At 39.5% G+C, this 116591-nt stretch overlaps 9 protein-coding genes and 1 long non-coding RNA gene across 10 annotated transcripts; 4 read left to right on the forward strand and 6 right to left on the reverse strand.

Moving 5' to 3' along the window:
- Positions 1-4953: 4953 nt before the first annotated feature.
- On the forward strand, positions 4954-10194 carry alx3 (ALX homeobox 3). The gene is made up of 4 exons (XM_005801389.2): positions 4954-5363; positions 7948-8222; positions 9319-9444; positions 9588-10194. The coding sequence occupies exons 1-4, from the start codon at positions 4991-4993 to the stop codon at positions 9939-9941; spliced, it is 1128 nt and encodes a 375-aa protein (XP_005801446.1). The 5' UTR covers positions 4954-4990; the 3' UTR covers positions 9942-10194.
- A 6650-nt stretch (positions 10195-16844) lies between these two features.
- rbm15 (RNA binding motif protein 15) lies at positions 16845-22460 on the forward strand. The gene has a single exon (XM_014469654.2). The coding sequence runs from the start codon at positions 16999-17001 to the stop codon at positions 19531-19533; it is 2535 nt and encodes an 844-aa protein (XP_014325140.1). The 5' UTR covers positions 16845-16998; the 3' UTR covers positions 19534-22460.
- A 2318-nt stretch (positions 22461-24778) lies between these two features.
- LOC111608165 lies at positions 24779-27770 on the forward strand. Its single transcript, XR_002752569.1, has 2 exons — positions 24779-25335; positions 26676-27770. It is a non-coding gene; the product is annotated as an uncharacterized LOC111608165 (long non-coding RNA).
- On the reverse strand, positions 27565-56663 carry slc16a4 (solute carrier family 16 member 4). Its single transcript, XM_005801391.2, has 11 exons — positions 56386-56663; positions 56080-56143; positions 54193-54323; positions 44995-45127; positions 44368-44500; positions 44070-44213; positions 43778-43939; positions 43046-43696; positions 37323-37534; positions 35214-35307; positions 27565-31860 (listed from the first exon to the last, which is right to left on the reverse strand). Exons 4-11 carry the CDS (start codon positions 45109-45111, stop codon positions 31658-31660), a joined length of 1716 nt encoding a protein of 571 aa, XP_005801448.1. The 5' UTR covers positions 45112-45127; positions 54193-54323; positions 56080-56143; positions 56386-56663; the 3' UTR covers positions 27565-31657.
- prok1 (prokineticin 1) lies at positions 45116-65168 on the forward strand. Its single transcript, XM_005801346.2, has 4 exons — positions 45116-45185; positions 62935-63027; positions 63934-64059; positions 64794-65168. The coding sequence occupies exons 2-4, from the start codon at positions 62953-62955 to the stop codon at positions 64899-64901; spliced, it is 309 nt and encodes a 102-aa protein (XP_005801403.1). The 5' UTR covers positions 45116-45185; positions 62935-62952; the 3' UTR covers positions 64902-65168.
- Positions 57444-60335, reverse strand: lamtor5 (late endosomal/lysosomal adaptor, MAPK and MTOR activator 5). Its single transcript, XM_005801345.2, has 4 exons — positions 60201-60335; positions 60059-60120; positions 58590-58707; positions 57444-57807 (listed from the first exon to the last, which is right to left on the reverse strand). The coding sequence occupies exons 1-4, from the start codon at positions 60233-60235 to the stop codon at positions 57747-57749; spliced, it is 276 nt and encodes a 91-aa protein (XP_005801402.1). The 5' UTR covers positions 60236-60335; the 3' UTR covers positions 57444-57746.
- A 1507-nt stretch (positions 65169-66675) lies between the features above and the next one.
- Positions 66676-69210, reverse strand: LOC111609440. Its single transcript, XM_023337925.1, has 6 exons — positions 68796-69210; positions 68406-68717; positions 68160-68289; positions 67967-68085; positions 67793-67839; positions 66676-67674 (listed from the first exon to the last, which is right to left on the reverse strand). Exons 1-6 carry the CDS (start codon positions 68830-68832, stop codon positions 67516-67518), a joined length of 804 nt encoding a protein of 267 aa, XP_023193693.1. The 5' UTR covers positions 68833-69210; the 3' UTR covers positions 66676-67515.
- Positions 69211-69641: 431 nt separating this feature from the next.
- On the reverse strand, positions 69642-83233 carry znf335 (zinc finger protein 335). The gene is made up of 28 exons (XM_023337917.1): positions 82787-83233; positions 80608-80801; positions 80241-80517; positions 80067-80144; positions 78716-79846; positions 78432-78611; positions 77371-77535; positions 77031-77289; positions 76766-76943; positions 76551-76663; positions 76450-76468; positions 75971-76087; positions 75806-75879; positions 75521-75681; positions 75205-75428; positions 75013-75112; positions 74846-74934; positions 73893-74149; positions 73671-73779; positions 73396-73587; positions 73120-73262; positions 72874-73013; positions 71866-71963; positions 71651-71737; positions 71296-71379; positions 71171-71212; positions 70928-71033; positions 69642-70266 (listed from the first exon to the last, which is right to left on the reverse strand). Exons 2-28 carry the CDS (start codon positions 80797-80799, stop codon positions 70145-70147), a joined length of 4737 nt encoding a protein of 1578 aa, XP_023193685.1. The 5' UTR covers positions 80800-80801; positions 82787-83233; the 3' UTR covers positions 69642-70144.
- A 3821-nt stretch (positions 83234-87054) lies between these two features.
- Positions 87055-91587, reverse strand: mmp9 (matrix metallopeptidase 9). The gene is made up of 13 exons (XM_005801393.2): positions 91281-91587; positions 90796-91034; positions 90145-90293; positions 89911-90039; positions 89645-89818; positions 89365-89538; positions 89101-89274; positions 88865-89020; positions 88558-88774; positions 88340-88479; positions 88101-88251; positions 87882-87985; positions 87055-87778 (listed from the first exon to the last, which is right to left on the reverse strand). The coding sequence occupies exons 1-13, from the start codon at positions 91416-91418 to the stop codon at positions 87654-87656; spliced, it is 2070 nt and encodes a 689-aa protein (XP_005801450.1). The 5' UTR covers positions 91419-91587; the 3' UTR covers positions 87055-87653.
- Positions 91588-102961: 11374 nt separating this feature from the next.
- Positions 102962-110758, reverse strand: LOC102230114 (adenosine receptor A1-like). The gene is made up of 2 exons (XM_005801394.2): positions 109894-110758; positions 102962-106687 (listed from the first exon to the last, which is right to left on the reverse strand). Exons 1-2 carry the CDS (start codon positions 110232-110234, stop codon positions 105877-105879), a joined length of 1152 nt encoding a protein of 383 aa, XP_005801451.1. The 5' UTR covers positions 110235-110758; the 3' UTR covers positions 102962-105876.
- Between the last annotated feature and the right edge of the window lie 5833 nt (positions 110759-116591).

Below are 116591 nucleotides of genomic sequence, written 5' to 3' on the forward strand. Positions count from 1 at the left end.
CAACCGAAGGCATGTTTTGACTCTTCCGTGGTAGAAGAAAGGACAAACTTCTATTTTCCAAAACTCGGTTGAATAAATATCTTTATTCAAGGGCATTCTGAGGAAAAGTCTTTGTCTGCTCATTAGGAGACTGTGGCCAGCCTGTCCCCTGGTGTGCTGTGGCTGGGGATCCCAACACTCTTTGGGTTGTGTAGTGACGCCTCACAGGAGGTCAGACAGAGGACAGCCGCCCCACTTCCCATCTCACATGCAGCAGACCGCAGCAAGCTTCCCAGAATGCACCTCGCCTGGCCGTCCGACCCCGAGGTCGGCAGCTGTCAATCACGGCCTCAGCTGAATCTGCAGCTTCTGGCCATGCACCGGAGGATGTGAGGGAGGCCTCTGAAAGGAGCACTGCCTCTACATATGGGATCATCTCTGTGCATTCATGGCCCAGTAATTAAATTAGCTATCCTTCTCCTATTCTAATACAAACCTCAGGTTGAATCGCCACCCTGTACGTGAGGGGAAAGGCCCCAGGCGGTGACAGCCAGACGAAGAAGTTCAGAGCGGTTCCTTGTTTGAGCAGCCTGTCCTGTTCTGGTATTCATCTGGCGGAGCAGACTTTATAACTTCTTCCTGCAGCCGCTTGTTTTGAGATCTCCCCAATTCTCACCATAAAAGGTTAGATCCTCTTCACTCGGCGACTCAAATCCTTCTTCCTTTCATTAAGGTTTCCGGCTCATCCTCGTCTTTTTGAAAAGCAGAACCAGTTCTGCTCAGATGCTTTCAAACTCTTGTGATGGGAATAAGTCACAAATTATTATTTTGTTATTTGATTTTGCTCTTTTCAATGTTATAATCCTAAAAACAACTTCAATGAATTTTAAAAACAAGACTTAATGTGCAAATCTGAGTTTTTGTAAAACTTTCTTCTAAATCTGTACAGAGTTAAGAGCAGACATACACACATATATTCTCTTCCCTTCTTAAAGATGGTAAAAAGGTGGATTGTTTGACTCAATATCTTACAGCTGAATGATGCAAACAGGAATAGGACAGATATTACATTCTCAATTTGTAGACTAATTTATTAATACAGCTATTACACAGACAGGGCATCGAAAATGAACTATAACATACCGTATGTTTTTAAACAGGCCTCACTTTTCATCATTAGAGTGTTTCTAATCACTATACTGCACAGTCTCTTAAGCTTCTCTGCACTTACTTGCAGAAAGAAAGAAGTCTGTTAGTAAATGTAAATGTGTAATTAAATATTGTTTAATACCTGAAATGACAAATCAAAAATGATAAATAACCTCCAAAGGATTTGTCAGATCTTTCTTGTTTTAATATATCACTGGTAGAATAAATCAACAACCCCAGTTTATATTTTTTTAATGCACAGCCAACTTTAATTTTGGACAGTTTATTGACTTTATCTGGCCTGATCTGAGAAAATCCTTCTGCTTTCATGACCCAGATGTGCACCGGCTAAATACCACTAATAAAGGTCTGAGTATTTGCATTGATGGCATTAATACACCATCTTGGCTGCAGATTCAGATCGGAAAAAGATTCATGTAAATTTGTGACAGTCATTCAAAAGACCATACACACACTCACACTAATATTTAGTATAATGTCTCTTTGGGAATTGTGAGAAACACTTCAACCATTAACAATAAATTGGCATGAAGGCAGCCTTTATGCAGCATAGTCCATAAATGTTCAATGGAGTTGGAGGATAATTCCTGAATCATAACGTTAGCCTGCTTCATCCCTTCCAAAACAAGCTTTGTGGTCGTTGTTTCGCCGGATTGCCCAACAGTTCCACCATCTAACTCGAGATTAAAAGCAAAGTTAAAGAATTTGGAATAATTCCTGTTCATTCACTAATCCACTCAAGTTGTATGAAGTTCCTGTACCACTGTTAATAAAACAGTCCCTCAGCATGATGCTCCCACCACCACATGCCTGCCAACTGGGGCTTCAAAATTCTCACCTGGACTCCTTTGAAAACACAGTAGCCATCCTTTCATCAAACCCTAAAAGTTTCCTTTAGAAACTATAAAAGTTGGAGCGCCTTTCAGTCGAGTTTAAAACTACAAAGTGAAACTGGTTCACCTCTCTATCGTGAGCCAGTGGCTCATGGATTATTCTCAGATATGGCAATCAAATGTGTGAGAGTATGTAAAATTCTGACCTGCACTGCACTTGTGTGCTGAAGATGGAGGGCGCCAGGTGTCCCGCGCAGGAGGAAGCTCCTCTTCAGCCTGAGGGCTGCATGTCGAGCAGTGAGAGTGCGGGGTCACCTTTCTCCACGGTGTCTGTGCCCAGAACCGCTGCTGCTGGAGGAGGAAGAGAAGGAGGAGGAGGAGGAGGAGGAAGGGGAACTGGGACTATGAACAGGCTGAACTGATTTCCTGTGCAGGGTCATACCCAGGACAAGCTGGATGAACATGGGTTTAGGGGCACCGGAAGCGCGAGAGTGACACAGTGTTGACACTGTTTATCTGGCGTTTTCCTGGCTAAACCCGTCACCTGCACACATCACAGGCGGAGATCACACACAGGGCCCGCTTCATTTGATCAAGGATCCTTGTTTCAGTTAAACTAAACACTGAAATTTTTAGCCCTGTGCTTTTAGTTGTTCTATATTGTAGTAAATTAATCCGCAACATGCACAAATCTGACTGGAATCTTTCGCAAGAGATCAACCCATCCAACTGCACATCTTATGAATAATCGATGCGGTATTAGTAGGAAGCAAGTCACCTACTGCAGCTCAGGTCGTAGCTGGTCTTCTGGGGCTTTTTTCACAAAGCACCAGGCTGAGTTTGCGGTTTAAGAGAGCTTGTACTTCCTCAGGCGGCAGAAGGGGAGAGAAAACTTTTCTCATGCATGTTTAAAGCTCTACTCACCTCTGGAAGTTCCTCACAATAAGGAGCATGTTGAAGGAAAATGTGAAACTTTGAAAACAAATTCCATCAAATTTAAATTCCATCAACCAAAAACTAGAAACTTTTTATCAGGAGCAGAAAAATCAAACAATGTATTTGTCCTTGAGCAGTTTTATTTCAAGCCACTGAATGGGGGGGGGAGGAAAGAAAATGAACTTGCCTCTCCAAGCAAATGGACCTCATGTTTATCCACTTGTCCATCATCTGAGCAGCGCGCGGCCTCGGGTATCCAGAGAGACTTTGAGATGCCCCCCAAAAACTAACGGCGCTGCGTCTGAAGCCTGTGAGTGCAGCAGCGTGTTTGGATGAGGTCCGTCTAGATCTGAGATAACTCGTCCGAATCAAAAGCTCTTTCTTCTAATGCCGAGTCTCAGTGTGTTCACGTTGGATCTGCATGGGGAGGAAGAATAACACATCTTCTGCCATGGCCCTTGAACAAATTTTGCTGTTATGCTTTTGTTTCTTTTGTTTAGGAAACTAACTTTCTTCATTCGCATAAGAAACAAACTAAAACAGCTGACTAAGCATGCTTAAAATTTCACTTCAGAAATTTTAAGTTTGGAATGGAATTAATATGATCCTCACATTAATGTTTTGCTATTTCAGTCTGTGTGTTCAGACCCATTATGACGGATCTCGAGTTTAAGTGTTTGAATGAGAATTACCATAAAGAATGTAGCTCCTCCTGAAATATATTGTTTTTCATTTACTCTGCCTTATTAAACGCATACATCATAAAACTTACCATAATTTTTAAACATTATCATAAAAAAATACATCAGTTTAAATGCATCCTTCTTTTCATTAAATGTTTATATATTATGACATTTTTAAATGTTCTAGTACTTATTGAAAATTTTAATATTCGAATATCTTCTTACTTTTTATATGTCTTTTTAAGGTAAATTATTTATTTAGCTATATAATAATAATAATAATAATAATAATAATAATAATAATAATAATAATAATAATAATAATAATAATAATAATAGGCTTGACTCTAACATAAATATTTAATTATTATTTGACAGACAATTCCTTAAGAAAAGACGCATCATAATTTTGTCGTTCAGATAATTAAGACTTTAACAAGTGATTTTTTTTTTTTTACAAATCATCGCCTGCTGGAGAAACAATTTTGTGTTTTTTCCCCAATTATTTAAATTGTATATTTTTAATTTTATCTTTTGTTTCTTTAATCACATATTAGGAAAAAAATAAAGACCTTAAAAAAAACCCGACCAAATCTTAACCAGCGTTAAATCGTGCATAAGTGAAACAAGCAAAAATGTGTTCAGCGGTTATAAAAAGGGTTTGATTGCAGTAATGACAGCAAAGAAATGTATAAAAAACAATCGATGGCAGATATTTGAATGAATCGTTAATAAAAACAAATAAATTATCTAGATAAATTGCTACTCCTTTAACGTTGTCTCGTATATTTTAACAGATGCTTCGCCGAATTGAACTTTATTTGTGTTTTAATCTGAATCTTCGGTGTTTTTCCGACGAAGGCCCCGGCGCGGCTTACTACAACATGAACATGAGCGGAATCATTTTACAGCCGCCTAAAACATTTTCATCTTGACAGGAAAAATCGGATAAACAAACACCTTGTTCTTTGTGCAAATATGGAGTTGAAGGATTTAGATAGAGAAACGAAAAGTAGATGAACTGAAGGAAAACAAATGGCCGCGGCTGCAGCGTGACCCGTTTGATCTGACGAGATCTCCAAAATAACCAGTGTGATATCAATGAAATGGTTAATTAGGCGACAGAAACCGCCCGTGATTACATTCTTGGCGGATTATATCAGACTACCGGACACCAACACAAACTCAACACACACCCACACACACCCCAAACTATCTCACACATCAACCCTTCAGTGGACGTTTCACGGGTCTTTGTTTCTGATCTGTTTAATCCCACCCACTTGACTCGAGCACAGAAGAGGAAAAAAAAAACGTGAAAATCCCTCACAGTGCCCAGGCCGCCAGCGCCCAGTCGCTGTTGCCTCAACTGCCTACTGGACCAGAACCATGGAGACGGAGAACTGTTTGCCTTTCTCCGCCCAGAGCGGCGGGAGGACACCGGCCAACTCTCCGGGACTCGAGCGCGGCGGCGGAGGCAGTGGTTCCGGCTCCGGCTCCTTTCTCCCTTGCGACGATCTGCAGAAACCCTCCCATCATCCTGCTCCCCATCCTGCTGTGGTGTCGCTTCCTCACCGTCTCGGCCTGCGCGGGGACCTGTACGCAGCCGCCTCCATGGGCAGGTTTGGAGATGCTGCGGACTTTACGCACAGCTCTGCGGCCGCGTCTCCTCCCAAACATGGCAAGTTTCTGGACAGTTTAAACCCGGACCACAAAGCGTTGATAAGCGACAAGGCGACATTTTATGAAAGCAGCTCAGACGGTGAGTTAAAAGCCAACATAAGCGTAATAATTATAAAGTGAGGGAGGTAATTGCACGACGGCAGACTTATTTTGTTAAATTTTCTCAGGACGCGTTTAAGCATCACACCAAAATGTAGTTGGATGTGGAGAGGATGGCGAGTGGAAAACATTTACAAATATTGGATCAAATTTGTATTTAAAAGCTATGTTTCTGTCTCTCTTGCAACTAATGATTTTGTTTGATGTTGTTTGATTCATGAGCGTAAGATGAATCAGCATTCATGTTTATGGTTCAGTAATTCACCGCTTCCCATTCATCAGCGTCTTTTTCACAATTTTTCTGTTCAAAACAACAACAACAACAAAAAACACAGAATTGTGCTCAGCTGCAAAAATGGCATGTTAAATGCTTTTTGTTAATTCGAAGATTGTGTAATTGTTTCATTTCGCTTTGTTTACTAGTTCCGATGAGTTTTGCAAAGCAGTCGAGGAAATTTTCGTTGATAAAAATTTTGTTTGTCTGTTTGGACTTGCTTAGATTGTCTCCGGTGTAACTGCTGCTGTGCCTCAGCCTCTCCAAATCACCTCAATCAAAAACAATAGGATGTTTAAAAAGATTTGTTTTCATTTATTTTAAAATTTTTTATTTACTTTAATGGCTCTTTATTTTATTTTAGGACAGCGGTTATTTCTAGTTTACAAATTATTTACATTTTTTATTTTTGCATTTGCCTGTCTAGATTGTTGTAGGCAACTGCGTTTCTTTTTATTTTTTATTAACACACACTAAAATAAAAGCTACTCAAGTAATTTTGTTTATTTTAGAATTTATACTTGGTGTTTTAGTGAGAAATATACTTTTTGATCTCATTCCACATTAACACATTTAAATGTAATAAAATATAGTTATGCTTAATAATAACAATTTCAGAAAGTTTTTGTAAAACTCAAATGATTTTGTGTAAAAAATACCCCAAACCTCAGGGTCTTTATATAAGATTTATTTTAAATATGAAAGGTTCCTTCAATTACTTTAAAAGTTGCAAGAACTACGCCCAGAACATCCGATCAGCTCCACAGTAAATGGATATGGAGAGGTTGACTTCTTCAGTCCTGATGGATCCCATCACATCCTCCTGCTAACGGCTCGATACGCCTTGCTTTTGCTTTTGGAGATACTCCCTCTGAGTTGTACGCTGCATCTGATATGGATCTTCAGTTTCGCCCATGGAGGCCGAGCGGATGTGAGTTCTTGACAGGCTAAAAGCTGCTCAATGCCCTGCGGCCCATGTTTGCGGCTGAGAACATTTTCAGTTTGTGGCGTAAGGTTGGACCTAATGGACATGAGGAAATTAATGTTGCAGTCCCAAGCATTTTGCGTTAGGCCTTACGTTATATTAGGAGAAAAGCAAAGTAGGGAGTCAGCATGCCCCCAGTGAGTGGGTGGTTGCAAATAGATGGAGTAGTTCATTTCTAGACTGAAGGGCTAAACGTAATGAAAACAGACAACAACATCCAAACACTGCAGGAGGGGAGCTACCCTGTTCTTGCTCTGACAACAGGAAGCAAAATTAAGCCTTCACATTTCCTACATGACCCAACGAGGAGGGGAAAAAAACACTTCATTAATCCAAAAGTTCTTAAACAGGAATAATTATATATGTATGTAAAGCAAAGTTATGTTTCGGTTTTTCCTGTAACATTCGCACGTCCTTTTCGGTGCTCTCACCTTCAACTGTGATGTTGCTCTTTAATTGAATTCAAGCCAGCTGCCTGTTTACCACCTAAATATAGTTTGTCGGCTCTGATCAAATTAAATCTGAATTAGCGTTGCTTGTGTTTTTAGTTTTCCTCGGGAGTCTCAGACTGATTATTTTGGCTGTTTGAATTCGTAAACTGAAGTGAGAAACAAGCAAACATCACTAGCTCTCATTTGAACCATATGAAGAAGCTGTTCTAAACGATTTTTGACTTATTGGTGTCAACATTTTAAAGAGTTTATAAGAAAGATGTACTTGAGAACTTCTAAGTTCCCATGGTAACTTGAATGTTAAAACCAGATCAAGGTGAAACAGCTTTAAAAATATATTTCGGAGGGGATTGAAAATTGTTGCATTAAGTGGATCATATTAGTTAAAAAATATTCTCACACACAGAGTTTACAAAACATTCACAACAAAACAGAAACAGTGAACAAATTTCTCAATTAAAAGATTAACAGACAAATTATTACATCTCAAAATCAGCCGTACAAGCATTAAGTGACAACACTAAATGCTGTTTAACTTCATGTTGTTTTCATCTGTCATATTTAACTTTGAGCTTGCTGACTTGAAGTGTAAAGGTCCATCAAGGTCACCGAATAACTTTCTGCTCCACATGTCTGTAAAATAAACTTTAATTTGGTTATGGCCGTTAAAATAATCTTTGTTCAGGAGGGCAAGGAGTTGACTGAAGGCCAAATTAAACATTGAGCTACAGTCCAACTTGAGTCAAAATCTTTCAAAAGTCTTATTAAAGTAAGCATGGCACCCAAACACAAACCTAATACAATCCTGAAAGAGAACTTTAGTGACTCAACTTTTCTTCTGTGTGCTACTCAGTCAGAGAGAAAGGCGCTCTAAAAGCTATGGTCTATCCTGGGATCGGCCCAGACTGCTGCGGCAAGCTGAAGGAGCAGAGCGGCGGCCTGCAGGGCGACTCCATCGCCGACTCCATAGACTTATCAGGGAAAAGCAAGAAGCGGCGCAACCGGACCACCTTCAGCACCTTTCAGCTGGAGGAGCTGGAGAAAGTGTTTCAGAAGACACACTACCCCGATGTGTACGCCCGAGAGCAGCTGGCTCTGAGGACGGAGCTCACCGAGGCCCGGGTTCAGGTGTGTGCATCACATCTTAAACCTTGTGTTAAGAACTTAATAGGAATTACAATTACGGATCCTAAAGATTGGCTAGTTTTGACTAACTTCTTTTAACATTATGGTCAGTGCTTTTAGAAGTGCCTTAAATATTTTTCACATTTTGACAGGCTACAATCATAAACTTTAATGTGTTTTTTTTTTTTTTTTGCATCGCTTCATTTTGAGTTTTTTTGGCAAATAAGATTTTGAAAAGCGCAGCAGGTATTTGTTTAGTCAGATTTATTCTCTAATGAAATTCAGTGCAAACAAATGCCAGTTTGTACATTTTTGATCAACAACATGACTGTCCACGTAAACTGACCACCCTGCATTAATCATTGAGTCATCCTCAAGGTCCGTGGTACCTATGGAGGCACTGCAAAGATCCAGAGCTCAGCTGGGAAAATCTGCAGATTGAGCAACAATTTGTGGGTCTAGTAAGGAAAAGTTGTTGCTGAAAAAGCCAAAATAAAACTGATTTGCAATTTGACACAAGAAATATAGACACAGCAAACATGTGGATGAAGAAACTTTGATCAGATTAAATTAGAAATTAACTTTTTGGCCTATATGCAAAGAGCAATGTGTGTCAGAAAACCAACACCAACAGAATCCACATTGTGAAACATGGTGGAGGCACCATCATGCTGTTGGAGAGTTTTTTTCTTGTGGTGCATAAAGGGAAGCTTGTCAGGAGTTCAGTGGAAGATAAATAAAGTTAAATGTAAAATTCAAAATGCTGTCACATAGGAAACGAATGCTGTAGATCACAAATCAATAATGAAACACGGGGGTGGCGTCTTTACGCATAATGGAGGATTTTCTTCACCTTGGACAGGAAAGATGTGTCCAGATGTAATTCCAATGTGGAATTTTGGGCAAAACATGGGAAGCTTAGTTCTTCATTTGAACTTTTTAAATAAAATAAAAATCCATTTCCCAATTAAACACTCCATTGTGTTTGTTTGTCTCATAAAATCCAGTTAAGTTTGTGATTGTAACTTTACAACACGCTCAGGCAGTATGGATATTTCTGCAAGGCACTTTATTTATCATTTTTCTCTTTGATTCAAAGGTGTGGTTCCAAAACCGTCGAGCCAAATGGAGGAAACGGGAACGCTACGGGAAAATCCAGGATGTCCGCAACCATTTTGCAGCTTCTTACGATATTTCTCTTCTCCCTCGTCACGATGCATATCAGGTGGGTTACTCCAAATCCGACAAGTTACTCCACAAGAAATCTGACTTGTTTCCAATCATGCATTCAGAGCACTTTACTCTATATGAAGGATTTACATTTTTTCTTTCCATCAAGTTTCCCATCCTAAATTTGTCATCATCCAGATGCAGGGCAACCTGTGGCCAGCCACTGCTTCAGCTGCAGGGGGCAGTTCAGGTGCGGCCTGCGTCCTAGGAGCCGACTCCATCCCATCGTCCTGCATGAGTCCATATCCTCACCCCCACAGCAACTTGCAGGGCTTCATGAGCATGCCTGCCTCCCCCAGCCACCCGCATCACCACCACCACCACCCGCCTCACCACCACGGCATCAACGGCCTATACTCCCTCCACAGCTTCCCGGGAGGCCTCGGCCCGCCCGCCATCGAGGGGCCGGAGGGCGACTACAAACCAACGGGTTTGGTGGCGCTGCGAATGAAAGCCAAAGAGCCGGGCAGTATCATCTCCTGGCCCACATGACCAAAAGTGATCCCCTTAGCACACTGACTGAGCCAAAGCACACACAGCCGCAGAAACACACACCGCCCGCATGTTTCACTCATGCCGTTTTCACAGAACGCCATTGGAAAAGTGATGGATATTTGGAAACACGGACACCTGTTTTGTCACCAGTTCCAGTTTCTTGTTACAGTGATGGGATAAAAGAAGAAGTTATTTAAGCATGTAAAAAAGCTGTAAGTATCATATTAGTCAGCGATGATCAGAAATAAAGTCCTCCATTTACATGTGCTGTCTGACAGGATGCAATTTTTGGTTTAAGACGAGACAAAAACTGAATCAGTTGGAATCGGTTCAGCCTCGACACGGGTCTTTTGTTTGGGAGAAATGTGGTTGTGAGACAGAAATACTTTACAGGCGCATTTACCATAAACATGAGGATTTCTGCTCATTGCTCTGGTGCACATTGTGACTTAGTTTATTAAGAGCAAAACGAAAGCCAGTGACTACATGTCAGTATTGGTAATGAATCTTCACTCATGGCTGCTCATGCGCTTACACAGCTATTTGTCTTGTTTTTAACACAACTAATTATTGTGGCAATCTGAGTTACAGTTTCATGGAAAAAGTTTAATCTGGCACGTTTCTCCTGCAACCAAACCATCTGCTTCTTCGTTTTTTTCCCCTCATCTTTCAGAGGAAAAACAGGCCGTCTCATGTGACATATTCTGCATTACAGTATCTCCTTTTTTGTTCTACGCCCGAAACATTTCACTTTACTGCTAAGTAAACATAGCATTGTATCGTACCATCCCATCTGGCTTAAATTGCTAAATACCAACATATTTGTGTGATGAGCAAACATGTCAGTCTATTTGAGGACTGAGAGCACAAGTTGAGCTGTGGAAGGAAAAATATATATATATATTTCACTGGTGGACTAAAGTCCTCCCAGGAATGGAGATGGCAAAGAGGAATACTAGGTTTATTCTTTGCCTGCCTCACTGCGACTAGAACGCTCAGGGCAGATTATCTGATATTCCCTCGCTCCCTGTGCCAGGTCTCATTCAGGCTCTGTAACATGTGGTTCCAATTGAAGAATGCACAAAGCCGTCAGAAACACTTTCCACACCCACAGCCTCGAATTCCAGCCAGGCCGTGGGAGACGACTGCTAGCGCGCAGTGACATGGCGCTCTGCGACTGCGTCCCAGGATAAGTGGAGAAGATAAGAATAGAAGGGACCACAGAGGTGGCCGTCTTTGGGAGAGATGAAGAAATATAGAATGATGATATTTTTTAATTACATATATTCTTTAGCAACAGGGATATTTTATATTTCTGCACAATAGAAAAAGGAAGAGTCATAGTTTTAGTGTCTTTGGTTTAGTTTAAATACCTAGAATTTAGGAAAATAGTCACTGTGCAACTCATTGAAATACAGCAAAAATAAATTTACAATGTCTTTATAAATATATAATGGATTTATATATTATGCTTAATCTCTTATTAATAAAATTGTCCTGATGGTCTCTAAGATTAGTCAAAAAGGACTTAAACGTGATGAATAAAAGCTGCAAGGCAGGATGAAAGATGAGCTCTACTCCTTTAGTTGAAATTCTTACAATAATATTTTTATGCTCTTTCAACTTTTTCCCATTTTGTCATGCAACAACTACAAACTTCATTGGGTGTTATTGGCATTTGATATGACAGACAAACACTAAGTAACAATTGTGAAAAGGACACACGGCTGTCAGGATCTTTTACAAAGTAACGTCTTAAACGTGACGTGAATATGTATTCATCCTTCTGAGTCAACACACTGAAGAACCATATTTTACTGCAAAGGTAAGGAGGCGAGGCAAGTTTATTTGCATAGCACATTTCAGCAACAAGACGAGTGCTTCACATGATAACAAAACATCAAACAAAACACTGGAGTGGAAAGTTAAAGGAAATTGATTAAAAGTTGGAATACAGAGAAAAATGAATGATGTTACAGTTAATATTAGTCAAAAACAACTCTCAAAAAAAGGGGGGTTTCAACCTCGATTTAAAGGAAGTTTGTTCCAGATTAGAGGAGAACATAAACACTGAATTCTGCTTCTCTGTGTTTGGTTCTGGTTTTGGGAAAACAGGAGGAGACGAGAACCAGAAGACCTGATTGGTCTGGAGGGTTGCTATAACAATTTACTTTTAAGTCTGTCAGTGATTTTAAAACCTACTGAAGTATTTTAAAGTCTATTATCTGAGATACAGGGAACCAGTGAAGGACTTTAGAACTGGAGTGATGTTCTCTATTTTCCTATTTTTATTGAGAACTCGACCAGCATTGTGCAGTAATGTTCACCTTAAACCAGCTTTCCACATCTAGACACTGAACGTTTTGCTCATTCTTATTTGAATAACAGCTAAAGCTCAGTCAGATTGAACATTAGTCTCCGCTTCTCAAGAGGATTTGAGTGTGGGCTTTGACTAGACCATTTTAACACAGGTTTTGATCTGAACCATTTTAGGGTCATTGTTCTGCTGGAAGTTGAACCTTCGTTCCAGACTCAAGTCTTTAGTTGACTCCAGCAAGGTTTGTCTAATGTTTCAATTTATTTATCTCCATTCAGTATCTAATTAACTTTGCTCATCTTTAACATTTCTGTTCAAGAAACGTGACCCCACAGCATGATGCTGCTATCACCATGTAGGAATGTGTTCAGAGTGGTGTGCAGTGTTAGTTTTCAATACAGAAGTTTAATTTTAGCCTTTTGTCCTCACAGCTTTCTTTCAGTAATTTCTTCTTGTCACAATTTCGTAAAGATCATATTTGTGGAGTGCCAGATTAGTAGTTGGTATCTGCACAGATTATTCTACTTGAGATGTAGAGTAATCATCTCAGAGTTACAAATATATCACATTTAGCTTCATTCTGAGATTTATTCTGACTTTTGAAAGTATTTGGTTGCTCTTGGTTTTATCCAGCTGATCAGAGTAAAGATGCACACAGTTTCTGAAACCTCTAAAATTTTTATTAAAATATAGTATTATCTAGTTTAGCTAGTTTATACATATTACTTCCCCCCCCCCCTAAAATATTTACTCCCCTAAACTTGCCCTTATAGCTACTGGCACAAGGATGCAAGTTTACTCAAAGTAAAAAACAATCCACCAAGCTTCAGCAAAGTGTGGCATCTTTTGGTCCCCAGGTTACCATAACAACACTTACACACTATTTACATACCAAATTGTTGCTTGGGAATGATGATGCCAAGAATAAAAAGCTTTTTGTGTTCTACCGTGGCAAAGAAAAACACGTCGGGTTTGATAAACTCTACTGGGATATTAACTGGAACTGTGTACTTTAGTCAGATGTGATTAACCTCAAGCTTTACTGCAACAGAAACTCCAACTAGATCTGACATGAAACAAATAGAGAACATGTGAAAAAGCGACTCATGGTCATTAAGTATGATGGGAGATCTGCAGTGCTGCGGGTCCTCCAAAAATCCTCGTTTGAGCATCAATAACTCTTCAGTATAAAATAACACTTTAAACAAAAATTTAATGGCTACTACAAAACATGTGAAAATGTGTAAATATTAGCTGATTCGATAGGTTAAGGATTCAAAATACGCAACCAATTTAAAAATCTGCTGGTTGATCTGGAGACAAGAGAGAATATTGGAGAACTGATGGCTGGATGATCTGGAGAAATTGTGAAAAGATGAAAAATTGTCAGAATGCCTCTATACTACGACCTTGTGAAAATGTGTAGGCGAATTCCCGTTTTATTGGCGATAAGATTCTGATAAAGGCATCAGCAGCTGCATTGCAAATTAATATGACAACATTAAATATTGAGTAACAGTTTAAGCTACTGTGATAAAAAAAAACCCCAATTCTGTGAAGACTTTTTACTCTACAAAGGGTGCCATTCATTATGAAGACTGCTGTAAATAGGCCTTGATCACATTTTTTAACTTTGTTATTTCGGATCTAAATTAGATTAGAAAAGATGTCTTAACTCTGTTGCACTAAAATTTATGCAGCAGAAATATTCATAACAAAAGGTTTTATCTATGAATAAAAACTGTGGCGGTCCTTAGGTTTATTGATTTCATAATAAAAACGATAGAAGTCTTCAAAAATATTGCTTAAATGCTGCCACCATGTGGTATCAAGTTGAGAAGAACTCAATGATCCATTAATGAAATGTGCCTATAAATTCTACAATTTTGTCAATGTCTTAACATCTGCATCACAAAGTGCAGCAATGGACTGCAGGATTAATACAAAAACAAAGGTTTCATCAGGCCTGAAGGACGACTTTTCTGTTTCATTATATTCCATATTGTTTGCAATGTGCTTTTAACTAACATCTTTCACAGTCAACAGTTAATCCAAAAAAAAAACTAAACTGACTTTATGACAGAATATTTTGTTTGACAACTACAGGAATCACTTTATATTATTTATTGCATAAACAGAAAAAAGGCTCCTTTTAAACCCTGTTTTTGAGCATATTTTCTATATTTTAATTTTATATATTTAGGTTCCCTTAGTTCAAACAATAATGAATGCAAGCAATGAGGATTCAGTAATATTTTTTGGCAGAGAGAGTTTCATTGTGGAGAGTTTCATTGACTGCAACTGGATAACTGTAAAGTCAGAAGTCAAATTTTCTTTTGTAGACATGTGTGTACGCAACATTTTGGATGAGTTACCACAGTCCAACCCTTTATTATTTGGAAATTGTGCATTTGAGACATGTTTAGAGTAAACAAGTAGCTAAAAACCAGTTTCTTAAATTGCTAGTCAGTCAAATTGCACAATTCAGAAAATTAATAGCGGTTGAAAGAAATTGTTTTAGGTGAAAACTGTAATTTAACCATGAACCTCAAGTTACTTTGACTTACTTATTTGCTCTTGCAGTCATGTTGGGTGTAGAAGAATTTCAATAAAAGCTCAGCAAAGTCAGGAAGTAAAAGTACTGAGATTTGTTGACTGTTGTTACAGAGATGGTTTTTGATAAAGCTGGTTAATGACACAGTCTAGAGGGGAAATAAGACTGCATTTGATCATCTATAGTTCAAAACAAGCATTTTATTTTCCATTAAATTATACATCATATGTTGCTACAAGTACATTTAAAAAAATCTAATAATCCATCTTGGAGTGTGATTTATTGAAGGGCTGTTGCATGTTACAGTTTTATTATTTTCAGTTGAGAATTTAAACATGATTTTAATTAGTGATGGGTCCGGCAACACCGATGCGTCGGCGCATGCGTCAAGCCCTTAGACAAAACCCCAAACCCTTAGACCAGTGGTCCCCAACGTTTTTAGTGGCGCGGACCAGGGGGTTGGGGGGTGCGCGTCGTAAGTATGAGGGGGGCGACCCCCTCGTTTTTCGCGGGGGTTACGTTCCAAAAATAAATAAATAACCCGCGAAGTAGGAACCTTTATTTTTTTACAATTATTATACAATGAAATATTCCATAATACACTGAAACCAAAGAACAAAACCTCTTTACAGGCCCAAACATTTGTTTAACAAATAAAAAGTACTGTATAAACTTTGTTTATTTTATTTTTTTTTACAAATAACTACTGTACTGTAAAATAATAATTTTAATATGAACTGATTCCCGTGCCGAATTGCGGAGATCAGCGCCGCCCCACTGCGACCTGAGTCATTGGATTAGAACGGGAGAAAATAAAAAATGATTATGAAAAACAAAAAAATAAAATAAAGTACAGTAGCACAAATAGTGACTCACGTGTATTTCACTGCTCTTCTGACTGAGCCGCTGCATCCTGACTCCGCTCTGTGGCGGGTTTTTTTTTTCTTCTAAAGCCCGCGGTGCAGGTGTGTGTTTTCGAGAGAAGAACATAGTTATCGGTAGCTGTTGTCGTTCTGTTTTCTTCTGGGCAAAAAGATTCTTATAAACCGACATGCCACCATCGATTATGTTAAATATGGCAAGCTGTTTTACGTACGTGTACATATTAAACCGCAACGTTGTTGACACACAGGTAGAAAAGAAGCGGAGAGACTGTTTAGCCAATCAGAATGCAGAACACAATGCACAATGCAAATCCTCGGAGACCGTGAAAGGTGAACCACGAAATAGCGAGGGTTCACAGTACTCCGATGTTGTTTTGTTACTCATTCTGCTGCAAGTTGGCTCAATTTTGACGCGCAAGACGTAACCGGTAAAATCCGGTTTAGGATTTTCATAATAAAAGATCCGGAAGTAGTTCATTATTTCTTGCGCGGCCCGGTACCAATTGGTCCGCGGAGAGGTACCGGTCCGCGGCCCGGTGGTTGGGGACCACTGCCTTAGACCACAGGTGTCAAACTCCAGCCCTCAAGGGCCACTGTCCTGCAGTTTTTAGATGGGCCACAGGTAGAAAACACTGGAATGAAGAGTGTCTCCATCCCTGTCCATGGGTAACCACTGCCCTGCATATTTTAGATGCGTCTTTGTTCCAGAGCAAAAGACTGACCTCTGCAGACATCAAGTCCTGCAGAAACCTGTTAATCACTCACTTATTCAAATCAGGCGTGTGGCCGTAGGGAAAAGCCTAAAACATGCAAACGGATTGAGAAACACTGACTTAATTGCTTTTACTTTACAGAATTTAACTGCTAAAATAAATTAACTTTTAAAAATTTATTGGGAGGGCCCAAAACGTCGTTGATTGTGAATCGTATGACACATTATCATATTACAAGTAAAGTGAAAGAAGAGCTAAATTGCAGACCGGAGTTTGTTTTTCACAATCTTCTGTAACAGTAACCATCTTTAGTTGTTTTCAAAATACAGCTATGGTAGACACGGCTTTATTTAAAAGGGCTCCGTTAATGATTGACAGGCATTTTAAAGGTTTCTGCCCACTTTTCAGCCAATCAGAACGAAGGGGCGGGATTTTAGGCTAATCTTAACAAAATGGCGACTGTTGTTGTTTTGCCGCAGGGTCACTGATTAAATCCGTTCACCGTTTCAGCTCATTTCTGCACCTGCAGGGCAGAAGTGCTACGATAAGGCCACGAACCGGAAGGGTCGACTCCGCCCGGACTGAAATGAAAGGCAAAGAGCGGTCGCCGATTAAAAAACGGTCCCGGGCCTTGGAAGATATTCGAGACAGGGGAGGATGTCATCCGACCAGCAAGAAAATGGGGGCTCTGTCCGTTTCCAGCGGGAGTAATAATGGGAACACCTCGACAAAAGGCGACGGCGGCTCTACGAGACGGAGTCTACTCGGTGAGAAAAGAGAAAGAGACTTCGACGGCCACGGCCGGACTGGAAATAACCACAGCTGTCAGTCCGCGGCGGGTAAAAACCACAGCCTGAGCCTGACGCTGGACTTAGCCTCGCCGAGGGGCGTCTCTTCGCGAGCGGAGCAGCGGATCCAACCGCCCAGCACGGAGAGTGAGTACAAAACACTGAAAATCAGCGACCTCGGATCCCAGCTGAGCGACGAGGACATAGAGGACGGACTATTTCACGAATTCAAAAAGTTCGGCGACGTGAGCGTCAAGATGAGCCGCAGCAGCGACGGACGGATAGCGTTTGTGAATTTCAGAAAGCCGGAGGACGCCCGAGCCGCTAAGCACGCCAGGGGCCGGCTGGTGCTCTACGACCGGCCGCTGAAGATCGAGGCGGTCTACGTGAACCGGAGACGGAGCCGATCCCCGGTCGAGAGGGACTTGTACGTGGCGGCTCAGAGTCACAGACATCTACAGAGACCCCTGTCGCCCACTGGGCTTGGATACAGAGACTACAGGCTGCAGCAGCTGGCTCTGGGACAGCTGCCCCCGCCCCCGCCGCCGCCACTGCCCAGGGATCTGGAGCGGGACCGAGAGTTTGCTCTGTTTGAAGCCAGGGCGCGTCCCGCTTTCATTGCAGAGCGGGCAGCGTTCAGAGAAGAGGATTTTATATCTCCCGAAGACGACCAAAGAGCCAACAGGACGTTGTTTCTGGGAAACCTGGACATATCTGTTACGGAGGCGGACCTGAGGAGGGCTTTTGACAGGTTTGGGGTCATCACGGAGGTGGACATAAAGAGACCCACCAGAGGACTAACCAGCACCTATGGATTTCTGAAATTTGAGAACCTTGACATGGCTCACCGTGCCAAGCTTAGTATGTCTGGCAAAATAGTGGGTCGCAACCCCATAAAGATAGGTTATGGAAAACCCATGCCCACCACGCGCTTGTGGGTGGGGGGACTTGGACCCTGGGTGCCTGTAACTGCCCTGGCCAGAGAGTTTGATCGCTTTGGGACAATAAGGACCATTGCCTATAGAAAAGGGGACACTTGGGCTTACATTCAGTATGAAAGTTTAGATGCTGCACAAGCAGCTTGGACACACATGAGGGGTTTTCCCTTGGGAGGACCAGAGAGACGACTCAGGGTGGACTTTGCAGACTCTGAGCATCGCTACCCGCAGCAGTTCCTGCAGCCTCTCCCCATAGCGCCGTTTGACATGGTGGCCGAGTCATTTGTTCACCGTGCCACGCCCGAACCTCTTCGGGTCAGAGACAGGACTCCTCCACCACTTCATTTCAGGGACAGAGAGCTCTTCCCTGGAGCCGACTGGCCCAACCCTGCCATCCGGGAACGGGTACGGGCCTCGCCTTTTGAGCCTCTGGAACATTTGGAGCGGCGGACAAGGGAGCCTTGGTCTCTGGAACGAGAGCTGCAGGGACGAGAACCTGTACGCAAGAGGCGTGCAGTGGAGGAGGGACGCCATCTGGACCTCTCCCCGGACAGCACTGAGAGGACAGTAAGACGCAGACGAGCCTCCCCAGAGGGGAGTCCCGGCGGCAGCAGCAGAGAGGGGGGGCGCTTCAGTGATTCAGAGCGCCCCATGCGAGGTGAGAGAGCCTCTCCAGTGAGAGAACGCCAAAGCAGCCTGGAGCGGGTTGGGACAGAACGCCGGCTCAAGAGCCAGGTTATGTCTGATAAAGGACCTTCAGGTGGTGGAGGGGCAGCAGCTGGAGAACGCAAGCGTAAAGCAGTTGACGGTGGCAAAGGGCCGGCCAAGAGAGAACGCTCTGAAAGCAGCTCCAAGGGAGGTCAGCCGTCCAAGCTGGACGGCGCCAAACTTGGTCTAGCTTGGCAAGGCATGCTGCTCCTGAAAAACAGCAACTTCCCAGCCAACATGCACCTGCTGGAGGGCGACCACAGCGTGGCCAGCGACCTGCTGATGGACAGCGCGACAGGGAGGCATGTGAGCGAGCTGAAGATCACGCAGCGTCTCCGCCTGGACCAGCCCAAGCTCGACGAAGTGTCTCGCCGCATCAAGGTGGCAGGTCCTGGCGGCTACGCCATCCTGCTGGCCGTTCCCGGAGCCACGGAGGAGTCGCTCTCAGATTCCGCGGCCTCGACCCAGCGGCCGCTCCGCAACCTGGTGTCCTACCTCAACCAAAAACAAGCAGCCGGAGTCATCAGCCTGCCTGTGGGGGGCAGCCGGGATAAAGACAACGCAGGGGTCCTTCATGCTTTCCCCCCGTGTGATTTCTCCCAGCAGTTCTTGGATTCGTCTGCCAAAGCTCTGGCAAAAAGCAAAGAGGACTACCTGGTCATGATCGTGGTTCGTGGCGCATCATAAAAAGTGACCGTACACTACAATGAAGCGGCGATTAGAAGAAAAAAAAAAAATCTGCTGTATGTCAGAAATTATTGCATGCTGTGTGTTCTGCATCCTGGGGTACAGTAGTGTGCTTCTCCAGTGTTTGAATGTTGCCATATAACCCACTAAACGGACAAATGGTGCCCTTCCATACAACTAAAAGGTCTTTTTTTTTAATTTTTTTTTTTTAACTACATTTATTGGGTGTTTGAACCCGATCACAATCACAAACCCGCTGTACTATCAGCCTTCTGGGGTTAAATATTGGGGTTGTTATAGAAATTCAATCAGTTCAAATCCAGTTACATGAGCCTTTAGGTCATTTTATCGTTTGGTTCATTTATGGGTTGACATGGTTACTTATCCAGTTATAAGCAAAATAAATGTTGGGCATTGAATGATTTTATACGATAACACCACCATTACAGTTAATCTACCGATTTAAAACAATGTTAGTTCAATATATTTTAAAATGTCCTAAAAACGTCATGTTTATCTCTAGGCTGCTATACTTGACGTCATCGGTCTGCACTGGTGGTGTTATTACAACAACTTTCCTCCCTGGTTGTGTGAACCAGGCATGACCTACAGTACAGTAACATGTTGCAGTTTAAAATTGAGCTGTTCAAGTGTTGAAAAGAAGCTGAGCATAATCCCCCCCGCCCCCAATTTCAAGACAGAAAGAAATTGGTAATGTCGACGTTTAAAACAAATCGCACAGCTCTCCTCCAGTTGATCACATTCCTGTTAAATGTACTACCTTAAATATTTATGTTGCTTCTACTGAAGTCGTTTGATACGTCTTGGAGTGTGATTTACTGAAGAAGTGTTGTGCAGGGTGTTTTAAAGTCAAGTAAAATGTTTTGTCTGGATAAAAGGTGGAGGACAATGTGAAGGTCAGCAGTTAAAGCATTTCTTAATACAGGTCAAAGATTTCACTCTGTGGAGTCTCATTCGTGCATTTTCTTCAAGGTCATTGTTCGAACCTTAGTGGATCTGTTTTAAAGGGATATGCTTAAAAAAAATTGTTTTGAAGTGGGGTTTTTATTGACAATAGAAAGAGGCCACATCGCTTTAAGTTTGTAGAAAAGTGAAAATGTTCCCTAAATCTGTGAAAGTCTTAACAAGTCAGATGGACTCGCTGATTTAGCCGTCTAAAATAACCCAAACTTAAAACGTTCATCATTGTGAGCTGAATTATATCAGTAAGTTTAAAACTGTCTAAACTTTCAAAAAGGGGCTTTGATAAGATTTTTTTCCCCTTCTTTTCTCAGTCAAATTTTGTCTGTGCTACTGCTAAGCTGGAGGATGCTGTTGGCTGTGTTGGTCCACCAGGATAAAATTTGCCATCTTTGATGCCTCTCTGCCCTGCTGGCATCCAGCTGGATCGATAACAGGTTGTTGGGACATTTAATGCCAAGCTCAAAATTACTGTTTTCATTCAACCTAGAAGTTTCTGATCAGAAACGAGACGGGTGTCTCTCAGAAGATAATGCAAGATTTTTTATATTTGTATTTTGTTACAAATGGCTAGAAAAAAATAAAGTAGCACTGCAGTAATTAAAACCCTGAGGGCCCACTGACCTGCATGTTTTAGGTACAAGGAGATAATCATTCGAATCAGGTGTGCTGAAGCAGGAACACATAAAAAACATGCAGGACCCTGAGAAGCTATCTGATTTAAATCGGGGCTTGACCTCTAAAAACGTTAACACTTCCAGTTAGAAGCACTCAAAAGGTATAACAAAACTTGTTTTACTCTTTTTTTTTTTTTTTTTTTTTTTGTTAAAATGGGATTCAGTTTGAGTTATTTTAAATAGCTAAAATCAGATAAAACATTGAGTGTTTTTGACTGCTAGCCTTTCATGATGCTTAGGATTTTTTTTTTAAAATCTCACTGTGATGTCAGATTGCAAACTATTACTGGTAAAGGAGCCTCACTTCAGAAATGTTGAACTATTCCTTTAAGAGTCATCAATAGGATCAACAAATTTTTACAATATCTGTGAATTTAAGTGTCTCCCATGGGTCAAGTAATAGTTGAATGCATTTTTGTTTTTGGATAGCATAGAAACCAGCCCACACCTGCTACTAACAGAAAATACTGAACTTTTCTTGTGTTCTTAATGTGTTATTCGTTTGTGCATCCTTGTTTTGCTCGGAGAGGATCTAGCATTGCAACATATATATGAAAACTGAAGTACTTGTGGACAAAAAGACAAAAAAAGTTACATTTTTGTGTTTATAGTTTATTTATTTCCCTGAACCGGTGACCACCCCCTTTTTATAGTAATAATTAACCCAGTAAGTGGATGGTACAAACTAATAAACCAGCTATCAGTACAGCTACTTGGTTTTAGCAGTGGTTCAACAGTTAATGTGGAGTTTAATTTTAGAAGTATACAGTTACAATAACTCATGCCTGCCAATGCGTTTTTTTTTTTTTTCTTAGATCTTACCACAGTATTGTTTAGACATTTTTTTTGTATTTAGTCATGCAGTAGTGACTTACTCGGAATAATAATTTTCAGACTTTATTTTATTTTTTGTGTGTAATGAAAACATTCATGTTTGCTTGTGCACTCGGGACATCACACCCACTGAAACCTCAGACTCTGGAAGACGCAGAGCTGCAAAAACCCTCTGTGGAGAAAGAGAGAGAGAATAGGCACCGTTATCTGTGTGAGTCCTCGCTGACGAGGAAGCTTTTTAAGTTGTGTAAGTCCATCCCGCACCTGTGATGACTTCTGTTTTTAAGTGGGGGGAAAAATTGAGCAATGTACGCTTTGATGTCATGGGGGAAAAGGAAAATCCGTAATGCCCATGCGAAGCTGTTCACGTAACTGCGTGTGCATTTGGGCGCCTGATGTGACCGATTGTCAATAAATTGTTCATGTGAAGGGGAAGTGTTTCTTCGATGGAAGTGAATTGACGAGAACGAGCTGCGATGCCCGGTTGTGTTTTCGAGGAGGAGTTTTGTTCACTTGAAAATGTTGTTTTCTGCTCGTGAGACGATTCGCAAGTCGTTTAGCTCCAGAGAGGAGAGACCCGTGTTTCCCCCGCACCCCCAGAGGATCGCTGTTTGTTTAAACGAGGCCGGTTCTGGTTGTAACTTACTGTTCCTATTGACACGCAAAAACACCTGACAGGACGGATGGAGGAGCCGCCGCCTGCTCTTGTTTGAACCCGGCCTGCAGAAGCAGCTTCGGCATCACTGTGAAGGTTTCCCCGTGCATTCGGTTCTGGTTCTGAACAGAAGGCAGGAGAATTGAGATTGTGACAACTCTGAAATTCGCAGAGCATCGACAGATCACTCGGTCTCCCTGGGGAGTTTTGGGTCTGATTCGTCTTTATCGCACTTTGCCCGGGTTTACTCAGATTTTCCCGGTCGTCAGGAAAGACGATTGGCTCAAATGTCAGCTAGGAATGCTGCCGCTGACCTCTCCTTCCCCAAGGAGCCGTGTTGAACCGGTACCACTTCATCATCTGAGGTCATCCGCAGCACCGGGGATGAAGTACGCGCGTCTTCGCTGGAAGGAGCAGAGGATACCGTTCACTGAAGTTCCGGGACCACTCCATGTCAAAACCTTAAGTCCAAACTCAGCTACCATCTATTTTAGCTGAATTAGGGTTAAAAAAATAAAAAAAAAGTAAAGTGATTCTGTGTCGAGGATGACCCACTCCCCCTTGAGAAACATTGCCACCATGAGGACCAGGGAGCGCCTGCCTTTCCTCTCCTCCTCCTCTGGGTCTGTTAGCTGGCAGCCAGGACAGTGCAGGTATCACTGAGCGGCTGCTGCTCAGAAACAGCAGCATGGTGAGTAAGAGCAAGGGCTGCCTGCCATGGCTGTGTCGGTGGCTTATAGGCAGCAGGGGGTGAGTATTACAGTGTAACACCACATTCTTAAGAAACATAAAAGTTTCTGTTTTGATCTGAAAATATTCAAGTTAGCCACTTTTTTCCTCTTCTCTTGATCTGCTGCTCAGCAAAACATTAACTGGGAGATCAGAGGCTTCAAATCTGAAACAATTCCCAAAGAAGGAAATGAAATTAGACGAGATGAAGATGAGGATTTTTTTTTATTTGGAAGAGATGCTGGTTTCTTGTTTTAGCCTCACACAAATGCACCTTAGGTGGTTCTCGAGCTTCTTGCTTTCAGTAAAACGACAACAAAAAAAATGTGCTAAGTTGTAAAAAGAGCAAGTGGCCATAAAAGTCATCAAAATGCTCCCTATGGAGAAGAAAATATATTTTAAATGTCCTTTTTTACATGGCAAATCAAATAATCATTATATTTTAGTCATAATTTTTATAGCCACATTTTCTTTTTACAACTGATTTTTAATTTTTTTTTTTTTAACTGAAAGCAGGAAGCTTGATGCATGACCTAAATTAGATAAGATTTTAATTCTGCTTTAAGGTTGGTTTTTATATACCAAATACTGCAAACGTAGTTGTTTCTGTAGGCACAATGTATAAAAAGTAGTGTTGAGTCTCTATGAAACATGGACATTAATAAACATTAGAAACAGGAACAGATGTTTATATGCTGAAGTTAGCGAGACAACTATTTCTCATCATTTTAGGTCAGATATAACAAATCCAGGTTCTACATACAAGAGGAAGATGATGCGGTGGCACAGGGCATATGCTTGCTATTCAGTGTGTTTATTATTAGCAGAGTTTGTGATTTCTTATATTCTAAATTATATAATGAAATAAAACTCTGTTTATCTTATTGAGATGTATTCTCTGAAGTAGTTTTTTTTTAGAGATCAAACTACAACTGCCTTTTATCTTCCAAGTCCAACTAAATACAACAAACTGGCAAAAAAAAATAAATATACTTCAAAAACACAAAATCATATTCAAAGTATTTTTGTCTAGTTTCTAGTACAAATATCTTATTACACTTGAAATGAAAGAAAACTAACTCACACGCAACTTTTCAGCAAGATGTAGGAGATTATTTTAAGTAAATAATTCCTTAATATTGATGAAAAAATACCAGTTCTCTTAGCAGACTATTTCACTTATAACAAGACATTTTTTCCATATTATAAGTTAATTAATCTCCCAGAGGAACAAGTATATTTTCATCATAATAAGCGAACATTTACTTAAAAAAGCTACCATTTCTTGCTAGAAAGTTACTTGTAAGTTAGTTTTGTCGTATTTCAAGTGTAATAAAATATTTGCACTAGAAACTACTAGACCAAAATACTTGATAAAATGTAGGTTTTTTGTAGTGTAAATAAACAACAAACAAATAAGCGCGTATTCATTTTAAATTTGAAAGGCATTTTCCATTCATTGCCCACCAAATAAACAATAAGTCAGTGGTGAGAAAAGCTGTATTAAGTTTTGGTATGTGCTTAGATATGGTGCAATACCATTGCCATAATACTTCACAACAAATCAGGTTATTGGATTATTTAACTTGACTACGTTTCATTTAGGTTATCAGTTTACTTTTAAGATGCTACACATGAGTGTGATTAAAAATATTGAATAAGTTGAAACATACCAACAGAATTGGTGATTAGATGACACTTATTGATCCTGGCAAACTGTTTGTGATTTTGACCTTTGACGGTTGATGGATATAAGCCGTAACATCCCCTCCTCTACAATCCTGCAGACATTGATGTAGAAAATGGATGGAACCTTTTCTAACTTCAAGACAGATCACAACTTCAGTGTCCAAAGTCGGTCCTTGAGGGCAGCTGGCCTCCATGTTTTAGTCCTTTCCCTGGTTCAACACACCTGAATCAAATGAGGTAGATGGACCATCTCACCCATCATTTACAATAACAGACATGTACTTAGCTTATTATAATTAATAAAGTGACTATTTTAATACAAATACATCTAATTTACTATGGAATAGTGCCATAAAGGCTGAATGTTTTCCAACAATAAGCTTCACAGTCCCTGGTCATAGCTGAGTGTATTCACTGTGGGGCGGGGGCATAGGCCAGTTATTCTCTGTATGATAACCTTGAGTAAGAATACCATGGAAACACAGTTTTTACACTAAACTTTACAGCAATAATGGTCACATGGTCTCATTTTTTTATTTTTAAGCAAAAAGCAAAAACCCTACCTGCTACTAATCTATTGAATCATTATTACAGCTACATTTAATGTTCAAATATACTATATTACTTACTACTGTTGATTGTAAGTGGAAATAATATGGGAATGCATGATAAATCAAAGTGTAGTACTTCTTTAATTGGTTATTAAACTAAATATTGGGTCTTTTGGTGTCCTCTACAGAATAGCACTGGGAATCCTATTAGCGCATACTAGCTGGTTGAAGAGGCGCGGGTAGCTAACCTCCGCCCAGCTGCTCACAAATATGCCTTTCATAGTTTGTCTAACACTTAGCTGTTCTTTCAGCCAGCTGGCTGGCAGTGTGCAGCAACAGATGGGGGAGGGGCAGTGCTGCATTATACTTTACTGTAAATGGCCAGAGAAAACTCAGATCACTTCCACACTGTCTCTGACATGCCATTAAAAATAAATAGTAGGACTGGTTTAATATAAACTGAAAGCTAAAGGAGTTAATTTAATTTGTGAATTTGTTCATATATTTCTTCTTCCATTCACTTTTTTCTTTCCTGAAACCGACTTGTTGTCTACTTAGGTAATCTTGTTATGTCATCCACTACTAGCTCCAAATAATATTTTAATGAAATTTAGAGAAAAAACTGAGAATTAAATAGGAAGTAAAACAACTGGGCAATGAGGCCACAGTCATAAACTGATAAGATAAGATTCAATTTGCTAAGAGAGGTAAATGTTAGTAAACATCAGTTATTTATATTGACTAGGAAGGCTTTGCTATCAATGCACAGATTGTATGAACTGTAAAAATGTGGCTCAGTTGGCAATACAAATACCAATGGAGGAAAGGCATTGTACAATATACTGTATGTATAGATATAAACACATCTGATGCACGTTCTTGACACAAGGCAGAACAGTGAATCACTGGTAAAAGGGAACATGTTATGTTAGTCCCAGTCATAGGCAGTGATTTCATCCATGAAACTTATTGCTGATTTTATCTTACCTAACCTTTCTAATTAAAGCATTTTTGCTTTCTCAACAGACATCGATGGGTCTGCAGTTCTGTTTCCAAGACACCTCAGCGAGTAACCTTTACACAGGTAACAAAATGCAAATTTATTTTTCTGTTTCAGTTCCATTTATAAAGATAAACTCTTACATTATATAGTCACTACACGGAGAGATTGAAAAGCTAAAATGTATTTTCTTAGAAAATCAAAACATTGAATAAAGTCCATAATTATATTTATTTGATGGCCTTGACAGTCATAGGTAAGACTGCTGTCTTGAGTTTCATTAACACCTTCCACTAAAAGGGCAAGTCATCAAAGGTCGGTTCTAAAGATGCCCATAGAGGGCTGCTTTCCAGTACAAAAAGGAAAGTTGAATGGAAGGTAAAAGTGTGGTAGAAAAATATGCACAAGCATTGTGGATAACAGAGAGGATTGTAAAACAACGCTCATTAAGGAGTCTAGGATTGAAGTAAGAAAAATAATTTCTATTGGCCTTATATAATATTCTAATATTGCAGGAAACATAAATTTGAGTTTTAATTAGCTTTAAGTGATAATCACCAGAATTACCAGCAATAGACACTGAAAATATCTGTGTATTATGAAATTTATTGATTAATTTGACTTTCATATATATACAAAAACATATTCTTAATCTTTTTTGTTTGTATTCTTATTTATTTAGTTGCATCTGTTTGCTGATTAATATTAAAACTAACAAAATGAAACGGTAATATTGGATGTTTATAAATGGAATTTTCAGAAAATCACTGTAAAAAGACCTGAACATAAACACATTGAAATAAGTTATTTGTCCATTTTTTCTCTCAATAAAGTACTGTATGGTCAATTTGCTGTATGACTTGTGATTGTTTTCCCTGCCTGACGTCTGGGTTGTGTAAATCACACAATAACAGGTCGAGTCAGAAATCATTTTTATTACATCTGAGTTGGGCACCAATACAAGTTATAAAAATGAAATCTAAATCTTGGAACAGAATGCCTATTATTGGTTAAGCTTATTTGCCAGACAAATCCAGGAACCAAAGCGTCAAACTAACAGAGCCTCTCCCAGTGATGCATTCACTGACAAAGAAACAAAAAAGGTAAAAAAAAAAAAAAAACCCAAACAAAAAACACACACACTCATATGTTGTCTAGGTAAATGCCACCTTAGGACCAGATGTCTAAGACCGAGTACCATATACATACTTTTAAAGCATCAAATATATTTTATAAGCTTTTTTTTTTTTCTTCAACAGTACAAAAACCTTAGTGGCCCCAAATCTCAAAAACATAGCGGCTGTGAGTGAATGCAACTCGTGAGCCAAAAGAGCTTTAGTGCATGACTCGTCATGGAAACAATACAAAGAGCCTTGCTCAGTATTGTGAAAGCGAGTTGAGGGGGAATAATTTGGTGCTAATTGAGATAACATTCTTGGAGCAGGAGCCTTCTTAGTCCACAAGAGGGCAGCATGAGAAAACACACCAGCTGATTTTGAATTCAGGGTGAGGAGACCAGTTTAAATGATAGTCGCAATCCACAGCATTTTATTTTCCACCCAGTTATAAGTTTCAAGTCGTAAGTAGGTTTTCTAATGTGATCTTTGGCTGACATCACAGGAAAGTTAGTAAAAGACACATTACCCTGTAAGGCAAATGGTGAAAAAAAAACAAAAGAACCCACTGAAAACACACAAAAACTCTAAAATATGTGTGTATATATATATATATATATATATATATATAAGATTCAAGAACCGACAGCCTCATGTTTAAATGCAATGACACTGTAAGTTTGCACCAGAAGGTTTGGGCAACAGTCTGAAAAAAACTATCCATGTTAGATTAAATGGGCAACATCACATAATCAGTTGGTCACAGAGTTATAGGCAAAGCTGACAAAGTAACAAATAATCACAGACAGCTGAGTAGAAAACTAATTTAGCTCCACCACCTCTAAATTCAACTGTGACCACAATTTGCAGAAAAACATAACCGGATGTCTTGTCCGAAGAGCCGGTGGATTTGCAGCAAATAAACGTGTGCACCTTGATTCAAAGGAAAGCAAACGAGTGTGTAGTTGCATAGATCAGCCAGGTGAGCATCAGTAAAAAGTCAAAAATTAGCTTTTAGTTCATAGCCAGCAAAACGAAAAAGGTAGTCGATAGTTGTAGCATTTAAAAGGCGACAGCTGAGGCTTTGTGAGTAAAGCTTTCTAAATGAAACATTCTCTATTTTGCGGGCGCTTGCAGGCACTGAAACTTTAAACACAGGGCTTTGAAAAATTTTTCTCACCTGCTGAAAGTGTTTACATTTGGTCATGCTACAATCGCACCGTCAGCGAGTTTCAATGGGATTTTATGTGACAGAGAACACCAAGTAGTGCATAATTGTGAAGTGGAAGAAAATGAATACATTATTATAAGCTTTTAATGCATATGTTTTCATCCCCTTTTAATTTGATGCCCCTAAATAAAAGCCAGTGCTATCAATTTCCTTCATAGGTCACCTAGCACCTAGATAAATGCAGCTGTTCTCTGAGGTTTGTTTGAGGACAGTAGTGAACATCCATGGATATGGCAAAGCTGCACATCTACTGACATTACACAAGCAGGATCCAAGAACCTTTACAATCCAAAAGGCCCTTTTTGTTCTCACTTCTCATAAAATTACATGATCTAGAGCTGCAAAACCTCCATGCCAGCTCAAATTTTAAGCTTACAGTAAAAACCTGGTTTGCGTTTTGGTAAAAAAAAAAAAACGTGAATTTATGTCTATCTTATAATTTTGGAACAAAAAGAATATCAAAGTTTTACAGTTTTTAAAGTTTTTCCCTGAACTGAACATATTCATGAAAAAAGCTGAAAAAGAATGTAGCTACAATGGGAAAAAAATAACAATGACACAACAATTTCTTGTATTATTGGTGTCATTGCTGAAGCCCTGCTAAAATAAGCATTTTTATTGCTTTTAAATTGAACAAAACTGTCAACCTCAACGATTACCTATTCAGTTATTAACTGCCACTGTGGAGGCAAAGCACTCATGGAGCGCCACAGCTCCGGTAATTTTTTGGACTACAAGCAAAACGATGTTTGAGGAAGAAAAACGAACATTTCTGCCTGCTGTTAAACAGAGCAACGGCAGCGTCCTACTGTGGGGATGCCTTTTCTTCTTGCAGGACATGGAAGCTGGTTAGAGTTAATGAGGAGATGGATGGAGGTAAAAATCTAGGAGCTGAGATTCACCTACCAGCAGGAGCTACCACCATAAACAGTGAAATGCTTTAGATTAAAGCACCTACAGGTGTTAGGATGGCTAAGATCTAAATTCAAATTTTGAATTTGTGGCAAGACTTGAAAATTGATGCTCAGATATGGTTTCCATCTAATCTGATTGAGTGTGAGTTATTTTGAAAAGTAGAACTTGCAAAAACTTCTGTTTATTTGCAAAGTTGGTAGAGACGCACTCAAGACTTCAAAATCTTATTTCAACTTTTCCAGAGGCTCTGAATTCAAATTCAAGGCACACTTCTCATATTTCTGTTTGTAAAAACCAAACAAAACAAAAAAAAACATATTGTGTCTCTGTATTCGTCCACTTCACACTCATGGTCTTCTTTGTGCCATTTTGTCACATCAAATTCCTATAAAACAAATCGACGTTTGTGGCTGCTATGTGACAAAAAAGAGAAAAAGTTCAAGCACTACTAATAACTTTGCAAGGCACTGTAGAGTACAACTGTTTTTAAATTTATAGGACAATATATTACTGTGAGCAACGACAGATGCAGAGATGATGAAATCAGTTGAAATGCGCTGAAGTAGTTAACATAGCTTACGTGCAAAAAGACTCAAAGGTCAGAATTACCATTTACAGGAGCTGGCAGTCAAAACGGTGAATGATTACAGAGAATTAGATTCTGACTGCAGTGTGAATGCGCTCTAACTATTGCATAAACAGTGACAGCTGTTATTTCTTACACAACTGTCTGTTAAACTAGTTCAGAAACTACTAGGGGATCAAAGCCAGTTTAGGTGTCAGGTCTTGCTGACCTTAATATGCTGAGACAGGCTTTGTGCCAGTTTAAATTTAGGAGATGAAAATGAGTCTATGAGCAGCTGCGGGGCGATAGACGTGAAGAGTTCGTGTGGGTTTATACGAAAGCATAAAGTGAGAGTTGTGCAAAAGAGTCGACCGTCCTGCTACCCCACTGTTTGAAAGTTATGAAACACATATACCGCCTTCCTAAATATTGATCTGGTGGAGGGGAAGAAGCTGGGATGAATGGGTTCAAACCGACTGAAAAGAAACAGGAAATGTTAAAACGACAAGATGTCTTCTGTTAGCTTGGATGAACGTTAGCTTACACGTACATACTCATGAACTGTGCTTAAAGTTAAATGTTAGCACATGCCTACAATAATCTCACGGATTGTATCTTCCAATGTGCTTTTTTGGCTTCATACACGACATAACTCACTGGGACACAGCAGCAGGCTACAGCGGCGGGGGGTTTGCTGAGTATTTTGGCTCCCTGGCAGTTTGAAATCATGCAGCATAGTCACAACTTGGCCAAAGTGCATATCAGTGAGAAAACGTTTTACACATACAGATAAATGCTACTCAAGACATCAAATCCAACACATGGATATGTGCTTCGATTGATAATGTCACAGAGACAGGAGACAGAATTGGGAGCTTGGTTCCTCGCTCTGCATTGTTCAGTTTAGTTGTTGCATTGGGTGGTAGAATACGTCGCTCCTTTGTGTGCTCGATTACCTTCAGTTGGGATGTTTGTGCTTCTGATATTAAAACTGTTTTGCAGAACACAAGGATTTTGGCTTTGTTCTTTATGCATAATCACATATCCAGAGCGTTGTGTGTTCCTGTGTTACTGTAATGCTGGTATCACTCTTTTTGCCGAAAGTTATGGTCCAGGTCCCAGCTTTAGGTGAGAGGGTCCAGGCTCTGCGGGCCACGTTAGTCCAACTTCCAGGTTTCATTATTACACAGCACCATTCTGGTCAGGGGTGAAGCATCCGTTAATCTTACAGCTGCTTTCTGTGCTCTGGCTTTGAGAAAGTTTCTTCTTGGCTTTCCAGCGCTGAGCGAGCGGCTCCATGAACAAGGAGAGGGATGAGAGTAGGTAGCAGAGGCCCGCCAGGTAGAAAGAACAGTCGTACGTCTGTGTGTAGTCATACAGAAACCCTATCAAAACAGAAACAACATGATCTTAGTCTGCGAAGACTATAACAGAGTGGTTTTGATTCACCAGTATCTTTCCTCCAGTCAGCAACAGTCAGAACGACTTCCCACTTTTTAAAATGACTCGATCTAAAACCTTTTGTGGAAGTTAGAAGCATTTTTTTTAGGTATTTTACATTTTCTCCCACTTTATTGGACATTTTTTTAAACTATTTACTAACAATTAAGCTTAGAATATTGTCATACCCCTGGCAGACTTATGTTTATGTTTTAATTTCACAGACTTTTTGTCTGACAGGAAGTAGCACAGTGGACCTCCACCTATTCACATTTCATTATTCACATTTCATTATTCACAGATTTGTCTGTGGAACGTAACCAATAATCTGAAAAGTTCACCATGAATTTTTTTATTGAAAATACTCACCACACATAACTATTCCACGCAACTATCAGATAATGTCTTTCTCAAGTATTTCATTTGATTACATCAATATTTATTAGAAATACAAAGGATGCAAAAAACAAATCGCTTTAGGCAACGGTGACAACTTTTAAAAATATCTTCTGGCCAAAGGTAATTTCTCCCACTTATCTGATAAAGTCTGTCTACTCTTAAACTAGCTTAACATTGCCAGAGACCCATTTTAATGCAAATTCAAATGCAAATGCCTGAAAACCTTTTCTAAATGTTCCAGGTCACCACAAGGGTAGAATGTCTCTGATCAGTCAAATGTGTGCTGTGGGTCATTGTCCTAATGGCAGACGCAGACCTTCACCCCACACCTAGTTTTCTGACGTTGGGAAACAATTTGCTCTATAAGGTTTTGGTAATCTCTTGACGTATTCAAATTCTCCAGGTTGCATACAGAATAAAACAGTCCTACCTGTTTTGTTTTTTTTACTGCAGGTGCTGTTTATTTTATGGGCTTCCTGATAGTGTAAACAATTTGGTGCACATAATTCCCAGAGTACTTTTATGCGAGGTATATTTTTTAGAACAATTGTGTTCAGTGATTACAAAGACTGACTGTATCTCTCATCTCCAAGGAGCCACATGGCCAAGAAGAAGGAGTGTGGGGGCGAATACTTAATTTCAATTGAATTCATTCAAAGTTTCAAGTCAGAAAAAGTCGACTCCGCTGAATTTAGATTTATGACTTTTAAAGTTGGATAGATTATGTTGGACTAAGTACAGCAACAAGCAAGTCCCGCTTATTCTTCGACATGTTGCATCACGTCCTAATCCGAATTAAGATTTCTGAAGTAAAAAAAAAATCAAGTGACAAAGTACAACCATGTTTCTAAAACTGGCAGCTTTAAATACACCTGTTAACCGGCAAAAAGAAAAGGAGCCGAAGCAATTTATTTCTCAAGAGTGTCAGAGATGTGTCATAAAGAACTCAAAATACTGTGCTATTTCAAAAAAGTTCAAACATGTAATCTCTTTTCTCCATTTCCAGTCAGCTGTATAATATTTTAATATTTTATTATTGAACAGTTTATTTTTTCTCAAATTCTCCAATTTTTGGCTTACAGTCAATAAAAAAAAACAAATTCAGTTTTCATGACATATATATTCTTCATAAGGTTCATAAAAAGTATTTGACAATGAAGTCTTATCATCACAATCGTAAAGAATGACTGCTTACCACTGTCTAGTAGACAGTCACTGACTACCTCCACAGGGACAGTAAGCCGGAAAGGTTCATCTACAAAAGCTGCTTTTTAAAGAGTGTTGTATCATAGTATGCTGATGGAAAGTTGAGTGGAGGGTCACAAGCAAAGGCGACCAGGAATAACGGCCTTAAGAGGATTGTGTAGCAAACCCCATTCAAGAGTTTCAGGGTGATTTACAAGGTGCTGACTGTGAACTGAATTGGTCCTTCCACAACCTCTGCGTTGGACGTTTCCAGGACGCGGGCTACAAGCGTCACATTCCTTCTGTTTTGTAAACCAGCAACGTCAGAAACATTGTACCTGGACTAAGGAGAAAAATTACTGGATTGTTGTGTCATGGCCCAAAGTCCTAAATTCAAATGAAAGAGCACTTCTCCTTTGTTACGGAAATCACAATCCCAGAGTCTGCAGAGTTTTGTTCTTTCATTCATTTAATGACTCTGCCTTCTTGCTTGAACACAGTAAATAAATCACGTTTCCTGCAGAAACCAGTGCAGCACTGTGACTGGTTCAAACGTTCCACAAACCTCATATGTCAAAGAATCCAAAAGTTGGATGAGATTAATTGAAAACTTGTCTGACAGCACTTGCTACACCCTGCAGCCAATAGGAAAGCTAGTCATTTTTTTAAATAACGTTTCTCACTCAAATGGAGAGGATGGTAAACAGATCCTCAAGATATTTCTGTACCACCCTAAAGGGGCCATTCATCGTGTTTCAACTGATGCAATCTTCAAGCTTCATTGGGAGATTTGCAGAACACCATTGACAAGTCAGTATGTGAAAGGGCCCCCTGACTTTAACTTGTGCCAAGTGTTACCAATTAGGGCAAAGGGCGGTGGGGTGTATTTTCCTAGAAGCATGAAAACAAGAAGTGAGACTATGAGGGTTTTTTTTCTCATGAGCAGACATATCCCTTATTTTTTGGGGTCTTTTTTGCCATTTACAGAAGGTATCAGCAGATCAGATGTCAGACAGATGACCTGCATTACTGTTATCTTTTTCAGCTGACCTGGAGAAGACATGGTTTGAATGGACTCTGACCTGATGTAACTAAAATACTGTAACAAAAACCTGATCCCAGATTAGAAACAGCTCTCTAAGACTACAAAAGGAGAGATGCCATCAGTTAAATAAAGTGACTGGAGTCCCCTATAAGAACGCCGCTGTTATTCTGGGGGATATGGCCCTGTAACCTACCGTGTGTTTTTCTACAAAGCCAATTGAACATTTCTAGTATGTAGAGAGATGAACTTTTACTGTACATTTTTTTCTCCTGTCTGCTTGAGTTTGTTTTTTTTTTACTCCATAGTGTCTACATTCACACAGACATACATATACACACTTTGAGAAGCGGCAAGGAATTCAGGGCACAGAAAAAACATGAGACAGGAGGCCTATCAACTTGTCAAACATCACACTTATGCCTTCATGCCTCCCGCCCCTTTCACCATCCACACACACAAACATACTTTCCGCCTTTAGCTCTTACGAAACCCTGAAACATGCACAAACATCTCTATGGCCCTCTGTGTAACGAATTACTTCAGAAATGTAAAGCCATGGCAGCCATCCAGTGCACATGCAGAACTCATAAATGTGTTTGTGTACATTTGGGAAAAGTGGGTCAGCACATGCATAACTCTTGATGAATTTACAAGAAGAGGTCTGCTCACCTGCCAGTGGAGGCCCAGTGAGGCAACCCAAGCCAACAAAGAACATGGAGAAACCCATGGAGTTATTGAGTTTCTCCGACCCAACAAGATCAACCTGCAAAGCAGAAAAGCACACATATCACTTGACATAATTAAATTTGAACTGAAGCTCCTTCACCTTACTTGTGCTTACATGCTACTTGGATAGTTTAAAAAAAGTTTAATTTTCACATTTCCATAGTGTCTGAGTTTTGTGAAACTGATATTTCATATAAGTTAATAATATCGGAGTTGACTGTAGACTAATGGCCTCCACCATCGCCAGATCTCAATCCAACACAGTACCTTAAGGATCTGGTGGAACTGGACATTGTAGATGTGCAGCTGACAAATGTCCAGACACTGTGCAACAGGGTTACATAAATATGGACCAACATCCAAGGATAAAGCTATGCCACAAATAATTAAGGCACTACAGAATTCAAAGGGAGGTCAAACCTCACACTATCCTCTAATAAAAAACCCGGCGATTGTATAATAAAACTAAAGTATGTTTATTTTGTCTGATGTACATCAATGAAGAAGCACAAAAGGAAATCCATCAACACTTCAGAGAACGTTAGCCCCTGTCCCTGACTCGGACGCTTGATGCCCAAGCAGTAGAAAGATTTTACAAAGACATCAGACATTCAGCAATGAACGTTCACCGGCTTCGGTTCAGTCTCCATGGTAACTAACCATTATTCTGGCCAATGAATGGTGACGGTGATGCTTCCCACTTGGAAATCCCTCACAGTGCCTTGGAAATGCTTTATAATTAATAAGGAATCGATCAATCAGCAAACTGTACCTTCCATTTGGATGAGGTCAGCTGTCATTACGGTTCCTAAGAAATCAAATTCATCTGACAACAATGACCACAGACCAGAGGCTTTAACATCAGTAGTAAGTATCTTGAGAAATATGTTGTGTCCCTCTTAAAAATCTGAGATCATTTCCAGTTCGCCTGTAGACCAGGATGGGGCATAGATGAAGCCATTAATGGCATTGCTCCCCTAACTCTTAAACACCTTCAAAATCCAAAGGCCTACACCTTATAGATTTTAGTTCTGCCTTTAATACCCAACAACAGCCTCACCTGTTCATTAAGAAATTGCACCAGATGAATGTTAATCCTTTTATCATTACATAGTTTTATTCTTTTTCAACTAACAGATCACAGCTTAGAGTCAGCAACACTCAGCAACTCCCTGTCTCCCTCCCTAAAGGCTCTTTTTCCTTGTTTAGCAGTTCCTTTAGTTCACTAGTGAACCAGGGTTTGTCATTAGGAAGCATCTCACTGTTCTGATGTAGATTGTGCTTTCCATACAGCTGTTTATATTGTTGGTCACCACCAAAACAACCCTACAGGGTTTCTTCAGCTTCCTCTGACCACTTCCTCAGTCCTTTTCTTTACAGGTTGTCTCTGAACAAGAGTTTTATATTTTGAGCAAAGAAAAACTTATGGGAGGATAAAAAAGGTCTGCTACTGAACAAATACAGGTAAAAGTCCCAGTAATTTAGGCTGTCATATGTCAGGGGCATGTCTCAGCTTGTAAAGCTGATTCAGTGGCATGCAAATACCCAACAATCCGTTTTCAGATTATTGGAGCGATGTAATCAAATCTACAGAATAACCAATGATTCAATCAGTTGGACCGCCCACAACGACAGTTGCAGAAACATTTCCAACGATTTCTCCAGCCGTTATTTAATTATGTAGCGAGTATCACGCAATCCAAACAATGCACTTGATGTGAACTCAATGGATGGGCAACACTGATACTATGAAGGTAGCAGAAGTGGAAACTGATACAATGAGACAGAAGCATAAAAGATTAAATGTTCATAATCAAGAAGATAATTTAAAAAAAATCTAATTATTTACAGTTACTGGCTTACTTTCTCTACTGATTAAAAAAGATAGAGACTGTTTATGAGACTCATCTCCCAGACCTTGAGACCAAGACAAGCCCAAGCTTAACACTTAAATCTTCATCTCTGGATTATATATATTGTTTTGGTTTAAATAGGAAACATATGGCATATGGCCCCCCCACAACAACAACAAAAATCATTGGTTTTCCTTACCAGGACAGGCAGCAACAGAGCCATGTAACCACCGCAGAAGATTGCAAAGAAGACCGCATACACCATCAGCAGTATGTAGGAGGTGGCCAGAGGGGAGAGCATGTTGACCAAGCCACAGAGGATCAGGTAGGCTTTGTGGAAATGATATTTATGAAACAGGTTCCTGTCTGTCACCCAACCTGAGGCCAATTGGGCGATAGTCTCTGTGATACCTGGAGATGAGAAACTTGTGTGAATAAAAGTGAAATTTAATCTAAGTGGGTGTGAAAGGTTTCATTGATCAAATAATGCAAAACAAATGACACACATATAGAAATAAACTACAATAACAAATATTTACACCATCTGATTTGACTGATTGTTGACTGTGCCTGAGTATGATGACGAGGCAGATTATGGACTTTTCTCTGCTGAGGTCAACTGGAATGTGATCGGCAATGCGGAATCTGCAGTGGTATATTGACCGTTGCAGGAATAGCTACAAGCAAGCAGTGCTGAGCCTCTGATCAATGAAACAAGCTGGTCCTCTGCATATTAGAGTAACTCCTGATACCCTTTGTGGAATCTCAGGGGTGTCAGTGCACTGGATCTTTTGATGTCTTAAGTTTCTTAGACTTTGAAAGAACGCCTCTGCACTCTTTACCTAACAGGATCCAAAACCCTTTGTCTCCATCAGGGTTAAAGAAGACGACATGAGGCAGCTGTGCAATGTTTATGTGTCCTCCTCTTGTGATCCGAGAAATGTCCTGGTGTGTCCACTGCTTGGACACTGACGAGATGTGTCTTTGTTTGTGTGTTTTAGCCTCAGCAGGTTGGTTTAGCCCTGCAGCTGTTCCTGTTCAAACTCATCACAAAGCTGTTTAAATTTGGCCTCTCCAAGTAGCAGCACCTCAAGCCAAGTGCATTGGGGACGTTGGTTTTGTCCGTTACCCTTCACTGTATCAGCAAGTAAAGAAATTGTTAGGGTTGGTGCTATGCTGGATTAACTCTCTGACCCTGACAAACAACTTCCAGTCCTTGGTATTATTAAATGCTGAAGGGCAAGAAGAAATGTTAATCAAGTTTCTTTAAACTGCGACATTTTGTCAAAAGACTAATTCAAAAGGTTATAAAAGGCATGTTGGTTTTCCCAGCTACTCTGAAACCACTGCTGGCTTTACTTGCCTTTTTTAATTTTTTTTGCAAGCACAGCCTCATCAATACCCCTCAGCAAAGTGTCTCCCACTTCAGAACTGGACTCAGACAAAACCAGGACCTCCTCTTGTAACCACGCCAACAACTTTACGCTGTTAGTCGTTGCCTAGCGACTCCAGTCGGCTCCAGTTTCGGAGGGGTGACGAGCACACTGACCCAGATGACAGCGGCCTCTCTTTCCCTTGGCCAAGTCGATGACAGCGCTGAGCTTGAATAAGAAGAACAGTGCGTTCTGGGGGTTTGCAGCTTTGTGGTGTGAGCGGCACCCGGTCTTCTTTTTCCTCTTTTATTACGGAGCAAGAGCAAGAGTAAAAAGAATCCATCTGTCCTGCTGAGCGCTGGAACAAAGCTTAGCAGTGTAAACCCAAGGAGCACTGAAGAAAACTCAATCACTGGAAAAGTTTTCACACCCCTCAAACTTTTTTGATTTCAACCAGAATCCTTATGGCTTTTTATGATATAGATCAATGCAAAGTAGCACAAGTAGAAGACAAAAAAATTAATTCACTCCATTACTAATAAAAGGTCACAAAGTGTGGCATGTGTTTATATTTAGACCCTGGCACCAATAAATAGTGTAACCAGTGCAACAAATTAACATCAGAAGCTGTCTTGTAAATAAATAGAGCTCACCAGTGTATAATTTAAAATCAGTATAAATCCAGTGGTTCTGTGAAGGCCTCAGCGGCCGAACTCTTTGTGAAATTGTTTAATCTATGTTTTGGCGAATAATCCTCTGTGGCACAACTGAAGACCTGCCATAAAATGTGGTCAACCACTGAAAGCATGGGTTGTTGGACCGCCCACAATGGGTAAAAATGTGCAGAGCCATTCTTTTTCAATATAGTTACAATAACAAATGCGGATTTTAGTAGTATATTTTTTCACTGAAAACTTCCTGCATTGAATTTTCACAACAAAATGGCACTAAAAGTATAAGAGACAGTATTTTATTTGACTTCATGTTGGAAACTAAGTACTTTTGTTTGCATTATGTCCCCACAAACCTCAACATCTAGTAGAAAAAAAACTATATATATTAATTCCCTTCTCACCCACTGCGGGTGGTTCTTATCCTCTGAGCTCGGGTCCTCTACCAGAGGCCTGGGAGCTTGAGGGTTCTGCGCAGTATCTTGGCTGTGCCAAGGACTGCACATTTCTGGACTGAGATGTCTGATGTTGTTCCTGGGATCTGTTGTAGCCATTGGTCCAGTTTGGGGGTGACTGCCCCGAGTGCCCCGATGACCACAGGCACCACTGTGGTCTTCACCTTCCAGGCCCTCTCCAGTTCCTCCCTGAGGCCCTGGTATTTCTCTAGTTTCTCGTGCTCCTTTTTCCTGATGTTGCAGTCGCTTGGTATTGCTACATCTATCACAACGGCTTTCCTCTGTTGTTTATCCACTACGACAATGTCTGGTTGGTTTGCCATTACCATTTTGTCTGTCTGGATCTGGAAGTCCCACAGGATCTTAGCTCTGGCGTTCTCCGCCACCTTTGGGGGTGTTTCCCACTTTGATCTCGGGGTTTCCAGTCCATATTCTGCACAGATGTTTCTGTACACTATGCCTGCAACTTGGTTATGTCGTTCCATGTACGCTTTCCCTGCCAGTATCTTGCACCCTGCTATTATGTGCTGGACTGTCTCAGGGGCCTCCTTGCACAACCTACACCTTGGGTCTTGTCTGGTGTGGTATATCTGGGCCTCTATTGCTCTGGTGTTTAGGGCCTGTTCCTGGGCGGCCAGGATGAGGGCCTCTGTGCTGTCCTTGAGTCCAGCTATATATATATATATATATATATATATATATATATATATATATATATATATATATATATATATATATATATATATATATATATATATATATATAGCCTTGTTTTATGTTTTTCTTTATTTTGAAACCTAAAAATAAAAATGTAATATCATATTTCTGAAAAGGTTATGCAACATTTGTGGCTCAAAACAAGTTTGGTTTGCTGGACTGAGGGCGGAAATGGCTCTTTGGCTGGTAAAGGTTGCAAACTCCTCGCCTAAAGTGACAGTCCGAGCAAGGAGAGCATTAATCAGAGAAGTAGCTAATGGGCCTGTGGTAACTCTAGAGCAGTGGTCCCCAACCACCGACCAACTACTTCCGGATCTTTTATTTTGAAAATCCTAAACCGGATTTTACCGGTTACGTCTTGCGCGTCATAATGAAACAACATCGGAGTACTGCAGCGCACCCCCCACCCCCCACAACAGCATGGACTCGATACTTATGACGGCTATATTCATAAATGTTTCCTTTGTCTGCTGGCTTACACTTTTTCACAACAATAACTGATAACGATATGCTGCAGTTTTTTCTTTAGTTTCCTCAAAGTTTTCTCAACTTTCTGTGCAACAAAATTATGTACCTTTAGTTGGCTTCCCCCCCCCAACTCTTTATCGATTTGTGGCCTAAGATTTGACTGAAAACAAAACGTGGCTCCCTTAAAAGAGAGTACTTAAATAAGACAGTACTGAACTGCTTCTCTGAAAGGCACCTCGGCTCAGTTAATACTGTATCTGAAAGCTTGCAGACAACTATCATTTAAGCACATAAGTGCTTAAATGAGCAACCTTCAGGCATTTCAATTATTCACAGTGCCTGACAAAGCACTAACAGAATTACATGTCCATGTGGTTGGTGGACAAATGTTAATACCATTTTCTGGTCATATGGAGGGGCCTCGTCAGTTGTATACTGCTAAACCCACCCGTCCTGGCCAGTGGACCAAAGTTCAGCTTTTATGTAAGCGCATTCATTACATAAGACTGCAGAGTCTGAGTAGCGCACAAATAATTAATGCCTAAAAGTTGACTGAGCACTTCTTTTGCATCACTTAGAAGATCCAGACTGGAAAAAAGAGATGGACCGCCCGCTGCACAGTCCCTGCAAAAATAAAAACATGAGATCTGCAAAATACAAAGACATGCAAGCTGAAGCCTGTCAGAAGCGGATCCTGTCAAATCAGTGGCTCTAAGTTTTGCAAAAGCATTAATGATCTATAAAACCTACTAGTTATGTATTTTATTGTATGTTAAAGACTAACCAGTTACCTGATTTTACAAATTTAAACTCCTGTGAAAAGTACAAGTGTCCAGTGTAAGTATCCCTAAAGAAGAATACAACTAAACTCAACACATAATTTATTTATTTTTTATTTACCTGTAGAGTAAAATTATGTTCATAGTTTAAATGCAAAAAGATGTTTCCAGTAAAAGCTGATCGTTTCTTTATTTGGCATGAATGAGCCAATTTAAATGTATTGGTGGCTTTTTTCAAGGAACCTCTTGTTTCCAGTTCTTACATCATCTGTTGGCTCAAGTTCAGGACTCATTCCAAGCTAATTCCAAAGATCTAATCTCAGTGCTGTTCTTTGGTGGAGGAAGATGTTTGATTCTGATACTGCTGAACCACCCACCCTCTACTTAGTTTTAAATTAGGGACAAAACTCCTGATATGTTCACTTAAGTTAACTAATGGCCACTCAGAATAAATCTCTCCATCACTGAGGGCCTTCTGGCCTCTATGAAGCAAAACAGGCTTGAATGTTTCAAACATACGGTTCTTATTCAGGGATTTACATTTACTTCTTACCTAAAGGGGCACTATTATGCATTGTCCAGGCACATAGTGCCATTTTATAGCACGATCCAGTAACTATGTTACCTTCAGTGTTGTATATATCAAACATGACATAAGAAATTTGGCTTCACAATTTAATGCCTTGAAATTGGCCTTTGTCTCTTTAAGAAGCTACTACTGTTTCCAACACGTGTTATCAGCATGGTATCCCAACAGTGCTTTCCATTATACTGTTTACAACCATTCTTAGGAGAGTTGGGCTGAGAAGTAGTTTACATGGCACATAGTTCCCCGTGTTGTTTGATAATTGCTGCTGCTGCTAGTCTGCGGGAGCTGTGCGTGGGCGGGTGGTGGGAGACGACAGGTGCTCTGTGAGGTGGAAGCTCAGCTGGTGGCTGCTGCTCCAAGGACTAACTTTGTGGGAGCAAGCATTTAGGCACCCCGAAGAGTTGCCATGGGAGATTCAAGGATTTCTTTAATACCCCCTCTTTAAACTAAAAGGATCTGTGGTGTTGTCATTCACCAAACATGGTCAAATTCTGCTCCAGCAGTCCTCGTCCACAAGCTATTTAACAATCTGAGCAAGGTTCTCTCTAGCAGCAGTTGTTTTCTATTTGCAGTCATGCAAAATCATTGTTGCTCAGTGATTTTCTGATGTCGGACTCATTAACAAAAGTCAATGCAAAAGCCGTCTTTATCTGTGTAAAAGAAACTCTAGAACTTTCTCTGAACTCACAGGTTATTAAGTCCCTTTCTTTTACAAGCTTTTACAACAGTACCAAATTAAACGGAAAATGGTGAAAGTTGCATTTAAAAAATAATAAAGGTAAATAAGTACTCTTGTACAAATAGCAAAACTTTTGTTATGATTTTCAGAAGTGAATGCCTATTAAGTCAATTGACTAATGCTAGCCTCACCTGCTACAGAGATGATGAATGAAGCATCCATGGCATCAATCCCCAGGTTCCTGGCCCTGGCAGACAGGTGGAAGTACGGGATGAAGTAGGCCAGTTGACTGAACACCAAGGACCAAGTGTAGATGCAAAAGAATGGGTCCTTCAGCAAAGTGAAGTCCAATAATTTGGGTTTAACGACGGCCACTGCAGTCGGCACACCGGTGTGTAGGGGAACTCCAACAGTGGTGGAGCCATTCATGGTACCATTCATCTCCGCTGGGCTGTCTGGACTTGCAGGCTTACACTGACCTAAGTCATGTTGGGGCTCATGGCCATTTATGTTATTGAGTACCAGTCGAGTCAATTCAGGGTTCAATAACTGGCTCTCTTGTCCATGAATGGATTGTTCTTTTAAGTTTTCATTGTCCCTGTGAGGTGTAGGAGAGGACTGGAGAGAATCAGACTTGGAGACACCATTGGATAGAGGAGAAGAGCTGCTCAAGCAGCTTTTAGGATATTCCTTCTCTGCAGAGCTCTTAAGGGAAATAGAAGGGCTCTTTTGGATAGGCAAAGATGTAGAGTTTGTGACAGGTGGCTTCACATTAATGGGTCTCAAAAGCATCCCAGAAGCCACCAGGTTCAGCATGAGGCCGCCGAGAATCAGCATTGCACCTACGGATGACAAACACAACCCGCGGCATAAGATTCATGACACACAAGAGCTCGTCCGAAAAGTTTTCCTTCCTATCCTACCTTGCCAAGCATACTGGTCCAAAAGCAGCTGGGTGAACGGGGCTAGGGCAAAGGTCAAACCCATTCCAGATCGACCAATCGCGTACGCGGTCGCCAGCCGTTTTCTGAAGTACAGCGCTGTGATTACTGAAAATGACTGGTATAGTAATGCAAAGCCCATTCCTGACAGGAGAAAAGAATACATTAGTGGGATTAATCTCTGTTTCATTGTGAGAAACCTGATTTCTGAAAAGTAAAATGAAGTAGCCACCAACACTGAGCGACAACACCATTTATTTTCACTTGAACTCACCGACTATCACTCCCATGCTGATGTAGAGGTATATTACACTGCTGGCAAAGATGCTTATGATGAAGCCTCCGCTAACTAGCACTGCCCCAGCGATTGAGGTCACCCGCGGTCCCAACTTGGCACAGGCCACAGAGGCAATGGGTGCTGCAGCACAAGATTTTAGATGGTTCTTTGGGCATATTTAATCACTTTCAGTTATTAAATACATATTTGCGTATGTATGAACATGTACATAGAAAGATTTGTGTTACTAATCAGAGGAAATAAGCTAACAGACAAATATCGTTGTCACTCCCACCTCCAGACAGACGTAAACTAGACATGATGGATCCTATCCAGCTGATGCTCTCTGCCGAACCTCCAAACTCATCTTGGAATGCCACAAAGAAGATCCCAAAGCTTTTGAGGGTGCCCATCACAAGAACATTTACCTGCAAGTACATACAAATACTAATAAATAGAAATGTATTAAAATGAACACTTGCTTTTATTAGGCACATAGTTCCTCTAAAAGACAGCTGTAATTAAAACGGAGGTAGATTCTAGAGCAACCTCCTTAATACAATCCACGTTAAAAAGAAAGATACTTGCTTTAATATTTATTTATATAGCAAAAGATTTTATACAGGAGATGTTTCATTCATGTGGCATTAAGAACTAAATATACAAAAAATAGAGCCAACACAAGAAGAACAGGTAGCATCAGGTGTAGCATCGCAATAGACAATGTGAGGTGGAAAAAAAAACAACAAATACAATGTGGTCAGATATTCATGTTGAGCTATTTATTTGGTTTAGATTGAAACAATAAAAGTCTTAAAGTAATCATAGACATTTTAGAAGCATTTGGGATTTTAGTGACGAATTGTGACATAAAACGTAAAACAAAAATAAAAAAAAAAGAAACTGGGTCAGTTCATCATACCAGGAAACAATGGAGCACCACCATCCAGCCCCAGCCTCCATCTGGAGGGTCAGCATAGTGAATTTCTTTCTCCTTCTCCTTCTTTGTGGTCATGGCGTCTCTGCCGAACAGATTCATGGTGGCCTTTGTTTCACTGGAAGCAAACAGAAAAATAAGCAAATGGATGTTGATTATTATGCAGCATTTTAAAGGTATGTACACAATATATTTCTTCACCCTTCACCAATTTATAACATATGATATAACAATAAGATTGTTGAGCTGTCATATTCCAAAAATGTGAGCTCTACAGCAGCAGGAATAAGTTGTTTTGCAACACAATGTTTGCATTCAAAGTGATTTTACAGATAACATTTTGTATTACACTAATAATAATTATTTTATAACAACAAATTCACTCAACTTGCACTGGCAAAGTATATCGTTCACCCCGTGACACGTCACAGCTCATATAAACCAGAAGTGTTTTTAACATGTGACTCACAAAAAAAGATAGAAAAATCAAAATGACACAGAAAGGTTTTTGTTTAGACTCAGCTCATCAAAATGAGCTGAACATTTTTTATGTTCTTGATTATTTGTGTTTGTTTTAAGCTTTTATAACTTAATTAACCACAGTTTTTAAAAAGGTGCACAAAAATAGCAATCTAACCCTTTTTTGAACAAAGAATACATATAAAAATAATCAGCAGAGTATTGAATGTTTTTCACTATTTAAAATCTCCAGTGACATTTTCCAAATTCTATCCAAAGCATTAAAAACAAAAGTAGCAAAAACCCCAGCTACTAATGTATAAATCCTGACAGTGACAGTGCAAGCCAGGCTAGTGACTTTTTCCCTCCGCCTGTCTGAATGTCTGAGCAGCCTTCATTTTATATGAGTCTGTGTCTCAGCAGGAGCAAATATTTAATTATGTATACTCCGAGGATGACTGACTGCATGAGCAGCTTGTTCGCTGCACGTGGAGCAGATGATATTTTAACTTTCTGTTTTTTGTTTGTTTTTTCAATTCTGCCTGAAGATATAAATTATTTAAGGAAGACAATGTAATGATTGATCTAGATATACCAGAAACTTTGTCCCACATGAATCAACAAAGAATTGGCTCTGTAACAGAATTTCTTCACTCTTTCACATCAAACGATTTAAAAAGCAAATCAGTAAAAGAGGTTAGGCATCAGTTTGTGTTGTTCTTTAGTGTCCTGCAGGCCAAGTCAGAAAATGCAGTAGAAATGTTGCTCTATTAGCATTTACAGTGGTTAAGTTCATGGAGACTTTTGACCCCAAACACCCTTCATTTGGCTGCAGTTTTCTAAAAGTTAACTTTGGAGATTTTTCTCTCTCTATGACTCTCCTCCTTGCTGTCTGTGGTGGTAGGAAAAACTTTGTCCAGCCTCATCTATCACAGTTACACTTGCTTTAAAGAATTGGATTACTGCTCTGACTATAGATAGGAGCAAGTCTTTCAATCAGCAGCTATTCTTGAGGCCATTTTCTGACTTTGAAAGATCCACACACATCCTCTTTTCTCAAATGCCAAGTTCTTATCTGTCCCATTCTTCACAGATGCTGACAGACTCAGAACTCCTTGTTACATTAATTTCACCCACAGAGAAACAATAATGCAATAAAACAAAAAGTAATATTAATAATAATAATAAAAACATTGTGGGACTCTTAATCCCTTCACATTTTTATCATTTTATTTGTTTTTGTATTTTTTTTACATCTTTATCGATGGTGGAGTTGATATGAATTAAAACTAAGGTTATGTGTCTTGTGGAAAACATTTAACTGCAATGCTGTTGCTGAATATTGACACGCGATACTGAATGAAACTAATCCACAATTTCCTGACTCTTTCCTTTCTTTTCTCATCTCTACTACTTTCCCACCATTTTCTATAAACTTTGCATATCAACTTCTAAAATACATACCAACCTTTTCAAGAAATAAGACCATTATTGAAAAGTTATTTTATTTCAGTAATTAAATTCACTATGTGAAACACTTAATACAGATTAATCACACGCAGTCTGTTTTTAAGTCTTTATTTCTGTTAGTTATGATGATTTTCACTTAAGACTAAAGCACTAAGAGTACAATATCATATTTGATCAATAAAGATTTTTTATACAGAAATGAATTTAATGAAAAGCATGTTTAATACCCAATTAAAAGGTTACTGCTTTCTAACTCATCACAATGCAGATTCTAATGTATTGAATATGATAGTAGATTGTGTGTGTCAACAATAGTTAAGACACACAACACATTATGACTACATGAATCCAAAAAGTCCCAAAACGTAATTATGATAGTGCTAACAATGTTGTGATTGTAATTCAAAATGTTGTGCAATGCTAAGATATTTAAAGAACATTCTACATCTATAGCTATATAATTAATCTGTTAAGAGTATATTTTTGGTTCAAAATATGTGCTCAGTTGTTGGATGATGCCCCCGTAATGAAAGATTGAAAGTTTGTGGTTTAAAGACTTAGAGCAAAACGATGATCCCAAACTTTGGTCCTGATTACCTTATTTCTATATGACAGAGAAGAAAAACTTCTTCTTAAATAAGATGTGAATATAATAAAAGCACTGTCGTTTATAAGATCAGGATGGATGAAACACTGCATAAAGCTTTGCAAAACCCATAAGCTCTTAAATGTGCACATTTTGCCATGAAACTGCATCAGCAAGAAATAGATATCCCTATTGGGATTTTCAGATTGGACAGTCATTGTATTCTTGACAGTATCCATGACTTAGCAAAAGTTGTCTTCTATCCCAAGTTATATGTTTCTGCAGAGGATGCACAGACACAAGCTGTGTTTCTAACTGTACTGTAGTCTGACTACCAACAGTCAATGGTTGACCTTGGACTGCTTTGATCATTTCTCTGAATATTCTTTCCCAGAATCCTTCTCCCAGGACTTAGAGAGATCTTTAACAAGCCTTACTAAAACAACAGAAGCCATGTTTTGCATAATAATTGATCAATGTTAACCACACAGGGCGTACTCTGCCTCTCAGCCAATGGCAGCTGGAGGAGCCCTTGATCGATCTGATAGGTGGACGGATGCCAAACACAAAAAACAAAAATAGAAAATTGTTTCTGCCAAACACAGCTCCACCAAACTAGAAGCAGCAGCAATTAGCAAACACCTGCTGAACTTCTACCACCAACCACTCATAAGAATGGTTGTAAACAGTATAATGAGAAACATTGTCGTGATGACGTAAGAAAGTGGAGTGTCAGAAAGAGAAAGAGCTTCTTAAAGAGACAGAGGCCCAATTTCAAGGAGTCAAATTGCAAAGTCAAATTTCTTTTAAGTTATATTTGATACAGCATTTTTATAACTGAAGGTAACCACTTAATTGTACAGATACATAACACTGCCCCTTTAAACACTAGTTATTCTTATTGAGAATAACAGAAAAATGGAAGAAACAGAATAAAACAGAGCAAACCATTACAACCACAGTGAAATACTCACAGACTAAACTGGAACAAAACTGCAAGAAGTGCCTTGTAAGTAAAAAGAAGCAACGATGAATTACTTTTTAGGTTACAAATCTCTATTAGTATTAATTTAGTAAAATCAATGGTTGCATAATGTTAACATTATCATCTACAGAAAGATGTTTTGAAGTTTTTTTCTGTAAATTGGCACACATGGGGGAATTGTTTGATTGCATATTCTTGTTTTTTTATAGACTAAGAATTAAACTGTACTTTGAAACAACAACAGAGTTGGCTGATGCTTTCCTCCAAATTTGTGTATTTAGCACTTCCAGTTTGCAGAAAATCTATTTGCATATATAAACTCTTTTGCAAGCCACCTCTTGGTATATTGTGGGGATTCGTGGTTATGTAATAAAGCCAGCCCCCGAATTTCAAGCCTACTTGCCAATTCGGAATTGGGACACAATGCAAGGTCAACTTTGATGCCCCGTTTCTCCGTTGCTTCACAAACCAAACCAAGACCGAGAAAAAACTTTTCAGGCCCGAGCTTTTTGTGCCTTATGAAACTCTTTAAATCAATCCATCTCTTGGCAGATGAGAGATGGACCATCACTGGATTTTCCTCAAACCTTCATTCATTATGAACACAACAAAACATTCATCTATCAGATATAAAAGTCTAGGGCATGGCTGTTTGTATGTCTCTGTGTTGACCTGGCAACCTGCCTCTCCGTCAAAGACCAGCCTCCCGGCGATGCGGCGCAGACATGTGGATATAGACAATGGATGAATGGATGAAATGTTTTTTTCATGACTCATTGACGTAGTAGCTTCATAAGCCAGCGGTGTGCTGTGCCCTTTAGGGTTTCTTCATTGCACCAAAAATATTACACAATTTTGCTGTCACACATGTAGAATGTATGATTACGCTGCTCAGTTTTTATGCATGCACACATTTCTTCAGGGTTGAATGTAGGGCAGCTCATTCAAGCAGAAAAAAATATTGCCCATTTAAAATCATCCAGTCATTAAAAATTCTTGCACAAGACAATTATAGATGATGAAGTTATCTCTAAATTATGTGTACAGTCATCACTCTCGTTGCATAATTCTGTTGATTTCTTTACATGATGCTTCGTCCTCAAAATTCATCCATTAGTAGGTTTTCCAAAAGCTTATAGTTAATATTTGATCTTATGTCACTTTGCCTTATTCAGTAGGTACAGCAGGACGATTCTGGCTAGTCTATTTTTACAGCAAGCCATCACAACCTCAGGTTTATTTTCCTCTGAAGGGCTCCATGTGCCTCTCTGACCGGAACAAACTTGGTTTATTATGAGGTTTTCCACATCTGGAATCCACAATAGCTGATGACTATGATGCAAATGTGCTAAATCAGCACATTTGCATCAGCACACACATGTTGGATCATCTTTGGACTGTGATGCTGGCAGGCTGTCGAGTCCAGCTCCACATTAAGACCTCTAAAGGAGAATGTGACGAAAAGGGAACAAAGTCCATGATCTTGTCAACAAGGTGTGACAGTGAATTAAAGGGTCGTAGAGGGAAAACATATTTAAGGCTGAATTGATTTGAAATTGAGATAAAAAAATTAAAAGCAGCCATGTCCAGGAGGAAGTAGGGTTAGAAAATAAATTAATAAAAATATACAGTATATAGCAATAAACACATAACCAATATACGTCCAATAGCATATTCAATAATTTCACTTAACTCCGATCCAGAATTGCAAAGCATTCTGGGGGATGTAGGCAGAGGAAAGGCGTTAGCCGCTCAGCTCACAGCTGGCTAAGGTGGGTGGCATCAACTAACTCACTCACTCTTTGGTTACCTAGCAACAACCTGTTGAGCAACTTGTGCAACAGTCAATTTATCAGTGTCCCGTTTTGGTGAGTCTATGTGAAATGTAGCCTCAGTTTCCAGTTCTCACCCGACAACAGCACTACTCTGTGTGGTTTTCTCCTACCACAGCCTATCTGCTTCAAGGTGTGATGTGTTGTGGGTTCAGATTATATTCTCAGCTAATCTCGGTTACAGCGACTGGTAATTTGAGCAACTGATGCCTTTCTTTCATTTAAAAGCAGTCTGTTCATTTCCCTCTGACCTCCAACATCAACTAAGCAGTTTGTTGTGCCTCCAGCCATGAAGGCCTGAACTACAGGGAACAAAGAGACTGGTTTAAAACCCGTTAATCCTAGAATGAACTGTATTAGCCCACTTTTAGTTCCAGGGGGAGGAAGAGGAAGAGCTTCAGGAAAGGAAACTCTTTCCTGATGATGTCATACGGAGTATTTAACTCTAGTAGGATGTAGACAAAGATTGTTCCAAGTAACCCAGGATCCTAAGTAACATCAGATCACTGTTTGTGTACCCAGTGTTTGCATTCTGGCCAGTAAAACATGTCTGCAGCCGTGTCTTTACTCCATCCCTGGAGCTGAGTGGAGGAACCTCAGTAAGAGCTACCGTGTCGACGCTCCTCCAGCTGCTAGCAGAGGAGGTCCAGAGTCTGTAGTTTTCCTGAACAATGCTAGTAATTTTGGTCAATTGACCAAAAGGTTATTGATTTCTAATTCAGAAAATCATTTAATAAAACTTTATTTACAAATAATGAATTATCTTCACTTTTAATTAGCATTGTGAACTGGTTGTTTGAACACATACCAACTGCTGTAATTTAATTCTAAAAGTAGTTTTAGTTAGCGTAGAGCAAATTTAGTATTATTTCCATAGGTCTTTAAACATAGAGAGAGACAGACAGACCGACCGACCACCAAAAGTGGTTGTTGGTGACTGCTGACTGCAAACATTGACATAGTGTATGTCACCTGCAAGCTAGAGAAATTGATTTAGTTTATCATCATCTACAGACTGCAGACATCTCACTAATCAAGAGAAGATACAGGTGGTATTGCCAAAGGTTTTGGCTCTAGCCCAACATGAGTCATGGAGCCACAAAGCTGAAAGTCAAAGTTTCAACATCAACATAAAAAGTCCTGAGTGCTAAACTGATTTCACAGTCTGACAAAAAAAAGTTGTGCTCCACTGCAGTGACAGAGACACTCAGAGGAACTGAAGGGGTTAAATATTCCCTAAATGTTAACATTATATTTAGTAGTTTATTTTCTTGTCTTTGACACTTAGATGTAGAAAAGACAAGCATACAGTAAAAAAGGCCACCTTACGCTTCAAAACTGTCGACACAACTAAGACTTAAACTGTCATGACAAAACACAGATTTATTTTATATTTAGCTCATTTTTGTAAAAGATCAAATAAAAGTCCTTACTCCGAGCTGAGGATTTGGTGTTTGTAATGATCAGAAGTGAAGAGTTTCACATCCTAGACCTGAAGCTGCTCAGAGGCTAAAGTTCCTCCAAGCTGATGTGCAGGACGGATCAATATTTTACCTTTAGTTATAGTAACTGCTGCACAAGTCGTAAAAGCTAAGCACTTTAAGCTGTGGGGTCGTGTGCTTTTGACACTCAGTTGGATTTTCTTTAAGTCTCATGTAGACGAAATCTGAAATTATAGTGCTGTAAAAACAGCATTTACCACCTCAACTATTTCTTCTACTTTTTGTCACACTTAATGTTTAACATCAAACAAGTTTATATGTTAGAATGAGTTAACCAGAATAAACCTACGCATTTATAAGGTGATTATTTCATATGTATCTCTCCAGTGTATAAACCCATTTATCTTTATAGGGTCATGGAGGTGAAGCAGGGGGTGGAGAGGTGGGGATTATATCTCCAGCAGTCATTGGGTGAGAGGCGGGACAGGTCACCAGTCCATCGCAGTGCAATATAGAGACACACATGACAAACAACTGTGCACTCACATTCACACCTAAGGACAACTTAGAGGAGAACAGTTCACCTAACGGTCATGTTTTTGGCCTGAAGGAAGCCGGAGTACCCAGAGAGAACCCACTCATGCATAGGGAGAACATGCAGCCAAGCAGAATGACCCCAGATGGAGATTTAAACCTGAGGTCTTCTTTCTGCATGACAACAGTGCTATCCACAGCTCCTGCATGCTCACAGTCCGCTCACGGTCCCTCATTCCCACCCATGTTCCTGTCCATATTCATATCCACATAATGAGGAACAAACTTCCAATGGAGACACACCCAACTTGGCTTGAACAGAACCAGACATTAACTGGCTACAGAAACTTGACAATGGCTAGAGAAGGGGCTTTTGTGACCTAATCAAAGAGGCCACAAAAGAACCTGAAACTACAACCAAAGCCTGTCTAAGTTGAAGTCAATGGTAATGTTTCAGCAATAAGATAGAGACTGGGTGAAACTGACATAAATGAGGGATATCCATTCACCTCAACAGGCCTTTAAAGCTAAAAACCTGCATAATGGGTAAATAAAACAACTCTACGATGAGGAGTGGGTCAAAATGCCTCCACAGTTATTTCAAAGATGAATTGCAGTTATTATAAATGACATATGTTTGATATGCCTGGCTGCTACTGCCTCTAAGACAGCCACAACCAGTAGAGGGAAACAATTATTTTACATTCAGTAGGAGAGACTGATTTCATAGCTTTCTTCCTTATTAAATGAAGACATGATGATTTAAATTTTGGTTGATAATCTGAAACATTTAAATTTAAGCAACAAACAGAGGAAATCAGTAAAACGTCAAATGTTTTTTTTTAGCACTGTGGATTATAATTATGCAAAAACATAAATTTCAACACGAATTGAAACTTTTAAAAGCCCCTGTCCTTTGTAAAGTTTTAAAGCACAAAGTGTTATTCTTGTGTGAAATGACCTTCACTAACGCAACAAGTCAAGACAAGCTCTTTGTTTTATGAACATACTAATGAGTGCATTTGTCACTTTTTACAGCCAACAACTATAATCAATTGAGGGTAAATTAAATTGTCACTAGGGGAGAAAAATCCGTCACACTTATTTTTTAAGTTACAACTATAACAGCATATCCTGTGATATTTAGACAGGGGTGGCCCTATTCATCTTCACAATAAAAATCCTAATAAATTTGAACTTATGATCTTTTAATTGAAACATTTTTCTACAGCGTGGCATATTTTTACAAACCTCACCAATATTTGGGGAAATTTCATATTTCTTGGTAGCCACCAAAAAGTTCTGGCATAATTTTGTCAGGATTTCTAAACACTTTTTGTATCAAAATTGTTCGAACTCATTTCACCACATATTTGACTTTAAAGTCCTCATTTTCCATAAAATGGTTGCGGTGTTTGGGTTACCCTTCTTTTTCCATTCGAACACTAGTTTTGCTGTGTATTTGGGAAAAACCTAAGTGTCAGACAAATAAATAAATAAATAAATACAAAAAAGCTGAATGATTTAATCGCCCATCTATTAGGGGAATCTTTTATCTTCCCTCTGTAAAGGAGGAACCGGACAAACAAGTCTTTCTTCCTGCTCAGCCATCTCAAAGCAGTATCAAAGTTCAGTGTTGTAGCTTTAGTCGTTACGATTGACCACTCTCATCCCATCAGCTTGAACTGGAAATACCCGATACTCACTGATCACACAGTACAGTACAATCAACGCTCCAAAGGGAAACATGAGATAAATGAATGATCACATCAAAATTGACACCACAAACCACTGTAGCTTGCTTTTCAGCTGTTCTACTTCTCGTTCTATCACAAAAAATACTCTGAATAGCATTTAGCTTGTTTTTGGGAATACCTCTAACGCTGTCTTGGAGCCGTCCCTGAAGGCACTGCAGGTGAAGAAAGGACTCAGAAGTCCTATAGCCTCATTCTAAGGATTGGTGAAGAGCACTTGGAACTACGGATGCAACCAGTTCAGCTTCAAACCTGAAAGAAAAATTATGCAACAATGAGAACCGGTACAGACTGTAACTCTTTCCGGACTAAAATATGTCAAAGTATAATCTTTCTACAAAAAAATGTGCCTGATTACAATAATTTACAATTTAACAAGATGGGAAATATCTTGTTAATATAGGATCAGGTTGGTGTGGAAGCATTTCACTGCATTTAAGACATGAGTCGTTACTTTGTAAATGCTTTTCGTATTCATTCAGCTATCTTTACTTTATTTTAAAAGTTGTTTAGTAAAAAATCTGAAGAAAAAAAAAAGCTTTTCATGGCACTACATCAAATTAACCGCTTATAAACATAACCTTTGCCGCCTGCAGGGATATGTGGCTCCAGTCCTAAGACAATACTTATAGGGAATAATTTAAAAAAATATATTTTCAGTCTGGAAGAGAAAAGAGCGTCAAGGATGAATTTAATAACCTTCACTGACATTAAATGATTGATAATAAGCATTCTTTCCATGTTCAGACAAGCCTTCCCCAGGTTTTGCAAGTGTTCCAACTGCAAAACATCACCACACTTGCAATATAAAAGCCGCCATACAAGCAAAGAGAAGTTGGGAAAACATGTTTGGTCCCTGCTTCAACCGTAACAACCCAACTCACCGGGTTCAATGGGTTTAATGTTTTCAAATGTTTTTGTCTTGCTAATTTACATTTCTCATTATCTCAATGTGAAAGATCTATGCAGGCAAAGAAAAAAGAAAAAAGAAAGCACTCAGAGACTGAGAAGGAAAGTCAGCAATCAGATTGATAACATTTTTGCCGATAGCTGCTTCTGAACCGGCATGTCCTCAAGCAAGGAGCTGCAAACCCGACGGCATAACTCGAATTTTGAAAAGGCGTCATTCCTTAAATAGGAAGTTCTGAAAGGGCTTAGAGCTAAGGCAGGGAAAGCAGCTTCTCCAATTCAATCCAATTCAATTTATTTATATGTTGTTAATTCATAACACGTCTTCTCAAGGTGCTTTGGAACAAAAGTCATTTCAATTCAATTATACATACATTCCAATTGATCTACTTATTTTCTGACAGAGTAACGTGTTCAAGAAAGTAGGTCAAGAAACAGGACCCCCTCCACAACAGTTGCACATGTTAGTCTGACGCAGCAAAAACACTCAGTGTATAGTACTGGATTACATTAGAGAGAAGTATCCATGCATCTCATTATCAAATGAAAATCAATTATATAATGTATCTATAGGAGATTGGCTTTGGTAATCTCCTCCTGCTACATTGCTGCTGTCAAATGAATCCAAAGATCTCCAACTGAACTTGCAGTCTGAACATGTTTGCTTACATACTTATGACTAGAGCTGAAGCAGCATGACTCTCCAGATCCAGTGCATATTTATATTTAAAAAAGTGGCCATCATACTTATTTACTCATAGTAGTGGATCCGGTCATGTTCAAACCTGACAGTAACCTACTTTTGAGCAGATTACTTAATGCCTTAACTGTTTCATGATCTTGCTTTTTTTTTTATTAACGATTTGTTGTCTCTCAATGAGTTGTTTTTAGTGTAGCCATTTTCTCTGCTTTTAGTCCTTCGGCTGCGACTTTGACAACTGCTGTAGTTTGGAGCCGAGACCCCGAAAACCTATGGATCAGATTGTGTAGTGAATAAAAGGTGTTTAGCTGTAATCTGCAGGCTTAGTCTCTTAGGAGCAAAGCACAAAACCGCATTATTATGGGGTGGAGAGAAAGAGAGAGAACAGAGTGGTCTTACCGTGCGCAGCTGCGGGTCGGTTATCTTTAACATTGCGCCCCTTACTCACTTCTGAAAGAATAAACTAAACAGGGAGAAAAGAAACACAGAGAGACACTTTAAATTAAAAAAAAAAAATCGCAATGTCATTCGGTAACAAGAGCCAAAACTCAGCGCAGACTTCAATGTGGGTGAAAAGTTTTGAGCACATAAATTACTGGAGGGTCACAGAGGATGACAGGTCGGGGCAGTAAAAGCATGACTAAAATGTTGCTGTCAGTTATAAGACCTCTGGATAATGTTCCTATAATAAGGAGCAACACATACCTGTAAACTTCCCTCTCCTGTCGCCGCCGACTCGCCTCAGACCCTATTTCCCCCACACTTAGATTGATTTGACGGGCTGCGTGAGAGGGATTTCTCGCGTGTCTGGAGATGCAATGCGCGCTCCCGGTGCGGGACTGTGGCACAAACTGCTGCGGGACGCTCTGCTCTGCTGCGAGGAGGAGGAGGATGGCCGTGCCATAACTTTCGCCTCTACGCGCCGGAGCAGCAACTCCTCATCTCTCACCGCAGCCTCAGCATCGCTGGCCGTGCAGAGGAGCAGAGAGAGAGAGGGAGAGAGAGGGGGTAGGTGGGGAGAGGAGCCCTCATCGATGGGACAGCCACGTGATTGGGACGTCGCAGTGAGCCCCCCCTTGTTTCTGGGTGGGTGCAGCTATGCGTATCAAAATCCTGCGTACCAACACAGAGTTCGCTCAGGTGCGACACCAAAAGACGTCTCGCAAAAGTATTCATTCCCTTTTGACTCTCCTCCATTTTTTCCACAAATAAACACCACAAACTTTTAGTGTATTTTTATTAAACCCCGAAATACTGCGTCTCTAAATAAAATCCTACAGCAGAATGCAGAAGGAACACAGCAGACAGGTCAGGGATAAACTTATTGACATGGTTCAAAGGTTTCAAAACTATATTTCCAAACTCTGAACGTCTATGTCAGTCTCTATGCAAACCTGGCAGAGACACAACTCAAGAGACTTGCACCTGTAATTGAAATATATTTCACCAAAAAACAGTATATTTACACTTTTCACAATTTTATTCTGTAAGTCATGTAGCATTTGTTTCCCCTTTCTCAATTACGTATTATTTTGTGTTTGCCTATTGCATAAAATCCAAATAAAACCCACAGAAACTTGTGAGCAAACTGTAAATTCTTTTTGCAAAACGCTGCAGGTCCCAAAATATTCTCCGCCCAGCTTATTAAAATGTTTGTGCCGCTCGCTTTTGTTGAGTTGTGCAAATAGAGCTGGTGTCAGTCGATAATTACCATCTGTCAAACCAGTTCTGCATGAGAGGAAAACGTACTGCAAGAGGACAGCTGAAAGTCAAGTTAAAGTTTATTTAGAGCTGTTTATGTTGAATTTTAACACACAAAAAAAAACAAGACAAACCCAAGTAGTTTACAGAAACTTGTATGTAACAAACAAGCTGCTCTGTTACATGATACCAGTAACATTAGCATCAACATAACAAGCACAACTGTTTAGGTCTAAAAATGCAGATTCCAAAAACTTAGCAAATGAATGCAGAAGCTACAGTTTACTGTTTCCCAGATTTGGACTGCATAAATTTAGTCTCTGTTCATTTCATTACAATAAAACTGCTCAGGAGTCCTGCTGTCTTCAGGATGCGATCTTGTGGACTGCTATTGTGATGCTTCCATGACTCCGCACCAAAATGTTCCTACAAAACAATCAAAGAGTCAGTGACAAAAACACATGCTGATCAAGTCTGTACAATATTAGGAAAATATGTGATATGCAATAATATTGCAACTATATGACTTGCAGTAAATAAAACATATATTTAAAACATGTCGATGTTTTTCTGATTTGGGTACTAAAATGTTTGCACTGCAATAAAAATTCGCAAATGTTAAGCTTCAAATGTACTGCAGTTAAACAAAAATTACTTTATAATAAAATAAAATAAAAATATTCTAATGAAGAAACTCAAACATTTCTACAAAACCACAAAAGGAAATATTGATCTAGATTGTATACATTTTCCAATTCAAAGAGAATAAACCTTGATTTTAAAAATAAATGTCTGATTTATTTTTAAATCAAACATTTCACACTGTCAACCCAGCTATACATAGATGTTGGGTAAAGTTAAAGTAAATATGCACATGGCTGCAAGGTTTTAGGACATAAAGTACTTTCCACCGTTTAATTCAGAAACATTCGCTTTACATACACCAGCAGGTGGCAGCAGAGGCACTAAAATGCAAAACCACAAGAGACGAACAAATAGCCGCTCCAGCTCAGGCGCCACTGGACTGGAAAGCAACTGGATGGACCGTCACCCCCCACAAACCAGGAAACCTTCTTTTACCAAATTCCTCTTGACTTATTGGTCTCCGCAAGCATTAACCAAATCCAGCACAGGCTTCCCCAAGACAGATTATAGATATAAAAATGTACAGAAAATACAAGTCAAGCCGAAACAGTGTCCGTGCTCACCCCGAGTCAGACTCCAGGCAGACGGTCGGGGAGTCTGTCGGGTCTTTGGGGAGAGCCGCAGCTTGTTTGGCCAAAACCGACACAACACCACCGTGTTCGTCGGACAACGACCCACGACCTGGAAATAAAAACAGGACTTATTGAATGAAGAAACGTTGGTGAAGCTCATGAGCATTGCTGAGTACTCAGTCTCAGTAAAGTCAGCTCATCTCCGTTTTAGCTCCTGTTCATTTATAATTATCAGCAAGAAACAGATGTACAACTTGTGGCTACAGCTGCACCAATCGCCTGTAAATCGAAATTGTCCGATGTTCCCTTGATCAAATCGGCTTTTAGCAAGTTGGAGACAATTTTAAATGAAAAAAGAAATACTGCTAATGGAATTACATCATTATTTACTATCAAATTTCTGAATTTTTCAGTGCTGTAAATCAATTTTTATCTTCTTGATGAAAATTGATTTGATGCTTGGGTCTTTAGGGTTGCAGATGCCACCTTATTGCCTGCAGTATGTATTTTAATAAATGTTTTTCTGAATTAATCGTGATGTGTTGGTGCCAAACCCTGATAAAGGAAATGGACATATCAGTAGTTTAATAAGCATTTACTAATGTTGTTTAGATTAGTTCAGAGATGCTTGCAAACAACCCAAATGCCAGAGTGAGAAAAAAATCTACATTATTTTTGTATGCTTTACTTACATTTACAGAAAAAAGTGGCAGGCCGACTAGAACAATGGTGATGAATCACCAGCAAGTCCTCTGTCTAACAGACACGCACCACTCCACCATCTTGGACAAACAATAGCAAATGTACTCCTTCTTCCTCCCCGCAGTCCAAGTTTGGTGTAGCAACATATCAATTAGTTATCAAAAAAGCTAAAACAAATCTAATATGAAGATTTTAAATGTTAAAGTTCAACCATGACCACAGAAAAAGAGACTAACCAGGTGAGAGTTTCGTGCTATAATTGAAGCAACAAAACCGTTATTGTAAAAATAATTGCATAATCTTTAAAGTTTTGATGATACACTTAATAATGATTCTCTTTTGGTCTCTAAAACAGCCCTGATCAATAAAGACACAAACTATAAATAGGCCAGGCCTCTGAAGGTCGATGCTACTTCAAGTTCTCAGTTTTTGTAGTTCTAGAAATTAATGAAATTTCTGTTTATGTTTATAATACTGATTCATAACCAATGCCATCTAAAGGCACTTATTCAAATCAGGTACAATAATCAACACTTGATCCTTACTCACATAATCCACTCGTAATACCATAACTATAAGTTTAGAACCAAAAAACGTTTTGGATTTAAAACTTTCCAACTTGTTGTGAGTTTTATCACTTATGACCGCAAAAAATCAGTGACTTATTAATGAATCCAGAGGAGATTTATGAATCCCACATAAAGTTTTCAATTATTACATAAACTTCATGAAAAAATGAACCGTGAACAGACTCTTACAGCCCAGACTGTGTCCCTGCTGGTCTGTGCAGAGGACTCCGACCACAGCTGGATTCTTCATGCTACAACACAAAAACACAAAGAGAAAAGTCAACATCGTTCTCAAAAACTGTGAAATAGAAACGAAATTACCGAAACTCACGTGTCATCAAGATGTTGTTCAAGCGTCGACTCCATCGATAAACATCCGCGGATGACTGAAAAGTCAGTTTTCTGGATGAAAACCTCTTTTTGTTGCTGTCCTCTTCGTGAAACGTTTCCGGATAGAGTCAGCTGACTATCACTTGCGCTAAGAGTGCTTATGAGGACCAAAACGTACGAAGCGCGATTGCGTGGAGATACTAAAAAGTAAAAAATTAAGAAAAACAAAGAAATAAAATAAAATTGAATAAAAGTCTGGACGATTAGGAGAGGAGCGCTAAGAAATATTATTAACAAACACCTGCTATTTATTTATTTATTTATTTATTTATTTATTTATTTGTTTATTTGTTTATTTGTTTATTTATTTATTTGCATATGCCTGTTTGTTACTTATTTGTGTATTTATTTGTTTGTTTATTTCTTTATTTACATTTAGTCATTTTGAACTGTCATCACTCTTAGGTTAATATATATATTAATATATATAACCATATACAAATATAGCCATATATGTATGGTTATATTTATATTATTAATATTTGTTTTACCTCAGATGAAGTAGCTTGACAATGAATAAGCAATAAGTGAATAAGCAAAGTATATTCTATTCTATTCTATTCTATTCTATTCTATTCTATTCTATTCTATTCTATTCTATTCTATTCTATTCTATTCTATTCTATTCTATCTTTATTTGATTATATTAACACTGTCCCTTCTTATGTTCAGTGAAGTGCAGGTACCATTTACATTGAGAAAGAGGGGGAAAGTGCCTCACTTTGACTTAAATTGTGATTTGCGTCTGTGTCTGCTGCACTTCTTTGGTTAAAACATGTTAGTTCATTTAGTGACGTTACTCAAAGTGCGTAGAAAGTGAATAAGTTTTACTTAAGTAAGGGTAGCAATACTTCATAGTAATATGAAGTCTCACACTCAAACATGTCACAGACATGACAGACATGTCACAGCAACAATATTATGGTATAGGATTTCAAAATTATTCAGCTAAAAATCACAGAGTTTCACAAATATTCAAAGCTTCAACTTGTCACAAAGGTCATAATCTCAGAATTTGTAAGGACGAGGGAATATTCTTTTTATGGTCTTGCTTTTAGTTTGTAGAGAAATCAAGGTTATGCTTCTACAAAAACACAATATACTGAGGGTAACAAGAGTCAAGAATCTTTTTCCTACTGTTGTTAAAAGACGTTAGTTAAGATATGTTTTCTTACTTTGAAGCGTATAAACCCGAGCGATTTCTGTTGTCGTTTCCAAAAGGATGCAGCCTCAGTGCTCCTGCTGACAGGGTAGAACTTATTGAATATAATTATGTGACAGTAATGTTGGAGGAATCCATCACATCCCCAGAAGAAGGTTAACATCCTGATGACTAACACACCAGGTACATGCTTCTCTTATACTTTAATTCTCGTCTCTTACGGTTTCCTTCTTCTCTTCCACATATTTCTCTTTATGTATCTTAAATTCCTGCCTTCCTGCTTTTTGGCAACAACCCGCTGCTCTCACCATTTGTAGCTGCAAGTATGCACTTATGCAAGTGAATGTGTAAGCAGAGTAATTTGCTGCTGCTATGTGTCGTTTCATATTTCCTGGCTGGACACATTTAAGAAGTTTTCAATATTTTTTAAATGCTGCCTGGCTGAAATACCACATTTTAGCATTCATACAAATAAGAGCAAATAAAAAGACAATTGCGTTGCACCCTTTTCCTCCTCTTGGCACTTTACCAATGAACTTTAATTTCACATGAGACAATATGATTCACCCTCAATGATGAGACTTGTATCAGGAGATAAAGTTGACCATTAAATGAGTGAAAATCAGAGAAACAGTGTTCGGTTCACAGCACTAGGCATCATCTTAGGTTATCTTAAGGATGGAGCCAAGAGAAGCAAAGAAACTAAGACACGTGTGTATTTATCTACTGCTAAGATACATGTTTTCTATGCTTTTGTTTATGATTATATGTGACTAAAACCGGCCTTAGCTGATTTCCTCAGTCATGGAGGTTAAGAGATGGCCGTGTGCATATGAGCAAGATAAAATGATCAAAAACAGGTACAAACAGTTTCAGCTGAGAGCACAAACAGTTTCACCTCTCCCATGAAATGATAAAACAGATGTTCTCAGTTACTGAACATTATTTATTACACTATTACAATCCAATCTCATGATCTGTAGATGGAGGCCTTAAAGACTTGCAACAGTTCCTCTGTAAAGTATCTAGTCATAAGGACTGAACACATATACTTGCTACATTTTTAGATACTAGTTTGAAAATATGTTTCCGTGACGTCCTGTCCTTTGTTTCGCCATTGTTGCTCTCTTTCTATTCCAACTTGTTTTGTCTGTTCTTTAGCCTGAGGAAATTCTCTGACCTTTATGTAATCTGCACATATTTTCTTAAATTTGAAGCGATGATGTTTGGAGTTTATTTGAGCGTTAGCCATCTCATGCAGGAGGCAGAAATCTAAAAGCACAGGAGGAGTGAGGAGAACCTTCATCTTCCAGATGACGACAAAGGGAGGGTGTGGGGAAATGTCAGATGTAGTGAGTGGGGTGTTGGGTGGGGTGGAGGCTGCAGGTGGATAAAGAGAAGGAGAGAGTGAGCATCCTCTCTGTTTCTGAGAAGTTCTGCAACCCTTCATTACTGCCTGACGGGTCTGAACCTGCCAGTGTAAAGCGCTGCAGACACACTGTCAACATTTCAGAGAATCCCTGCTGCTGACATGGACATCCGTGCCGTCTGTCTGTCCTTCCTGCTGGTGACTATGAGGCTGTCCAGAGGAGCTGTGGCCCCATCGGTGAGTGGGAAACTTGGAGGCCGTTGTTAGTTAGTGACAAAACCTTTTTGGACTAAAATAAGATGTTATTACATATTTGCAACAGTTTTTTTGATTTTGTCAAATTAATTTTCAGTAACAAAGTGTCTCTGTAATAGTATTATTTTTAGGTGATATTGAAATAGCTTAATTTTAAAACAGTTTGTTTTTATCAGATTGAAAATAAGCTACTTTTAAGGAATGTAACTGTTGCTAATAGAAACCTCTTCAGTAATTATACATAGTTACTGATGCATTTTGTTGTTTGACATTTAAAATGTAAGTAGCTGATAACATGAAGCGTCCCACCAGTTATGTGCCTTTTGTTTGAAACTTATTAAAAAAAAAATAATTAATGCACTATGCTGATTTCTCTGTGATATAAATCTAAAAAACTTTGTGCCAGATGTTAAAGCCTAATTGAACAGGTTGCGTTTCTGGATAATTATGTTTGATTGAATTAAACAGCAGACCACATCCTCTTCTGCTTCAGTCTTTTGGAAAAATCCAAAAGGAAATCATCTCAATTTCCCAAGCATTTGTCATTTATAATTCAACTACGAAGATGACACATAATTGAAATAAAAATGTCACAATATTTGAAGTTATTGTAGCGTGCTTCCATTACAATAATGAGATGAATTTATAATCACTTTGCATTTGTTCTTTCATCTACTGTTAATGTTTCAATTTCCTCGTAATAGCTTTCTTGCTAGCTATTAACAATATATTAATCAGATACCTGTCTTTTACACTTACTTTGATATTGTTGAAATTGCAAAGATATAGTACCACATTATTCATACTGTTAATGTTTCAATAAGAAAATTTTTTAGACTAAGTTGCTGTTTGAATTGCTGCCTCATTGTCCCTCTGCTTGTCCTGCAGACCTGTGAAAAAGATGAGCAGTGTGGTCATCTCGAATGCTGTGCCGTTAGTCTGTGGAAGAGCAATCAGAGGATGTGCATCTCACTAGGAGTGGAAGGGGATGAATGCCACACTTTCAGCTTCAAGGTGGATCCAAATACAGCAACCGCAACTACAGCAAACATAAAGTACAGTGTGTTTCACTGGGATGTTACATAACAGACCAGCAAAGACTAGTCCAGAGTTGTCAGGTGGAAGTAAAGCAAAAGTCTGCCGGTGTGTGATTTCATCCCAACATGTATGCGGCTGTTAAGCATGCTTACTATGGCATATTTGTAGCTGTAATGGCAACAAAAGGTTGTTCTAGTATTTTGGATTATTATTTTGTCTTGAAAAACTAAGGTCTTGCACCACTTCAAGATGATTTTCTTTTTTTCATCTAAAGACTTAATTATTTGTGATGGCAGCATTGTCGCAAAACAAAAATTCAAGATGAGTGACTACTTTATCATTTCAGTAATCTTCCAGCATCAGTCTCACACACACTGAACCTGTCACTCATGCATCCCACACTTGCAGTGAGAGGTTTAGATTAGATAATTTAGATATATTTAGTGTTGGCAGTGTTGGCCAGAGCGTTGTAAAAGCTGATGATAACTGCAGAGGCAATTGATCTTGTCCACACCGAATGAGGCGATTAGAGTCATGGATCTCTTTGATAATCTAGACGAGTGAAAAGTTCGCTCAGCAAGGACTGAATCCACCTCTGCGGTTCAGTAAAAGACGCTTTGAAGCATCTCCACATGTCAACTGATAAAAGATTAAAATGTCAGATTAGTCCATCTCCTCCTCTCAATTCTTCTCTTTTTTCCCACTTTCAGGTGCCGTACAGTGGGATAAGGCAAGAGCACACCTGTCCCTGTCTCCCACACCTGACGTGCAAGTTTTCTTACGACCTGTTCAAATGTATTGAAGACTTAAAAAAGTAAATAACAAAATAACAAATTTTCTTATCTTAGAAAGGAATCAAAAGATAATCACAATAAAATTGTGCTAAAATCATCAGCACTGATTTGATGACTGCTGCAGTGATGAGCATGTCCGAGTACAGATGCTCAGACTCTTCAATAAACAACAGAGAAAATTATGCAATTTCTTTGTACTTTTGAAAGGTAATATGTACCGTATTCAAGTTTGCTTAATGCTTGTTGAGTGTTTCCATGAGAAAATCTGAGGCTTAAAGTTTATCATGTCTAGCTTTTGAAGGGGAAGTACTATGTAAAATTTATCTTTTTGAGCTTTGTATTATGCTATGACATTATTCCCTCATCAATAACATACCTGAGGTGATGCATTGAATTTTTCATGCATGTTTGTGAAATCCTTTAATCTCCCGTGGCAACCAATGAGCTGTGCAAAACTCTTGGTGGGACTGAGCGTCGCCTTTGAGGTGCAGCTCCTCCTTGGGGTTACAGTTTTCAATCTTCCCAGCATCCGCCTCTCAGCGCTGCCACCTCTACCCCACTGACTGACCCATGTCTCCTTCAGACTAGCCAGCAGCTATTAGCAAAGACCTGGTGCCACTGCACATCTCCTGAGCTCATTATATGAGCTACCTCTCAATGAAACGCTGGTAAAAAAAAAAAATAACATTGTTAAGCAGAAAATGGAGGAGCAATGTTGTGATGACAAGAGTAGGAGTTTCTTAAAGAGACAGAGGCCCAGTTTCAAGGCGTTAAATTACGAAGCCAAATGTCTTTTAAGTCATACTTGATATATATAGCATTTTTATTTTACTAAAAGTAACATAGTTAATTTGATTGTATTATTGTGGCTGGAAAACACATAATATGTACTGTCCCTTTAAGGAATGGAATTTAGAAAATAACTTACCAAGAATCTAAAAGATATCATTTGTTATACAATTAAACTGGCACAAAATTGACAGCTAAGATTTCTTTTTCATAGTTGTTGAATTGTACAATTGTACAATAGATTTCAAATATTGAGTTTTCTGCTGCCAAGATGAAAGCAAATATTGGAACTAGAGATTTGGAGGAGAAACGACTGGAGGAGAAATCATCCTTACAGGAGAAAAGATTACCCAACTAACACTGAGGAGCTACGATTGTCATAAAACACTCTGTCAATACCATCCACCTACAGAGAACCACAACAGATTGAACTCACCACATATAAACATGGAGAGCAGCTCTCTCCATTCACTAAGGTGCTGACAGCATGGCTGAATATCTAGTCAGGAGAAGGATTTAGGGCATCAAACCCCCCTGGAATAAAATGCAAAGTGTATTTACACTTCCAGCTGGCGTGACCCTGTGGTCCGTTGAACTTTGACTGACAGAGTGCAGGTGGGCAACATTTTTCTGCTGAGCCAAGAAGTTGAAATTAAGCAGACAGAGCCTCCCCTCCCCCACATGGCTCACATGCAGCCTGACGACAGCTGGGATCGTCTTTTACCGCTGTCTGTTTGAATTGGACAACATGACAAAGCAAGAGCAGATGCCTCAGCTGAGGCTCTGGGAGCACTGGGAGCATGCTGGGAGGGAGATTGGCTCTCAGAATAGTAGAGGGCTGGCTACCACTGATGTAATGTAGTAGACGCAGATAAAAACAAACATTGATACAAAATTAGATAACATGTCAACCTGATCTGGTAAGGCTGCTGACACCGCAGCAAGTGAACACAAACAGAGGGGGAAAGTCACAGAAAACAGTTTTTTTAATTGTCTTAGTAACAAAAGAGTTTAATACTTTGATGTTGTGCTGTAGATTTACATGCAAATGAGTCAACATAGGCAAACTATTTAAAGGGAAAGTTAAGAAATCAATGCTGCAGTTCAACTGGAAACTCACAGAGGAACCTTTCTTTTTTGTTTAATAACTAGAACTTCATGAATGGGTGAAAAACATGTTAGAAGCTGCCATTTGCCTCTAAATTGCTTTAATTTTACCACTTGTACTTTTTCACATTTTGTCTATTTCTCACTATAAATTTCAAGACGCTTCATTGGGATTTTATTTGATACACCGGCACAACGTAGTTCATGACTGCAAAATGAAAATGAATGGTTACTTACTGCAATCCTAACTAAAAATCAATTAAACAAAGAGGCATCCCAAGATTTACAGAGATAACCGCAGCAAAAGCTGGTTGTGTAGAGTGTTAAGTTGGGGAGGTAGAATATCAATGTAAACCACGGCTCAGACTCAGAGTTTAAAAAATGTCTTAAAAATTTTTTATTGTTTACCTTCCACTTCACAATTATGCACTGCTTTCTGTTGGTCTATCACAATCCTAATAAAACACATAGAAGTTTGTGAAAAAATCTGAAACTTTTCAAGGCATTCAAGGCAAAGTCCAGTCCTCCACACCTACCATCCTACCACTTTCAGACACCTAAATCAGACAGCTGAATGCCCACATCAAGTTTCATTCAGCTCTGCAGAGACCTGGTAACGAGCCATTCATTTGATTCTGGTGTGTTGGAGCAGATGCACATAAAGGTTGCAGGACTGCAGCTCTAGAGGACTGGACTTTGGGTCCCCTGGTTTGTGGGTATAAATACCCTCAGACGGTTCGAATCACAGCTGGATTGCCAATGTGGAATACTCCACCGTCCCAGCATTGTCCGCTTGAGAGATGCTTTCTCCAGTTCTCTGCTCTTCCAGGTTTGCATACACCCCCTCAGGTTTCTGACGAGGCTTAAAGTCCACTATTGCATAGACGATTCCACTCATTTCCTGAAAGAGATGACGTGTATTCAGGGATTGTGGAGTAGAGGAAGTTCAAAACAACAATATCTCCTTGTAAGCCGGGCAGTGAGTCAAAGTCACAGCTGGCTCCCAGTTCTGCACCTACCGGGGCGTCTCGTTTCTGTGACTCACACAGAGCTTCTCCATGAACGTCTACAAAACAGGAATAAAAACAACACGGCATTACACTGGCTGGCCCCTCTATAAATAAACCCCAAAACAGACAGACTGGCAGACAGTCACATTGGAACGGTGTAATGAGTTTCAGGAAAATGCTTACTTGACTTTTTGCGTTTTGCTTTGACTTTACAGCAAACAGCAACAACAACAGATACAACAGAGATCATGGCTGTGATGGACACAGTGACAAAGAGCAGCATGCGAAAATTCCAGGAGGCTCTGAAAGAGAGACAGGTTATGAAATTCAGTTATACCTTATAAATCACAAACAATACAAAGAAAAGGCTGCAGACCTGTCATTGTCTCTGAAGTCCTGCACTGGGACCAGTACAGTAGAGGCCAGGAGTGTTGTGAAGCTGCTTGGGACCCTGATTGCTGGGGTTGTCAGTGGAAACTGAGACTTGCTGTAGTGATCAGAGGTTTCTGCAAAATCATCAGTTCAGAAATCTGAGTTTAGCGCAAGACCTAAAGGAAAAAGTTTCCTTTGCACATCAAGGAATTATATTGCAGAATAAATATTTTCATGCAGGCTTACTTACCAAACACCTCCACATAGTGGTCAGAATAAATGTGGTTCTGGATTCCCAGAACCGCACATCTGTAATAACCCGCATCTCCGACCTGCACGTTTGATATCCTGAACTCGATCCATCCGTCTTCCTCCGTTGTGGTGACTCTTCCCCTCAGTGAATCACAGGTGTACCCTGCACTGTCCAGCACTTTGTAGCATTGGCCAGGATACAGTTTACAGCAGGACTTGTTGTAGCCGTTGTAAAACGGAGGAAACACGAGTCTCAGCACAATGGGCTGAACCTCCTCAGTCCTCGGCTGTGCTTTTAGGAGGCAGTTCTCTGGAAAACAAGAAGTCAATTTTCATGTTTCAGTAAAATCTAATTAGGGGAAAATCCCAAACTGTTGCTTTGCCATACCTTGCAAAAGGCAGAACAACATAAAGAGAATCTTCATCTTCACCGAGTCTCAGCGCCTGTAAAGAGTTGTTTCCCTCTTGTAAGACAATTATAGGCAGGTCCTCAGAGGAAAGAAAAGGGAAGTTATTCTTTCAACAGCAGAAAAAACACTGACACAATAAGCATATTTTTTTGCAGTTTCTTGCTGTGATTACTCATGTGGAAATTTTCTTGGAATTATGAAAAAAAATATAAACATCCCCTGAAACAGCAAATGTTCCTCCAGAACATACATTTAGCGTTTAGCATTAGGGTAACATTCACTTTTCTAGTTCTCATATGCAGTTTTCCCTCTTCAGTGTTACTTCTAATGGCCAGCAAAATACTATTCTAGGCCAAATGTGCTGCAATTAAATATGAAATGCTTTCATTAAAATGTGAAACACAGTGAACAAATAAATACAAAGAGAAAAAAAGAATAGAGGAAAGGAGAAAATGTCAACAACAGACTGACCAGCAGACAGAACTAAAAAGTTGGACCCAGTCAGACCATTATGGACTTCTGGCTCAGAAGCAGACTTTGCTTCTGATTGGTTGATCAGCACCTTGTGTGATATTTTCTTTACGTCTTACATGACTGCATCTCATTACATGAGTATCTTTAAACATGTTTTTTTTTAATGTAGTTTTTTCTCTTCAAAATGTTGATTTACTTTAATTTCTTTTAGACAATTCTAGTATTACAAACCAAAAATATTTCACATCCTCTAAATAGCAGGGTCATGCATCTCTGCTGCTTCCACGATCTCCCAACAGCAACAACAAAAACTGTTTCGTAGACACATGCAAAAGGCTCTAGACATTTATACACAAAGCCATTTATTTGGTGTTAGCTTTTAACTTATGATACATGTCTTAGCAACTCAAAACACATCATCCATAACAAAGCAAACGACTAATGAAAAATGTATTTACATAAATATTTCACAACTCAGTTGTAAAATACTAAACAATTAACTTAATATGAATATAAAATAAACACTCCCTTTTGTCCTTCATTTCACTTATAAAACTAAAAACAAAAATTTTACATTTTCTAAAACTTGTTAGATAACATTGTCTTGCAAGTTGAAGCAGCTCAGGCACACAAACACTGTTCTTAAACTCACAAAACAGACAAACCTTGTTCAAATGTACGCTGAAACGTGCAGCCCCTATTAATAATTTAGAAGCAACAAGTCTGAAAATGTGCATTTATTTTCCACAAGCTGTTAATCTTTTGCAAGACGAGGCTTCGGTTCGCAGCCTTGTGAATGCATGGATGCATATATGAGTTGAGGTCGCGGTTTTCTGAGCTCGCATGTACGTCTCTACTCGTTGGTGAAGGTAATGACATCATAGGGGATGCCCTGCTGCTGCAGCTGCTCCAGCTGCTCCGGTGTAGCCTCAGTGTAAAGTGTTTGGGTCTGCCCCATGGCCGCATCTGCTACAGCTGCAAGAAGAAAAGTTATGTTTACTATTATTATTAAAAAGCTGGCATCCCACTTGAGGTTGTTGGGGAAGGAGGGAGAGAAACGTGACAGAAGCTCACAGAATTTGTTGTATATTTTAAAGTAGTTTTGTCCAACTAAAAGCAACAATTTTAGCTTCAAGAGGTAAATAAATAATAAAAAAAACAGTCTGATTTTGTGTGCATGATTCCTTTAGATGGCATTTGAAAGTAGCATTTGCATATTGAGCAGTGAGCAAGACTCTAAAGAAAATAAGCCTTACAAGTATAAATGGCATTTTCTTCTCCTAAGTAAAATTTAAGCTGACAATTAAGGTCCACAAACCTCCCATATTTATATTGAAATTCAGCACAATCTGAGGAAACATCATGTAATATATGCAGGGGTACCAACGTGATGGAATATCAGGATAAGTACAATAGAAAATACAGCATCCTTAGTATTTAAATTGCAGCAGAGATTCCTGAAAGCCTTCACATTGGTGTTAGGTTTTCTATATTTGCCATCATTCACATGGAGATCTTAGGGAAGTCTTAAGCTGCTGTGAATATGATCAGAATATTTTTTATTATTATTATTATTAAATGTGAGACATGTATATAAATTAATGCAATCTTTAAAAAAATGTTCCACAAACCTAACCTGTGACAGCAGAATGTGCCGCAGCTTCCAGGTCCTCCGTGTTCACCACCTGAGCTTGAGAGCTGACAGGTACGTACTGGATCTGCCCATCATGACTTACAGCAATCTGCACAAACATATATAGCAAATAAACAACAACAACAACAAAAAACTTCTCATTGCAGATTATCCAGCATCAACCACCTCCCTTTAATCAGTTTAATTTACCGACATTAAGTTTAAAATAAATCAAGTCTGCCTTACCGGCTGTTCATGCTCGTATTGGATAATGTGTCCATCAGGCATCTGCCCAGCAGAAAAACACCTTCAGACATTGAAGGCTTTCATTGGGAAAAGTGGTTAACTGAGAGAAACTGAATATTACTCACCTGAATTTGGTTACCATCAGAAACTACAACATACTCCTGAGGAATTAAGTGCTCAACTCCATCCTGTGAGATGATGTACTGAACCTGAAAAAGAAAAAAAAAAACACAAATGATACACATACTGCAGCTTAAGCTTTATAAATGTAATAATTATACGTGAGCAGGCGACATTTAGTTTCTTATTAAAACGACCAGACATAAAAATCAAGAAAACTGTACTTAAAAACTTGAAATGTGATTTTAGGAACTACATAAAAGAAATACATATCTTTGATTATTTATAATGCCTTTTTCCCATAGTTTGTCATACGACTCCAAATAAATTAGCCCAATGAATCAGCAAAGTGTCTCTTACTTCTGTCACCTGGTTATCTCCAGTCATCAGGTGCTGAACAGTCTGACCATCGATGGTGGTTATCTGCTGGATGTACGACCCTTCCTCCTGACGAATGCACATAGAAATGGATGTTTTCACATATTCAAACAACAAGCAAAAATCATTCACTTAATTTTCAGATAAGTAAATGATGATTTTAGTAACGTTAACACTAGAGCTGCTGATGATGTTACCTGATCGGATAGCGGCTGCTCTTGAGATACAATTATGTGATCCTGACCGAGCGCCTGCAACCGTTCTGGAGTGATCGTTGTCTGATGAGCCTGCAAGGCTGTTGCAAAAACAAATGAACAGATTGTAGTATTTATTATGTTTTATATCAAATCATAGCAAAAAAAGACAGTTATGTTGGTCAATTAGTTCTTCATTTTAACAATGCTTCTTGGCTGTTTATTTTCTTTTAAATTATGTGACATCGGGAAGGAAAATGCATTTGTGGGTTGAGCAGCAAAGATGCCAGTATGACACTTTGACCCAATGAAAACTTCCTAAATCCTCTCCACCAATGGCAAACAGCTAGCCTGGCCATTGCCTTCCTACACAGTTCTCATCTCCCTTCAGTTCACTGTCTGGGATTTCTCTACCTTAAGAGAGATTCACTGTTAGTAGAATCTCATCTTGATATCTCTTTAAACTGAGATAATTCCCAAAGATTAAAATTTTTGTTTTCTGGTTAATTTCTTTAACCAGATGACATATTTATTACACTGACCAACACCAGTGCAATATAATGTACAAGTTATGGTAACACTTTATTTGAAGGGGTGTGCATAAGACTGTCATAAGCATGACATAACATCTGTTATGAACATGAAGGGGTCTTCATGAATGTTTAAGACTGTTGTCATGAAGTGTCGGTTGGTTAATAATGACACTTTTATTGCAAAGCTGCAATAAAAGTTCATTAAAGTTGCCAACTTTGCATTATTCAGTAAATAATAACTCTTTCAATGCAAAGCTGTACTAAAGTTTCCATTAAAAGCGCATTAAAAGTGTCAACTTTGCACTAAAGTGTCATTATATACAGAATGACACTTCATGACAACAGTCATAGACATTCATGAAGACTCCTTTATGTTCATAATAGGTGTAATGTTATATTTATGACAGTATTAAGCCAGTCTTATGCAGACCACTTCAAAGAAGGAGTTACCCACGTTTATTTTGTGAGTGCGGCTTACACTGCAGGGTGGCTAAGGCCTCTTCGTCACTGTTCACAATGATTGTTTGCTGAGATGCGTTGCTGCGGCTTTTGCGAGTGGGATGATCCTGACTATGGAGACGCTCCATGTGGAACTTCAGATGACCATTACGGTTAAACCTTAAAGAAAAAACAAAACAAAACAAAGAACCAGTCACATGTGCAGCTGCTCGGCACATCTCATCCTCAAATCTTATAAAAAAAAAAAAAGATGGTCGCTCCCAACCTTTGTCCACAATATTTGCAAGCGAACGGCTTCTCGTTGGTGTGGGTCATCATGTGACGACGCAAGTCTTTCTTATTCTTTGAGGCAAAGCTGCAACTTGGACACTTATGCGGGCGCAGGTAGGAGTGCATCCCCATGTGAGACTAAGGACGTTGTGTAGAAGAGACAAATATTTTTTCCCTCTTTGATACTAAATGGTGCTTAAATTAACAATTAAAATTATTTTAAATATCTGATAAAGAAATGAATTTATGAAGCTGCTGCTGATAGACTTGCCTTCACTTCAGGCCATGAGGTCGAGGTGAAATCACAGTCAGGACATTTAAAAGTGTTGGAATCCAAGTGCGCCCTCTTGTGGTTCTCCATGTCGGAGCGACCGTTGAATGACTCCATGCAGATGCGGCAGCAAAATCTCTTGGTGTTGGGAGAGCTCGTCGCTGTAGGCGAGGCTGGAGCTTCACTGCTCAGCTAACAGGAGAGACGAAGCACAGATGTGAGAAACTAGAAACGACGTTTATACACACCCATCAAATGAAAATACTGATCATTACCTCTACTTGCTGCAATACACCGTCAGCCAGGGCTGAAGTTAGATAGTACTTGTCATTTTTCAGGTTCTCTGATGCAGAGACGTCTAAACCCTGACTGCTTTCATCAACACTGAAACACAGTATTTTAATAGGATTAAAACCTAAAAACACTTATCAGAATAGTGCAAACTTAAAAGAAACAAAAAACATATATTCTCTGTGTTCCACTCAGTCTTTAGACACCTGTATGCGGGGCTGTGGACTTCTCCAGCAGGCTCTTCCACAACACTGAACTCGCCTGCATCCTCGTAGCTTCCTATGGCAATGTGGGTAAGCTCCCCAGCTTCAGAGGCGGCTGCCTCGTAGGCCTCCTGCAGCACTGCTTCACCGTTCTCAGACACATGAAAGGTCATGATCTTTTGACCCTGGCCAGGTGCAACGGCCAGGGCACCGACTGTTCCACCTTCCCCTTCACTTCCTTCTGATTTCAGCACTGCCACCTGTGAAGCATGAAGAGTTAAAAGAACCCTGAATATTAAAAAATGTTTGTAAAACTATAATTAACCCATTAACCCTTTCACATTTTGTCACATTACAGCCACAAATTTTAACGTATCTTATGTGATTAACCAACACAAAGCAGTACTTAATTGTGAAGTGGACAGAAAAAGGGACTTGATAAAAAAAATGCAAATAAGAATGATAAAGGTATAGGGTGCATTGAATTTCAGCCTGTATTTACTTAAAGAGTTTATGGTTGAAGTTTGTGAAGATGCCAGAAGTTTGTTAGAGATCAAACTTCATCATGAGGACTAAGGGACAGAGTCGACAGCTCAGGGACAGAGTTGTGGAAAAGTTTAAAGCAAACAAGTTCCAAACAAGTTCTGTCCCTCGCTTTATACTGTCAAGATTTCTGGGTACAGGACAACTAGACGCCTACCAAAACACCGTAACTGACTGAATAGGAGCTTTAAAGAACCAAAAGAGATTCACAGCTCAGTTGTGCAAAACTGTTCCCATTATAAAAAAAAGGTCTTGAAAGGAAAAAGGAATTTTGGTCTTACTGAAAGAGTGGTAGGTAGAAAACCATTGTTTAACAAAAAATGTTGACAAAATTTGCAAAGTTCTAAAAAGGTATGCACAGCGTTGGTAAGAATTGCTATAAATATATCTTAAAAAGACCATTTTTAACAAACCTGTAAAGAGTTTCCAACAATTTCCCGAGCGTTGCTCATGTTCAGCAACAGATCCAGGGCATTTTGAGCAGACAGACCACTAGACTCAGCTAAGGAACAGATTTAGAAAAAGTCGGTTAACATGTTAAAAAATATCGAAGAAATGTCTTACTAAATAATTAACTGACCATGTTCATAGATTATAGTTGTATTTCCCAATGCATCCTGGGTAACTGAAGCATTTTCTATCCCCTGCATAGCCTGCAGTGTTTCAGGATCCACAGTAATCTAAAGAATGATGATGGAAAAAAAAAAAAGCAAAATATATCAAACAGCAAAGCAATGTGTGCTGTTTAATAAAACAGTTTAAATGGACTCACTATGGTGTTCTGTAATGTCGGATTGTTGTCGTCATGTTGTTGTTTGAGCTCCTCTATCTGCTGCAGGGTGAAGAAGGGTTTCCTTCGTCTTCTGACCGGCTCCTCAGGGTGAGCCAGAGACCACTCGTCAAAGGCCTCTGGGTGGCGACATTGCACATGGAGACGCAGGTTCTTCCTGTGCTTGGTGGTGAAGTGACACATATCACAAGAGAAAGGCTTCTCCCCTGCAGAGACGCAATACCATGAGTACAGACTCAGTATAAAGGGGGGGGGGTGAAACATGGAGACACAATGAAATCTCGACTCAAACACCAACCTGTGTGTTTGATGGCCATGTGTGAGACCAGGAACTCCTCTTTGGACGTGGAATATTTACAGTAGTCACACCTGAAGGGCCTGTCGTTGGTGTGGGAGAGCTGATGGTTGAGCAGCAGCTTCTTGTTTTCACAAGAATAGTCGCAAAACTCGCACTTGAACCTTGAAAATGTACATAGATGTAAATTTACAATATGTATAATATATATATATGTTTAGTCGCTGCAACATTGCTTGTGAAAGGGTGCCGAAGAATGAACGGGAACAGAAAGCTTTCAGTACTGACTTGTCTCCAAGACTCTGGATGTGGGTCAATAAGTGCATTTTGAACGTGTACCTCTTCTTAAAGGATTTTCCACACTACGCAAAAACAAAAAAGGTTCAAGAAATTCTCTTTATACACAGAAGACTGTGACGTAAAAGCAGAATTTGATAGGAAAAGGCTTCACACCTTGTCACACATGTGTGGCTTCTCAGAGCTGTGAGTTTTCATGTGTTGGGTGAGTCTCTTTTGCATCGGGTACACCTTGTCACACACCGGGCACGGGAACTCCAACACCTTGGGAACCTGCAGGAATGAAAAAGACAAACACGCTGGTGAGAGATAACACAGGGCTACAGAAAGAAAAGATCCACCCATCAAATCAGAAAATATGCGATGTCCTGGCGGTACATAGGGCGGTATGTCCTGCAGGGTGTCAAAAGGCTTAAATTATATTTCTGTTGCTTATTTTTATTTTCATTTAGTAAAGAAAATATACATTGCCTTAGTAAGTTACTTTCAAATATGTCAGGAAATCTTCTATGGGAGATCTTTGTGGTACTTTAAGAACCCTAACACTTGGCTTTACATCTAACACAGAAGGACTGCATACATTTCAACCTAAGATCTGAGACAAGCTACTAAACAGGATGCTATATATTACTCACCAACTCTTTTTTTCTTCTCCTGCAAGATCATAAAGATATTATTAGTTGTAATTTCAGAAATTATGGGGAAAACTTATATATTTGTTAAATAAGTTGCTCACTTCTCTTTGCTGTGGACTGCAGAGTGTCGAATAACATCTTTCTTGTAAACACTTGAGTAGTCACACTCCTCACATTTAAATGGCTTTGTGCCTTCATGATTGAACATGTGCTCCTGCATTAAAGAAAAAAAGTCTTCTTGTGACACATTTCAGAAAAAAAACCCTACAAATAACAAAGTGATGTGGAGCCTGAAAGATGCTTTGTTTCTACTGACCTTCAGTGAAGACCAGCGCTTGCAGCGGTAGCTGCACTGGAGGCACTTAAACAGCTCTGGGTCATTGCCTTCATGAGAGTCGATGTGAAAGCGCAGGTCCTCCTGGGTGAGGAAGCGCGAACCGCAGATCCAGCAGTTGTGGGGCCGCAGCAGAGGTTTGAGTGATTTATAGTACCGACTAGAACACATTGAAGTCGAATAAGTCATTTATATATCATAAAATCTTTTTATGCCACTCATGACATTTAAATACTTTGGAGCTTACTTGCGGTTCATATACTTCCTATATTTCTTGCGTAGGAAGCGCTTAGAAGGTCGGCCCCGTTTCCTCGGGAGGAACTCCTCCTCTGGCTGAGAGTTTGACGAAGGGTCTTTGTTCTCGGAGTCAGATTGGCTGATCGCTGCCTCAGCTGTGTCCTCGTTAATCTCTCTACCCAGACCTTGGCCCAAACCAGAAGAGCTTGCCTCTTCAGCTGCAGAGGGATCCGCACTGAGCCTGGGCCACTTAGAGATGCATTCTGCTTCTGTGACAAACAACCGAGGATAAGGGACGAATCGACTGCAAGCTAAAAGTTTGAATGTGGGTTATGCAAGCAACGTTTCACCTTTGCTGCTGATTCCTTCACCAGAAACGTTGTACTTCCTTGGGCGACCGACCTTTCGCCGGGGACGCCCTTGAGAGGAGGAGGAGATGGAAGTGGGTGGTTTCCTCGGGAAAGCCGGAGGTCTTCCTTTAATCTCCTGATCTACTGGGTTGTAGTCGCTGTCCTCTGGAGACAAACAGAAGAGCAACGTTAAGGTTGTAATGCTCTGCAAAATTAGCCTCAGTACTTCAACTCTTTCATATTTTGTCACATTGTAATCACAAACTTTAGTATATTCTATAGAGATTTTATATGACAAGAAACAAAATGTAACACATTATTGTAAGGTTAAATGAATTTCATATGTTGCATTTAATATGTTTTGCAAATTGAAAAACTGTAGGTTGTAACTTAATAATACATTTAAATATGTACTTAAGACATAACTCTTTTTACTTGAATTTTGGCCCACTACAGATTATGAGTTCATCGTTTTCCTAAGTTTGTCTTTTACTAATACTGTTATTTCTGGATGGATATTTTAAAAGTATTTTATTTCAAATGTTTTTCATGCTCAACACTTTGTTATTTGCTTTCTGTTTTTAATGGTAAACAAAGATGGCTTGACTGAGTTAAGCTAAGTTAACCTGTGTAATTTAATCTTAGTTTAAATACAAAACCCCTAAAGTCACAGGTTGGCAAAGAATAGCATTTATTAGAGAGGCAGCATCATGGTAGCTCTGAAGGAGCTGCTTTACCTTCCAGCAGGAGAATAAACCTAAATAAACAGACAGAGCAACAACTGAACTCAGTACAAACACACACCACAACATCTAGGAATTTGTTTGAAAGACTTTGAAAATCGTGTTTTTCTTTCCTCTTCACAATCATGTGCTATTTTGTGTTACCTAATACCTAAAATCCCAATAAAATGCAACAAATTGTGTCACTGCAACAAGTCAAAATGTGAAAAGGTTTAAGGAAAACTTTTGCATAGTGCTGTAGATGTTGGTTTTATAACTTAAACAATGGCGGGAGGAAATCTGTTTGAGTGTTTAAAGAAAATGTTTCCCACCACTCACCTTCTGGATCGTCGATGGCGCCAGCGTCCACAATATCGTCCACTTCTTCTTCTGGTTGCTTCACAACATCCTTCACCTCTTCTGCTTTCCTCCTTTCTGCCTCTTCTCGCTCTGCTTTTTGACGAGCTAACGTCTCGCTTTTAGGAGGTCGACCACGTTTCCGTTTCATTGAGATTTCACCTATAACAAATAAATAAATAAATAAATCAGTAAATAGGAATAAAAAATATGATTGCGACTATCCATTCAGCTTTCTCGTTTATATGCATCATCGGAATCCTTACCGGCAGGTTTAAAGTGTTTGTCCCTCATGTGGTTAATGAGCGTGTCTTTGGAAACACTTTTGTACGGACACATCTTGCACTTGAATTGATGAACAATCACCACCTCCATCATCTCCTCTAACTCAGCCAGGTTCGGCTGGTGGTCTCCCGAACCCCGTGGCGCAGCTGATGTGTCCATGTCTCTGGGGAACCCCTGTTCATCCCGGGAGCCTCGAGGCTCCTCCAGGCATGGGGAGCTCTGTTGGGCCTGTTCAGGTTCTTGATTAGATGCATATGTGCCACTGCTGCTGATGTACAGACCAGGCTGACTCTCGTTGCATTCCAGCGCCTCAGGAAGTCCGCCCGTGCCCGCCGTGTCTGCAAGCGGGTGGTCTGACGAGGAGCTGTCGTCGTGATAGAGGGATGCCTCAGGGCCGTTGCTGTTCTCCGTGTAGCAGGAGTGCTGTGGCTGCTGCTGAGAGTGCTGTGGCTGATCTGGATCCTGGTTCTGCTCATCATCATCGTCGTCGTCATCATCATGTCTTGTCTGATATCGCGAACAGCCGGGCTGCTCAGAGTCTGCAGCCGCAATACATTCCCCCCCAGACTCTCCAGCGTATTGTCGACTGGTCTGAGTCCGGTGGTCAGCGCTGCTGTCGATGTAGCTCCGTGAATGATGCGGCTGCTCTCTATCATCTGCTACACGCTGGAGATACCCGGAGCTGCAATCCACTATGTAGTGGCTTCTGCTGGTGGGGTTTGAGTCGGCTCCACTGCATTCCACGTATCCAGGAAGGTCCTGGTCACTGTTGTTACCGCTGTAGTCAGGGAAGCCGGTCTGGGAGCGAGTCTGGTCGGGTTCCTCGCCCGAACACTCCAGAAACGACGATGAAGACTCCTCGGTCTGGTCCGGGCCGTCCGCGCTGCAGTCCATATACTGGGAAGGATGGGAATGCTGGGGCTGGTCGGGCTGGCTGCTGCTCTCTTCTCTGTAACCGGAGTGTCCCGGATGATCATCGGGCTGGTCCGGTTCAAGGCCGCCCTGCGGGTCTCCCTGATCCTGGCAGGTGGACGTGGGGCCTTCAGCATGAGCCTCAATGGCTACACGGTTGGACATGGCTGAAGATGACATCTGGGCTACCATAGGAGCCCCTGCAACATGCAAGAAACAGAGATGGATTTGAAAAGTTGTGTAGAGTCCACAAAGAAACAAAAGTATGGATGATCTTATTGCTTTACTGAAATTTATGCTTTTACATTCACGTGGCACAACATCACATGATGGTGAAGATAATATACCTTCTCTGAAAATGGGCATTTCATGAAAGTGATGATAACATTTAAAGTGGGTTAATGGATGAAACACACTTACCGTCATCTGGTCCTTGTAAAAGAAGATACTGAGTAGTTTCTGCACCTCCATCTTCTGCGCTGGTGACAGCTATACAACCTTAATTAAAAACACAGCAGACATCACTCACTGTACTATGAAAAATAAGTACAATTCCTCAAACTTTTACACATTTGTGTGCATTACTGGGATTACCGTTCATGACATCAGGGCCGATGGTGGACTCTATGATCTTGTCGATTGCAGACCCCAGATCTGATGAGGTAGAGGCAGTGGAGTCAGAAACCATCATAGCTCCGTCTGACACAGCACTGGAGTGGACCAGAACTTGAGCCGATTCAGACACCAGCACTGACTGGGTCACCGTGGAGACACTAGACACGCTGGTGGACTGAGCCACGGAAGACGAGTCTGGAAGATGAACTGAAGAAACTCTGACATCTGTGCTGGAGCTGGTCTCTGGGATGAACACCTGGAAAACAAGTGAAAGCAGCATGTTGTCTTCCGATGGCTTAATTAAATTCAAGTTGTCTTCCAAAAGAGGACATTCAGAAAACCTCACCACGAGTCCTTCTGAGCTCTGTCCCACATGACAGTCTGATTCTGGGGCCTGCGCGTGGGAGGCAGCAGCATCACTGCTGTCTGCGGACATCGCCTCTGATGATTCCATGCCCATGCCGCTTTCAGACGGCTCCTCCATCCCCGATGGGCCTGCATCGCTGCTGCTTTCCACCTCATTCTCCTCCGAATCCATAACTACAAAAAAGAAGAAAATAAATTAGGTCAAAGTTTCATCTTTAAAACATGTTTAAAACATTCACATAAGTGTACAGTGGGCTGCACAGTGGAGCAGTTGGTAGGACTGTTGCCTTGCAGCAAGAAGGTTCTGGGTTCGATTCCCGGCCTGGTGTCTTTCTGCAAGGAGTTTGCATGTTCTCCCTGTGCATGCGTGGGTTCTCTCCAGGTCCTCTGGCTTCCTCCAAAAATATGACTGTTAGGTTAATTGGTCTCTCTAAATTCTCCCTAGGTGTGAGTGTGTGTGTGCATGTTTGTTTGTCCTGTATGTCTCTGTGTTGCCCTGCGACAGACTCTCGGCCTGTCCAGGGTGTACCCCACCTCTCGCCCAGAACGTTAGCTGGAGATAGGCACCAGCACTCCTCCCGACCCCAGTAGGGACAAGGGTGTCAGAAAATGGATGGATGGATAAGTGTACAATTTCAAGGTGCATACATCTAAGCGATATTTAGTTGCCATCAAGCAATTAAGTCTTAAATGTTAAAAGAAGATCTTGCACAAATATAAAAAAAGTAACTGGCAGTTAAATAGTGGAGGGTAAGATGCCCCTAAAAGCTCATGTGGCCTAATAGATTTTTTTAAACTCTGATTTTTTAGCACAAAAATTATTGGTGTTTATTTCAGTATTTCATCAGTCTGAGGCATTTAAACCAAATACAAATGGTGAAGAAAACATTGACTCATGTCTTTGTGTTTCATAATCTCAGTGTATTACAACAAATATTCATAACACATTTTAAGATCATATTGGCCTCAAGTCTATCTATTAAAATCAACAAATGATTTTGAGTGTTGCCTTGCCAGGCCATATCAACATAATTTCCTCCTAGCTCAAGTCATACATTTATTTACAACATTGTCACTTACACTTACTTCATCAACAAAATATATGATGACTCAATTGTAAAAATATTAGTGATGTGCACCACTGTGATTGTGCATAGCAATAATTCAACATTTTGCCAGTTGAGTAGCCTACTTTGCAATAAGCAGAGGATATGGGACTGCCTCTGGTTGCAGCATTTCATCTTTATCTCTCTCAGTGAGATTGACTCCAATTATTTCGAGTCTTGTTGTTTCCCGCGAGGGAAATACAGTCCAATACTATCATTCTGCCTCCACCTAAAGCTGTTAGTTTGTAGACAGGATTTCACAAGTTTTTTTTAATGGGCATAACAAACTCATTTCCTTACAAACGTGACCCAATTGAAGGAGATATAAATAGGTTTGCCTTCGGCACATTTATTTTAACAAGAAAGGGAAAGAAACACCAACGACAGACGTGTCTTATTTTTTGTTTTCAGCGTCAATCGTATATGTTGGAGTAACTACTTTGGTACTTAAAAGTGTCGACTAATATACCTGCGTTTCTCCTTAATCATACTTCCTACCTTGCACCTTTATCCTTACAGATTCCAGTGTTTTTAATAAACGTGCATTTGGGGGGATAAACGTGATTTGCATTGATCATGATTCAGGATAAGTCTTCTTGGTTACTGTTCATTTGCTTATCCAGAGACATAAGCTAACAAGTGAACATAGAAGCTAACGGATTAGCATTGTGTTGGATCAGTGATACTACTGGAATGCGTTTTATTATGTCTTAACAAAAACAGGCCCTGTTTCTAATGCTGTAAGGCTGACGGTCGGCAAAAATAAAGCCGTCCCAAACATAAAACGACAACATTATCCCAGCACAAAGCTAATTTGACTCAGACAACGGCGAAGGTTAGCAGCTTTAAGCAGGCCTAGCTGCCCTTCACCCTGCCTGCTGCGAGTCGCCATTATACGCCACTTCAAGTCTTTTCCATTCAGGCATTCTGTGAGCTCTACTGGCCCGGGGACCTCAAGGGCCTGAGCGGCGACAGACCGCCCAAATACCCTCCCTGAAGAAAATTAAAACATTTTCCTTTCCCGACATCAGAGTTGTTGCTCTTTTTTCTTACCTTGTATTTTTGAGGAGACGAGTGTCCTGTAGCGTAGAGGCACCGAGTAGATCACAACATAGCAACCGACAATTGTCGATTCTTTCTAGTCGGGCGCCATGAGTTTCTCCTCGCTTCCTGTCTTTGCAACCGGATCTTATTTATTGTTTTTGTTTCAAAAGGCACTTTTTGAGATTTGCAAATTAAACAAAGCCAACAAAATCAAGCATCAGCTTTTACCGTGTGGGTGTCCCGAATTAGACCCGAGTAATAATCTGAAATCTTTATCATTTTGTGGACTATTGTTTTTAGAGGAGGACGTATTACACAGAAGTGCGGAGGAATATTAGGCTTAACTGCCCTTCTGTACGATGTTAGTTTGTCTCTAATTTATTTTTAAAACATATTTCACACAAATTCAGATGTAAAAAAAAAGTCTTCTAAATGTGCTTTTCCTAACGAATTTCTGTCTAATGTAAAACCCGTAAATTAGTGGTGATTCCTACCTTTCAACAGAGTATAATAACAATAATAATAAAAAAATGTCTCGTCTTCTGTTAATTTTTTGTTCTTCACCTTAATTTCACGTTTGCATTTGAAATCTTATTTCTAGAAATGAATTGTGGTTTGTACAATTTATTAAATAAAATACAAATATGTGTTCATCACATTTCTGTGGTGCATTTCTCTGATCAGACTCAAAATGTGATCAGAGAATTTCAGACTTCACTCTAAAGAAGTCTGATATAGAAGTATTACAAGGTCTGTCAGTGTGCAGTAAAAAAATATATACAACAGACTATATAATCAGGAGTTTTCTTAAGTTCCTTAGTGTAACCTGCATGATTTTATACTTCTGTTAAAATATGCATTTTTTTTGTTATTGGCAGTTTTTCGAGATTCTATTATTACTATTATTTCTTCCTACAATAAAATTTAAAATACTTAACCCAGTCATTATTTTTTTATAATATCTGGAAACCCAGTATGTTAAAAAAAATCTTCTGGTAAATGGTTTTAGTACTACGACCCCTAACTTCCATTTCTGTCTCGGAAATCAAGAGATCTTTTTTTTTTTAATCGATTTGGCACCCTAAACCTCGTTATGCCTTTTTATATAGTTAGTGAGTGCAACTCTATTATATTCTGTAGTAAAGAATGAATAGTAAACGCTCCACGTTTCTTATGCACTTTTTATCTGCTTAAAAAAAAAAAAAAAAAAACAGATTTTAAATTTTCTCAGTCTATATCAAGAAAATACACAGGCAGATGTAATTAAGCTACTATTTCATTAAGACTCAGAAATCATTGTGGTGTTTAAACACTAGGGGGAGACGTGCGTTTGATGATGATGAACACAGGCTTTTGTGTTAGTTACCCTACACTACCTGACATCTTTGTTAAATGCAGTATCTGTTTAACAAAGCAGTGCAAGGAAGAAAAAGTAGGAAAGAAAGAAACTGACTTACCATATACAGCTTTTTTTTCAGATATCATTTCAGCCCTGTCACTCGCAACTTAGAAGTTTCTCTTTAATATGTCATCAATCAGAGGTCATTTTCTGGAGAAATGTTTAAAGATTCATGTAGAGGTGCATCTCAATACATCAGAATATCATTGCTAAATAAATTTATTTACTGGTTTATTTAATAAAGGCAGACGTGTATCAGTTTCTCAAAAAAGTACAATGTTGTATAAGACGGGTTAAAACCTATTTTGAGTACATACTGCTGTGTTCGGTTATTACTTATTTGAATGGGGACAATTGTTAAGTATACATAATACCAAGAACTGTAACATTTATAGCCTGAGGTAATTTGCCATGCACATGGCTTCAAGTATGTCCAGTCGGCTGTCCTTGACATACTCAGTCATTGTTAAAGAAGCTGGCTGCACAGAGCGTGCTGTCCCAAAGCCTAATAATGTGAAGTTTATTGGAAGAAAAAGGGTGGGATAGAAGAAGACCCGCAAGGCGTGGCGTTAGTACTTCAGTCATATCCAGGAATGGGTAACAACTAGCACGCTACTTGAGTTAAGCCAGTGGAACCCAAAGTCTGGGTGGAGACCCCAGTTTGGGTCACCATTTTGTAATTATGGAGTGCTAAGATGCAAAGATCAACCTAAATAATAAACATGACTAAAGTAAATCATGTTGTTACTGTTAACATTCTTATAGTTTGGCATAACTTTAGAATAGATAAAAGCATAACGTTGACCCATGTATTAGCTGTTGTTGCTGTTTATGTTGTCATTGTTCCCCATTTTTAACTGATTCAAAGAGTTGAAGTCCCCAGTGTAGAAAAGTTTGGAAACTAAACCACTCCTGAAGCAGAGACAACTTCAGAAAAATATTACCTGGGCTAAAAAGAGGGCTGGTGTATGGAACCAGTAGTTTATTATCGTCTTAAAAATGGTCAGTATTTAACCTGCAAATAAAGATTGCATTGCCTTACATGCCTTAAATGCAGAAGGAGCTCCAAGCAAGAACAGAGTAAATATATTGTGTGGCACATAGAAATGTTTTTCACTAAGTCAATATTTTTGTAATAGAAATAAAAGGTTAATGGACTTATGCAATATTTGAATTTTCTTAAACTTTTTTATGTTTTCTTTTGCCATAACTCATAATCTTGCACACTAAACACAAATAAATGTCAGGAATATGCCACCTTATAAGGAACAAACCTATTAGAATGAAATAAATAAACACTGTGAGGATAATTTATTACGATAAATTTGTACAAGTTTTTCATTTCTAGGCAGACTTTTTCATCCAGTCCCACAAAAACCTCGGAAACAAAAATCCTCCATGCTAAGAAATATTTAATTACCATAATCTCTCATCTTTCTTCCAGTCATCAAATGCCTCCACTGCCTTCTCAGAGCTTTGGAGGTGCACATCCCAGCAGTGCTTAGAGTTAAATTAAGAGGACAACATGATAAACAGTATCAAAATACAAGCTTGGTGTGTTATTACCAAGTGCTCATAAAGCCATTTTGGTTTTCTGTAATATTTACATTCCATCTTTGCCTTTGAGGGGCATTTATAATGTGAAGTGAAATTCTCTCATGGTTTAAATGTAAAAAATAAACATTTATTAACATTGCGACACAGATTTCTGTAACAGGTAATTAGTTTCCTGCACAGCTGGACTGAATCTGGTTTTGGGAGTCTGTGTCTATGAAGACAAAATGAACCATCTGTTTACTCTCTCCTGCCAGCTCAATATCAATCATAGTTTTGATGTCACCACAAAGAGGGAAAAGCAAGATGCCGAACACACATTCACCCAAATTAAATCCGAAGGACAGAGGACAGTATTCTCCTCTTTTTTAACATTGCCTCGGGTGAGACGTGTTGAGACAACCTCTGCATAAAAAGGTCGCTCTCACGGTGTCAACTCTCTTTTGAGTGGGAATTGATCTTATCTGTGCGCTTGCGCAGCCTATTGTGAATATTATTGTGAGAATAATTGTAACTATAAAGGAACTGTTTGTTTTATTCGCAGTGGAAGCTGGTTGGGGTTCTCTGCCATTTTCATCTTCTGTTTTGTGGATAGCTAATTAAAGTGTAGCCTTGGTAGAATTTTGTTTATTTATAGTGGTATTTTATTTCACAGTTAGGAGGTGTTTTGCTTTAATTGTTTTGGCCTGTGGAAACCCTGAAGCATAGCTCTTCCGTGTGTAGGTTCTTTTAATTTCTCATGTGTTTTGTTTTTGCTAAACTGAAAAATTAAAGTTTGTTTCTACTGACACCAGTTGTTGGGTGGAAACGGTTTCTTGTGTCATTTCTTGTGCCAGAAATAAACTTTGCTGTTTTGAGGGGGTTGCGACACAAGGTCATCCCTGAACAGTGCAACGACTGGACATTCCTGTGGTGTTTATATTTGGGTACAATTGTTTTAACAGATGAATGTGTCACTTCCAGGCAACCAGGCATTCTGAGGTCCACTGTGCTTCTCCACAATGTCACAAAAATCAGTAGGGTGTTTGAGGTGATGATGGACAAGTAGGTCGTCGGTTTGTGAATCTTAAATCTACAAAATTATGATCTGGGCTTTCGTAGTAATTTTAGCTTATTAAAACTTTAGAACTTCATGAAAGTTTAACACAAATCTGAGGTTTTTATTGTCCAGGCAATTAGCAAGTAGTTTAGAAATATCTCTGGTTATTTGATTTAAACTGGAAAAGTGAAATGCGAAATGTTTTTTGTTGGTTGTGTATAGCAGAGATAAAGAAACATATCAATCCAAAAGTATTTGCAAATGATAAAGACGCTGACAAAGGAAGAATGTTCTCACATAATTTTTATTGCATTGAAAGCTGGAATATTTGTACACAATTATTAGTTTTATAAATAATTTCAATTAAGGAGACACAGAATGTCTTCCAGTGCAAGTTTACGGCTTTGAAACCATTTTCAGAAATACACATAAAACCACACAAAACAAATAGGCTTATGACATAAAATAATAATATTAGATGTTGATATAAATACCAAAAAAAAAATTGAATACTGACAAGGGTCTGAACCAGTCAGACATGAAATTTCATCTGCAAATTTGGATTTTTATCCAGAAAGCATGTGTTGAAGATACTTGTATGGGTCTTAAATTATAGGCCACTATGGTCATCAGTTCACAGCATATCAGACTGAGTGCAAACGATGGTTGTTTGCCTTCTTGTTCTGGGCCTTTGACTTGTATTCAGTCCAATGCTGTTTGAGTAATAATCAGCCAAATTCAATAGAGGCCAGTCGTTCACATTGCATAAAGCACATACATCATACAAAAGGCATGATGCGCAAACACTGCATCACATTCTTTCAGACACCTGCACAAAGAAACATTTGGTTGCTACAGCCTCACAGCCCATCTGCGCATGTATCTCAGTAGTGATTTCTTGAGGCATCTGGGCATTTCAGAAGATCGTATTTCACGTAGCCGACGCGGTCCACCTGCCTGCGAGAATTCATGCGCCAGTAGAAACGATCTCTGCAGAAGTAAATGTTGCCTGAAAGAGAAACGGTGATGTTACAACAACCACAATGTATGCCATGTTTTGTTGATGTTTGTGGATTTGGGTTCCTGAGCTTAGTGGTAGAAGGTATGTTTACCGTTGTGCTGGAAAACATCATGAGCATCATTAGGCACACCTCCAAAGACGGCATCGGTATATTTGGGGTATCCTTTGTCAATTCTTTGGGTCTTGAGATCAAACCTGTACAGATGAGAGACAGAATGAGATCTGCTGTTGGTCCTTTAATGCAAAACGTTTTTAAGGATGGATTAAATTACAGATTTTTGTCTAAAAAAAGGTGGCAATTTCTATTCACCTCCAGAAGTTCTCTCCACTGAAGAGAAGCACTTTGCTCTTCCCTCTCTGCAGTGCTCCCTCCACCTTCTGCACACTTGGGGGCAAACCAAGCTTCTCAATACTGCGGGGACCAAGCACACTGCCTTCTGTGTACACCCAGAACCTGCTTCCTGTTGTAATGTAACAATAAAAATATGATTAAAACTCTTTGTCTAACATTTCAGTGCTGTGATGAGCTCTTGAAAGAACACTCCTTACCTGAAAAGAAGTATAATTTTTTGGTCTGAACATCCTCAAAGGCAGAGTCAATGACAGCTGGTAGAGCTGGCCAAAACTCAGAAATGGAAAATGGTCCCTTTCGAACTCCTTCTCCCTTGCTTGGTACCGCCCATAATTGCCTGTTAACCAGAAATGCAAGATTATCATCTCATTAGGTTGTGTTTCTAGAAAATAAGTAGAACTAGGTATTTACTCACCCATCTTTGAAGAAATGCAGATCTCCCAGAAACACAGCGATGGTGTCAAACTTGAGTATCTTGCAGGGGTCTTTGGTTTCATCCACAGTGGATGGTGTTGTCATGACAGATGAATCAGTGGGTTCAGGCTCTTCTGTGGCGTCGCTCTCGTCGGGGTAAGGAGTTGTGGTAGGAGTATTAGGTTGAGGAGGAGTAGGATCAGGGCCTGTTTTACTTCCTGCAAAATAGGGGAATGTTCTTGGTTAAGGCAAAGTTTTCATGTGTTTGACAAGATTCATCGTGAAAGAGTACTGAGTTCTCAGCTCACCATAGAGGTACTGAATGCCTTCAATGTCATCCTCATGCAGGGAGAAATCCTCTATATAGCTGTACATGGGGAACATCAGAGCTTCTCTAATGTTGGAGTGATCCAAACCAAGGGCGTGTCCGAACTCATGGGCAGCCACCAGGAACAGGCTATAACCTGGAAGATAGCCGGTTAGAAATTTTACCATCGCATAAAATGATAAACGCAGAACAAAGTCTAGCATTCATGTTGCTCACCCTGGTCAGGACAGAAACCCCATTTCTTGTCTTCATCATAGCTGTCAGTGGTGCCACACCACAATTTGCCGTCTTCTCTCCCCTCACTCGTACATGAGTGGTATTCCTTGCCCAGAAACACAAAAGGAAAGTGGCAGGGATCTCCCTCTGAGTTTCCTCCAATTACAGCAGTGTCTGGACAAACAGAGACAAAATAACTGTGGTTAAACAAAGCAACAAGCCACTGTGGCAGGACTTTCACGCCTTGTGTTTCCTGTTACCCACCACGGTTGGGACAGAAGCCATATTTCTTGTCCGTGTCAAAGTTGCTAGTGGTGGCACACCAGCGGTATCCGTCGCTGCGGCCCTCGGTGGTACAGCTCTCATACTCCTTATCCACGAAGGTGAAGGGGAAGACACAGGGGGCTCCATCCGCGTTTCCGTCAAATGTGTACAAGACTGTGAGAATTACAGTAGAAAGCGTAGTTGGATGAGTTCCAGTTTTCTTTCACAAGCTCATAAACATAAAGGGCAACTTCAGGCTTGTTGTTTTAGTCATGCTTACGTTCACTTGGGCAGAAGCCGTATTTCTTGTCTTTGTTGTAGTCGGCTGTGGTTGCACACCAGGGCAGGTTGTCGGTTCGGCCTTCGGTGGTGCAGGTGGTGTATGATTTCCCCTCGAAAGTGAAGGGGAAGTGACATATGTCGCCTCCTGCATTGCCATAGTAAGTCTTCACCACTGAGAAGGCAGATCGGATTTTATGTTAAAGGAAATCTGTGCAAAGAACACCAGAGGAAGGCAGTGGCATGTGATTTCTGAGGTGTAGTTACCTGCTCCTTTTCCCAGAGTCCAGTGTTCGTCATCGTCAAAGTGGGCGTCCCCCTGCATGCCCTCACCAGGAGGATAGGCGTGAGCTAGAAGGCCATCCTTACCGTCAAAAGGGTATGGATCCCCGTGGTCTAAAAAGAACATGAAGCAGCTCATCAATGTTTGATTTTTAGAATACAGCTTCTTAATTTGTTAGGATGCAAAGGTTTGACTTAAGAATGTAAAAAGGCACATACCAGCTTTTCCAAAGGAGATCATGATGTCTGCATTGCCTCGAAAAAGGCGGGTAAATGTCAGAGGAGTGACATCACTCCACACCTTGAAGGCTCTTGCAAAAGCATCATCAATCAGTTTACTGTCCATGTCAGGAGAATAGTTCAGGATCCTGAGGACACAGTGAACTCAAAATGACTAGCTGATCCAGTCCAGTAGAAACTTATCAACACTTTTCAGCTACAAGAGATAGTTTTCTGAAACTATAGTTTGTTGCCTGTAGCACAACATGTCATGATATAATTTGCTTTTGATTTTAGCCTGTGATTTTTCTTTTATTAAAAATATGATGTACCATAGCAAAAACATCTCTGGTGAAATCGCACAAGGCACTGGGTAGTGTGTCAGTTTTTACTTTTCTCTTTATTTGCATGTTTTCAAGCATTTTAAGTTAATATTATTTAAACTTTCCCTTGCATGATCATCTATGATTTGTTTTTTTTGTATAAAGTGCTATTTTTCAAAAATGTTGTTTTCTGAAATCCTGCCTTGAAAATCAATGCTTTATTAACAAGCAAAGTTTTTTATAGCCACTGCATATTTGGTAGAATAAAAAATATCTCACAATGTAATCGTTAATGTAATGACACATAGTATTTCTTCCTTCCACTCACATGTATGTAACATCATTATGGTCCCATTTGAGGTCCCCGTCAAAGGTTTTATAATTGGCCACGTCAGGAACACCACAGCGAGGATGCTTCATGGCCTTCAGTGTGGGCTTGTCCAGTTCTCCAGTCTCCTCCAGGCCCAGCTGTCTCTGCATCCTCTTCAGAGCCTTTGCTGTGGACACCATGGACTGGAAGCCACTGCGTTGCTCCGTCTCCATGTAACCAAATCTTTTCAGATAACTCTATGAAACAAGACAAAGCACATCAGAGCTCAGCCAAACACTCCCATTCTCAATTTGTGTTTTGTGACATTTATAAATTGCTTTCATAAAAAACATCTGTAGCTTTAATTTAGAGCGTAAATATTTCCATTGACATTGTGATATCAGTCTCTGTTCAGGTAATTTGTTTCCCCCGAACAGCTTTATTAAAACTCCGTTCTGGGAGTCTCAGACTGTGAAAAGAAGAATAAACCATCTGCTACTCACTTCTGCCAGCTCCACATCTGTCACATTTTTGACGACGTCCCCTGGGAAAGTGACAAAGACCGACTTGACAGGAAGGCTCCATCCGTTCTGCACGCCTATTCCCAAAAGTAAACACACCACTAACGCACAGCACCTCATGACGAGCTCAGCTGCAGCACAAAATGCAACAAAGATGCAAAAACTAACTTCAAAGACAGATAAGCAAGTGTGAACCAAAGTCAAAAAAACTCAGAAGATCGTCAAAGTTTCCGCTTCAGTTTTGTAAGTTGGTCCCTGTAGTCTGTCTGAACTGTGCTGCTGGTTGGGGTTGAAGATGTTGTATTTATACAGAGCAGAGTCTTAGTCATCAAACCCTCGCTCCCGCCTACTGTAACATCAGTTCTGTGTAGAAATTTACAGGCTGGGGGAATTTCCAAAACATCCACATTTATTTCATACCTTCTAACTAATGAGTGGATAATAGGTTGATGTTTTTTTTCTTCTTTTAAAGCTTTTTCCATGTAAAGTGTGACTATTCGTCTCTTAAAATAAGAGCACATCAAAAATATTTTGCTTCTTTGTATAGCACTGCGAAGAAAAAGCTCCTTGTTAAGCTTTTGCTTCTTACTCTGAGAGGAATCTGTGAAAAAAACTAAGTAAACCAAGTATTGTTGATTAGATGATAAAATCTATTTGCATAGATTGTTTACATAATTGTTAACAATGTAAAGATTAAAGAGCATCGATTACAGATAAAGGAGCTGATTTGTTTTCGTCATTCATTTCCAGGAAACTACTCATCTGTTTATGAGTGTGTTTATGAAAAGGCAAAAATCATCATGAGACCAAGCCAGACACTTCTGTTATTTCACCGCTTAAAGTGTCAATGTAAAAATATCCGGTTCCACATTTTTATTTATTTATGTCTTTTACAAATATAGAGTTATGCTTCCTCTTTGTTATAAGCTGGATGCTAACTGAAATGCAAAATTAGGTCAAGGATAAAGCAGACTAAGAAAACTGTGTTTTGATGTTTTATGTACTCAGTCTCTTGAGTGTTTTTACTTTTGTTTGATTAATAGCAATAGTGATTAAAACCTTGCTCAGTTTCATTGAATAGAAAATAAGTAAGACATAAAAAAGGGAATAAAACATCTACCAAATGAGTCAAACATGCTTATTAAAAGTTTTTCTCAGTTTTCCTACATCAGTGTGTGTTTGGTCTGATTTTTGGGAACTTTCTGCTATCTCCTCACTGTAGCTGCTGATGCAACACAACTAACTTCACTCAGAAATTACCCAGATCATTAGTAATGAAACATACGTGTTATTTCATAGCATATATTACCTCACATATGTTGGTGATGTGATTTCAGTCAAAAGTGTCTTCTCACGCATGTTTCTTCCCATATATTTCAATAACATTTCTCTTCTTATTAAAAAACAACTTGTGTGTTCAACTACGAACTTGACAGAGAAAGATAAGAGCATTGCTATGGTGGGTAAAAAATGTTTTCATTCATGCTTTAGGATATGTAAGATGCATGATGATAGATGTTCCTCATATAGCATGTCACGACTCGCTAACCCACATGGTTGGTCGGAGTGGAGGATAAGGGATTTTTCTTTTAAGTGAACACATTGCTGACATCGTGTCTTGCTGTGCAAACATTTTTTTTTGTTAGTTTGCTGCTCTGCACTTTTTCATGCTGGCACACATCTGCAAAGTTGTAAACCAGAGAAGGAAAGTCCCATACAAGTCCCTCTTGACTAAATTGACCCCATTGTCAAAACTATAATCCGATGCAAAAAAGTAAACCCTATTGTTAAGCTTTGTTGACCTAATTCAATCTGAAAAGCAGCAGCCTCTGCCTCGCAGATGTTTTGCCTTTTATGGAAGTTTTCCACCTTTTGAATAGGAGAAGGAGGTGTGAAATGATGCACCTACAACTTATAGAGGAAGAAGTGGTCAGTGGCTCAATCGGTTTGACACATATCCTTCTGCCACGTTACAGTAGACATTACTCATGAATGTTGTCATATCTTCCAGTTCCTCTTTTCAGAAATATATATTAACAAATACCAGGTAGGATCAGCAGCAGTGGTCATGATTGCTTCCAATGTAAATAAAAGATAAAACTGATCAAATCAAAATACTTCTTATGGGTTTGAAGTGCTATCTAACCTCATCTCACAATGTTTATTTTGGCTTCTTATGGTTTTAGCTTGTTGGTCACTGCCTCACCACCCCCAATGATCTGTGAGGATGAGCTAGCATGCTGATGCAACTCCACTAACAATGGATGGACGGCTTGGATGTCTATCCTTAGACAATGGATGGATAGTTTAATACATTTTCTGACTCAGTTGTTTAGTGAAATGACAGAGCTGATGCACAAGTAAAAGTACTTCCTAGTCCTGGGACAGAAATGGCAACATCTACCTGACATGTGCCTGAATTTATTTATTTATTTTTTAGATTTCAGTGTTGGCCACAAGAAGTCATTCATTATTGTGGCAAATGACAGGCAGACTCTGCTTTCAAGCTCCTGCTTTCAGAGTACATTGCTCCTCATTTCCTCCCCCTCAGTGGATAAAAAGGTATATAGATGTTTATACGAATCAATGTCTGAGTTTGTATGTGTTGCCAGCGCTTTTGGAAAATTTCATTGTGTTTTCACCCGCATTGTGCTTGCCCTCTTTTATGCTTTCTTACATTTTTTTTATTACATGCAAAAGAATGTAGCAAAAAATAAAAAAATAAAAAAAACTGTAAAAATTGAGACATGTTGTTCCTTGACATCATACTTGTAGACGTATAACTGTGGCAGACGCTGGTTTTCTCCCGAAAGTTTGCCAGCAGCACTGAAGCAACATCACATCCTCGTTATTGAACAATATTTGTGCACATTTTCACTTTTTCAACTGTTCTACCTTGCCACAAATCTAATTCGTTTTTTTTTTTTTTGTTTCCTTTTTAGTACTTTGGACAAAAGCCTAAAGTTATTTCTGCTTGTATCTTCGTCTTTAGAGTATATGCAGCTCTCCTTTAAAAACATCTGCCACTGATTTCCCTTGGCGTCAAAGATTTAATGAGCACGGCTCCACTGACTTTTACGAATGCTTCATTTCATTTGGTTTTGCCACTTGGTTCTCAAATTGAAATCTGGCACTTGCCCATGAATAAACTTTTCTTGTATGGCAATCTTCCCAAGTTTTTCTTGCCACAGCCTGTTGGCACACACAATAGACCCATATGAGGTCAAACTGCGTCATTAGAGAGCTGGATAATATCAGAGTGCAGCAGCAAGACCGTCACTGCTCATATGGGTGCAGTTTTGTAATTATGTTAATTTTGTTAGCGTAAAAGACATGAAATGCCAAAATGTTATCCTTTCTGACTTCTCCATGTATGTCTCTTAGGCTGTAAAAAGACCCAACAAATACAGATGCAGAAGCATTGCCTCATATCTGAGACATATTCTAGATGTTGACATTTTACGGTCACTATTTGCTCAGGGGGAAAACTCTATTTTTCTGTGGAATCTCGAAACCGAGCATATTTCACAAGAAACCACCTCGCACACTGCTCCCATTTTCTTTCCAGCAGCCCGGATTCAGTGTTTACTGTTTAAGTTAAAGAGTTGCTTACATGCAAAGCCCAGTTTACGTGTGGAGAGTATTTCACAAATGCTCTCACTTTCCTCCAGGCAGCCCAGATTTAGTGTTTACAGTTCAGCATTGCATAACAAGCTTGGTCTAACTTTGTCCCTAAGTGTGACATGCTTCGGTTTAGATTAATTCATATTCCTTATGGTATGTTTCTAGCAGGCTGTTATAAATGCAAAAGAAAAAAAAAATCGCTTTACGTCTGCTGCCACTGATGTGGTTTTCGGCCCACTTCCTTTTCAGCTGTGTTGCGTTTTACGACGGCGGGCTTGTTTGATTTGTTCACTTTGCGGTGGGACTCTGAGACTTGTCAACAAAGAGGGCCGTCACCTCATCTGATGTGGAGGAAACATTGCCCCATCACCAAACTCCAGGTACTTTACCAAGCTGACTCTGCTGTGCCCTCCAGTTATTCTGGGAAAAGTTTTGCTTTTCTAACCCTGTCAAACTGTTTATGTTAATATTCTCAGAAGAGTCTGAGTTTTACTTTGAATCCTTTGTTGTTGTTTTTTTTTTCTCATTTCATCATGGCAATAACTATGTTCAGAGCATTGTCTCAGAATATATATTTACATATATATTTTATTTTTATTTGATGGGACACTATGGTTATTGTTGGTACGTCAATGTCCTTTCAGCATAAAGGTTAAATAAAACAAATCAGAGAATATTAGCACAAACTGATCTAAACGAGCAATGGACAGACCAGAAAGCATTTTATTGTCACTTTGACTGTAGAGAGTGAAGAAAGAGAGGACAAGAAGGCAGAGAGAAATAATTACAAGAAAGAAGTCTGCAGTGTTGCGTTCAGTCCATGATTGGAACTGTAGGAGCACAGAAGCGATCGTGTTTGACTCATGTTTCCTGAGGCAACAGACAGGAAAGTCGCTGCCGTTTCACTAATATATCTGCGAAATCCAGGCTATTAGTCACCTCTGGGAATATTTCTGGCTTACGCATCTAAACTTGCTCACCTAATATAATTAACTGTTAGAAAAAAGACAAAATCAAAGGACAGTGAAGTTGTGCCATATCTCAGCTTAGATCAGAATGAAATTTGGAATTCAAAGAAACTTGAAATGCCATTCATACATCCATTATCTATACCTGTTTTTTAAATTATTGCCAGTATAAAGCCTTAATATATCATAATAAACTCTTTTATGGGATTTTATTCTAAAGCAGCTGAGCCAGGTTGATTCTTTAAAAGGAAATGCATTTCCACATACGGATGATGATGTGTCACCAAGTACCACATGGTATTACATGATGCCATCAACAGAAAATAAGTCAATTTTTTCAACGAAATAAATCAAAATCTGTTGAGTGAATCTGTTGGCGTTTATTGGTAATACATAAAAATCGATTAAGCACTTTTACTTTTCCCCAATAATTTTGTTGTATTAAAGTCAGAAACCGTCTAAAAAACCATATTGATGGACAAACTTTAAAGAAATAACTATGGATGTATGACTGTGGTGACATTCATTCAAATACTGTTTTGACAGACCGGTCATCTTGTAATCATAAAGTTATTGTTTTGATTCTACCTCCCTATAAAATTATACCGCGTCTTTGTTAAACCAAAATTGTTTAAGTGCGAGTGTGTTTGCATGTCAGTAATTGTCTTTCAATCTGAAGGTTGTAGGTTTGATTCCAGCTTCTTCCTGTTAAATGTTGATGTGTTTCTGGGGCTATACTGAAATAAACTGCAAGATAACTGCAATGTTACCACGAAAATTCAGTCTGTATACTGTAAAAGCAATTTGATTCACCATGAGAAGGAAAGGGTTCATTCTGGAGACAGAGTTGTATTAAGTGAAGGAAGTGATGTTTGCATCAGAGTCACTATGTTGGTCAGAACTGAAGCAACAGTTACGTCTCGCTGAATCCTGCCAGAATTGTAGCTGCTTTTAAATTTCAGTGTTGTTCATTATTATAGCTAATTACAGGCAGACAGGGCTCACCACGGCACCACGGAGAGTTTCAAATCCCCCCACCATAGGATGTTGGTTGCTTAGGTCTTCAAGCTACCGAGTTTCAGACAGAACTTCTCCAAGATTTAATTTTCTACACTAGACAAATTTCCATGCAAATCTCTTCCATCTGGACTCACATTCTCTTTTTTCTCTTTGGGTAACCACTGTTTTATGTGTTGATGTCCAAGTTTGGAGTTTTAAATACAAGCTTCCTCTTGTTTTGATAAGCCTCCGTCATCCTCTTAGATGCTGTGCTTTGTTTGCTTTTAAACTCTTGCTTTGTTTATTTTAAACTGTCTTATGACAGATGTTTTGGCTCTGGATATGGGAATGAACAACATAAACTACAATCTTAAACACAATTGAGAAAGGAACGTTAGAGAAATTAAGATGTATACTAAGTACATCTGTTCTGCTAGTTATCATACTCTAATAATTCATTAGCATTAAAAATAACCTCTGTTTTATTACCTTTTGGATCCATAAGAGGAATAACCTCTTAAAACCAAAACCATTTCTTATAAAATCTGAACTATCTTTTTAAAAGTTCTATGTGCTTCATAAATAGATTGTAAGCCTCAGACAGCCTTTGGGAAAATCCACTCCACACATCCACTGATCAAGCTTTTAGACAGTCTGCGTCATGTAGCCCTTTTTTTTTTTTAACATGTTTTTCTTATATGAACACCAGAACACCTCCTTTGCTTGTGTTTCTACTTAGGTAATCCACAGTATTGGCACATACTGATGAGTGAGACAGGATATGATGGAATGTTTTTAAATGTGCGTCCACACAGTTTCTGCTACGACTGAGTGATTATGAGGTTGATGATAACGTTCTCAGATCCTTGTTGGGTAATTTGGGGTTTGTGGTATTCAATGTGTACCTGTGCTACCGGTCAAAAATATTCAGAGACTGTAAATGTGTCAGAAATACTTTGGAGTGTAGATCGAAATAAAGCATGAAGCTACAGAAGAAGAAGCTTTTCAGGGAAGAGTAACCCAGCAGGATGTGAAACGGATTGTTGTGGTTCATGGTTGGCGCCTTAATACCGACACCACTAGTCCACCCCAAGGGAACTGTAACTCTAAGCTATATTTTTTTTCAAATTTGTACGAGCTTGTGAGCATCCACAGCAGAAAACAAGAAACTGTTGTGCTTGTTGTCCTTTTATAAGAACTGACTGCGCTCGCTGCCAGTACAGAACAAGTGGAGGCAGACGGGGGGAATATGGCAAGCTTTTGCTCTGCCATCATTAAAAACAATTTGCTGCCAGTCTTAAGCTGCGGTTATCATGGGTGGATGCCATTCAAAGCACAACCACAAGGAGGGAAGCCAGGCCCACGATGGGCACTCTGATTGCACAGAATATTATTATTGCTTGTTAACGCCCTTATAACATTTTTAAGTTGTTTTCAGCATCTGCCGCCAAGAAAATAGGGGCTATAACCCACACTTCCCCCCAGTTTAAAAGTCATTTCTCATCCATCACTCCTCAGCACATTTTTAAACACACGGTGTGGGGAAAGAAACGGGAAAAGCTATGGGAATTTCCCCTCCTTGATAGAGTAGGAACAGCTGATAGCAGGTTGGAAGTGAGTCAGGCTCAGCACTTCGGCTGCCTCTGCAGCCACAACTTTGGCGCAGACTTGTTGAGGCAGGCGGTTGTTCCTCTTTCTGTGTGTTTGCTGCTCTCGGGGGGCCTTTTGGTTGCAAGATGTGCAAGCCGTTGTGGTTTGAACTCACACGACCCTATGTGTAAGCAGCAGCATCTCTTGCCATGACAAACATGCCTTGCTTGTTCATGCTGTTGTCGGCTTCCAGTAACGAAGCCTGAAATGTGGAGTTACTGCTGTGGTTGCACATCTGCCATTGACTGAGTCAGTACCACTGGAAGTAGACGAGAGCAGAACTCTTCCCCCCCACTTCCAGAACGCGACAGGAGCAAGAACAACATTTCATTTTCCAAAACATGAAGCACTTAATTATATCAACTTTGGCCACAATAATATCTGATGGAGTGTGGGTGCTCTAATGTGGGTATGTGGAAACATTTTTTTTGCACTGTGCCCAAACTATTTTCAGCAAGACAGAGGGAAGCTTCAAACACCTGCTCAGAAATCTAACAAGATAAACAAAACTGATTTTTCTGATGAAAACTGATGGTACTCCAGATCACGTCTTGCAACTTCTTCCCTGAATTCCTAAGGAATCTAAATTCTTGAATATTCCTGCCACTGTTCAGAGAGCTTTCAATAAAAGACTTGCTTTTGCCACGAGTCTATAAGGCTCTGAGCAGAATTTCATTTGAGAGCAGAAAAGCCCATCAAAGATTAGAAGTCATTGATATTTACTGCCTTTACACCAAAGCAGTTCAGAGCAGTGGTGTTCAAACCTTTTTAGACAAAACCACCCACTAGAATCAGTTTCTTGTGATTTTTATTGCTAAAAAAAACTCAAAACATTTATTTTTTAATGAAATTAAAAAATAGCATGATTGTTTGTAGAAAAATGGTCTGTAAATACTTCTTACATCCAAACCCTGAAACTGATTGCTCATGAACCGCTTTTAATAAAAAAAAATTAAAAAAAGGAATCTGATGTCATAAATATGGTGGGTCTGACTTCTGTTTTTATTGGTCTCCAAAAATTATTAAGAACGACTTGTGATTCACTCTTTCTTTGAAAAGACTTGCTTTATGCAGCCAATTTTAATCATTGGGTGTGAGTAAGACTGCTTTTCAGTAAAAGTTGCTGGATTTTCCGGTCCTCTTACCTGTGAAGTTAAAAAGCTAAATAGTTAATGTGTTCCAATTGATATTACATCGTTTTTGCCTCCCTTTAGTAAAGATTCTACCTCAAAATGCTAAAATGTGTCTGTCTGGATCAACCGCCTGCTGCTGGGCCAGACGTTTTTTATGATTGTGAATTTTGGTTTTGGGCCACACAAAATCCTTACAACGGCCAAGATGACTTAACTGGCTGATTTTGGACATTGTGATGTATAAATCACTTAAAATGAGAACACTGGACCGTGTGGATGTGTCTGCACATTTTGTTTTAAAGAAATTTTAGAAATATTGCATTGTAAACATTTCTTGTTCCTTTAACAATAAGATAAGTACATTCAGCTTGTTTTCTAAAAAAAAAAAATCAATTTACAGCAAATCACTGTGGAACTAGTGGTTTTCACAAAAAAACTATCATATTCTTAGTATTTTTTTTTTTACTACATGGTCTGTTATTGTAGATTTATTGTTATTTGAATAATAATAACTAAGTGGAAAAAAGCAACAGCTAGCGGTGGGGTTTTTGACGAATGTCGGGTAATTTCCTGTTCGTCTCTTCTGAGGACCCACAGCACAGCGTGATGACCAGAAGCTGCTTGAATATCACTACAGGATTGTCTTCTTCTACTCTTGTCATTATCAGCCATCTTTTTTTTGTATCTCTTTTTTTTTCAGCTCCATTATTCTTGCGCTGCACATCCCCTCGTGACGTTAATTAGTATGTGAATAAGAGCCAGGCTCATCTTGGAGCGCCCATAAAGATATTTTTAATAAAAGATTGTGCACTGGAAATGAGCCAGCTCAATAATGACTTCCCCCACTTAGCAGTAATGAAATTCTTTGGCTTTAGCAAGCTTCACCAGCAGGTGGCACTCTACCACCAGGAGACGCACAGACCGAGGTGGCTTTAAAATGGAGCTGAGGTCGTGGGAATTCATGTTTTAGCAGATGATGCATCATTGAGCCGGAGAACGCCTCACACTGCCTCTGGAAAATCTCTCCTTCACACAAGCAGACAATTATGCGACCAAAAATCTTTCCAGCTTAGTCTGATCTGCAAAATGATCATTGTGAACTAAACATTGTGCCACTGTATTTATTTATCCTTCACATAACAAGACAATTCCATCTAATTTACTACTATCCTTCAGCATTTAATTGTATATAATTAATCCACAGGCCCATATTTAGAGAAGTTTAAAGATTAATGCTTGTTTCCTTTTTGCAAGGCTCTTATTTGAATAACCAATTTCACAGACATGATTTTGTAAATTAGTTTGATTGTGATGCTTTTTTATCGAAGCATTTTGTATAGAATCATACCTTGTTGCTCATTAAGGACGTGAAGATCAATCACTAATAGCTATTAGGTTCAGCTAACATTTTCTAACATTACTGAAGAAGTTCAGATAAATTATGGGCGTCATTTCAGTTTAACTAGCTGAGTTCAGCTGTTACTGAGTGCAAATTTGCCATCTGCTGCTAATTCAGATGATCTGTTTTTTGTATTTATTTATATATTTACATATTTTTTTGCTTATCAGTTTGGATGCAGCCTCTTGTTAGCTGTAATGCCAACTTGGCGTCGAGTTTCCTGCTCTGATTCTTCTTCAATCTGCAGATAAGTTTGACACAGATGCAGAACTGGTGGCCCGATTCTACATCAAGTGTTTTTGTTTGTTTGTTTGGTTTTTCTTTATGACTGATTGCTTCAGTTTGAAGTCATGCAGAACTATGTTAGCAATTAACTTTATGTGACAGATGATCCTGCTCTTTTCAGGATCATCTGTAAAGTGCAGTTGAAACGTCTTTTGGTCTCAGCTGCATTTGTTTACAGCTCTTACAAGGAGCCGTGATTGCTGCTGTGCAGCACCAACAGAAACACACAAGCACACAATGTTTGCTCGTTCATTATGGCTGCATAATGAGAGCCCAGGTAGCTCACACTGCTCCTCCATTTTTAATGTAAGAGAAAAAAAACAAAAACTCTTCACTGTGACATAAATATTATGCCATGCATTTCCTCCTCAGCTTCCAGCAGCGTTGGAGCTGCAGGGAGTCGTTAGAGGCTTGAAACTCTGTGCATGTCATTATTCCCATGAAACATGATTGAAACAAACTGACCACAGGGATATATTGATCAGCATACATGCTGGCCAACCAAAGGGAAGTTTGAGAATGGCGAAGGACACTGGTGATCTTTTTGGTAACATTAATCAGGCATATCACTAACCTGCCCACATTTTCTGAACATTTTTCTTATACATGTAGTCAAGCTGATTATTAAAGATTCATCTCAATGAACCAGAATAGTGTCAACAATTGTACAAAAGAAAATTTCACACTCTAGTACCACATTATGTGTCTAATCACTCTAAACAATTTTTAAAATATTTTTAATTGATGATTTGCTTGATTTACTGACATGAACTTGTGATTTTGGTTATTTCTGCTGGTTTTAAAGTGGGTTATTATTGAATTAGGGCAAATTCGTATTGAGAACCTGCAGGTAAAATCCACATTAACCCCACAGACAGGCAAAGGTCACCTCAGTTCTAATATTCCCACTCTTCCTGTTGTTCTTCTCAGGAATCCTTTCTTACTTGATATTCGATCACTCATTTTATTACCAGAATAAGAATAGCCTCAGAATGCAATATCGGTTCTCCGCTCTTTATAAAGCATTAGATTTGTTTATTGATTTTTGTTAGCAAATGTTGCATATAAAAAGCACCACATCTTCCTCTGTGGGTATTCCTGTGTTATATCTGAGTGAGGTGACTGAAGCAAATCTGATGGCAGCCTGTGAGAAGAAAATCCAGCAGAAACACAGCACTGAGCGAACAGTGTTTACTTTGATTGTGTGATCTACCTGGAGCTTCACGACTTCACCGATCAGAGGAATTCACTTAGTCTTTGATGGGAAAAATGAGCCGCCACTCCAGCGTTACATAACACAAACTCTTTGCATTATTGTGCTGTGTTGATGAATATCCTGACAGCCATCTGCTGCACCAACGTGCAGCGCAAAGTGGGATATTAGCGGCTTGGAGTTGATGATTGCAACTCAAGTGGTGACTCATAAAGAGGGAACGATAGAAAGCAAACATCCACTTTTTTTTAAGAAAAGGAACTAAATAGATGTACCCCATACATTCAAACAAATTGCATTTTCTGTCATGTACATTTAAATTTAATAGCATTATCATTTACTGCAGCATAAAAAGTACTGACACTACATTTTTGAAAAGCCAGACAGGAAAGCACATTTACGTCAGAATTTATTGAATATTTTGGGGCATTTTACAGCAGCGTGTATTAAAATAATAATAATAAAAAACCTGGTGTATTAAAATCAATCCTTGAGTTAGTAAAGTGCCTGCTTTTAAAATCCACAGAAACTTGTTTGAGTGTATGTGCATGTGCTCCTTAGGTCAATTAAGATATGGCTTCTTTCAGACCCCTAATAAAATGGCTCTGCCTGAATGATTGAGGATGATTTATTGAATTCAACATCTTACTATGGTCTTCTGCCCAGAGTCCTAAATGCTCTTAATGAACTTATCCTTCCTTTTTAAAAATGGACATGAGAGGAGCGTTAATATATGTTTAGCCATTTGTTTATTTTTATTTTTCACAAAGATCCCACTTCCTAAAGTTAAAGGGGAAGCACAGATGTGGCTGATATTGAATGTGTTTGTGAAGTTGTGGGTAGTTTTTAGTGATTCAAAATGTTGATAATTTAAAATGACATGAATGAATGAATGAATATTTTACTTGGGTTTTGCTCATTTTCTTTAACAACCCTATTAGTACCGACAATTTTATTTTTTCTGTTTTATTGTCGGGGGAGAAGAGGTCAGAAGCTGCCCTTTGTTTAAGCAGAAATGTGTGCAGATGTGACTGAAGTTACTTTGTAGAAGAAAGTCCAGACTCCTTAATAAATGTATTTTTCTTAAGACTTTCAATGAGAATTGAAATGTTGTTTTTCTAAAAATGCTCCTTGTTTTCTAGCCCGGGTTTTAATTTTGAGGAAAACAGTTGAACCAGTCGCTGAAATGCCTCATAATGCTGCAGATCCTGTGAGAACATAATGAACTGCAAAACCAGACAATTTGTGTTTTCATGAATGTGTCCAGCAACAGCAATTTGCAGCCTTCCAAGGCTGCTGTTTAACATAATTTACCCTGTAAATGAATAGAAAACAGTCTGGTCTGCATGACCTTTCCATCAAATCATATTTCCTGTTGCTAAACAGCTTTAGTGTACAAACACGGTTTCTACAAAGGCAAGCTCAAACTGTGTTATCAGTACTCATTTGTGAGGATGCATTGATTCTTTTCTTCTCAAAAGGGTGAGAAGCAATCAAAATGTCCTCCTTCTTAAAACCGAAGCGTTTACAACAAAATTCCTGACCTTGAAAGAGAGAAATATTCTTAAAACAACTCCACTTTTGAAAATGCCATGGTAGTTTGCATAAATACTGTTTTTTTGTGACATTTTAGTTAAGTGGTTATTTACCATCAAACTGGTCAGTATGTACACAGGGAAGCTGATTTCTCAAGATGGTGCAGTCGAACCAACTGGCTGATGAAAAACATGTGAAAAGTGAAAAACATAGTTATTTAATTGAATGCTGTATTAGTCATTTTTGCATTAGCTTGTTTTTATTTTCATTGGGTAGTGACTTTTTATTTTCCATTCTCAGTATGTTTCACATAGGAAGATCACTAGCGAAACACCACTCACTATCTTCATTTTTTATGTAAATATTCATTGACTTCTGTGTAAATAACAACCCAATGAAAGAATAATGACAGATTAAGGTTTCATTCATCCTGGACTAATAATAATCTGTGTTCTGTAAATAACCACCCAATAACAAATGTAGCAACAGTTTAAAGATTCATCCCATCAACGGTTATAAAATCTTTTAAACTGGAGTTATTTTTAAGGGATAAAAGTTCATTTTGGCCACCCTGAAGTGGCTGTTAGGTTACAGCTAATCTGGATTTAAACAAAATGAGGATGTCAAGAGCTTTAGCAACTGCAGGTAAGATGCTAAGTATTTATAAAATTTCAACAGATCCTCTCTAAGCTATCCCTTCAAGGAAGATTATTAAATAAGAATAACGGGTAGACAAAAAACAGCTTTACATCCTGTGTTTAAGAGGTATTGAACATAGTTTAATTATGAATCTGAAGATGCTTCAGTTTGGCAAGATGCAAAATAATAAGTTTACAGGTTAAACTCACAATCTTCAGGTTGACATTTCAGAATTTAGTCAGTGTTCGGTTGAATATTTGAACAAGGCCATGAAAGCCACAGTTGGTGATGGTAAACTGTCATGATGTAGCGATGACAAGGAGCTAAAGAAAACTTCACTCGCAGCTTACTGACGTGGAGACTGAACAAACATGAGATCTAAGAGCATCTTGTGTTTTTCCCCTGTGAGCTGCTACAAGTGTCCTGCATGTAGCTTTTAAAATTTTAAAGCCTCTGTGTGCTTGTTTATATCCCCGTCCGTCTCGTCTGCAATGGAAAACTGCAGCTGGATCACCTGAGGCCTGACTGAGCTCCATAGGAGAGATGCTAGCTCTCGTTACATTATTCTGTCCCTTAACACTGCTTCCTGCACACGTCAATGTGCGATTTAGACCCTGAAGATTAGTCGAGCATTCACAAGTGAATGCCGTCTCATATTTACATGATTACATTCATATATATATATTTTTTTAGCCAGAGTCAGTTGGAACATACACAGTATTAAAGTAGTAAGATTACCCTGCTCTGTCTGATGTATAAATGTTCAGGCAAGTCGTAACACAGAGATGTTGATACTGACAAAGCACAATAACTTATATTGCACATTTTCTAATGTTCACACAAACGGCTTCACCATAAGTAATAGAACAGTTAAAGCTTCATGTGCTCAGTATCTTACTGAGATAAGCACGTAAATAGACATTGCAGGCTTCTCAGTATGCTGCCTGCACTGTTTTGTGCATGTGTGCTCTTCCTGAGGACGAACAATCTTCCACAGAACCACGTTGCTAATCGCAAGAGCTTTGCGGCGCCTTGCTGTGATCTGTTCTCTTCAAACTACATTCAGATGAGGAGAGAGCCACCGCTTTTGGACAAGAGCTTATTTCTTTAGCCAACCATTTCTCTCCTTCGCTCAGGCTACACTCTGCTCGACAAAAGGGGGAAGTTTGTAAGTTTGCTGAGGTGTTTTAATCTTCTGCTCGTCCTGGAGCTCCAGCGGAGACGGCTGCAGCTGCAGCTCCAGCGAAGGATACGATTTAAAGACCCCCAATTGAGCAGGCTGAAGCGATGCAACCGGTTTTGGCTCCAGATTGGCCTTGTCTTTTCTGTCACTTTGCTGGAAGTCCAACGCCAGCGTCTCCTTGCAACAGAAGTACTGCTGCAATATTTTCTGAAACGCAGTGCGAAACTTTTTGATGCGGAAAGCGTAGACGATTGGGTTGACAGCGGAGTTGCCGTGAGTGAGCAGGATGGCAATGTAGAGCAGAACCATTGGCTTGTCACACTGGGGACAGAAGAACGTGATGCAGTTGATGATGTGAAGGGGGAGCCAGCTGATGGCGAACAGAACAAACACCAGAACAAGAGATTTGGCAAGATTCAACTCTTTGTCGTAGTACTTGTTGGGGTCTGAGAAGCTGGAGGTGATTTTCTTGTTGTTCAGCTGCTTGTGGATCATGTAAAAGATTTCCACGTATATGACCAGCATGAACAGCAGAGGTGGCAGGACGCAGCCGAAGAAGTTGAAGTAAACCATGTACTTCATACTGATGACGGTCTCAAACTGGCAGGTGACGATGAGGTCCGGGCCGATCGTGCCGTTCTCCTGGAGGCGCTTCAGATTATTCCACCCTAACATGGGCGTCAGCCCCACGATGAACGCCAACGTCCAGCATATCACCACAGCCAGGCCCGCCCGCCGGGACGTCACCACCCGCTTGTACCTGCAGGAAAAACCAGGAATACGTCAAAATGTCTTCACTGTTGGAACATGCATGTTTTCTTTCACAAACTGTAACAGTTGATGTATATATTTTTTAAACTTAGCAAACTAATATTATCTTCTTGTGTTGGTTGAACATCATATTTGACATTTGCTGAAATGTTTTTTATTTTATTATCTTTATTTATTTATTTGTTTATGTGCAACCAGAATAAGTTTTATTTTATTGTCCTTGACTTGAATACTTTAAACCCTAAGCTGATGGGTTGCAGCTCATTGCAGTGCAAATTAGGCAGCATCCCTGAAAGTAACATCAGCGTACTTTATACTCTGCAGCCATATTGTTTTTCATACATGATTCTTAACTTTGCAATTTAATTTTGCAGATGCAATATTTGGTCCACCAGACTTCCCATTTCTGCTTCAGATGTATATCTTCTAAATAACCTACTGTAAAGGATTAATGGTGAGAGACTGATTGAGGTAAAAGATTCAGGGTCTCTGAAATGTTATTATTCCTCTCGCGTCTACAGAGAAAGAAATGAAACAGGCGCAGCCTAAAGGCACACATGTAAACATTTATCTGATCCACCTCGGTGCTAGAAAGCATGCAGAGCAGTAATTGGATCATGACTAGATTACCATTGGTTGATATTTACAGAGTATGATGAGAAAATGTTTGCATCATCACAAGCTGACCTTTGCTAAAAAGGGAGCCTGGAGCTAAACCGGACCTTGCATTTTAGCCTGACTGTCACTGGTGCCATGTCCTGTGTCTAGTATTGATTAGGAGGCATACAGTATGTGTTGAGATGTAGCGGTACAGAGACGCCTGTTCGCTCCTTAGAGAAGAAAAATAGCATCAAAAAGCACCATTTGTTTCATTGTTCTGATGGAGCAAAAGACTTAAATGGTTTGAAGATTTTAGTACGTAATTGGTGAAAGCTTGGCTGCCCAGTTCACTCTTTTTCTTTCAAGCTTTTTTTAAGCATATTTCCAGAGTTTGGAAATGGAAACTGGCTTGTCTGTCACAAGCTACAAGCGTCACCACAACTAAAAAGGAAATGTTGCGAAAACTGTAATATGTGCCCATTAATTGTGGTATATCTGTGAATTAACATTTTCGCTTTTGTTAGAAAGTATGGAAGATGCTGAACATCCCTGAAAATTGCTGATTTATTTCACTTGAACCACAATTAAAAGGACTTTGGATTGCTGAAAGCAATAAGACGCCAACAGCTAAAGGTTTTCCAAGAGTGTCGTAATGAGCCACAAGCTATTATCTGTGGTGACAAGAAATAATAAATTACAACGTTTAGTTGATACTTGGCTGTCTTATCAGCTCCTAGTCATTATCCTGGACTGCTCTAGTTCTGTCATTAAAATCACATGCATTCAGACCTTACAAAAAAATTCACACCCTTGAACTTTTCTACAGTTTGTGACATTACATACAATACTGCGCATCAACATCTATATAGCCCTTTCATTCTGATACACCTGAATAAAATCCAATTTCATGTTCAGTTTTCAATTTCTTAAGGAAGTCCCCTGGTAAATACAATAATCAGAGTATGCCTGTTTGTCAGTGTAAATTTGTTCTGTGTTGTTAGAAAACAGCAGCGACATAAAGATGAAGGAACACAGCAGTCAGGTCAAGGATAAAGCTGTGAAGATGCTTAAAGCAGAATTTGGCTATAAAACATTTGGCGAAAGTCTAAGCCTACAAAGAGATGAACGTCCATCTTGAACACATTATCCCTACCACACACAGTGACTGCAGCATCAAGTGGCTTTTCTGTAGCAGGGAAACCTGTAAGGGTTGATGGGATGATGGATGGCTCTACAGAAGAAAACATGTTTCTGTTCTGGTAAACACCTGAAATCAACATTGTCTGGCTGGAAAAGGAAAACTTTAATCATAGAAGCAGCCAAGAGGCCAATGGTAACTCTGGAGAAGAAGTTCCATTTGCAGTTTATCAAAAACTAAGTAGGAAAAACAGCAAACATGTGGAAGAAAAAAAACTGTGGTTAGATAAAGTGAAACTGTACGTTTTTGACCACATAGGATAAACTATTTGTGGCAAAAAAGAGTAATATTTCCCATCACGCTGGTCATATCGTCCACACAATGGTGGCAGCATCATAGAGGCTGACCAGGTTTATTAGGAAGATATACGAAGCTAACAGTGGGTAATCAGGAAAACTTAAAAGTGGTTTTAAAAACCTTTAAAACCTTTAAAAACCTCAGGTTTAAAAACCTGAGGCTAATCTTCCAGCAATGGCAATGTCCAGTCTTTATGACCAACCATCCTACAGCTTTTAGATACCTTTATTTTTCCAACACACCTGAATCAAATGCCTGAATTCTCTCATCAGCAGTCATTCAGCTCTGCAGAGGCCTGGTAAGGAGGCATTCATTGGATTCAGCTGCAGTAGGAATGACTGTAAAGGCTGCAGGACAGCAGCTTTCAAGGATCTAGCAGGACAAACAGCCTCAAACACAAAGCCAGAGATGCATTGTACTCCATGTGTCACAACGGCCCAGCCAAAGTCCAGACATGGATTCAATTGTCTGCACCAAAGCGTCCAAACTTTTTGACAAGGAAGAATAGGCCAAAAACAAACAACGTGATATGCAACAGCAGTGAAGATATGTAGACTTGTAGAGTCATTGTAACAAAAGATTGGTTTGCAAATTATTGACCCAGGGAGTTGGAACCCAAGCATGATCCACGTCTCTGATTATCTTTAGTTAAATAATGAGCCAGCTTTCCTTTTTCTTCCTGTTCACATTAATGTGAACCTTTGTGTTGGTTTGTCATATAAAAATCAACTTAAGCCCGTTGAGGGTTATGCTTGCTGAGTTCAGTGGTGTCAGGTCTGTATTTCCGCAAGGCCCTGTTAAGACGGGACAAACAGAAACTCACGGGCTACTGCGTGATCAGCATGCCCCTGTTGTTTTCATGAATCCTCTGGCGAGCTAAATCTACCCAAATGTGGACCTTAACACGACAGTCTGAAGTGAAACACGATCCCCGTGCAAATCGATTCCCAAGAAGAGAGCTGTAATAGCTCTGACCTCTGTGTGAAGAAACGACCACCATCATCCCTTCCCACATGGAGCAAACAATAATCAGACTTGAACCTTGACCCGACATCCTCCCGTCCTTCCCCGTGCGCGTTGAGAGGAAAGACCCACATTACCTGGTCGGGATCTTGACCCTGAGATAGCGGTCAATTGCGATGGCCAGCAGGGCCAGGATTGAACTTTGCGTCAGCACCAGCATGGTGCACGTCCCGAGCAGGCAGCTGTAAAAGTAAGTCTTAAGTCCGATGCTGACCGTGATGGCCAGGGGGATGACCAGCGCTCCCACCGCAATATCCGCCACGGCCAGGGAGACGATGAAGCAAAACGTGGTGTCTCGCAGGGACTTATTAATTTTCACCGCCCAAACCACCATCACATTCCCGATCACGGAGGCGACAGCTATCAGAACCTCCATGCCTATGTAGAGCAGCGGCGCCGAGGAGACCGTCCCGGGCATTTCAGCAGATCTCTGTGATCAACAAAAACGTACACACTATCTTTGTTTTCTTCTCTTGTCCTCTAAGGTGTTTTCCAAATTAGTTGTGCGTCCGTCAGTCTCATGGCGCCCTTATTCCCCACTCTGGATGCCAGATGCACATTTCGTGAGATAAAATCCAGCTATTAAAAAAAGGAAAGAAGCAGCAAAGACTGCTGGCTGTTCCTCTGAAGCAGGTGCTTTTGTCCAGCGGCTCCAGCGGGTCGCTCCTGCTCCGTTCCCTGCGTCCCCTCCACTTGGCTGGATACACCTGCTTCTCGTAAGCGCAGCATCCTTCCCACTGGCTCCAGTTTCTTCGAGAGGGCGCTGGGCGTTTTGTCAGCCTACGTCTTTCAGTTTGACAGAGCACGTTTTAACAGCGCTGCTGCCTGCGCATTTTTGACAGGAAAGCGCGCACAGATTCAGCTGCTGTGCAGGCGGCAATGCGCTCTGTTCCCCATCTCTCTATCGCTCTCTCTCTCGCTCCGCTCTCTCTCTCCCTCTTTCTCTCTCTTTCTTTATCTCTGTGGGAAAGAAAACTCTTTCCCTATTTTTATTAGGAGTGACCGTAAAACGCGGAGTTCCAGAAAATGGTTTCATTTGCTCCTGTTTTCGTTTAACAGAGCCTTTTCGACCGGCTTCTTTTCCATGTAATGGAGTGGATTCATTAGAAATGGGAACTTGGAGAGAGGGTTTGCTCTCCAAGTAATTCTTCAAGAAATTCTGTGCAACTTTCTGTGGAACCATCCCAAAGGAAGTCTCGCTCTCCTCCCCGAGGATATTTCTCTGCCACGGGCCTCGACAAGTGCAAATGTTGCACAATTTCCACAGAACAATTTTTGACAGATGAGATGAAACAGGTTATAAGAGAAAACGTTGTTTTTTCATAATACAAAGGATGGTTGAAAGTTCATACTGATCAATTTTGAAGTTTTTAGATTCATGTTGTTCTTGGCAAGAGCTCAATTTCATTTGCATTTTTGACATAAAGACATGCAATGGTCTTGTGCTTTTCCATATTTTGCATTGTGAGAAAATTTTGCTGCAATGAATTTTGAACTTATTTTAAGGTCAAGGCCAAATATTTTTCTTTATCACTCTAAGATACTTATGGAACAAATAAGGATAACTTATCCGGTCCTATGTACGAGCTGAGAGGCACAGTATCTTATCTTGTTGTTTCGGGTTCAAAGTGAGAGGTGTGAGCTTTGAGCAAAGGCAGGGATAATCATTCATAATGAAAGGTGCCACAGATGGTGCACTTTACTCACTCAGATGTTTTATGGAAGCGGGAAGGCAGCATTTACACTCGGTAAGTTAATTATTGTAGAAAACGACATGACATTGGGGTAAAGATTTATATGTAGAGGCAGTTATGGCAGGAGAACTGAAAATACTTGAGCTGTGAAAATTATTAGCTTGAGTTAGCTATAGAGGTCAGCCAATACAGACAGGGGAAGGTAGCAGCCATATGGCCGCCCCGCGCCAACTCCTACTCACCTGGGAGATCATAATGAACATGATCCAAGCCATGGATGAAAAAAATCAATCATCATAGAGCACATGTTGTAAACTAACACATCAGTATTGCTGACAATTAGAGACTGTAGGTTCACCCCTTCCAACGTTTTTTTAGTTTAAATTACAAAGCAGTCTGAGTAAATGTTGTTATAGTGTGGTGAACCAGAGCGGGGCACGCTCGCCTAACTTTGTTTCCAGATGTCTAAACATAGTTTATTTCTGAATTCTGTCGACACACACTGAGGACATTAGTGCACAATTGAAATAAAGGGTTTCAGACGTCCCTGCAGTGGCCTGATGTACTTACGTTTAACCCTAAAATTACTTATTCCCCTAGCATTTTTAAAATCTGCATTTTTTTTTCATTGAAACAACAAATGAGAAAAGTCTCTCTCAAACTATCAAGAAAATAGTAATGTGTGATAGTAGTATCGGTTTTGAAACAAAAACAATTCCACATCAAGTTGAAGTTACCCCAAAGTGTCAAAATCAAGGTTATTTTAAAGCTACACCTGCCAGAGGTTTGAGTAATTTGGGGCTTTACTGTACAGTCTTCACACAATACTTTACTGGTTTCGTGGGATGTATTTCTGCAGCACCTCTGAATCACTCATGTGACGGGAGGTTCAGTGAGACTTACTTTAATGCCCGCAGAATGTGAACATAAAGAAACGCTTCAGTAAACATTTGTCAGATTTTGCCATTTGAGGCTGAATGACCAGTGAAGTGCAGAGTGCTTCAGCTGTACGAACCAGATTCTGCTGTTCAGTGAACATTTTCTGTTGAGTCTAGAATCAAAAACAATGCAATCTATAAAAGTGATACCACAGATTTACTTGGATCCAGGTACAGACGCCTGTTTGCATACAATTGCCTGGGCACCTTTACAACATATTTGTTTTACATACATACGTTATATCCATTTATATGTATGTATTGTTTGTTTAACTTATTTGTGAATTCTTAGCACAACACTGTCACCCCGTGCTTGCAGTTAATCTGCACCAGCCGCAGTTTAATTGTTTGGGACAATTATATGATTGTCCCAGACAAGCCTCCTCAGCATGGATTAAAAGGTCAGTGTTATGTAAAATCAACTTTTTTGAGCTTTACGTAATTATTTCCTCATCAAAAAACATACTGGGAGTGTTACCTTGATTCTTTCATGCATGCTTGAGAAATCCCCTAATCTCCCATGGCAACTATGTTTTGTTATCTTTCTTACATTAGTAGTTTTATATTAATAGTTGTTTTTTATTTTAAGGTTTAGTGTTTTAGTGTTCTCACCCCAGAGAGGAAGAACTTGTTTAACTGTGTGTAAGACATAACTAACCTTTCCTTGATCTCAAGCATGTTTTCACAGGTGCTTCTTTAGGAGAAATTCCTGAGAAACTCCTTAGTTGCCTCTAATTGTCTGTGTGTAGAATTTAGTTTCTGTTTTCCCTTCCTTGTTATCAGGGCAGCCCCTCCTTTTTGTTAAGATCACTCGTCCACATTCCATTCACTCCCTTTCTCTGCTAATAAAAAGACAAGTTCTGCAGCAGAATGGCAGAAGGCAAGGAGGTTGGCTTGTAGGAGCTGATCCTTTGTGTCTTCTCAATTCTTGCAAGAATTTGGTTGAAAACTAAATGACGTTGTCTGTGGTTCTTTTTATATAGGTTGAGAAAATACCTATCAGCAACTATTCAGCTGCCCAAAACGTCTGGGAGGACCAAATACCACCTTCAAGGCGCAGCTCCTCCTCGGAGATGCAGTGTTCACAATGCAGAGCTTATGCCTATCAGCATATCTCACCCCATCTCAGCTCCTTCAGACCAACCAGCAGCAGTTAGCAAACACCTGACGGAACTGCACTTCTGCTGAGCTCATTAAAAGAGATGCTGCTCAATGCAATACTGGTAAAAACATCGCTAAAAGGTTAATAGAGGAGTGCAGTTGTTATGACTTCCTGAAGATGGCGTTTCAGAAGAAGCGGGAGTTTATAAAGAAACACAGGACTTGTTTGTTTCAGAGTCACATCCATCCATCCATTCGTCCATCTAACTTCTTGCAGCCTTATCCCTTTGGGATCGGGAGGGGTGCTGGTGCCTATCTCCAGCTGTCATCGGGTGAGAAGCAGGGTACATCCTGGACAGGTCGCCAGTCCATCGCAGTTCAGTCACAATTTCTTGAAATATTGCCAAATTAGTGCTAACATGCACACAAAAAACAAGTAATATTAATCTTGTTAAATTCTGAAAATAGTGTTTTGTGCCTTTTGGTGATGTTTTGAGTCTTATCTGCTGAACTGTTCAAAAAGCCATGTATGCTGGGTGCCAAAAAGGTGCACACCTCAGACATCCTGTAGAAATGGGAAACTTATGCTTTTCATGGGTCAATAGGTGGTGAGTGATGGAGACTGGATGGGCCACGGCATGACACAGGAGGGTTTTATAAAGCACATAAAGCTTTTTGTTTTGATGAACAAGAAAATTTATATGGCTATTTCATCTGCTCGGATGAAGAACAACGCAATGAACCATGATCACAATTTAATGAGGAAAGACATTGTCTCTCTCCTCAGCCTCCTGTCTGCTGAACTAAGCTCAAAACTATTTTTACTTGGTCATTAAAAAGCCCCAGTGATGAACTGCTGAGGTCTTCTCGGAAGACTACTCAACCGGACAGAATGAAAACTTTGGATCGCAACACATTAATCAGAATCTTTTCCTCAGAGGATAGGTTTTATTATGTAAAACCAAAAATGTTACCATCATTCAAAAAAAAAAAAAAACAAGAAACTGGAAGTCTAAGGAAAAGTTGAATCAGTCAGTGGGAAGAGGTGGATTTTCTGATTAATTTGAAACCATCTGGAAATGAGCGGCATATGACAGTGATTCCCCATTTAATCTCTTCATTTTCAAATAAACACAGGTTTTAAGGTTTCCTTAAAAATGAAGATGGAAATGTAATACAATTAGTTTAATTTCTGGAAACAATTTTAAACAACTTGACTCTATAAAAAGTTACATTCACAAAGGCAGTGACTTACCCTTTTCAAAACAAATCAATAGCATTAAAACTGTAATGTTAATCATGGGATATTGCATGTTACTGAATTCTGTAAAATGCATTTACAGAATTAAACTCCACATTATCCGTGTGACCCAGATTTAAGATAAGGTGGCCAGTGTTGTGACTGCTGAGTCTCATGTCCTGCTGTGAACAGAGGCTATCTATTGATTTTCTGTTTGCAAAAAAAACAAAACAGCGGCGTCTATATCACAGTTTCAGTCTTCTCAGGGCTGTTAGCTTCCTGACCCACAACCTGTTTGAGAAATTTACCACAACACCCCATTTCAAGCTCAAGCTGATAGTGAAAATGAAACACATCAACAACAAGTATCCGTCGTCACACAAAAGGTCTCTGTTGGTCAAAACGGGGATGTTTGGTGAGAGAATCTCTCCAAACACCCTGCTGATGTCAAGGATTACTGATAGGCCTGTGCAGATCCCAGAAACGGTGAAGTAACTCGCCTTCTAAGTGTTTTGACTCAACAAGCCAAGAAAATCAACTAGAAGCTTAGTTTTTGTTTATTTGGTACAATTTGTCATTAATCATGTTGAATAACAATACTTTCATAGCATTTATTTTACGTGGATTCTTGACAATGAATAATTCACTTATTATACCTGCACCATTAAAGAAAAAAGTCTAAAAAAATAAATAATAATGCGGCATTTGTGTGATATTTGACACCTTAACTGCATAACATGCACACTGCACAGTGTAGAACATTTCCATTATATATGACAGCTCAACAGCAGCAATCCACATTTACTAAAAGTCTAACATAAAGGGGCTTCATTTTATTTTTAATGGCATTTATTTTGTAACAACTCATGACAAATCAGCTTTTGAATACCTTCCTGAATATCAGTGTTTTTACTTCTTACTTTTACGCTAGTTTCTTTATAGCTAGAATAAAAGTACAATGACTTACTACAACGAAGCAATCTGTTCAGATGACATGTGCTAGCATACATGCTGAGAACCACAGCAGACATTTTTGTTTTCTGAACAGTAATTTTTTTGTAACAAGCCGTCGTTCTCCACTGTGTTGAACTACAGCTGGACTCATCTTACCACAGCATGCTTTTAAACTCCTGGGTAGGGTGCTGGTTTGTTAAGTCTGTCGTGCTCTCCTTACTTCCTCATGCTTGTGGATGCATTTCCAAATACATCTTTACTTTATGAACTAAAACCTGCTTTGATTTTCTGTCACTACTTCTGTCTTGATGGCCACTGTTTTATATATCAGTGCTTGAGTTTTGTGATTTGTGCTTAACATCCTCAAGCTACAATATCTTTAGCTGTGTGCTATTGTGCTTTGTTCTTTCTATCTTTTTCTTTTTTAAATTACTCCTACTTGTATAGTAGTATCAGACAGAAATCAACAAAATTATTCTGGGTTACTGTACTGAAGTTGTAAAAAGTCCATGTGTCCCCATGAATACAAAAAATGTAATTGTAAATATATTCTCTCTCTCTCTCTCTCTCTCTCTCTATATATATATATATATATATATATATATATATATATATATATATATATATATATATCTACACCAGTAATTTTCCTACACAATATTTTTCATTAATTTCAAAAGTATTCGACCTCATACAATTGTTTCCTCAACAGAATACCATCCGATAAATAAACATAACACATTAAACTCAGCTTTCAGTGAATGGAGCAATTTTGTTGAGTGAAGAGGATTTATTTAAATACTTTCCGCATGGTGCTTTTTTCATATCCAACATATAATTATTAACCC

This window comes from Xiphophorus maculatus, chromosome 1 (genome assembly GCF_002775205.1).
Source record: "Xiphophorus maculatus strain JP 163 A chromosome 1, X_maculatus-5.0-male, whole genome shotgun sequence".
Taxonomy (NCBI): Eukaryota; Metazoa; Chordata; class Actinopteri; order Cyprinodontiformes; family Poeciliidae; genus Xiphophorus; species Xiphophorus maculatus.

Bases quoted from the DNA above. Each gene is read 5' to 3' on its own strand.
- alx3 (XM_005801389.2), top strand. From the start codon at position 4,991: ATGGAGACGGAGAACTGTTTGCCTTTCTCCGCCCAGAGCGGCGGGAGG. The intron at 8,223-9,318 runs GTGTGTGCATCA...TTTGATTCAAAG, and splicing joins TCACCGAGGCCCGGGTTCAG to GTGTGGTTCCAAAACCGTCG. The intron at 9,445-9,587 runs GTGGGTTACTCC...GTCATCATCCAG, and splicing joins CTCGTCACGATGCATATCAG to ATGCAGGGCAACCTGTGGCC.
- rbm15 (XM_014469654.2), top strand. From the start codon at position 16,999: ATGAAAGGCAAAGAGCGGTCGCCGATTAAAAAACGGTCCCGGGCCTTG.
- slc16a4 (XM_005801391.2), bottom strand. From the start codon at position 45,111: ATGAATCTGTTCGGCAGAGACGCCATGACCACAAAGAAGGAGAAGGAG. The intron at 44,501-44,994 runs GTATGATGAACT...ATGTACTTGCAG, and splicing joins TGGTGCTCCATTGTTTCCTG to GTAAATGTTCTTGTGATGGG. The intron at 37,535-43,045 runs GTGAGGCTAGCA...TCTCATCTCCAG, and splicing joins ATTCATCATCTCTGTAGCAG to GTATCACAGAGACTATCGCC.
- lamtor5 (XM_005801345.2), bottom strand. From the start codon at position 60,235: ATGGAGTCGACGCTTGAACAACATCTTGATGACAC. The intron at 60,121-60,200 runs GTGAGTTTCGGT...TTTGTGTTGTAG, and splicing joins GAACAACATCTTGATGACAC to CATGAAGAATCCAGCTGTGG. The intron at 58,708-60,058 runs GTAAGAGTCTGT...TTTTATTTCCAG, and splicing joins GCAGGGACACAGTCTGGGCT to GTCGTGGGTCGTTGTCCGAC.
- prok1 (XM_005801346.2), top strand. From the start codon at position 62,953: ATGGACATCCGTGCCGTCTGTCTGTCCTTCCTGCTGGTGACTATGAGG. The intron at 63,028-63,933 runs GTGAGTGGGAAA...CTTGTCCTGCAG, and splicing joins GAGGAGCTGTGGCCCCATCG to ACCTGTGAAAAAGATGAGCA. The intron at 64,060-64,793 runs GTGGATCCAAAT...TCCCACTTTCAG, and splicing joins GCCACACTTTCAGCTTCAAG to GTGCCGTACAGTGGGATAAG.
- LOC111609440 (XM_023337925.1), bottom strand. From the start codon at position 68,832: ATGAAGATTCTCTTTATGTTGTTCTGCCTTTTGCAAG. The intron at 68,718-68,795 runs GTATGGCAAAGC...CTTGTTTTCCAG, and splicing joins GTTGTTCTGCCTTTTGCAAG to AGAACTGCCTCCTAAAAGCA. The intron at 67,840-67,966 runs GTAAGCATTTTC...CCTGTTTTGTAG, and splicing joins AGCAAAACGCAAAAAGTCAA to ACGTTCATGGAGAAGCTCTG.
- znf335 (XM_023337917.1), bottom strand. From the start codon at position 80,799: ATGGATTCGGAGGAGAATGAGGTGGAAAGCAGCAGCGATGCAGGCCCA. The intron at 78,612-78,715 runs GTAAGGATTCCG...TATTTGTTATAG, and splicing joins CAAACACTTTAAACCTGCCG to GTGAAATCTCAATGAAACGG. The intron at 74,150-74,845 runs GTTTGTTAAAAA...CATGCTTCACAG, and splicing joins TTGTTGGAAACTCTTTACAG to GTGGCAGTGCTGAAATCAGA.
- mmp9 (XM_005801393.2), bottom strand. From the start codon at position 91,418: ATGAGGTGCTGTGCGTTAGTGGTGTGTTTACTTTTGGGAATAGGCGTG. The intron at 89,539-89,644 runs GTAAGCATGACT...TAATTCTCACAG, and splicing joins CGGCTTCTGCCCAAGTGAAC to TCTTGTACACATTTGACGGA. The intron at 87,986-88,100 runs GTGAATAGAAAT...TCATCTGTACAG, and splicing joins AGTGGAGAGAACTTCTGGAG to GTTTGATCTCAAGACCCAAA.
- LOC102230114 (XM_005801394.2), bottom strand. From the start codon at position 110,234: ATGCCCGGGACGGTCTCCTCGGCGCCGCTGCTCTACATAGGCATGGAG. The intron at 106,688-109,893 runs GTAATGTGGGTC...TTTTTCCTGCAG, and splicing joins AGGGTCAAGATCCCGACCAG to GTACAAGCGGGTGGTGACGT.